This window comes from Tachypleus tridentatus, chromosome 9 (assembly GCF_004210375.1).
Source record: "Tachypleus tridentatus isolate NWPU-2018 chromosome 9, ASM421037v1, whole genome shotgun sequence".
Classification (NCBI taxonomy): domain Eukaryota; kingdom Metazoa; phylum Arthropoda; class Merostomata; order Xiphosura; family Limulidae; genus Tachypleus; species Tachypleus tridentatus.
Window position 1 is genome coordinate 93,541,870 of NC_134833.1, and position 144,179 is coordinate 93,686,048.

The window sequence follows — 144,179 nt, forward strand, 5'->3', positions numbered from 1 at the left end:
CGATATGTTAAAACAAAATTAAGGTTTGTATTTTTTTATCACAAAACGATTCTGTCAGTCAATACTAATATATTACATTTTAGTTAATAGGTGTAAAAGTTAGTGTTTTTGGAAATTCGCGCAAAGCTACACGAGGGCTATCTGCGCTAGCCGTCCCTAATTTAGCAGGGAAGGCAGCTAGTCATTACCACCCACCGCCAACTTTTGGGCTACTCTTTTACCAAAGAATAGTGGGATTAACCGACACATTATAACGCTCTCACAGCTGAAAGGATTAGCATGTTTGGTGCGACGGAAATTCGAACCCGCGCCCATCAGATTACGGCTCGAACGCCTTAACCCACCTGGCCATGCCGAGCCAAGTGTAATAGTAAGTGAGTAACTAAAAACTAAGTAGTCTTTACCCTAGAAAGCTGATATTTTAATAATCAAAATAATTAGTCCGTCTTTCTCAGCTGCTTTAGGAGAATTAAATAGGTCCAATCACAGAGGCTGCGTACAGTTCTCTCTTTACAGAAAATACTGCGCAGTATCATATACACATAGCGTGTGCCTGCAAATTAACATATTGTTTTGTAATTTACAAGCATTATTTTTGTTGAGGAACGCCCGGCATGGCCAGGTGGGTTAAAGCGTTCGACTCATAATATGAGTGTCGTGGGTTCGAATCCCCGTCGCACCAAACATGCTGACCCTTTCAGCCTTAGGAGCGTTATATGTGACGGTCAATCCCACTATTCGTTGGTAAAAGAGTAGTTCAAGAGTTGGCAGTGGGTGGTGATGACTAGCTGCCTTCCCTCTAGTCTTACACTGTAAAATTAGGAACGGCTAGCACAGATAGCCCTCGTGTAGCTTTGCGCAAAATTAAAAAACAAACAAACAAACAAACAAAATAAAAAAGGGCAAAGTTAGACACAGTAACGACACTTTTACTTCTTTGTTTTCTGTATATTACAACCAGAAGAATACCAAAAGTAAAACAAAAACAAGAACTTGAATTAGGAGATTACTCACATAGTTAACTGTGTGTTTGTTTTTCTTATAATAGCAAAGCCATATCGGGCTATCTGCTGAGCCCACCGAGGGGAATGGAACTCCTGATTTTGGCATTGTAAATCCGTAGACTGACCGTTGTACAAGCGGGGGCTTTCACATATTTAAAGCGAATGACACAAATTTGTGCTAGAATCAGAAGAAAGTGAATATGAAAGGATATAATCAGTTTCTCGTTAGATTTTGACATAATTTATTTGCAATTACTGTTAACACCACACAGGCAGAAAAGCTTATTTATATCTATCTTAATTATGGAAAAATAACTTATAAGCCATGGTGAAAACATTAAAGATATTTTGTCATTCTGTTAGAGTTGGTCTTCAAAAGTTCATTTTTACATGAGAAATGATTGAGTGCCAGCCATGAATAACATAAAAGTTGAAAACTTGACATTTTTTTTTTTAAATGAGACTCAATTATACAACATGGGCAATGTGAAGTTATAAATATAAAGATTGTTTAACAACAGAATTATATTACTGCATTTGATTTAAGAAAAAAATCTAAAATAATTTATTCACCAACTTGCTTGTAGATCCCAAACGTTGTTGTTAAAGATTCACTTTCAAAATACGAGACACGCAAATAAAATGTAACCAAAAATACCACCAATGCTGCGGTTAATTCCATTAATTACCACTAAAGTTTTCTGTGTAAGATACATAGGAAACTAATAATTGAACTAAAGATTTTGGCTAGTTCTTCACATTAAGTGTTACAACTGACAAAAACCTATCAACATATTCAATATGATGTAATATGCGAAACCACCTTCTATGTTACCACTAGATTGATAACATTGGAGATTATACATCTTTGGACAGCGTGACATAATAAATATAAATAATTTTTTAAAGGCAAGAAATATCTAATGTTTGAGGAAATGAATTTCGAGGGTTTTCATCGACGTATTATAGGTTCATCTCTACAAACAACGTTATTTCATAGTTCACGCTATGAAATAGACTATATTGTCATGAGTGTAAGCGTGGATATTATCATTATCGGGGATCAAATCACGTGGTTTATCTGACCACAGCCAAATCTAGATACGCTAGATACTAAAAGAATGAGGCTTAAGCCTAACGGGAACAGAGTCTGTACACACTGGTCGTCTGCGGGATTGAATTTGATAACGTTATCTTTGGTACATATCGGAACAGATGCAATAAATCCCTAAGGAGAAAGAATGCGAATTTTGAATTGCTCGTGGGCAACTTTTACTAAATTAAGCTTTACAAAAATATCTTAACTAGTGTACGTTTTCGTTACAAAATTTTTGATTTAATAAAATAGTTTATATAACACATTACAGAGTTTTCAACATTATATTACACGTATTTTTGAAGTTTTCTGGACAATATTCTATACATACTAACAGTAAATTACACATTTCTGAACAATATATCGAACACTTCGTGATAATATCTTGCACGTTTCTTTATGATATTTTTTACGCATGTTGTGATAATATATTGCACATTTCTGTGTGTGTGTGTGTGTGTATATATATGTGTTTCTTATAGCAAAGCCACATAGGGCTATCTGCTCAGCCCACCGAGGGGAATCGAACCCCTGATTTTAGCGTTGTAAATCCGAAGACATACCGCTGTACTAGCGGGGGGCTGCATATTTTTTAGAAAATATTTTACATCTCGTGAGAATGTACTACATATATCAAGACAATTTATTACAATTTCATAGTAGCATATTTCACATTTTATGACTTCATATTATTCTTTTCTCATGATGTATTATGTATATTCTTTACAATATACTTTGAAAAGGTTACTTATGTAAACTTCTGTAAAATCATATCTGAAATAACAAACCCGAACCCTTTCTGTTATACTTGTCAAATTTCAAGAGAATGACTAGGTACAATTCATGGAAGCAGCTCAATAGTTTGTTTTGAGTTTGGCTTGTTTTGGATTTTTCTCAAAGCTGCTCGAGGACTATATGCACTAGCGTACTCTACTTTAGCAGTGAAAGACTGGAGGGAAGGCAACTAGTCAACACCACCAGCCACCAAGTCTTGGGCTACTCTTCCACCTGCAAATTGTTGAATGAACCATAACTTCATAACGTCCACAAGGATGAAAGGGTGAGCATGTTTGATGAATGGTATTTAGTTGCATAGTTAAATTTTGAATGTGATAATGTGTATATTACATTAACATGATCTGGCACTGGTGGTGATATTGAACTGTACTACAGAGACAAGAATGAAGTTAGACAGTGTAACTGGATTAAGATTTCATTGTCCAGTCAGACAGGTCTAGTATTAACTTTTCTAAGTGTTCTGTGTAGGTTTAACGAAGCTAATTACATGGTTAAAAGAAGGAATGGTTAGTACCCTCCAAGAAACTGCATAATAAAAAGATGACCTAACCATCTGGCCAAGCCGGACGTCCTACAAAAGGAAGTAACATCAATAAAAAGATGACCTAACCATCTGGCCAAGCCGGATGTCCTACAAAAGGAAGTAACATCAATAAAAAGATGACCTAACCATCTGGCCAAGCCGGACGTCCTACAAAAGGAAGTAACATCAATAAAATGATGACCTAACCATCTGGCCAAGCCGGACGTACTACATCATACCCTCCCACTTCTTCCCGAGTTTCGTTTCTGTTAAGTACTATGATCATGAGGTGTTGGCAAACTAAAATCTGACATTGCCCACACAACAGCTTAAACTTCCAATCTTCAACCCCCCATACGCAAAGGTAGGTGATTTGTTAAGTTTTGCAGTAAAAATTGTGATCTTACAATTATCTAAGATACTGGACATTCACAAGATATTTTAGTGTATTAGTTTGTCAGATTTAGCGACGTGTGTTAATTTATTGAAGGAGAGACGCTAATAGCTAATAGACCGATGGGTTGAAAACTCATATCCGTTTTTGGTGAATAAGTTGAAACCTAAAAGCAGTTGGTACAAAATAAGTGAACAAAAAAAAAAAGAGAAAGGGAAACAGAAATAATATTTATGTTAGTAAAATGAAGAATAATCATAGTTCAAAACTGTCTTTAACTTCATACTGCGGTTCAGTCAAATCACACAAGTATCTTAACCTTACACGTCATGGGTTTCAGCGCCTTCTATATTTGTCTTTTAGAATTTGAACTTCAAAATTAAATTGGCTTAAGTGTAAATTTATCAAGATGATTTAAAATCCTAGAAATACTTTTAAACATTAAAAAAGTCTTAATTTTCTTTTGTTCTTATTGACTCTGTCCGACTGGCATTATAAGTGTTATAGTTAGTGCCTGTAGACTGTTAAGAATAGCCATTTCAGATGGTGGGCACTACTAACTGGTAGCCAATCCTCTGGAGTGTAGTTCAAAATTAGGGTTAGCTATTACTAAATCACATAGGCCTCAGATTTGGAATCTTTCTTTATTATGTGCGAAAGTGTCGTTCAGGTGAGGAAACAATTTGTCTCTGTTATCTTTTCAAAACCGAAGCTTAGTTTAACCTAAAAGTATAGCTAATATTTATAATTAAGTCATTGGGTGTGTATTTGCTGAAAAAGTATTCGCTTCTTATGATAAATAAGGAATTTTCAAGTAAAGATATTGTGTTCCGAAGGTTCGTAAAAGTCATTGAAACGTTTCTTAATTATTATTATTTAATAGTACTGCCTACATAATTAATATGGAGAAAATACACTAAGCATTACTCTTGTAAAACCATACTTCAGTTTCAGCGTGTTTATAGATAGGTCGAAATTATATATTCCTGTTAAGAATATAATATCATAGTAAGTTATAACAGAAGCAGCAGTGTAAAAGCTGGACTAAATTACTTCATTTGTGGCCTCAGGTTATGAAGATTTTTTTTACGAATTGGCTCTTGTTAAAATAAACTGAATGGATGACTACGTCACACTCGCTTTGGTCGAACTTCAATACACTTGATTTATTCGGCGTTCTCAACTTCATAATGTTTCACTCATGTCAGCAGCCTTCTTGCAGTAAAACCGGTGTAACTTTGCTTACAACAAGAATAGATAAATTAATAAGATACATCCGATGTTTTCCATGAAGAAGTAATACGTCTGCATCTGAAAACAACTTACAGACAACATCATTATTTTCGTATTTGTGCTTTTAAAAACAGAGCTGTCAGTAAACTGTATATGTATGTATAGTTTACAAATATATGACCTTTTGTAGCCAAGGTTAATAAACTTCTGTTATCATTCTGACTTTTAGGTATGACCTTTTGTAGTCGAGACTAATAAACTTCTATCTGTTATCGTTCTGACCTTGAGGTATGACCTTTCGCAGCCGAGGTTAATAAACATTTATCTGTTATAATGACCTATTGTAGGCTTGGTCAACAACTTAATATCTATTATCATCCTGACTTTATAACAGTCTACAATAGTATTCGGAAAATACTCACCTTTCACAATTTGTTTAACATCCTTTAAGGAAAAGGACTGACTTGACTTTCTGTTGCGAAATATCTTCCTTAACACTTCCATATATGTTTTGAAGTCAAAATGTGATGTCAGTTTTTGTGTGACAGCCAAGATGTAAATATACCGTACCAGTTGTGTCTGTGACACTTTGTTTTAGAGAACTGTATACTCTCAACCAAGATGTTAGTATACGGTACCAGTTGTTTCTGTGACACTTTGTTTTAGAGAACTGTATACTCTCAACCAAGATGTTAGTATACGGTACCAGTTGTTTCTGTGACACTTTGTTTCAGGGGATCTATATTCTCAATTATAGCTTGTTGTCACGAAGTCAGAATTACATGTTATTTTTCTACTAATCGTAACTATATGTCTTGTAGAGTTCAAAGTTCCAGCACTAAATGTACAAATAACATTTTTCCTCTACGAAGAGTTGGTAATCTGTATATTATCAACCAGTTACAAGCTCTAAAAGAAAACATCGAATGCAAGATATATTTTCACATTGTACATTCAAGAACATAAAAGACTGTTCTGTTCTCAATATAGGTAAATTGTGGTTTATAATAATCTTAATAAAAACTTGTGAAGCAAGAATCAAAAACAAATTTTTAAATATAAAATAGATAAAACATATTTCACTTTTTACCACAGTTTATGCTGTTCATGTACAGGGTCAACAAATGTGCTACATTGTTAATTTCTACCAATATGTCACATTCTCAGTAAAAAAAGAATTAGGTATAGATGGTTATTTTCAATTAACATAACCATCTATACCTAATTACCTAATATAATTTATTTGATGAATGAACCGTAATTACCGCGTTTAAATTAAACGCTATTCAAATTAGCAACAAACAAAATGTGGTTGTGACTCGTTTATATATAAATACATAACTATTGACTAAATTAGGTAAATATATATTTATTTTTATATAATATACAAAGGCATAGTCTTCACAGTATTAATTTTCTTAAAAGTGTGCACTGAATGATTGAACGTGTTTGTGACAGATGGCAGCACATTATGTACAAAACTACTAAAACTAATACTGTATGTCATTTATTCAATTGCTATTGACAGTGAAATTTAGACAAACGATAACGTTGGTTTAATTGGAATCCAAACTAGAACTTGCACTGAACGTATACAAACTAAATGAACTGTTGGGAAATGATTGTAACTGTCTACTAACGAGTCAATTCAATCTAATTGTTATAAGTCTTACTTTAGTGATATAGTGATTTGTGGTATTACGTATTTCTAGTTTAATATATAAGATTGTTTTCATAGATATTAATGATATTACTAAGTTATTTTATCATTTTAGCGCTGAACTATATGGTTAACTTACTTGTTCTTACTAATTACCAGCGATTTCTAATCATGTATAAATTTAGGTTTTCTTGGAGTCAGAATTTTTTTTTCTTAAATCTGTAGTTTATTACGATTCATTCTTTTTGATGCGGGCGTTTCTTTTTCGTTAACAATAAACAGGTTTTTTAAGGTTTGTTTTGAATTAAGCACATAGCTACACAATAGGTTATCTGTGCTCTGCCCACCACGGGTATCAAAACCAGAATTTTAGCGTTGTAAGTCCGCAGACATACCGCTCAGCCACTGGGGGGCTAACAATAACCAGAAGAATCGAAAAAAAGGACTCACTAATGAGCGACAGGGAAAGTCGAAGAAAATGAGAAATTCGAAATAGTTTGACAGTATAGTACATTAAAACTAAATCAATAAGCAGTTTTGTATATATGAAAATGTCATTCATAAGAATCCATTCATACATACATTCATATATAATTACATTTACAACAGCTTATTTTATTATCTGGAAATTAAATTAAAAGATATTGGCTGCGCTGTACAGTACAAAAAGGTGTTTTGTTAACTTTAAGACGGTGATACAGAAAACAAACAAGGAATCACATCTTATATTTGGTTCACCATTTGTCACTGAATTATGCTATTTCTTTGTGCCTTTATAAATATAATTGTTTGTACACACTGTACATAAATATTGTTCCAGGAGGCATGACCATTCCAAGCTATAACTTATAAACTTCTATGTTCTCACGAGTTCTCTGTTTATTTGTTCCAGCCATTATTATGACATATTTTTCAGGTCAAGTGCGGACACTATCAAATCCATGAAGTTGACTGGACCAACGAAAGGAACTTTCAAGCTGCTCCGCCCGCCTAATGTTCTTGTCAATCCCACGCTATGTCAAGCACAGTCGAATGCTTCATTGGTTAACAAAATTGAAGTGTGGAGGCAATCGATTCATGGTTACTATAGCAACGGCTGCAACTTCCTCTCCCTGTCTTTAGGGGGCGGATTCATTGTCTCGATTTTTTGGTAGTGTGGCTTGATAGTGGTTTTCTATTTAAACGGAGAGAGGGCAGAGAGTGAGTGGCACACGTGACTTGAGGCTTGCACCTGTAAGATAGACATACCCTTACTGGAGTATCTCATCCTCTGACAGCATCAGTAGAAGATACAAGAATTCAAGGTGTGTAAAAGTTTAGTTTCTCTTACTTTTGTACAAGAATGACACCCTTAGAGTAGGTACAGGATTAAAGCTTAGAAACTAGTGGGCCATTCCACCATTTTGGTTGGTTTAAGTGTTGATGAAGTGTAAATAGAGACACGCATCATACGTCACCTAAGGTTTAAAGGATCCGCATGCCAAGACATTGCACGCTAGTGCACGAGCAATTTGGCGCCCATTTCACTTCGTAGGCATTAATGTGAGTAAAGAAGCTCACAGAAGTGAATAGCGTGTAAGCACGTTGGTTTGGTGAGGCGTATCACTACGGCCGAGAAGGCTGATTTAACTTCGTGCGCTTCAGTTCACCCGGATGTTTAGAATGATAAGCATAAGTTCTATATTAACCTCAGCAATTTTTTTCAATACATAAGGACTCTTCTACATGGGTTGTCTCCCGTTGTTAGTCCAGGTTTACCAGAGATCGCTCCTGAAGCCGTTACCGCGTTCAATAACTAACGTTATAAACGCAATTACTGGGAATAAGAGAAGTCGTAACTTATACATGGCTCAGTTTATCATAACAAACACCTTAGATACGGAAAAATAACAGAAAAAAGCAACAAAAAAGCTCGTATAACTACTGAAATCTGATTCCGTTGACGGGAATTTGTTTCATCAAGAAATACGATACTTTAGAGGACAGATCTCATATGACACCGGAAACATTAAAAATACCGGTTAAACAGGAACAGAACTGAAGAGGAACTTCTGTTTAAGTCATTCATCTGAAATTCTTTGAAATAACAAATAAACAGAAGCTATGAAAAGATGTTTTGTATTTACTTTGCTTGTACCTTGTGTAAATTCTATATCATGAGAATATCTATCATCTATCTCCTGGTGTAAATTCCATATAATAAATAAATTCCCCAACTTATAAGAGAAACGTTAATTCAGCACAAGACAGCTTTCATCTAATGTCTACAGACACCAAGTTTTTCAGCCAAACGCTCGAATACTGTACGAATGGAAACAGCTGTTATAAACCTACACAAATCTTGGTAGAGCTTGTTACAAAATCATTGTGCGTACTTGCTCCTTACAGTTGTTTCCGAAATTGGTTGTTACAACGTGGCGTGACAAAATATTGTTTTAGCAAATCGCTGTTGTTGAAAAGGGAGAAAGTGTCAATGTTTAATAAACAGATTTAAACCTGCACCAACTTTATCTAGAGTGCTATTGATTCTAATTCATTAACTTTAATAACCTATAAAGATACTACATCTTTATGGGATTCCAATTGATACAGAATTCTAAACAATCGGGAAGTGTTATTCTTATTTTATATTTCTATAATTGTGTGATCCAAGGGATACATTCTGGTGAAAAATAATATCATATTAAGTTCGCTTTCTATAAGATGTGAAAACTTTAACTTTAATACATCTGCGTAAAAACGTAATTACTAAATGAGGCTTTTATTTTCGTCATCGATCGAAACATGACGATTATCAGCCTACAGTTAAGGACATGCTGTATTGGTTTAGATAGAGAATAATAAACGAACATTTTAGGAAGTTAGGGCATCCAAAATATAAAATATTCCAGAACATTTGTCAATTGTATTTATTATAATTGTACTTCCTTTCTGAAAATCGTGTTTATACCTTTATAACAACATTTTGGGACAACATGGAATATATTGATCCATCTTTGCTGTTTCATCCTCCAAACTAAACTTATTAAAAATGAATTTTAAACGAGTCTTAAAGTCAGCTGTTATCACATATACACATATCAAACTTTCTTTTAAACTCATTTAAAATTACTACCTCCACAACATCCAAAGGCAACCCATTCCAAAGGTAAAGTATACTATTAAAAAAAAACTATTCCAAAATTTATATTTGTGTCCAATATTCCTACTATTCTCACTGTTAAGTATAAAGGAAAGATGTATCAACACTATTAATTCCCTTTATAACACCTCAATGAGATTTCCTCACGCTTTTCATTTTTTCAAGAAAAACAGTTTGAGAAATTTCAACGTCTCCTTGTACAGCAACTTCTACATACCAAGCACCATTCTGTTAAGCCTCAATCGAACTCTTTCCAACAATTCAATGACCTTTCTAAGTTAAGAATCCCAAGACTGTACGTGACACTCCAAAGCTGCCCTAACCAACAACGTATACAATGAAATTATAACCTGTTTAAGTTTGTATTCAATGTTTTTGTAGATACAACCTAAAATCCAATTTGTTCTACCACTAGCAGCAGCACACTGCTTTGACGACTTAAGACACTAATAAACTATTACACCAAGCCCCCTTTTTTTTATGACACTTTTAAGGTTATTTCTATCCAAATTATACTTAAAATTCAAATTATGACAATCCACATACATTATCTTGCAGTTATTATAATTAAAACCCATCTGCCACTTATTTGCCCAATTAAATGGTCTAAATCCTTTTGTAAGATCCTCATTACAGCTAGCAACACTTAAGACCTAAATATTATATATGCAAAATCAAGTAATGTGTTGACCATTTCTTCAATTATGTCATTAATTCAAATCAATAGAGTAAAGATTCCAAAGCTAAGCCCTGAGGTACCCCACTTGTAACATTAATGCAGTTTGACTGAATTTCATTTGTAATAACCTTCTCTGCTTTCTTACATCCATCTACTCTTCTACACAAATTGCTGCTTTGTCTCCCATACCTGAAGAGATAATTTCTTAGAAATGTTTTATATGGCATATTGCCAACTGCTTTCTGAAAATCCAGATTTACTGAATCTATATCTTTACTCTCATCTATATAAGTAATAACTTTCATTTAAGACAAGATTTTCCCTTAGTGAAGTCATGTTGACTATTTAGTAAAACTCCAAACGTTGCAATGAAATTTAAAAAGCATCCTTTACCAGACTTTTTAAAGCTTTTTCCACAATTGATGTAAGACTAACAGGCCCATAATTACTAAGACAATTTTTTGTCATTTCCCTAGAAAAGAGTAGTTACATTAGCTAACTACCAACTTTTTGCTAAAGGACTTACAAAAAAATAGTAGCGAGTGGCTCGCATATCCAATCATCAACTTCCTTCAAAACCCCAGTAGAAATATCTAGCTTGGAAGACTTATCGTCCTTAAAGCTTCACAATTTGTTTAACAAGCTCAGAATTAATGCAGTCATCTTGTTCTATCTTATTTTCACCTATATACTCTTCAAGATAAAAAACTTTAAGTCTTCGTTAGTAAAAACTAAAGAAAATGCAAAATTTAATAACCTAGTCATCTCATAATCATCAGATATGAGACTTTTTTAATGTCCCTCAAGGATCCTGCTCCTACCATAACATTTTGTTTGCCCTTAATGTATTTAAAGAAATCCTTACTGTTAATTTTCACATTCTTAACCGATTTTGTCTCATACATCCTTTTTGATTTCTTAATTTCCTGTTTTGCCAATTTTTTTATTTTCTATATAAATCTGCCGCCAGTCAATTTAAACTTCTTAACTTTGTGATTATTTTCTTTTTTAATTTTATCTCTCATACTCTTTGTTAGCCAAATTATTTCGTCATTTAGCCACTCCTTTCTTTACATAAGGAGTATGTTTACCTTGAATATCTAAATTTTTATATTTTTTCCACACCTAATCAGTGTCTTTACATAACTCAACGGCCCAATTCTCAATAGGTAATTCTTGTCACATTTCTTCAAAATTTGTGTTTTTTTTATCTGTGACCAAAATGTCATTCTTCCTTATTTCCAAATGCAACAAAACGTTGAACTTAATAGAGCAACGACCACTTGTACCCGGATGTTCTCCAGTTTTCACCTTCTAGGTCACTTGTATTTGAATATAACAATAAATCTAAAATACCATTGTTTCTAGTAGATTCCTTGACTAATTAGTGAAGAAAGCCACCCTGAACAGTTTACAAAACAATTCTCTCTCTCATTGTTTGACTCTAGCATTTCCCAGTCTATATGCTTAAAGTTAAAATCACCCATAGTTATGATTTTATTAACAGTTAAATTATTTTAAAGTTTCTCACTACTTTCATCATTTGGTGGTTTGTAACAAATTTCCACTGAAAGCCCTTTGATATTTGATATCCTCATCTTCAATGGGATATAACTCACAATTTACATATAGAGCCAATTTTCCCCTCCCTTTGATACTCTACCCTGTTAAATTGTATATAACTCTGTACTTCAAAGAAATTTCTGTCATCAGAATCAACATTTAACCATTATAATAGCATTACTATAATAACAATTAAGCTTTCCCTTATAGTTACTTCTATACTTATTTCCTATGCTGAACCTTTCTCTGCATGTTATTCTTTTGCTTGTAGTTTTCCTGTTCCTCACCACTATCTAGTCCTAGTTTGAAACGTCCCTTACAGATGAGTTAATAACCTCAACAAATAAGCCAGTCCCTATCCTATTTAAATATAAGCCATCCATTTCAAAATGTTCCCTTCTTTTACTCAACTGTTCCCAAAAGTCCAACCCGCCTATCTTTTTATCCTTACGTATTAACCTAAACCTAGCATTTAACCTTAGTGTCCTACTTATAACTTCGTCTCAACAGTTAATTCTAGGCTGTATCCTAAACCAAATTAAGGTAGCATGGTCTTTTTCTTTAAATGCCTTTAACAACCCCTTGTACTTATTCATTAGCTCCTCTGACCTGCCTTCCTCCACATCATTAGCTCCTACGTGCACAACAAAAACTGCATCTCTGCGAGCTCTTTTTATTATATATTCTGCTCTGTTCAGCTATATCCTCCAACTGTATCCATAAGTAGCATAGTCCAAGTCCTTTCTTCCTATTTATCCCACAGACTACACTAACCTATCCACATACCCTATCAACGAATCACCTACAGCTATAGCCTCCTTAGGTTTATCATCTATATATTTCTTTGTTCCTTTTGTTTTCCTTACCTCCAATGGTTCCTTCAAAGAGAAACAGAACATATATTAAAGAGTTTTCTTCAGCATATTGACAGTCTGGGTGGACGGTCTAATGACGGATGAAGCTGAAAGCCAGTACCTAAACATCGGTAAATCTCCCTAATAAACATGTAATTAAAGAAACAGAAAACAACAATAATTTTCTATCCCGTTCTACTTATTTACTCTAATAAATTTTTGATTTCAGGTTAGTGGTTGAAACGTGATAGAGATTATCATTATGCCTTTTGTTTATCTTATTTTTCAAAATAACTTCTACTGAACGAATGTCGAGAGCTATTATTGACTTTTCGCTTAGTAATGATTAGAATTGCAGGTGCCAATGTTCTGAATAATTCCATTGAAAAACTGTGCAAATTTTAGGTTAGAATGATGATCATTTCTATTTGAAATCATCACAATATTAGACAAAAATTGTGTGAAATGTAGGTTAGAATAATGATTTGAAATCATCACAATATTAGACAAAAATTGTGTGAATTGTACGTCAGAGTAAAGATCATTTCTATTTGAAATCATTACAACATTAGACAAAAAATATGTGAAATTTAGGTTAGAATGAAGATCATTTCTATTTGAAATCATCACAATATTAAACAAAAATTGTGTGAAATTTAGGTTAGAATAAAGATCATTTCTATTTGAAATCATTACAACATTAGACAAAAAATGTGTGAAATTTAGGTTAGAATAAAGATCATTTCTATTTGAAATCATCATATTAGACAATTTACAGACAATTTTGACTTGAATGCAATTAATAGTAGTAATGATCGTTTGTAAAGCTTGAACTTAATATTTGCGCGTTTGAGCTTTCACCGGATGTGGTTGAATGTTTTTTTAATACATCTCCAAGATTTTGAGGGAAAAACTATACATCTCTCGATGTTTGTCGTTTGTCAAACCATGATTTACATCTTTGAGATTCACTGCACACGCATTAATCGTTCTATAGGTATATCATCGTGCCTCCCATTCAAAATTGACTGCCTGTTAAAAAAATTTAAGTTTTAATTCCAGAATGGAACATTTTCCATGCATTTGAATTTTACTATCCAGGTTTTCTTAGGAAAGTACGTACCATCTCGTAACCAGGAACTATCTATATAGAGATTAATCAGGAGACTATTTATATAGAGATTAACCAGGAGACTATTTATATAGAGATTAATCAGGAGACTATTTATATAGAGATTAACCAGGAGACTATTTATATAAAGATACGTATTTTGTTTAAAAGAAAAACAATAAATTTAGTGAAACCGTATTCAACATATCTGACAATCGGAAACATGATTTGACCTGAATCTTCTACTTTAGTTCCATGGAGATCAGAAATAACCAATAAATATACCATTAAAGTTTTTAGAAGTATTGGTATATTTAACGTTGCGAGAAATTTTAAACAATTTCCATCGGATAATTATTATCACTTATTGCTGTTATAATTTATGCTTTCTACTTGAACTTAACCTTAAGTTTTTTAAACTTAAGGTTGTTTTAAGGTCTCGTTTATAGCGCACAACAGCTGATCTCTAAACAAACTGAGAATTCCGCTTCATATACTTTGATAATGATAATAAATTTTTGGGTTTAATTTTATAAGTGGGGTGAGGTGAAATGCATGATAAAAAACGTTTAAAGTAACACATCCACTCTACAATTTAGTCAACGGTTTGGTTTGTTTTGAATTTCGCGCAAAGCTACAGAAGGGCTATCTGCGCTAGCTGTCCCTAATTTAGCAGTGTAAGACTAGAGGGAAGGCAGATAGTCATCACCACCCACCGCCACCTCTTGGGTTACTGTTTTACCAACGAATAGTAGGATTAACCGTCACGTTATAACGCCCCCAAGGCTAAAAGGGGCGAACATGTTTGGTGTGACGGAGATTCGAACCCGCGACCTTCGGATTACGGTTAAGTGCCTTAACCACCTGGTCATGCCAGGTCTTAGTCAATGGAAAAAGTTTTTTAAGATGTTTGTTTGATTATTTTTTCCAGTCGAAGGAGATTCTCTTAAACTTACTGTTATTTTTAAGAGAAAAGTAATGTTTACAAAAATATTTTTTTTCGCGCCTCCTACAAACGTAGTTCTATGTGGTAAGAAGTGTTGTGAGATGTCTAATCTCCTTAAGATCGTCTTGTAATAGAATGTACAATACATAAGCTAAGGTATGACAGATATGGAATCCTTCCGTGAATAACATTTTGTACCTGGAATACCTGATTGAGCTGTACGTTCTTTGATGATTGAGAAAAGGGCAAGGTATTTATAATCATTTGTATAAATATTTCCCGAACTGGTTTAGACCTTTTAACACTTTGCGCCTTCCATGGGTCCTGTCTATACATTTTTTAACTGGATCACTCATGCGTCCTGTAAACTCATTCTTCTCATGCACCCTCTATGGATTCTGTGTAATCCTATCATGCAAATGTATTTCTTTATTAACAGCATCACTGAAGCTCTTAACAATTTTATACATATTTCTGTGTGTAGAGTTGAGTAATAATTACAATCATCCCTGTTACGTGATATTTGCGGTAACCTTTGTTTGTTAGATACCTTTATCAAACGTAATTTACGTAATAATAACCAGAAACCTGATACCTAAAGGGTTTTTCTGATGCTAAGTTCTGTAAATGTTAGAGTATTACAGAAGAGAAATATGACAATGAAAGTAGTACTACTATGCAAACCAGAGTTATCGAAGGTATCACGACAACAAGGTTGACGGCAGATATCAGTTGAAACAGAGTTGATGAATAAAACAAGAGTTTTCGGAGTTATCATGCAATCAGGGTTGATAATAGATGTTATTTAAGAGAAAGCCATCGTACAAATATTGGATTTAAAATCAAATAAATAAATAAAATGCAATGTTTAACGGTAAACAAACAAAACTGAAGAAAATAGTGGCTTAGGTTGCCTAGATGTGTTGGTTGAAACAATAGGGACCGGCATGGCCAAGCGTGTTAAGGCGTGCGACTCCTAATCTGAGCGTCGCGGATTCGCATCCCCGTCGCGCCAAACATGCTCGCCTTTTCAGCCGTGGGGGCGTTATAATGTTACGGTCAATCCCACTATTTGTTGGTAAAAGAGTAGTCCAAGAGTTGGCGGTGGGTGGTGATGACTAGCTGCCTTCCCTCTAGTCTTACACTGCTAAATTAGGGATGGCTAGCAGAGATAGCCCTCGAGTAGCTTTGTGCGAAATTCAAAAACAAACAAACAATTGAAACAATATCTATTGTAATTTAGTGAAATATCAGTTGTCATGTAAACTAGTGTTCTATACTTGTATTTAAAGAACAAAAAATAAAATTTAGAGAGTGAATTGCTATTAATCAAAATTTTAGAAGGAAACTTTGTTTGTTTTAAGTTTCGCTCAAAGCTACACGAGGGATTTCCATGCTAGCCGTTCCTAATTTAGCAGTCAAAGACTAGAGGGAAGGCAGCTTGTCATCATCATTCACCGCCATCTTATGGACTATTCTTTTTATCAACGAACAGTGAGATTGACAGAACATTATAATGACCCCCCGGTTGAAAGGACTAGCGTGTTTTAGACGACGAGAATTCGAACTTACAATCCTCAAATTACATGTCGAGCACCCTTATCATCTGGTAATGCCGAGTCTGATTGTGTTAAATTAAACAAACTTGTATTGTCACTAAAAATGCAAACTAAAAATGGCTAAAAGAGCGAGAAAGTTCGGGGAAATGAGCCGCGCCCCTCAAAATTGTGAGTCGAGTGCCCTAACCACTCGGCCATGCTACATCTAGCTTGAAAATAAATTCACTCGAATTATTAAAAATCAGCTAAAAGCCGATGTGATACAAAAAAAAAATTGAAAAATCATACCGCGAAAAATGACTAATGCGAAACAGGTATTTTAATGCTCATAACGTTTCACCCCGAAACATTAAGAATTTTAAAATATCTATTTTCACATTAGTCATTTTTTGGGGCATACGTTTTTTTTCACTTTTCGTTTTCAATCCAAGTGTTGTTGATTGCAAATTTAGTGACTATTCAACGTATATTCAGAATTTTTTTGAAATTTTCTCAGGTTGTCGTACCTGACTGTGAATCTGGGATTATTGATTAGAGTCTTGTTACAGCCAAAAACTGAGACATTGTGTTCCGTACTTTATGGTAGTGTTCAGATATCACTGTTCAATAAGAATATCCCAAGAGCTGTTGATAGGTTGGATTGACTAATGTCTTCCCTCTACTCTAGTCCCTCGCTAGTACAGTGGTAAGTCTACGGATTTACAAAGCTAAAATCAGGGGTTCAGTTTTCTTTGGTGGACTCAGTAGATAGTCTGATGTGGCTTTGCTATAAGGAAACACACACACACCTCTACTCTATCACTTCAAAATTAGAGATGGCTGGTTTAGTTCTCGTGCAGCTTTGCTCGAAGTGCAACAAAGAGACGATTGCGTTAATCAAACGTTAGGTAATACCAAAGTTAAAATAAATTTAAGTAACAAAAATTGGAATTACAAATTATAATGTGGTATTATGTTTGCTAGTCAAATAATGCAAGAATGTTAAACAAATAATATAATTGAAAATTCATTCACAGCAGAACATGTACAACACACGATAATTATATCTCAGACCAATAGCTTTATTGCCAAAAAAACAACTGTGAATCTTTATCAATAATATAAACTTAATATAGTGCGTAGTATTTAAATAAACATAGAAGAAGATCCAGGTAATCTTGGTACTGATATATAGTTTGAGATTCTGTCAATGGCGGGTCAACAAGTTATATAAACATTGGAGAACGTAATGTCACGTGACTTATTATAAATTCATAAATGTTATCCTTTTCTTTTTTTCAATTATGTCATCAAAACATGTAGAATGGTTTTCAACTGAAGCTCCATTGGCTTGTTTGTTTACTTAGAATTAAGCACAAAGGTACATAATGAGCTATCTGTGCTTTGCCCACAATGGATATCGAAACCCGGCTTTTAGCGGAGTAAGTCCGCAGACATACCGCTGTGCCACTTGGGAGGGGGGCAAAGCCCGTTGCCGTTCTCAATAAAATGTTTTAGTTATTTACCGAAAAAGGATTTCAGTTTATTTACTTTGCTTTTTACTCAAACACTGGAGTTATAATGTAAACGGGACGAATAACAATTGTCACTTAAAGTAAAAGGTATTGGAGTTATAATGTAAACAGGATGAGTAGCAATTGTCACTTAAAGTAAAAGTTACTGGAGTTATAATGTAAACAGGATGAATAACAATTGTCACTTGAAGTAAAAGGTATTGGAGTTATAATGTAAACAGGATGAGTAGCAATTGTCACTTAAGTAAAAGTTACTGGAGTTATAATGTAAACAGGACGAATAACAATTGTCATTTAAAGTAAAAGTTACTGGAGTTATAATGTAAACAGGACGAATAGCAATTGCCACTAAAAGTGAAAGTTATTGGAGTTATAATGTAAATAGGACTAATAACAATTGTAACTTAAAGTAAAAGTTATTGGGGTTATAATGTAAACAGGACTTACAGCAATTGTAACTTAAACTAAAAGTTATTGGAGTTATAATGTAAACAGGACGAATAACAATTATCACTTAAGATAGAGCTATCGCGTAAAACAAAGTTATTTTGAAGTTATCACGTAGATAGGACTGATATAAGTTATCATATATCACTAAGATGCTCCAATGAATCGGGAAAAAATGTTTCTGTATTGACAGTGAATTATACTGAAATTCTACAAACGTATATATAATAAATGATTTATTATAATTTCATTTTCTTAAGTTTGTAAAATATTTTAATGACGTGAGAGAAACAAGCCTTCCAATTAGATGTCATATACCTACACTGAAGTAATAACACGTAAACCAGCATTTTCCCTGCTTTAATTTTGTCACAGTAATAGCAATACACTAAAATAGTGCAGCTACAGCTATTGATACTATCATCGTGACTATGTGTAATATGGCCGAAAGGATGTAGTATTACAGTGCTGCTAAATATCGATACTATAATCATGTTATGTGTGTGTGTGTGTCTTATAGCAAAGCCACATTGCTGAGCCCACCGAGGGGAATCGAACCCCTGATTTTAGCGTTGTAAATCCGTAGACATACCGCTGTACTAGCGGGGGGCATAACCATGTTATGTGTAGTGTGGCTGAAACAATGTAGTATTACAGTGTTGCTAAATAACGATATTGTCACTATTACCAGGCGTAACATGGTTAAGGCAATTCAATATTACAACGTTCTACAACTATCAACATTACAATTGCTAAGGCTCAAACTCGCCTTTGTTAAAACGCAAAAAGCTTTCCTTATTGTCGATGCTACACTTTCTACAGTTCAAGCCCAGGTGGGTTTTATAAAAACGTAAAAGGCTTTCCTTGTTAACGCCTCATTAAGTGCAAAGACAGGAATCTGTACCGGTTCAGATCTTTTGCCGTCAATAGGTTTTCAATAAGCGTATAGGAAACAGCCACCAACCATCATGTGGTTTTGATTGAATATAACATATCTTTGTTCTGGTTTTACACTAGTTTATGGCGGTTTCCAGCAAGCTTTACCACAAACATATGCTTGTTTTCAGGCGATTTTGGGAACTTTTCCCCTCTCTTCCTCTGGGTGATTTTTTTAAATACCTACTCTTTGGTTTAACTGTGGGTAAACCAACTATTAATATACAGTCTACTGCACGAGATATCGAACACTTATTGATTAAATGAAACACACACACACATATATATATATACATTTCCCTAAGAGGCACAACCTCATTATTTGTCATTTTCTGAGAATGTTCTCTGAGAATTATCGGGAATGTTGTGATCATTTCTTTTCGTAAGTTCTTCAGTGAAACCTCTGAAACCCTACTACATTGATGGGCAACTGCACGTCTATTCTTCAATGATATTTTTTATAAACCCACTTGAAATAAAAAATGTATTCTCAAGACGGCTGGTACGGGTATTAAAACTTTAATTAAAATAAAGTACAGAACAACGATTCAACCTTCTTAGGTCATCTTGTTCTGTACTTTATTTTAATTAAAGTTTTAATACCCATACCAGCCGTCTTGAGAATACAAAATGACGTTTATGATTCAGAAAACCGGAAAGTAACTTCACTGTAATCTCTTATATCATGAACTCCTTCAAAACGATTTTCTATAAACAAAAAAGTGAATACAAATGCGTTGAAATAGAAATCTGGCATTTTATAATGAGTTAAGGTTATTAACGATAACTGTTGGGAAGTTTTATCTGTTTACGTTTGTTAAAGGTTTGTTTGGAAACTAACATTTCCAAATTTACGTGTAAGTTATACTGTTGTCACACACCTTATTGTAAGGAACAAAACTTACTCACATTTATTGACACGAATCTTTTATTATATTTGATAACGTGAGATTAGGTTGTTTAGTTCTCTCATTCAGAAGAATAGTTTCTCGGATCTGTAGACAACCCCATGTGTGAAAAATTAGGTTATTATAATCATTGGTATAAATATAAAGTACGTCCGAAATACGCTCAAGTAAACTCTTTAATGACTTTTATCGTCTACAAACTAAATAGTTCTTTTTAATTTTGAACGAATAAGTATGTACCAATGGTCAACACGCGTGAAAAGTTTCTGTTTATACATTTGTTTATTTATCTTATACAAACTAGATGAGTTTCTACCGATACTTTTGAATGAGCCAAGTGCTAAAATTGTAGTTCGTTACGTCAGGATCTGACGGTTCATATTATTTATTTATTTTAAATTTATTATTATTTATGTTTTACTCATTCAGCAAAGCCTGTTTGTTTTTTCTATTGTGAATTAGAATATAATCCAGTGATTTACATTATTTATCATTCACTCTAATAAAATTTGATGGTTTCTAATAATGTTCACTGACGTACAGTCTGGTGGGTTTTAACTGTTGTTCATAACAATGGATTCTGATAATTTACAATATTGTTTAATGCAAAAAATATATGGTGTTCACCATTATATTAAACACATTCGTTATTTTTCATTATAAAACAAATTGGCCATTTACACTCTTCTTTAATGTAAAATAATTTTATTAACACACACAGTACTATTTTCTAGTAAACCTGTATGTTCACAATTGTGTTTACACATAGATTAATTTATTATATTATTTTTGTTTTTCAGTGAGTAGGAATGAAAAGTATTCTGTGAAATTACGCGCTAACACAGATTTAAAAGGAAAAAAGAGTAATTTATTTAAAATATAATAAAACACATTAATATATTTATTAATATGTTTTGCTCTAGCATTCACATGAATTGTTCAATACAGTTCACGTTCCTGGCTTTTTTTAAATACACTTTTCTTTCTTTTTTTTCTCTCCGTAGACAAATGACCTGAAGAAAATAAAATGTAAATTTCTGAGGCTAGTTGATAGTTTTATTTGTGCATTATTTGATAAAATATTCTAGTTGAATTTTTCTAGTTCTTAGCTTAGTGTTTTGAAACGATTGCTCTGTTTGGAATCCAAGTAGTGCCATTTACATCTTGTAACGTTCAAGTGATTTATTCAGTATGCAGTTGAAATAAATGCTTCCAAAAAGTGGTTTTAAACTTTTTTCCAGAACATAAAGGATATCGATAGTTTGGTACTTGAAGAAAAATAATGACAGAAGGGAACGTTTAAAATCCCATCATCTCTAACATGATGAATCTGCCTTAGAACAAACTGATCTTTCAATTTAAAAACAAGTAAAGATCAATGAAGTCTCTCTTTTTAAGCGTGATAGAAAAAACAACTTTTCCGATAATTTTAGCTCTTAGGAGTCAGGTTTTTTTTTCCTTTTGTTATAAAACTGTCAATATAAAAAGGATCAATAACAGAATTGTGACTACAACGGAGAAATTTAAGAAATGATGTAAAAACAAATTAAAAGTATTAGATATGGAAATCCAGTCCAAATAGTCGGTGGCTGTTTAAATATATTTTTTGGTCTCTGTGAAATAATAACTCATATTAAGGTTTTAGAACATAACTAATGACATACATTAATTTAAAGTTTCTTAGGAAATAGAGCAAATTGTTTATTTAAAATTACATTGTTTTGTAATAGCTGCAAAATCTAACTATAGATATTGTCTTTGTTTAAAAGTACACTCTTTCATAAATTCTGTGAAATTGTAGTTAAATAATAGTCTAAATGATATTACTTTATAAAGCCATTGTTACAGCATAATTATTTTGTTTCAAAGTACATGTTTTATACTCCCTCCAGAATCTTAGTTGTACAATAACTCACTTGTTTGAAAATACTCTGTGCACCCAACGAAACTGTGGTTATGGAATAACCCGTTTGTTTGAAATTACATTATTATATAATCCTTACGAACAAGTAGCTCCAGATATCTTCATTGTTTAAATGTCATTCATTTTAAAAAATAATATCATAGTCATAGAATAGTTGAAGTCATATCATTTTATAAACTATGAAAAAAAGCTATAGAACAGTTTATTTATTTGAAAGGAAATATTTTACAAGACATCCAAAACTATAGTATAGGATAATTTATTTATTTATTTCAAGTAATTTTTCTGTGTTTGAATTACGATTTGTTCCTGTAATATTATGGATTAAAATATTTACATTTTATTTGTTAGTTTTGTTTAATGTCACTGACCGCCATTTTGCTCCTCGATATAAGGCATTTCTGTATAAAGAACGTAAAATCATGTTTATAATATCATGTTGATTATTGCCCACAATGTTTCGTTAAGACTTGTCAGTGAAGAATGTTTAGGGCACTGAAAATAAAGACTGCTTTGAGAATACTTTCGTATGCATTCCCGAAAACAGTTTTCAATCTCAAAACTAAACTAACCTCGTAATACTTGCAGTGTTTTATGATATCCTAGTTGTTTTATATCAAGTCAGCAGAGTTTACGAACTGGAAAATTTCAATTGCAAATTTCAAGTCGTTAAAAATACATGGTACAAATAAGGATGGGCTGGTTAAGTGATTAGCGTGTCCTAAATGTGAATATCAACTCTTGGAAGCGTTTTAAGACTGGCAAATCGTATTGTTTGATTATAAGAGAGTAAATCAAGAGTTGGTAGTGGGTGCTATTAACTAGTTACTTTCTCTATAGCCATTGGTCCAGAATTAGGGACGATTATGTGATGACAGCCCTTGTGCATTTTGGAGTGTAAATTTTAAAATACGCAAACATATACAATCATGGCATCCCGTACTCGAGTAATTTCGAACAAGGCACAACCAAACGGGCAATTTGTCAGTCTGTCCTTGAGTAATTCCGTACAGTTGAACAAAGAAAGGGAAGAAGCAAGTGTGTACTTGTACGATTGGATATTTATGTCTCTATTTACCACTATTAATACATGCTAGCATAGTCTTTAAACTGAAAGTTTTCATTGCACGGTATATTTACGTTTCCACAAATATACTGGACATTTTGGATCTGTAATAAAAACTATATTTCTTAATATGAAATTTTTATTTCTCATTGTGAATGTGATGTTTATCAACTTTTGTGTGTCAAGACGTGAAAATACATACATATATATATACTTAATAATTGAATTTACTGGATCCAAATAGATACGTGATTCAGTAAAACCGGTTCTTAAACATAAACGAATTTTTACGTCCTGATACATAATTAAACAAAATACTCTCTCAACAAATTCTGAACACCACAGAACAATCGAAAGAAAAATATCATACATCTTTAATAAGCCGTTAACACTACGGAATTATGGGAACAAAAACATTATACATCTTTAATAAGTCTTTAGCACTATGGAACTAAGGGAACACAAAAAATCATACATTTTTAATAAGCCTTTAGCACTATGGAACTTTGGGAATAGAAAACATCATGCATCTTTACTAAATTCTAAAAACCACTAAACTACGGGGACAAAGAACATCATATATTTTTAATAAATCCTAAACATCATAGAACTGTGGGGACAAAAACACATCATAATAGCTTTAATAAACCCTGAGCACCATAGAAGCTTGGGGACAAAAACACATAATAATATCTTTAATAAACCTTGGACACCACCGAACTATGGGAACAAATACATCCCGTGGTTTAATCTTCAGAGTTTCAAGTTCCGAGTTTCACACGAGGCAGGATCCTGACCAGAACATGTAACACGAGATCCACGAGGTAAACTGCCTCCGTTGTGTGATCGAGTTTCGTCTAGGCTGTCTACACCGTGTTATTCAACACTCCCGAGACATTTTAATGTTTTTGAAGATAGGTCTGAGAATAAGTTCGGTGACACTAAAACTAGTACACCAAATAAATTCTTTAATTTTGTTTTATTGTTCCAACATTAGGCAGTAGCGTTTACTTAGCTGATAATATCCAAATTGAAACAGGAAGGGTAAAGTTTCGCAGGTTTCATATTGATTTCATTAAACATTCCCATGGACTACTTTTAATATTTTGTAGAATCAATACTCTGTTTCGTAATGTATGTAATATTCCGTCTTTAGAGGAAACAAAACATACCTTTGAAAATGCAAGACAACCAAAACCCGAAACACGTTTTGCTTTCCTCGCTTATGATATTGAAGTAATAACACAGCAAAGTCAAATGGTTCGTGAATTGTTGTAATACTGAGTTATAACACAGTAATGTCATATAGTTCGTAAGGGGATGTAAATGTGATTCTGAAGTAATATCTCTGGGACTTGTATAAATAAAGTGTTACAATATGAGCAGTAACTTAGCAATATCATATGGTTCGTAAAGTGTGATAATACTGAATAATAATAAAACGATGTCAAATGGTTCATTAAGTGTTATGAAACTGAAGTAATATCTCAGCAAACTGAAAAATAGTGTTATGATACTGACTAATAACATGAAACGTCATACAGTTCGTAAAGTGTTATCATACTTAAGCAATAATACATCGATGTGAAAGAGTAAAGTGTTATAATACTGAAGGAATCAGTATATTAGCTACTGATAAAAGTAAGTTACGGACGTAGATAAGGAATATTTACTGGATATATGCAAACTTTACATGTTGCTTGTTTTTACTTTTCCTCAAAAGATGGCGCCTCATTTATAAACAGTTTCGCAGATATAAGTTCAGAGTTAAGAAATCAGCCCTCCCAAACTCACACTGAATCAGAAGGAAACTTCAAGGCTTGTCATGTTAAACCTTTGGTTTGATTCGTGCATTAATGATAGCTGACTGTGCAGTTTTTTACTTAAAAGAAATACAAGAAGCCTAGACTCACTATAAAAGTCTAAAGTAGAAATATCTAGCTCGATACGTTAAGTGGGAATATAAATAAAAGAATTTGCGTCTTTCTACTTCAATTACCAGAACACATCACCAGAGAAGGTGGAAAATTAAAAAGACAAACAATAGACGTACACTTATTTTTATCTTGTTTGAAGCTATGCGAGGGTTAACTGTACTAATCTTCCCAAACTTAACGGTGTAAGACGAGAGTGAAAACAGCTAGTCAACACCACTTACTGTTAATTCTTGGTATACTTTTAGACCAACGAAGAGTGGGATTGACAGTCACGTCATAATGATCCCACAGTTAAAAAGGTGAGCGTGTTTAAGAGAACGAGGATTGGAAACCGCGACCCACAAACTGTGAGTCAAGCACTCTAACCACCATATAAATTTTTCTATTAGAGGATGTTCCTTATTAATTTATTCACCCTTTGGAGTAGTTATCCATATTTTAACTGATTATGGGTGTTTTAAAATAAATTTTCTTTGGGGAAGGGGGCAAAAGAGAAACAAATTTGTAAAAAGACTATTTATATTAAGACATCTGGCCTGTTATAAAGAAACTATTCCTTTTCACTACAGAGTCTTGAAAAAAATATAATAACCATATATTTCTAACATAATTAAATAATTCAAATATTATATATTAACGTAAGAGGTTAGAATTTATCATATCTTAAAAAGGTGTTTCACTCCGAGTCGATACATTACAATGTGTACACTGTGGTTAAGTGCTACCAACATATGAATACATTTTCACTTCAAGTGGGTTTCATGAATATGAAAACCAATAAATATGACGTAGTATAAAAAGTGCTATCAGCACAAAGGCCAAGTCTAGAAAGATAGATTTTGGGGGCAGTTACAAGAATTATAAAGTAAGTCAACGTGTTCCTGACTTCACCAAGCTGCTCTTTTGTCGTCTTCGTCAAGCTCAAGCTGTAGTCAATATCAGCTCTCCTTCCTTTCTCTTACTTCTTTCCAACCTCACGGCCTTTCCTGGGTAACGCAAAGAATTAGACAGTTATATAGTATTCTACCCGTTTAAGCTAGAAATAATTAATAAATACTTGCTTTAAAATAATATTAAGGCTAATCGGTATGCAACATACCAGCCGCGCAGTTTTCAATGTCATTCATTCCCCATTAGGACTTAAACCTTAATTTATAGTGTGGTGCCGAAAAGGAACAATTGTTTCTGAGGGTCCCTTAATTACTGTCAAATCGAGATAAATGAGTCATCGCATTATATACAACGTAACGTAAGAACAATGACACATAAAAACCAAACTATTTCTTGTATCACAAAGTGTATTAACGTATTTCACCAAACCTACTGTTGTTTAAGGTCTTATTTTCTTATTTAATCACACTCAGTACTTTAAAATGTAATATTACATTAACACTAAGGCAGGCAGCGTAGGGTAAGAACTAATAACGTATGAAGAACCAGTTATTACTGGTTTCTTTATATACCTCCTGCACTATTTTAATATTCTTCTCTTTTATCATGATTTATTTCCTTATATACCTTTTGTACTGTTTTAATATTTCATCTTCTCTTTTATCCTGAATTATTTCTTTATATACCTCTTATAACGATTTAATTTTTCATCTTAACTTTTATCCTGATTTAGTTCATGCTATACCTTGTGTACTGTTTAAATTTTCATCTTCTCTTTCATACTGATTCATTTCCTTGTATACTTCTTGTACTGTTTCAATTTTTCATCATAACTATTATCCTTATTTATTTCCTTATATATATATACACACAACGTGGGCAAAAGTATGTGGACACCCAACCATCACACCCGTATATATTTGTTGAACATCTCATTCCGAAACCATGGGCATTAATATAGAGTTGGTCTCCCCTTTGCTGCTATAACAGCTTCCACTCGTCTGGGAAGGCTTTTAACTAGATTTTGGAACATGGTTGCGGGGATTCAGCCACAAGAGCATTAGTGTGGTCGGGCACTGATGTTGGGCGAGAAGACCTGGCTCGTAGTCGGTGTTCCCATTCATCTCACAGGTGTTCGATGGGATTGAGGTCAGGGCTCTGTGCAGGTCAGTCAAGTTCTTCCACACCAACCTCAGCAAACCATGTCTTTATGGACCTCGCTTTGTGCACGGGGTCATGCTGAAACGAAAAAAGGGCCTTCCCCAAACTGTTGCCACAAAGTTGGAAGTGCACAATTCTCTAGAATGTCATTGTATGCTGTAACATTAAGATTTCCCTTCATTGTAACTAAAGAGCCTAGCCCAAACCATGAAAAACAGCCCCAGACCATTATTCTTCCTCCCCAAAACTTTACAGTTGTCACTATGCATTTAGGCAGGTGGCGTTCTCCTGGCATCCGCCAAACCCACATTAGTCCATCAGACTGCCAGATAGTCAACCGTGATTCATCACTCCAGAGAACGCGCTTCCACTGTTCCAGAGTCCAATGGCTGTGTGCTTTACACCACTCCAGCCGACGCTTGGCATTACACGTGGTGATCTAAGGCTTGTGTGTGGCTGCTTGACCATGGAAATCCATTTCATGAATCTTCCGACGAACAGTTCTTGTGCTGATACTGCTTCCAGAGACAGATAGGAAATCGGTAGTGAGTGCTATAACTGTAGACACACGATTTTTTACGCTACGCGCTTCAGCACTCGGCTGTCCCGTTTTGTGAGCTTATGTAGCCTACCGTTTCGTGGCTAAGCTGTTGTTGCTCCTAGACGTTTCCACTTTACAATAACAGCACTTACAGTTGGCCGGGGCAGCTCTAGCAGGACAGAACTTTGACGAACTGATCTGTTGATGGCATCCTATGACTGTGCCACGTTGAAAATCACTGAGCTCTTCAATACGATCCATTCTACTGTCAGTGTTTGTCTGTGGAGATTGCATCGCTGTATGCTTGATTTTATACACTTGTTAGCAATGGGTGTGGCTGACATACCCAAACTAATTAATTATAAGGGGTTTCCACGTACTTTTGTCCATGTAGTGTGTATCTGGTATCACTATATATTTTTTCGGTTTTATTTTCGGCGCTTCTTTCTTTTTATGCCTGTTTTATATCACTTCTCTGACTTTCCTTCTCTTTTTATACTCTTTGGTTATTAGCCCGGCATGGCCAAGCATGTTAAGGTGTTCGAGTCGTATTTCGAGGGTCGCGGTTTCGAATCCCCGTCGCACCAAACATGCTCGCCCTTTCATCCGTGGAGGCGTTATAATGTTACGGTCAATCCCACTATTCGTTGGTAAAAGAGAAGAAGAACTGATGAACCAGCATATTGTTCTTATTGTGCTCGGAAAGAGTGAAAAAACTATAACGTGGGGAGAAAAAATAGTAAGAACGTATGAGTAAAAGCAAAGAGCAATGTTTGTTTGTTTTTCTGCCCATCATGAGTATCAAAATGAAGTTTTTTAGCGATGTAAGTTCGCAGACGTACCACTGTGACGTTGTGGGACGAAAAGAGTGCCTTACTTGAAAAGTGACAAATATTATGATTAACTCAGATTGTGTACTTTAAGAAGCAATAACCCATTAATACCAATAAAGGCAGTACAGTGTTAGAAATGATAACGTATTAAGTCTAACAAGTAACGATGTATTAAAGTAAACACAAATAGTGTCGTTCAAGAACTAATAATGAATTTAAGATCAATATCGAGAACGTAGTTTGAGAAGTTGCTGTTGATGGTACTTGTAATTAAGCACACAGCTACACAATGCGCTGATGAAACTTTGTAGGATGGACGGCAGCTGCCTGTTGTGGATACATAAGTGTAGAGGACGACGCTTCGAAAGTCTTTCGCTTTTCGTCTTGAACGTCTACAAAGTTTCATCATGAATACTCTATCTAAACAATCTATCAAAGAATACATAATGCGCTATTTGTGCTTTGACCATCACGAGTATCAAAACCTTGTCTCTTGTTTAATAAGGCCGCAGATATGCCGCTGTGCCACTGTGGGGCAGTTTAAGTAATAACATACTGAGGTCAACGCAGAGAGTACAGTTTAAGAAGTAATAACGTTCTGGTACCAAAACAGATAGCGTTGTTTGAAACGTTATGACTTATTAAGACTAACATCGATAACACAATTTTAGGATTTAATGACGTATTATGATTGACACCTGAGAGCGTAGTTTAAAAGTAATAATATGTTAAGACCGACACAGATATTGTAGTTTAAGAAGTAATAATGATGTGAAAATTAATCCGTTCAAGTTTTGTGAAATGTATTATGCAAGAATTATGCCTTCAACTTTAAAACAATAATATACTACAGAATATTGTGTTTTAAGTTTTTATCAAATCACGTAAGTTCAGAACTTGCTGTCATTTCTTTGTAATAAAAGAGAGCAAAATTGAAATCTTGAAGAGAACAGGATATTTAAAATTACTCTTACACTTGACCACACTTTGAGAAATGTCATATTTGTACACATCAGACATTACACGGACAAAATTTCGCATTAATTACTAAAGCAAGAGGCTCTACTAACGAGATATACATAGAGCCACGTGGTTACAAAGATAAATATTTCTGTTAAAGCACATTCTCAAAACTCTCAAGTATTAAAATAACCTTGTTATTTTGAATAATAGATGTTATGAGTATCAGGCTGTGAAGAAACTAAAACAATTACGAAGTAAATAGCACCAAGGTTACAACGTGGGAGCTTAAAAATGTATATTTTGATTTCTGAGTTATTAGAGGAGGCTTGACCCATGTCACCCCAGCAGTATGGATAGCCATTTTTAACATTTAATGTTTATTCGCTACCCTCACAACCAGCATTTCATATTTTTACTTACTTTCACTATCTTAAGTTAGTCATGTAAAACTGGGTTCCCTCCGGCAAAGCGGTAAGTCTTCGGAGTTACAACGGTAAAATCAGGGGTTCGATTCCCCTCGGTATACACAGCAGATAGACCAATGTGGCTTTGCTATAAGAAAAACACAAACACATGTAAAAACTAGAGTTTAATGTAAATAAAACCAGTTATTGTGGTAGAAAACTACAGCAGCGGTACGTAATATTGAAAACAAATCAATTTAAATATACTGAAACTGAAATGAAAGCTCTAATCTTTTTAAGGGACTGACTCTTCTTCAGGTAAGAAAAGGGTGCGTTCTTCCTACTCCTGAAGAAAATACTCTACAAAAGTATTCGAGCTTTTAGGTCGACTTCATTACCTTAAGAAAAACAGAACAACGTGTTCGTGTAAGGGTAGGAATTATTGTAAACTGTGTTTCATTTCTCTTGATGTAAAAATTTACTTAACCCTATGCAAATTTGGTCATATTATAAATATGTGTGTTCAGTTATTTATTACTGCGTAAATTGTGGGATAGGAAATATTTCCCAAACAAATCGTATGAATAGACTGGTAGGTCAGTTCTCATTATCCCAGTACTTCTTTTCGTTTTGTGTCAGCTCTCATTCTACGTCTTGTAACTGAGTAACTACAGTTTCTAGCTTAGTAAAGTCTTTGTTTCCTAACGTATATAGCTATACTCAAGGTTAAACTAGGTTAACCCTCGATGCTCATAGTGTTTAACTGAATACTTCACCTTTTAGCTAGGTCAGTCTTCGTTTCAAATTATGTTTAGCTGAGTTATAACGTTTCCAGGTACTTCAGCCATCATTCAGCTTCGTGTTTAGCTACACTTTAGGTCCACCTAAGTCACCTTTCGTTCAACATCAAATGTGGCAGAGTGTTGCAGTTTCCATTTAAACCAGGTCCTCATTCTGTAACATGTTTAAGCGAGTACTATAGTTTAAAGTTAGGCCAGTTCTTATCCTGCTTCCTGTTTATCTATACTTCAGATACGCTTAGGTCAGCCTTCATTTCACTGAATACTGCTATTGTTTCAGCTATGCAAGTCCTCGCACTGTCACATGTTGAGAAAAGTAACGCAGGTTAATGCTAGGTCATTCCTTATTCTGCATTTTATGTAACAGATGACCGCTTTTTTTTTCTAAGCATTCATATCACGTTATTACTGGTTGGTGATCTATTTTTCCAGCTATTGTACCCTGTCATAATCAGCAAAATATTCAACTTTGTTGCTCAGATCAGCTCATCGTTTAAGCATATTTATAATTGCTGGATTAATTTTATTTAAAGAGAAAAATAAGAACAACTAGCTACTCTTAGCACCTTTCAGTCGGATGGCCCGGTATGGCCAGGTGGTTAAGGCGCTCGACTTGTAACCTGACGGTCGCGAGTTCGAATCCCTGTCACACAAAACATGCTTGCTCTTTCAGGCGTGGGGGCGTTACAATGTTACGATCAATCCCACTATTCGTTGGTAAAAGAATAGCCCAAGAGTTGGTGGTGGGTGGTGATGGCCGGCTGCCTTTTCTCTAGTCTTACATTGCTAAATTAGGGACGGCTAGCGCAGATAGCCCTAGAGTAGCTTTGCGCAAAATTTAAAACAAACCAAACCTTCCAGTCGAAACTTTCCACCACGCATGAGCAAGGTCTAGGAAAGAACAATAACAAATCTTGATCACGCAGTTATATTACTTTAAAAACCGTTGTAAAAAAAAAACAAACGAAGAGGAATAATACCCTCTATCCTAATGGTCAGTTATCTTTCTGACCACAACGAAGGGGAAGCCTGGTTAGTAGTGAGAAAGGAGAGAAGTTCTTTGTAATACACACCCCTGTATTCTATACCCAGACATTCCCTCGCTAACCCTGTTCGTTGAAGAGAAAACCACCCAGCCGTTGCCAGTGGAGCGAACAAAATTCATTGCTGAAACCATGGCTATGTGAACCAATTTATAGCTGCTCGGCTGAGCGAAATAATTACTTCGTTAGAAGGCACAGCGAAACTCCTCTTTCCCGATAAATGTTGCCATGTTTCTGAGCTCAGCATATTATTGTTTCCAACCCTGGAAATCCATCATGGACCTTCCCTAGTTTCAGCTAGCACTTTCGTAGTGGGAGTAATATTTTGATTTCGTATTTTAAGCAACAAACTTACCACTTACATTGATCGATGTTAATTTCTTGTAGCTTAGCAAGTACATATAAATTTTGAGATATTTATTATAAATAGCAAACATTCGTATGTAATAAAAGCTGTACAGTGTAAGAGTTTTAACGAGATATTTTTCTTCGTGACGGTAAACGTTGTTTTTGAATTTCGCGCAAAGTTACTCGAGGGCTATCTGCGCACAGTGACGGTAAACATAATATAAATTCAGATAAATTTGCCTTCTGTAAACTACAACCTAAAAACTATATAAGATTTTGTAGCCGTTATAAGCTATAAAGATGAATTCCTATAATCTGAAACAACAAGATAAATTACACTAAAATTTGCTTCTTGAAACTAAATTATTAAAATGATTTCTATATATCAACTGCATATTCATTACTCAAAAACTCTAATTGCATGTGCTGTCATCTCTTAGGAAGTGGCATCACTATTCAATATTTATATACGATGTTTCAATTAATTATTTTGTCAGTATATATATTTGCGGATATACGTAAAATCAATAAAATATGTGATGCACTAAAAGTAACAGCAGAAAAGTTTCAGGTGCCATCATGAAATAATACGTTGTTGAAGTTTGCAATCATGCCATACCTTTTAATTTAAAAATAGCCCGAACAAATTTTAATTTCAATTAAAAATCAGCACTTCCAGTGGCAAATAGGTACGTTTTGAGGCTTATAACGTTAAAACCGAGTTTCTATACCCGTAGTGGATGCAACAAAGATAACCCATTATATAGCTTTGTACTTAACTACAAACAAACAGGCAGTTACACATAAGAGATGGTTATATTCTTAGTGTAACTTGGTCCAAACGTTCATCAACCATATAAAAGCAAAGTTATCTTATCTAAAACATATTAATAAAATAAGCTTCACTATTTATTACAAATGGGACTAAACTTCTCATTAATGGTGCAAATTTACAGAATAAATCTAGATTAAACTACTTATTGAGATTGCTCACTAATATTAAATCTTTGATTGAAGCCATTGCTAGCTGGATTCATTGTTATTATTTCAAGATGTACAATTAATAAAGAAAAAATACATAGATCTAGACAGCAGATATATGTAACGTTTCTCCTTAACATTTTGATAATTTTCTGTTCACTTGTAATGATATCAATTAAAATAATTTGTTCTCACGATATCATTAAGTTATATTACAACTGCAAGTCTGGTTGTTTTACAACGTATCTACTAACTAACACATGGATAAGTCTAATATTTTTTAGTTTCCATGACGTTCATTGGTGTGCTGATGTTTCATGTAGCTATGAATGTGTGATCTAGAATTTGGAGATAGAGATAAAGATTTTGGTTTTTCGGAAAAAATAGAAGGGATTAATAACGCTTCATAAGTACATATTAAAATACACGTTTCTGTGAAATGGAATACAAATGGTTACGACGCTCCACGTGTGTGTAAGTAGGTGGTGATGAAAAGCCCGCCCCTCGCTTATAACTGACTAATTTACATCTTAATCAACAATAATTTAATTGTTCCTGATACTGTTAACAACACCACTAGTGTGCCGTCATCAATTCAGTAGACCACGAACCTCAAGGGAGGTCTAACTCTCATATCGATTTCGTTTCTAAAGCTTTAGCTCTGACATGACGTCATCGTTTCATGGGCAGGTCTCTGAGGACGAAGACAGGTCAATCAGCCAATGAGTCTTAGTCTTTCACCAATTCACCTTTGAAGAATGAAAAAGAGCTCTGTTTCCATTGGACGGACGGAACTCAACACGGTTGTGTTTCGGAATGTACAATTTCATTTATAATTAAAGTTTACAAAAGAAAGAAAGTTACTTATTGTGTGTTTTAAAGTCGTTTTAGTAGTGAGTTAAACCTTAGCCTCTTAACAGTCTATCTCTTGGTTTAAGAAGTGTATTATTCGTAGGAGACAATGACTCACGCTCTTAATGTTTTCTTTCTCTTTTTTTGGGGGAGAGAAATAGAAGGGGAAGGAAACAAACAAAATTCGTATTTTGTTGAAAGAAGAGAACTTAAAAACTTTTCTTTATTGTGTTTTACTGTGTAAAAAAAACAAGTATAAGTTACTACGTCATCTGATTCAAATTCACAGTTTCATCCACTCACCACCCCATCTCTGTTTTTGAGGTCTCGATTTCAACTAATGCACGACCAAAATTGTAACATCCTGTAAAACCTAACATCAAATATGTACTTTCAGAACATGAGAAAAACTAAAAGTCGTATTAACTTTTCATCTTTGATATGACAGTTTTAGAAGCTAAATGCAGCTGTACTGTCAACTAGTTTTCAGTGCTAAAAGCAATTTTACTATTTAGTTTCTATGGCAACAGTTACATTTATAAATGTTTATATTACAAAGAATCAAAGTAATTTCAATTCTATGTGTTGCATTCTGATGGAATGAGTGATATATATATATATATTTACTTGTTTGCCACGAGTTTACTAGGAATGTATGTCAAACGTTTGACGTCACTAAATGCTTTGTTTAAACTTCACTAACTATGGGAAATTGCAAAAGAAACAGTTTTTCCTTTAGTCACAGTCTAGAAACGGACGTCGCATTTCTCGAAAAGGTATTAATGTAAGAAAGTTCTTTCTTGATATACGGGAGAGCTACTTTACATGAGAAATATTTATAGGCCTTACTCTATACTACGCCTGAAGTGTGAATACTAGAATACTAGGTTTCAGATTCACATTTCATAACCATAAAATGATCAAATTATGCTCCGCAGTCAGGGTCCGTGAGAGTGCTATACGAGTGACTGTCAAATCCCAAATTTGATTACGTAGGTAAAAGTAACCTAAAAACGTAAAAGTTGCCAGCGGTTGTTGTTGACTAGGTGCCTTTCCTTTAGTTTATGAGCTAAAAATTAGGGATGGCTAAATGAACACTCATAGACCTTAATGTAGTTTCTCGTGAAATTGAGGAATAGAAATAAAAGTTTTTCAATAAATTTACAAACGTAAGGCGAAATTTTGCTCATAAATTGTTTTAAAGGCTCATTATTCAGTAAGATATTCTTATCTAGAATCGAAATAGTTGAAAAGTTGATAGAAATGTTAAGAAGAGCATTAATTGAAATTAATAATGGTTTGGGAGAAAATCAAAAATCTAAATAATAATTTACAGTATTGTTAAAATATTCTTTATTTTTTCATGGTTTTCCCCCAGTGGCTCAGTGGTGGGCAGAGCACAGATAGCCCATTGTGCAGCTTTGTGCTTAATTCAAAACAACAAGAAATGGAAATTTTTTTTTTCATGGTTACTTGACAGTTTTGACAGAAACGTTCAATTTTATGTGGGCTTGAAATTCAAAGCGGCTTGATCAAAATACGACCCACTAACTGTAACCTTGTAATTTATTATCAGTACAACCTGTGTAACTGAAACCTAGTAACGTATTATTAGTAGAAACTGTGTAACTGAAACCTAGTAACGTTTTATTAGTACAAACCCGTGTAACTGAATCTTAGTAACGTATTATTATCAAAATCTTTGTAACTGAAACCTCGTAATGTATCGTTAGTAAAATTTGTAAAACTGAAACCTAGTAACGTATTATTAGCAGAATCTGTGTAACTGAAACCTAGCAACGTATTATTAGCAGAATCTGTGTAACTGAAACCTAGCAACGTATTATTAGTACAACCAATATAACTCAAACTCAGTAACGTATCATTAGTACAACCTATATGACTGAAACAAATATTGTAAAGAATATGTGTTTAACAGAAACTAGCATATTGTCACTCAAACGTTTTCAGCTGAAACTAGCGCATTATCAATCAAACCTGTATAACCGAAACTAACTTCCTGTCAATCAACTCAATACACCTGAAACTATCCTGTCAACCAAATCAAAGTAACAGAAAATAACATGTCAGTTCAATCTGTAAAACGGAAACTCACGTGTTTTCTGTGTTGTTTTGGTGTTTAGATTCAGACTACAAACAAAGAGTCACATTTTTCATACTTCCTATGATTACTGTGTAAAAACCTGTACTACTCAAAGGTCAAGAACATTTCTTAGACAGTCACCGGTCCATCTGTGTCAGAAAGTAAATGTGTGAATAACTGTCTGTATTTAATTCACTATAACAAGACACAAAATTTTTATAGCAGGTGACCAGTAAAACATGACAGGAGGAGAAAAGAGGTCAACCAAAAATATTCACCTCATAATCTGTTTTAAAAACTTCTAGAATTCTCGTAACTTGAAGTGATCTCCATCCTCACATCTTTAGAACAGTAATGGACAAAGTGAATAACATCACTTTTCAAATTTCCTCGTCGTTTCATTAGTTTAAGAAAATATCTTACCACGCAAGAATAAGGAGCACAACGTTTTGAAACCTTACGAAACATGGGACTTTACGACAATTATGCTACAGCGATAAACAAACATAGAATTGGAAGCCATACTTTTTGGCAAACATGTGAACAAAAATATAAGACAGTTGAACTCTTCCATTCAATAGTAAAATGGGTGGTACAGAGGGCATGGTATAATAGAGAAGAGAAATTGCAGGTCATTCAAAGTTGTGTCTCAGGATAGCTGAGACTAGTGTCTGATGATCATTCAAAGTTGTGTCTCAGGATAGCTGAGACTAGTGTCTGATGATCATTCAAAGTTGTGTCTCAGGATAGCTGAGACTAGTGTCTGATGATCATTCAAAGTTGTGTCTCAGGATAGCTGAGACTAGTGTCTGATGATCATTCAAAGTTGTGTCTCAGGATAGCTGAGACTAGTGTCTGATGATCATTCAAAGTTGTGTCTCAGGATAGCTGAGACTAGTGTCTGATGATCATTCAAAGTTGTGTCTCAGGATAGCTGAGACTAGTGTCTGATGATCATTCAAAGTTGTGTCTCAGGATAGCTGAGACTAGTGTCTGATGATCATTCAAAGTTGTGTCTCAGGATAGCTGAGACTAGTGTCTGATGATCATTCAAAGTTGTGTCTCAGGATAGCTGAGACTAGTGTCTGACGAGAAGCCCAACTCATCATTATTAAACTATTACAGAAAAAGCACTGAAACAATAAGAACAACAAGCAGTCAGCACAAAACAACTACCAAAGGCTGACACTTGCAACCACGAGGTCAACAAAGTGATAGAAGGGTCAGAAGTCTACAAGGAAGCAAACATCAAGTAGGTTTGTGAGACAATTCAATCTATGCAACAACAAAGAATATGCATTTTCAGAAAAACGGATATATATATCATTCAATATCATATTATATTTCTCACATCACAAAATAGGCTTTGTTCAGTGAGAGGAAAGCTTTTCCACAGCTGTGAAAAGGAAACCATTGCGCATGATTTCTGCCTTTCAAAACCTCAGTACAGGTTAACTTTCTAAAAGGGGGGGATAAAATGGGTCTGTCTGAATATTAGCATTGAGTTCATCAGGCACAGCATGAGGCACCCCCATACAGTACACTTAAAGTGCGATGTCTTTCAAGTCTTGTAAACTATTGTGGAAGTTTCATGCCAGATTTTTCTGCCATCACTCCTTGTGTGACCTGCCACAAATAAATCATCAATTGATATAGATCAGAGAACACGAAGATGCACTCACTATGCTAGAACACACCAACCTGAAGACGAAAAACTTTCGAAACGTCGTCCTTTACACTTGTGTTTGTTTTTCTACAACCAGTCGCCACCAATTACAGGTATGTTGATTTAAGACACTAAAAACTGGGGTTTAACACCTGTGGAGAACATAACACAAATAATCCATTGTGTATCTTTGTGCTTGACTACAAACAAACAAACAACAACAAACTCCTTGGGAATTGTACAAAGCACAGATATTCATTTCTTATAAAAGAGGTAATAATGACGCTAGTAATGCACTTCCCAGTTATTGCCTTCTGTTATTTAATACTGGTGAACAGTCCTGTTACAGTCGAATGTTTAACTCTGATGAAGGAGGTATTCACGGAGCTTGTAATGTGTTGTTCAGTAACCACCCTGAACTATGAATTATTCATGACGCTTGTAACTTATATATGTTAGGATATAACTGGCTATATTTATAAACATCTGTAGGATCAGTTCTTGCTAAAAGAATCACAGACACTTTGTTTAAACAAAAAGCGTTGTGTAAAAGACTGCAGTATGAACGAGTCTGGGGAGTATTGTTCTCACAAAGAACCACTTTACTCTTTCATGGACCATCCCATCTCGTTGTGACGTCAACGATGATGACTGAAAAGCGACGAGTGGTCTACAAGACACGGCTACCCTACAGAGTGCGGACACGGGTTAACCACAGGGGCTGTTTCGGTTGGTGTAGACTGGCGCGTGGATATCAAAGATTGCGCTATGATGTGCAGCTTTGCATTAGTAAAAAAAAAAGAAATAATAGTTCTTAGAAGATAATTTCTACTTATTGTTAAGTAGTGAGTTTTTCTAATTTAGAATTAAGGCTGTTTAAGTTTCATTAACTCCTCCCATTGCTTTAGAAACGCTGAGTTGTGAGGAAGTTATTGTTGGAAGTACTACAACCCTTTGAACGAATGTGGGTTGACGCATACTCACCGTTATTAGTGTTATATCTGTATGGATTTTCCTATCTGTATATGATGTGGAGTGAGCTAATGTTTTTAACATTGTCAGAGTAAGTTGAATCTAGATATTTAGTTTGTTTCGTTGCTACGTATGTATGTATATGCATGTACGTGTATATATATATACCATCGATATGTCGTTCTTGCAGACTCTGCTACTGTGAACAGTAGGTTTTATTAAATAGCTTTCAAGGTACATTCAAGTGAAGAAAGACAGACTTGCAGGTATAATGCATTGAAGTAACAAGGTGTTTTCTCAACGTATCAGATCGGTAATTGACTATCAATTATACCTAGGCATCCTTTAATTGGCTTATTGATGTTTTGTTTCCAATATTTGAAAGGTTGTTTTACATTTGTATTTATTTTTTAATAAATTTGATGCTGCGTGTCTAATAAGTCAGGAAAACAATGTTAATAAAGATGACGAAAAAATGTTTAACTCAATATTTTCAACGTGAAAATGAAACAACAGTATTTTCATATTTCAATGGTGGATATTAGTGTAACATCTACAGGCAAATATCTATATTGTTTCATCTATAATGGAGTTGTGTCTCTAATATTCAAGAGGTTGAGTATGTTATGTTAGATTAATTTTGGAGCCCTATGTCATCGTTAAAGTTTATACAGTCGCGCCTGGTCATGTCCTGTGTGACGATCGTGCATTTTTACAGTAGACCTTCATTGTAGTTTCTATTGAAAATGCTCTGGTACAACGGTGTCATGCTGAAGCATGAATTTCTCCCTATTGACTTGATCTATCTAATATACAAGGATGACAGGTTTGTTTGTTTTTCAGCTCTCGTCTGGCATGTCTTTGTATAGATATCATGAATACCAGTTTAATTTTTCATGTGCTTGAGATATACAAAATTTTATCATGCTGTATTACTGGAAGCCTTATTTTGGTGAAATCATACCATTTTGGCCTAATTTCGACATTTCTTTATTATGTTGTTTACCCCAGGAGGATCCACATTCCTTTGTTTTCTAATGCCATTAACTAAAAGTAATAACTCCACTTTGAAAATTTTAAATTTTCGATCCGAAGACATTTGTTTGTGATCTGACTGCATTAATTGGGAAGGGATGTTATACATCTTTTCCAAAAGCAACCAATGTTTCGTGTCATCAGACTACCTACACAAAACAATGTAAAAATGTAGTCCTAAAACATACAGTTTCACTGCGACTCTATATTTGCCGTATCTTACTGATTTGAAAATTCAAAGTCGTTTTAATATAACGTATTCAGCTTTCTGTATATAACTATACTTAAACCCTTATTATTAAATACTGCAGAACCAATTTAAACGAGTATCCCATGCATGATTATAATTAATTATACATTTCAACATATATGTTAGTATTAGGCCTGATATGTTTTTAACTCTGCACTATTCTTCTAGTTCCACGGGGATTTTCAAGAATGATAAGAGTGTGTAACAACAGTATTTCAATCACTCTATATTCCTTATATCCATTGACAACTACACGTTTCGCTCAAATCACAGCTCGTCAGGCTGACTGGAACAAAACACAGTTGTAGTCGGAACACTATTTATATAAATCAGTAGTTACAACAATAATTGTTGTTGAGGGGAACGACACTTCCAAGCTGGCGAAGCATGATAATAGTTAATTACACCTACCACCAGGCACTAGTGTTAGGCCTATTATAGTTTCTAATATTGAACTTCCACCCAGTGTTAGTTCAACCTATAGGGGTAAGGCATTATAGTATTAAAATCGTTTGGAAGAAAAATATCCAAATAGGAACTTGATACGACATGTTGTTCCAAAAAACAAAACATTCTCGAGAATGTTTTCCATGGAAGCAGACAAATTCACATGACGGACAAAATATTTATTTAAGACAGCAAAGAGTTCCGAATTTGAGTAACTCGCTTCTCTTAAACTGAAGGATAGTTTTACGAAGGAGAACTGTCGAATTAAAAAATATGTGATTGCTATAAAGCAGGATATACCTTTTAGAATAACAAGAAAGATAACAAAGAAGGATTTGAAACTGCCTATGGTTCAACTGTTCCAGCCACAATTCGAATCAGGAAGATAATGTAAGAAACTAAAAACACAAGAATCCTGATTACTTACTATCAAGTATCCCAGTACAACTCCAATGGACTTTTGTACTCTTCGTCTTGGAAGCCAAATCAGTGGAGTGAGTGTGTATGAGAAGTTGAGGTCTAAAATTGACATCACCATACTATATAGAGACTTGTCATAATAAGGGAGGTGAATGGTCTAAAATTGACATCACCATACTATATAGAGACTTGTCATAATAAGGATAACGATGTAGATCAGTACAACGCTATCGGGATGTGACTGAACACGAACCATCAATGGACCAGAAGGAGGGCTATTAACCTCAGTCATCCATGAGAACAAACAAACAGGAACAGTTTGTTTTAATTTCTTTCACTTAGCCAAACTTAAGTGTAATAGGTTCAAATATAATTTCTTTTTGAGAATATGACGAGTACTGTCTCTCCCTTAAATGTCTGAAGTGTGAGACATTTTATAATTTTAAATATCAAGTGTTAAACCACTTATAATTTTAAATACTAAAATCTAAATATCTTTTCATTTTAAACATTAAGAGTTAAATATTAACAATGTATTTAATAATTTACAGTTTTATCAATTGAGTTATTATGGAAAACAGTATGTTATGTTTTGATTCATCTGTAACATCAACTGATAGTTATGGTGAGATTATCATTATTAAACATGTATGAGTAATCCATAAAACATCTGCAACTGATATGACTGTGAAAGTTAGACTGTCAGTATTTTAAGAGAGTGCCCTTATGACCACTGAAAATAAATATTTATTTTTAACCAACGATCGAAATTTTAGATACATTCAAAAATTTTTGTTTGTTTCGTTTTCAATAATTTTTTTCCAGTGAATTAAATGAGCTCTTTAATTGTTTGTGGTTGTTGTTGTTTTCCTCTTTCAATCTTCTAGATAAAACTAGAGAGTTGTCATAGTGGGAGAAGATATACTGTGATCTCTCAAGTAGACCGACAAAGTGGAAAACATTCTAACTGACGCTGCACGTGGGGACTAGCTAGGCCTAATTTTCGGTCGCTGTGGCTTTTTTCGAGTTTAGAATTTTTGAAAGAGATGCCACACAAAGGTAAAAGAACAACAGTTTCATGGATATGTTTTCTTTATAGAGTTAAGCTTAATGTGAATTGAATTTCGTAGACCATGCTTCAAAATGACAATCGTTTAATGGAAGACAGAATTTACCGATATTGACTGGAACGTCTTTTTCACCTATAACCTAAAAAATCAGTTGTTTGACAAATTATTGCTGTGCGTACAGAGATTTATTTCCTAAATTTTGATAAAAACAAACTGAAAACGTATTTTCGCCTTAAAGGTATTTGTATTATTCAGAGTAATTTCACGTGTTTCCATGCTTAACAGAAAAATTTAAAAGAAATAAACAGATACATAGAAAATAAGATTTATTTGTTTGTTTTAAGTTTCGCGCAGAGCCACACGAGGGCTATCTGCGCTAGCCGTCCCTAATTTAGTAGTGTAAGACTAGAGGAAAGGCAGTTAGTTATCACCACTCACTGCAAATTCTTGGGCTACTCTTTTACCAACGAATAGTGGAATTGACAGTCACATTATAATCACCCCACAACTGAAAAAGTGAACATGTTTGGTGCGACGAGTATTCGAACCCCCGACCCTCAAATTAAAAGTCGAGTGCTTTAACCATCGGCCATGCCGGGCTGAAAGGAGATTTACGCTGAGGATTATAATGCAAGGATTTCCATTCATTTCTGAATTTATCTAATTAATTATGTGAATCTGGAAACCCACTGCTTTGGTCTCCTCAACATGATTTTCTTGAAAAGCTAGTTTTAAGTTTGTTGTTTCCTTTGTTGTTGCTGCTCTTCATCCATATTGGTCACAAAAAAAACAACAACAACACGAAAAACGTAATCTTTCTTTCGCGAACTTCAATTACATCGGTTTTGTAACCAATTATTTGTCCTTTATTGAAAATGTTTTACAAAAGTGGAAATGCAAAAACCTCAGAGTTCCTTCTACTTTATAAGCTATGAAGCAGGTACTTGTCGAAAGGAAATTCCTGTAAGTTTACATGGTTAGAAGAACTAAATTTAAGACCATCAGTTTCACTTTAAACCTTGTTTAAGTTTGCTTTTCTTCTAACGACTAGTTTCAAACACCTGCGTCATCTACAGTTATACAGATATAGATTTAAAGCTTATATACATATATAAAAGGTTCAGAGAGACCTCGATATTTAGGGACAAGTAACTAATTCGTGCTATAAAGTAAACGTATATGTGTGTGTGTGTCAATGTTATATGTGGATGTGGTCTTTCTCAACATTGTCATTATTAGATTAGTATGGATGGTGTTTAGAACGCTATATCAACTGTACTTCTATACGTTAATTCATCTGAATCTTTTCAGAATATTTTAATCCACTTGGGTTTAAACCCTGTAGAAAAAGAAGTGAAATACTGTCCATATTTTACCAGGTGAACTCTGAAGGTGTATTAGTCTATTGAACTGATCTATGTCCGCAGGAAACAGTTATAACGTTAAAAGATCGTTTTCTTCCATCCACTCAACAGCAACTAAGAGAGTTCATTCTCAATTGGATTTAAGGAAATATTAAGCTCTGGAAAATAGTTAGCGGTGTTTTGTCTGAAACATCTCTCCTCTATACATCTTCCTCTAATAGGGTATGTAATTCGGTTCTAGAGAACTTAGCGATAAAGCATATTGCAACCTATCATTACAGTGTTGTTTAGTGGAAACGTTTACCACACCCTTCTTACTGCGCGTGCTTCTGGGAGAGCTATGATCACCCATATGTGCCCAAATCAGTTTTCTGCAAGTACGATCTCAGTGCGCGGTTCTTCTCGAGGCATATGTCTCGTGCATCTCGTGAAGGACTATCGTTAAATGGGTATTCACGCCACTGAAGGTAAGAATTAAACAAATCAGAAGGAAAGATCAAGCTTTCCAGTCAATTTCATTTAATGGACAGAAGGATAAGATTTTTTTTTCAGCCAAGATTGTTTAATAGACAGAAGAATAGAACTACCTTTACAGCCAAGTCTGTTTAATGGACAGAATGATAGGATAAACTTTTTAACCAAATTCATTCAATAAACAGAAGGATAAGACTGAGTTTTCAGTCGTGTCTGTTTAACGAACAGAAGATAGAACTAAGTTTCCAGTCATGTCTATTGAATGAACAAAATATTTGGACTAGTCTCTAGCTATGTTCGTTTATTTATAAAACGGGATAGAATTACCTTTCCAATTACGTCGGTTTAATGTGACAGGACTAGTTTTCCTAGGCGTTAAGTCCATTTAATAAGAGAGTAGAAAAAGACTAGCTTTCCAGTCAGGTGTGTTTAATCAAATGTATTCTAAATTAAAAGAATATATAAAGATTCTGCTTGTATATAACAATACATTTGAATGAACAGTTTAAATCGCTTGTTTTACTTACGGTTATTTTTGCTTATTGGTAAAACGTAGTTGTTGACTTTTGAAGTCTGCATGAAAAACTTTAATCACTAGGAGCCGAAAACGAACTCAAGAATCACACAAAAATTTGAAATTGATTAATGTCTCATTTTAATTCAAGTATAAAATAATCTAGTTTCCCCAAACAACCAAAATCCATTAATATTTGTTCTATTAATTTAGTCTATCTATTCAAAACAAATTATTTTCTTAAACATGTCCAAACACTTTAACTAAAGTAATAGTTTTTGCCTTCCTTGTAGAGAGTTCATACTCTTCTAGAAAAACATAGATCAAACTTTTGTGTTTGAACATATCAAGTTCACTGAAGTAAGTACAATTATGCTGTGATTAGGTAGATAGACACATATAATTCTATTATTTTTGCTTACGTACTAAACACATGCACTTAAATCTATGCATTTATGTATCTTATTTTATATAGCGAGAAATACGTGCAAATCATATTTCGTTTATTTGAATTACAAGACAGCAACATTTTATAACCATTTATATTTTATTTTTACTATGGTTTGTAGGCTACGATTTAAATTAACTACATTAATGTATATTGCACAATTACAATGTAGCAGTTTTCCCCAAGCATGATTGTATATATATATATTTAGAAAATCAACATTGAAAATGGCATTTATTTAATAATTTTAAAAGTGCTGCAGGTTATATGCTATTGCTCGTAAACAGTCAATATTATTACGTGAGTTATATCTAGCTAGAAGAACTTTCAGCCGTTTGTTCATATCTTTTTACTTCTTATTGTCGTTCATGTCACCCCGATCAAACTGAACTTTCTTTCTTTAAAGTTGAATAGATTCCAAAGATTGGAACGGGATAGGTATCAACACGGGATAGGTGACAACACTTCATGTTACTAATGGTGCCATCTTCCAGAAACTTAAAAAAATAAATTAAAATGCTTTTTTAAACCAGATTTTAAAACTAGTTTAGTTAAATTTTCAATTTTAAACTACTTAAATCATATCTCACTATATATTAAATTCATCACTGTTATTGCAAAAAGAAGTACAGATACGTGAACGAACGGCTGAAAGTTCTTTTTGTATGTATTTCCCAAATAACGATATTGACTTTTTATGTGCAATAACTCATAACCCGTGTCATTTATAATAACCTTTAACAAATGATTGTTTAAAATAAATGTCACTTTATTAATGTTCAAAATTTGATTTTGAGGAATGATTTTGCCCCTCACCTTCGTAGACGTACGTTCAAAGTTAACCAAATCAGTCTTAAGTTTGGATCATCTTAGAAAGTTTGTTGTTGAATTTCACACAAAGCTACGCAAGGGCTATCTGTGCTAGCTGTCCATTATTTACTAATGTAAGACTAGAGAGAAGGCAGCTAGTTATCACCACCCACCGCCAACTCTTGGGCTACTCTTTACCAACGAATAGTGAGATTGATCGATACATTATAACGCCCCCACGGCTGAAAGGGCGAACACGTTTGGTGCGACGGGGATTCTGTCCCGCGACTCTTAGATTACGAGTCGAATACTTTAACCACCGCGCCTATCTTAGAAAGACGCAATGAATAATAATTATCTCCAAGCTGACACTTCGTTTCATGAATGAATATCTCTAACAAACAATGTGTTGCAATAAGGAGGCTCTGTAATCTAACACCTAGTTTCATCAGAAAAGATCTTTAAACTCACAATATTTTTCAAGAACAAAGCTTTGTAACTTAATTCGGTATCTAAAGCGAAGTTCGTTTTGTGTGAACACTCAGTTTTAAATAAGATAGCTCTCTAAACTAACCTTCGATTTCAAAATGAAGCTCTCTAACTTAACATGTTACAGGATACTTAAGAACAATGTTCTACTACATATCTAAATAACTTTTTCTTTTTTTGGAGAGTAGTATGTGCTTGTACCACATTTGTATCCAGCAATGATAATGAGTGTAAATTACATATCAGTGTATAAGATATTGTAAGGAATAGTGAATACTTTCCGGAACTAATAACGCTTGCAGTAACTGTATTTAAAAATATCTTGATAAACTGATTGACAATGACAGCAACTATATCGAACATTTTCTGTGACAGTTTGTGAAACATCCTGACTCAATATTATCTTTACAGTCTCTCCTAACCCCGTAACAATGTAAATATCAGTTTAATATCCGTTACTAATTCATTCACTGCCAGAGGTATACATATATATATATGTGTTTCCCCTCTGGATTACTCCAATAAATTTTGTGCTACTATTACGAAATGGTGTTTCATTTCAAAACTTTTTCAGTTTTATCATTCATATAACTGAAATATTGAAACACATGGAATTTTGTTTTTTATTTTGTATATAAAAATGAACCTGGGACTGGAAGAATTCTTTATTTCTAAAAGTGTCAGTAAAAAAACTTAAAAATGTTACTGATTCACTTAAGTGACACACATATTTTCTTATGGGGTTTTGTCAGTGTTTTGATTCACTTTCCATTTTCTTCAAGATAAGTATTTTCTTTGCTTATTTATAATTTGCACAACTTCAGTATTTTGTATATTTATGTCTTAATATGTATATCTAGCTCTTGTGGACCCTTTGTTGACGTTAGATTAATGTAATAATATCTTCATGAATATTTTGTTAGATAATTAAACAGTATTAACTTCTATACTTTAACTTATTTTTATTAATCATTAGTTTAGTTATTAATAGTTGAATGACTGAATAAATAGTTTGTTTTCACCACATTCGTAATTTAACACATAATAGGTTTTTTACCTACGTCAGAACTAGGTATGTATTATGAATAATTAAATAATTAGGAAAGAATCAAAAACGAAATAAAGGAAAGACTTATTCAAGTATTTTTAGCATAATGTAATGGCAAGAGGGTCCCTAGATATTATTGAACGTGATTAATATTAGATTATCATAATGATAACTTTTCACGGAAATTAATGAGACGGGTTGTGTTTGAGGGCTTAACCTGTGTAATGTAAATGATTACTGGCAGAAGGCTAAGCGTACAGTGTAGATGACCAAGATCGAGCGAAGAGGCAAAACAGATATATATTTTAATTTACTGGCTGTTTGTTAAGTAAAAAGAAAAAAACATAACTGAGACATTTTGTCGTCTCTATACCTTATAGATTTTGACCCTTGTCGTCCTGGTCCACTTCGCCAGTCGTCTATCGCTGATCCAGGTTAGTTGGATGATGACATCTGTCTTTCTTAAGATTGTATGAAATATGCAGTTGAAATAATGTGATTGACAATCCCTCACTTAACAAACGTTGGATCCGTCTTATAAAGTTTGTTTACTCTTGTATTTAACTATTTAAAATTGCAACACGTGAGGTTAAGGTTATGAAAATAGCAGTGGCTGTCTGAAAGTTTAATAAACAGGTCTGCCACTTTCGTAGAACACCAATATGGTGTTGAAATGTATGTTTAGCTATAACTTTGTCTTCAAATATTTTTACAACGTAAATTATCCTCTAAAGTCATTAGAACTTGACGATATGTTCTAGTAATCATACGATATATTCTGCCTGTAGATTACAGAATTGCAGATGAGCTGCTTAAGCCTTCTGTTATATTTGAAACTGAAATAGAATAAGGCTTGACAATCACTTTAGAAACATTCTGTTATTCTTGTATTTTGATTGAAAAGATATACATACTAACATAAGGAACTTTTAATGTTTTGTAACATCGTTTATGAAGATGTCTAAAAAGAATTAAATAGTGTGACAGAAAAATGGCTCAGTTTTTTTCTGTTGTATCTAGTTTTGGAGTAGAGTGATAAATAAATAATAAAATATTTCAATTGAAATCATTTTTTGTGTACAGTTTGTTTGTTTGTTTTGGAATTTCGCACAAAGCTACTCGAGGGCTATCTGTGCTAGTCGTCCCTAATTTAGCAGTGTAAGACTAGATGGAAGGCAGCTGGTCATCACCACCCACCGCCAACTCTTGGGCTACTCTTTTACCAACGAATAGTGGGATTGACCGTCACATTATAACGCCCCCACAGCTGGGAGAGCGAGCATGTTTGGCGCGACCGGCATGCGAACCCGCGACCCTCGGATTACGAGTCGCACGCCTTAACACGCATGGCCATGCCGGGCCTTTTGTGTAAAGGTATTCACTCTAAGCAAGATCAGGTTAACTAGTTTATGGCTTTATACGTTATTATAGCATAACGAAAAATCCAGTTTTGAACTCTAAAGAGTTTTGATGAAGGTTTCGATAACATTGAACAAAACCCAGCATGACCTGGTAGTTGATGCACTCAACTCGTAATCTGAGGGTCGTGGGTTCGAATCTTCGTTACACAAACATGATCGCCCTTTCAGCCGTGGGGCGTTATAGCATGACGGTCAATCCAACTATTCGTTGGTAAAAGAATAGCCCAAGATCTGAGGGTGAGTGTTGACTAGTTGCCTTTCCTCTAGTCTTATACTACTAAATTAGTGACGTCTAACGCAGATATCTCTCGTATAGCTTTGCGCGAAATTCAAACCAAACCAAACCAATTTTTAACCACTGATTTATATTAGAAAAAAAACAAAAACAGTCCCATGTTAATTGTTATACGGTGTTGAGTTACAATTGTACTTGTTTTGATAAATGTCTTTGAGCATAATAGGTCGTACTGGGACCAGTATATATATATATATTCTTCAAAAAAAGAAACGCAAAAGGGATATTTTTGTTATTTTAAATAGAAATATATGTAATAACGTTACAAGCTCAGAGTATGTGATGTTACACGTGTTAAGGCACTGATTGTCAGACCAAAATGACAATAAAAGTTGTGCACTTTGAAAACGGAGGAATACATCGGATTTTTCGCCAAAACGCATTCGTGTCCAATAAATTTGTTTGAGAGATCTGCATGTTCTGCAGGTGCAACATGTGCAAAATCCCTATAAAAGTGACGGGTTCTTGGTTTCCATAGCTCAGTGTTAAGCCACCGACACGCAATACAGTTACGCCAAGACTGACTGAAGCACAACGCAACAACGCCAATGGTCGCTTGGAAGCAGGCGAATCTCGATCAGATGTTGCCAGAACTGTGAATGTCCACCCAAGCACCATCACAAGGCTATGGAATCGTCACCAACAACATGGATCAACTCGTGACCATCCACGATCTGGCAGATCTCGTGTGACCACGCCCGCACAAGATCGCTACATCCGGTTACGTCATCTTCGGGATAGGACCATCACTGCGACGTCTTCTGCCTCAACCATACCAGGGTTGCGTAGGATTTCCGATCAGACCGGACGCAACCGTCTACGAGATGCAGGAATCCGACCTCGACGTCCAGTCAGAGGCGTCATCCTCACCCAGCAACATCGTCAAGCACGGCTGCAGTGGACTCGGGCACATCGGGTATGGTTTCATCGACGATGGAGGCATGTTTGGTTCAGCGATGAATCACGTTTTATGCTTCGTAGGCAGGATGGAAGGACCCGTGTTTACCGTCGCCGAGGTGAACGTTTTGCAGCAAACTGTGTGCAGGAAGTTAACAGATTTGGTGGTGGCAGCGTCATGATGTGGGCTGCCATCGCCTACAATGCCAGAACAGATCTTTTACACATTCGAGGGAATCTTACGGCTCAACGATACGTCGACGAGATTCTTAGGCCCCATGTGCAACCCATCATGGTGAATGTCAACGACGTTTTTCAACATGACAACGCCCGTCCTCACACAGCCCGACTCACCACTGTCTTCTTGAGACACCACAACATCAACGTTCTTCTCTGGCCTTTCAGATCACCAGATTTAAACCCCATCGAACATCTTTGGGACGAGTTGGACCGACGTCCAGATTTAAACCCCAAAGCTGAGTGGACAGCCATTCCACAGGATGTGATTCGTCATCTCATCGCTTCCATGGGCAGGAGATGCCAAGCAGTTATTGATGCTCACGAGGGGCATACTCGTTATTGATGTTGAGTGACGTTAAACTTCACCTAGTGAGCGTGGACTTCGCCTTTGCAGACTTTGGATGTTCAGCAGTGAATGTGCAAAGTTTCACACATGTCATACAGAACTACCCGGAATAAACTTGTTAACAATATGTCTCAAATTTTCCCTTTTGCGTTTTTTTTTTTGAAGAGTATATATATCAAACCATTTACAATCTATATAAATTTTATCATTAATCAGGGCACACATTTAAAGTTCAGTTTAAGGTTTGATGAGCATACCGTGGATGATGAATATAATACAGTTTACTTCGGACTCGACTATATTTTTCCCGAAAGCTTTGTTTTATTTTTTGGAGAAAAAAAAAAAGCATGACATAATTGTGTGTTTTGAATTTCGCACAAAGGTACTCGAGGGCTATCTGTGCTAGCCGCCCCTAATTTAGCAGTGTAAGACTAGAGGGAAGGCAGCTAGTCATCACCACCCACCGCCAACTGTTGGGCTACTCTGTTACCAACGAATAGTGGGATTGACCGTCACATTATAACGCCCCCACGGCTGAAAGGGCGAGCTTGTTTGGTGCGACCGGGAGTTGAACCCGCGCCCCTCGCAATACGAGTCGAATGCCTTAACACATTTGGCTATGCCGAGCCTTCGCATGATATAATATGAAAAAAAGAATCTCTTGAACGATTTGAAATCAGCATGTTTTCTTTGCACGAAAGTAATTGACTTCTGAAAACCAGTCTTCTAAAATAGTTGTCAAGAGGTTTCCAGTTTAAAATGCTCATCAATCGAACTTTAAGAAAGTGTGGTTTTGGTCATGATGACGTAATAGTTTTTTGCCCTGTCGCTTTAGCCTAAAATGACTACAGTTGATAACTTACCAAACAATAAACTAATATGTTCTTGTACCAGCTTCGTACCAAAAGTCACTGAAAGGCTAGATTGATTACGCTGGAAAACTAAACCTTGTGATGACTTTAAAACTTTTCTTCATCAGTACTTTTGTTTCATTTAACGATGTTTAGAAATGAAAAATATATTATACTTAAATATGAAATGTGTTTGGTTTACCGCAAAACCAAACATTTCTTATTCGGATTATAACGTCGCAACTCCATAAACTTTCCGCTTACCTTCTGAGGAACAGAGAGTGTGCTATAAGATTAGATATAACTGGATAAAACCGTCAAACTAATGCCAATTTGTTTTATTTTTTTAATACTAACTCTGGATCATCTGGATTAGGCTAGCGTGTTCAAGTGGCTATCGTGCTGGACCACAGACTCGTGAATTCGTGATTCACGTCTCTTCCCGCTAAAAGTATAACTATACATATATAAAACGACGATTACCGCAGTTATTCCTTAATGAGCTTTTCGCGAATATCCGAAAATAAAACAAATCACCTGATTTATAGATTTAACGAGACAGAATATATAATCTCTTTTAAAAAGCCTCATAAGCTATAAAAATTCCGATAAAGTAGGTGCGACAGGTAAATCCTGTAGGTAAAACAAGATACTTTTCCCTCTATGAAGGTATTTCTCCTGTACCCATTGCCAACATTCTATGTTACAAATCGAATAGGAGAAGCAACCTTCTCGCATGAAACAAGTAATTTCGCTGAGTCTCGCCTCCTAGATTTCAGGACAAATATGTAAATAAAGAAGCCTGGTTGATTATTTACATTTAAATTAAATATGACAAGTGAAGCGCGAAGAAACCATGGAAAAGTGTATCGTATAGTAGGTAAAAGTAGGGTATCCACTACATGTTTCGTGCTAAAAGCTTTTTTTTTTAATACATTATAAGGTTTCGGAGATTTTCAAAGATCAGGAAGCCAAGGATTTTCACTTAGTTGTGTGCTGCAGTTGTAGAGTTTATAGCATTTATAAAACATTCTTCAATATCCGAAAGTTTTAAACTTGCATATTCGTAATGGTTCATTGGATTTGTTTCTGGCGTGTAAACATGCTTACGATCCTTTAAATAGAATCAACAGATAAGCCTACTTGAACAGTTACAAACATGATCACATACACGAGTAATTAGCTCGTGAGTGTGGCTTTATCCTGCAACAAGGAAACAGCCCAATTTACTCTATAACTTTGTAAGTACACACTGGCGGTGCTTCTGATGGTAATAATGAGTTTGTTTGTTTGTTTGTTTTTTAAATTTCGCACAAAGCTAGTCGAGGGCTATCTGTGCTAGCCGTCCCTAATTTAGCAGTGCAAGACTAGAGGGAAAGCAGCTAGTCATCACCACCCACCGCCAACTCTTGGGCTACTCTTTTATCAACGAATAGTGGGATTGACCGTAATATTATAACGCCTACACGGCTGAAAGGGCGAACATGTTTGACATGCCGGGGATGCGAACCCGCGACCCTCAGATTACGAGTCACACGCCTTAACACGCTTGGCCATGCCTGGCCAGGTAATAATGAGAGACTATAGCATTAGAAATCCCAATTCGTATCTCAGAATGGCTGGTATGGGTATTAACACTTTTACTAACAAAGCAGAGAACAATGTAAAAGTGTTAATACCCATATCAGCCGTTCTGAGATATATTTGTATTTCAAGTGGGTTTCTCGTCATCAAGAAATTACAGTTCGATTCCTGCAGTGGGCCCATCGCAGATAGTTCATCTTTGGGTTTTTGTTTTTATTTTCAAAAAAATATAGAATTTGCATCATAAATTTAACTTAATAGGTTTGCAGGTAATTAAACAATATGTAGGTGCGCTGTATTTTAACCCTAAAACTACTGATAGCGATCCTTTTCATCTTAATAAAATGGCGCTTAAAACTATTTATGCACCAAATTTCTTGTGGTACATGTCTTTGTTTTTTACCTGGTCCCTAGTAATAAGTATATATCACCAAAAGTTTTAATAAATACCATAAATATTACAATTAATCTTACTGAATACTGCTGGGTTCCTCTATTATAAAGGATGAGTGATTTCATCCAATGCTTATGTTCAGCTCGTGACACTAAGCGCCCGAACAGGTAAAAACATAAAATTACTCAACATGATGTATTATGCAGTGATCAACTGTATTATTAGAATTATTTTCCACACATACAATAGGTTGGAATGTCTAATGTGGAATTATTTTAAGTTTAAGCCTCTTGAATTTATTTTCTAATATTTTGCAGAGTAAAATGAGTCATGTGCTAAATGTGTTTTGGCAAAAATTGTTATTAAGAGTTCCATATATAAGATGATTATGAGTTAAATATTGATGATAACAAGACATATAAAATGAGGAATATAATTTTTCTGTTCCTCAGTATTGTAATCATGTATATATCAGACTACGGGACAATGATAACCAACTGGAAGTGAATATGTCTAAAAATAACAAACTGGAATGTTTTACAACATCCAACTGGGAAATTGCCATCTGTAATTATTTTCAAAGAAACTCCATCTTTAACCAGACATACATGAGGAAACCGTTACACGTTTCCTATATTCCCTCTATTCATAAAGAAGACCATTATGGGAGAAATACTGAAACTGACAGTAAGAAAGGTAAAGCTGTATGAAAAGAGAAATATAACCATTTAATATCTGATGAACTGTGGTGGCACTTCGGTTGGTCATAAACCGAAGAGCGAAACAATCGAAGATCTTTGGAATCGAAATAACTGTAGCAATTTTTCCACAACCAATAGCACGTGACAAATTTAATCAGATTTCAGATGCCGTCTATTTTATTATGCTGAAAAGGAACAAAAAGATGAAACAAAGAACAAATTTTGTACTAAAAAATATCGTTTCCAGTAGATGGGTTCAGACACTCCAGTGTTGTTATTTCGTATTAAAAACTGATAACGGTTTTCAAACGAGACCTAAAACTCGAGCACTTCTGAATAATTCACTATTCAGGAGAATAAAGAAGAAAAATAGTGAATTATTTGAAAGTACTCCAGTTTTGGGTTTGAAAGCTATTGTAACTTTTGTGTGACTCCGTGTGTTAACTTCTCAATTAGAACCAAAAAACGTGCTCATTAGAAGAAACTATTAACATTCCGTGACAAATGTTTGTTTAAATAATAAATGTATTCCAAAAAAACATGGTGATGAATATAACATCAAACTTGGGCTTACTGGGTTAGTGACACATCCAAGTTTATAATATGTATACAGAAAGAATAACTTCCAAGAAAACAAAACTTAGGATAAAGAAGTGGTGCATTTTCAACTGAACAATTTTGTATACATATGTGCGTGAGGATTTATGCCAAAATGAGCAAGACTCTATACAGACAACAAGTGCTTATTTTTAAACGAGTTAACTTATACACTAAAAACGGTGTTATATTTTAAGAATAGCTAATCTGCATAGCACGCATACATACAAGTACGTTTGTTTTTATCTGAGGAAGCCTTTCCACACGTGCACGCACGCCATATTTTTAACCGAGCAAGCTTGTTTATATACACACAAATATGCTGTATTTTAAATTGAGAAAACCTGTATGTATGTATATGAATATATATTTATATATATATATATGTAGTTGTGGTGTAGTTTTTAATTGATCGAGTCTGTACACAAAATACGTCCTGCATTTGTTAACAGAATAATCTTGTAGACGCATACGTGCTTCATGACTCTGTTTAGGAAAAGTCTTTATACTAAAGAGAGAGAGACCGATTTCAGACATAAGTACGTCTGATAAAAGTAATATAGAAATGACCACGTGGTTCATATGTTATTGTAAAATTATGTAAAGAAGTGGACAATCATTAAATACGGAAATGTCAAGAAGAGTGGATATTCGAGAAATCCAGCTACTAAATCCATCCTATGTATCCGTTCGTGGGAACTCTTATAGCTGTTGGTATAGGAAAAGGACAGCCAGCGACCTCACTAGGTTTGATGGCACAGCCACGTCCACAATAGACCTAAGTGCGTTGTCGTATTAGAAAGCAATGCCAGCTTTGATAAAATAATAGCCTGCTTGAGCATAGAAAATAATTAGACACACACTTGCATACATGCATGTTACAGAGGTAAAAAGCACGTGGTTTAGAGTAGCTATGGGAATATTTAAGTTGAGAGTCGATTAATCATCCTTTAATTTCATGCAGTAAGTATACATACAAATATATATATATATACTCGGAGTGGGATGAAATATTGCCAGAAGACTAATTAAATATTGACATGAGTTTTTGTTGCGTATAAAGACTTGAAGACTGGTGTATATTTGTATATACATATATTAACATGTGTACTTATCTGTCTAAATATACATACACATATGCATATTGATATCTCTATGTAATATAGTACTTTTGTGTCAAAGAAAAACCAAACACAAGTACACACTCTTCAGAGAAATTACACACCATCTTTTAATAAGTGCTTTTATCTCGGTATCCCGAAAGACTTCTACCAGGTTGATGTCTGTGCACCGATCATTGATTGTTACTAAGTATATATACTTAATATAGGGAACATAGTGCCCTAAGCTAAAGTGTATTTGAATCAAGTGAAGAGAAGCTTTGCGTATGTGTTTTATGTTTCTTGTTAGAAACACAAGTAGCAACTTGTCCTCCAGCTCGATTGATTTATTTCTTTACATTAAGCCAACGTCTAAGGTAGACGTTCAGATGTTCAAGTACAAGCATCAACACTTATAGAAACACTTAGACACTTAGCTATATGTAGCTTCAATATACTATTTATTTCAAAATATTAAAAAAATGCATATAAGATTAGATACACAGTTGTTTGTCGAATGAGGTTATTGCGACTTTTACGAATATATGTGTTATTTATAACTAGATTCTAATAGCAAAAATAAGACGAAGAAATCTCCTCACATAAAAATTGCTTAATTCTTGGTCAACTTCGACTGTCCGTCACTCAGTTTACAAAAGACACGCCCATTTAATTAATTTCATCCAAGAAACCTTTCTCTCGCGAGGCCAATGAGAGCGTGGTTTGTGGAACAAGTGCTGTCGTTGTGAAAAAGACTATACAAGCACAGTGCACCTGATTCAGAACGAGCAACTAAACTACAACTAACAGCTGTTACTTTACATAAAATTTCTCTTTTCAAGACGTTCAAAACTATGTAGACATAATCTTACTAGCTTAGGAAGGGGTATTTATGATCAGTGTTCCATGCAGGTCACATTCTTTCAAATAACACTGTGTAACATAATTTTTACTTTTTTTGTTCCTGGGCAGAAAGTGTTATTTCCCAATTACTTAGGTGAAAAGTAAATAGAAAAGACCCATTTTTCTCTTCAAACTTTGCATTTGTGACCTGGGTAATGAAATTTTCAAATTCACCCTTTTTTCCAGAATATTCCAGGTAGATTCAGTGCTGAGTAGCTGATACAGAATTTTCTCGAACTTACAAGAATTTTCAAGAATGTTGTAGAACTTACGAGAATTTTCAAGAACCTTTTAGAACTTTCTAGAACTTTCCATAGTAATATATATATACAGGGGCTCACCACTCACCACTTCAGGTTAGTTCTAGCTGCCTAAGTGAAGACATAGACCTATCTGATTTTATCAGAGATGGCATCAAGAAGCTGCAAGCATTCTACAGACGCATTCTGCTATGTATGTCACCAATTTATCAAGACAAGAGCGAAAAAATATTTTGTGACAGCATCTGCTAAAATATGTGAAGCGTACAAGGTATATTTCGGCATGCCTGTCGGGGATCAAGACAAACCCTGGGCACCTCATTTTACCTGCGAACACCGCAAAAAACTCTAGAAGGTAAGACGGACAAATTTTGCTTGTTTGAATAGCAAGATTTTATATTATACAAATTTTAGACTTTTTAAAATTTAAATATTTTTTAATTTATTTATTTTTAATTTCCAATAGTATAGAAAAAATATCACATGTAAAATATTTTGCATGAACGTCTAACACATAAGTTGTAGATGAAATAAATTTATTCTTCACAATAATTTTATTTTGCTTTTTTGCAGGATGGTACAGAGGGGGAAAAGAGAGCCATGAAGTTTGCTATTCCAAGAATTTAGCGTGAACCCACTAACCACTCAAGCAGTTGCTACTTCTGCATAGAGGACCCTTCCAAACGTCGGGTTGGCAAGAATGCTTTTGCTATCATGTATCCGGACCTTCCATCATCCATCGCTTCAGTGCTAAACTTCCCTGTGATCCCTGCATTCACTCCGCCAGAGAGAAAGTAGCCATCCTCAGAAGAGAGCAGCATATCAGAAGAGGAGGTAGACGTTAAAGATCCAGATTATAATTACAGTGGTGCAGCTGGTGAGATAAACCCATACTACCCCAATCAAAGAGATCTCAAACTTGATCAGAGATCTTGGTCTAACAATGTCTAATGCCGAGCTTTTGACTTCTAGGGTCAAAGAGCGGGATTTGCTAGATTAAAGCGTGCAAGTCGCAAGTCAGAGGAAGCGTAACCGACATTTTTCAAGCTTCTTCACTCGTCAAGATGGGCTCTGCTTCTGCCACAATGTATCCGGTCTGTAGATGGCGACTGAAATTGTCTGTAACCCGAACGAGTGGCGCCTCTTCATTGATAGTTTATCCAGAAGCCTCAAAGCTGTGCTGCTCCATAACGGGAATAAGTATCCGTCTCTTTCCCCGGCTTATTTCGGTGCACCTCAAAGAGGAATACAACAGCGTCAAGACCTTGATAGAAGCCTTGAAGTATGATGAGTATGGCTGGGAGGTAATCGGAGATTTCAAAATGGTGGCGTTCCTGATGGGTCTTCAAGGAGGCTTTACTACGTTTCCCTGTTATCTTTGCCTATGGGACAGCAGGGACACCGCAGCACACTACAACAGGAGGCACTGGCCACAACGAACCGCGTTCTCTGTGGGGATGCACAATGTCAAGTATGAACCACTAGTGGACCTCCTAAAGGTGTTGTTCCCACTATTACACATAAAAGTTGGTCTTATGAAACAATTTGTTACAGCTCTTGATAAGGAGTCTCAAGCCTTCGAGACTTATTCCCTACGCTGTCTTGGGCAAAAGTCAAAGCTAGCGTCTTCGTTGGAACACAAATAAAGAAGATCCTGGAGTGCAAAGAATTCTCCAAGAGGCTCAGTAGGAAGGAAAAAAAATCCTGGGGCAGCTTTGTTGCAGTGGTTCTGGGCTTCTTGGGCAATCACAAGGCCGAAAATTATGTGGAACTTGTTGAGGTTCTGGTAAAGAACTACGGCAAAATGGGCTGCAGGATGTCTCAGAGGAGCAAGGCAAGCGCTTTCACCAATATATACTAGACTTTAAACGCCGCTACCAAGAAGCGTATAACAAAAATATGATGGGAGACTATATTTGGGGCTGATACGTGAAAGTGATTTACATTACAGTCGCAAATCTCGAAAAACTACTCACTTCTAAACATTTTTGTATAATTTTAGTATAAATATATGTAAATCTTGATTCATATGTTGTTTTATTCGGACCGCATGTAAATGAAAATATGCAAATTTGCCCGTTTTTACAAAGAAAATATGTTAATTTTTAAATTTCATTATCCAGGTTACAAAAGCAAAGTTTGAAGGGAATAATGGCCATTTTCTGTACTTTTACAACATAAGCAATTAAGAAGTAACACATACTATGCAGGAACAAAATCTGTATTACATAGTGTACGTACTGCACATAGTCACTTCAATTGTAAAACTGTAATCGCGAAGCATTTCACTAGAAAGATGTCCTCACTGAAAGAAAAAAGTTCAGTTTTAGGGTAGTGGACTGATTTTGAAATACATTATTTAATAGACTGATGCCACTGATGCTTCTTCTATTTCAAGGTATCATAGTCTACAAGGTCAGTCACTTTACTGACGTTACTAAGTATTCATTGGGACAGATAATAAAGTTTATTTAAATGCTCAACAGAAAGTGTTTAATAACTATGTCTAAAGGGCATGACACTTTTCCACTCACTGAAATCATTGAGTAATAAAATATTAAAATCCTTTTATCCATAACTGATAATTGAGCAAAGCACTCAGAAATTAGTGACATAAGTCAGTTGAAACTAAGTTATGGCAATCTTTTCAAACAGAGAAAACACGTAGATAGATAGATACATATAGACAGAGCTAGATACATGCATGATGCTGTGAATTTATTACTTGTAATAATCTGTTAATTTAAATCCACAAGTTTCTCAGGACATAAATCGTGTTTACCTAGTTATTTTTACGCAATGGTATCTCATTCATGATGCTCCCTAGGTAGTACAGCGGTAATGTCTACGGATTTACAACGCTAAAATTAGGGGTTCGATTCCCCTCCGTAAGCTCAGCATATAGCCCCATGTATCTTTGCTATATGAAAAACACCCACATTCATGGTAGGATCTGCATTAAAAAAATGAAAATGAGTCTTGTAATCTTGTGTTACACTTTAAAAAGAAAGCATGTTAGGTTATAGATACGAATAGTCTGTAATAATCTATAGTCACAAACCTATCATTTAAACAGTTTTAAAATAGATTCTATAATTCCCAAAGAGAACAAATGCCTTTAATGTTAAAGTTAAAATAGGAAAGGACTCAGATATTCTAATAATAAAAAATGATTGTTTGGCTTATCTTCTTCACAGCGGAAAAGTCCTAGCTTAGTATGCGAAAGGGTTTGTTCTTTAGAAGTATTTGAGCTAACATTAACAATGTGTAAAAGAGACGTATGCGGTTTATTCTTTAAAAGTATTTGAGCTAATATTCACAATATGTGAAAGAGGCGTGTTTTTTGTTTTTTTTTAGAATTGTTTGAGGTAACATTCATGCAGTAAATGAATGACCGATGTAGTTGAAAAGGGAAATATGTTGTCAATTTAGAAGAGATAACCCGTTGTTCTTAACAGAGATAAGCTGTTTGTTTTGCAATAATAACCTGTTTGCTTTAACAGAAATAGCCTTCTCCTTGTTTTTATGACGATAACCCTTTTGCTTTAATAGATAATCTAAGAGAGTGGCGAACAAATACCACCAGACACCATTGTACACGAGTTTTAAATGGATGGCGTTTACTAGCCATCTTCAATTTAACCAACCAGTTCAAAAATAGAAACAGTTTTTTTTAAAGCCTTGTGTGAACTTTTGCGGTAAATAAAGAAGAGTTAAACTGATGGTTTTAATTGAGATAGTCCATTAATTTTGATAATTATAGTCTGACTGTTTGTAGTAAAGATTTTGTTTGGTAATCGTCTGCCTAGGTAGTCGGACCCGGCATGGCCAAGCGTGTTAAGGAGTTCGACTCGTAATCCGAAGGTTGCGGGTTCGAATCCCGGTCGCACCAAACATCCTCGTCCTTTCAGCCGTGGGGGCGTTATAATGTGACGGTCAATCCCACTATTCGATGGTAAAAGAGTAGCCCAAGAGTTGGCGGTGGGTGGTGATGACTAGCTGCCTTTCCTTTAGTCTTACACTGCTAAATTAGGGATGGCTAGCACAGATAGCCCTCGAATTGCTTTGCGCTAAATTAAAAAACAAAACAAAAAACAAGCAGCCTAGGTAATTATAAGCCTTTAGATATGATATAGATAAAAAAAATCTATTTATGAATCCAATACATAAAACAGTGGAAAAGTTACACAGACAGGTGGTAGAGATGGAAATCAAATATTTTTTGTTTATAGTGTCTTTGGTTTTTATCGTGTTTTCTATTTTTGAGCAATTCGTGTAAATATTAGAGCACAAAACAATTTTATGTTGCCCTGTATATTTGCCGTCTTACAAATGAACTAAAACAAGAAAATGTCCTTATTTAAAAATTGACCACAACCTTTGGATGTAATACCACACCCTTTTTATTTAACACCACAACTTTTGGATGTAATACCACACCGTTTTATTTTCAACACCACGATCTTTGCGTGTAAGAGATGAATTCCGGAAAACACTTGATTTCTCGTAATATATAAAACAAATTAATATTTTTAACAGAATGATCTTTCTTGTTTAGTGAATTTTATTTGTTTCAAAAGATATAAGAAAGAGAAAACATATATGTTGCTCAATATATTGGTGAGTTTAGTTCTGATAGTTGTTTATTATCTTTTGATGCTTGGCTTTCGTGTAGTAATGACATAATGTTCTTACTTACTTTTCTGTTTCTATTGTAAAAATTGAGGTTCATGTATGTTTTCTCTGCAGGACACAGTGGTATAAACCAACTGGGAGGTATTTACGTCAACGGTCGACCACTGCCGGACTCCACCAGACAGAAGATCGTAGAACTTGCTCACAGCGGCGCGAGGCCCTGCGACATCTCCCGTATTCTTCAGGTTTCTAATGGTTGTGTTTCCAAGATTCTAGGCCGATATTACGAAACCGGATCCATCCGGCCCCGAGCAATCGGGGGAAGCAAACCCCGTGTGGCCACACCGCCCGTGGTGGCCAAAATTGCTCATTACAAACGGGAATGTCCCTCCATCTTTGCCTGGGAGATTCGAGATAGACTGTTGTCTGATGGAGTGTGCAGTAACGATAATGTTCCTAGTGTAAGTAATGTTAATCACCACTCATAACGTCTATTTCTATACAAACTTCCTCTCGACACGTCGTCGCTCACACTGAATCCCTTTCTGACAAACTTACGACAGTCTACTGCAGCAATTCGGCAAATGTGCACTGATAATCTGGTTTTAATAAACAGACGCAAATGTAACCAACATATGATGTTATTGTACACAAAAAGATAGAAGAATAAATAAACACGCATAAAAATACACTGGCAGACAGATATAAACAGACGGTAAAGATGGTTGATAAATTATTTTCTTTTCACACTCTTCAGACATTTTAAAATCATCAGAAAGTCACACAATCAAGGTAGGAATCTGATAATAACTTTTATTTTGATCTATATATTATTTTGTACGCTTATTAATATCAGAACATTCTATTCTCCTCCATGTTTTCTAATTAGGTAAGACCTATTATATTATTCACCTTTCTTCTTATGTACATATGTATTAACCTATCTTTGACCTTTAATATATTTTGTAGTATTATCAACCCTTATGGTGAAGTTCTGTTGTTTTGTGTGAGAGTTTGAAATTGGTATAATATCGTCTACGTTTTCATTAACCTCTTTATCGTGTTGTTAGTTCAAAAGTTTGATATTTTTATCTATTATTTTTAAATCATTTAAAATATTTGCTTTTTGCTTTGAAGATATATTTTATAACCCTAGTAGTTTTCCACATAAAATGTTAGATATCAGGTAAAAGTTTAATCTGCTTTATTCAATCAATTGAACATGCCATTAAGCAACAGCGAAACACCAACCGTTTTATTATTATCACAATATCTGTTACCTTGGACATGGCAAAATGATATGTTATCACAATATTTGTTCTTTTGAACACAATACAGAACTATGATAATATCACAATATTCGCTTTCTTGAAAACGGCAATATTTTCCCCTGGAAAACAACACAATATATATAAATATATAAACAACACAATATAATACTGTTTTCACAATATCTCTTTCCTTGAACACAAAATATCTTTCAACTATTACAGGAATAATTTTTCTTTCTAAAACCTTCGCTTTTCTTCTTTGATCATGCATTATTTAGAATTTAGTTTTAACCTATGTTCTTGAAGTACAAGTATAGGTAAAATCTAAAGGTAAATATATATATATATATATATATATTGTTTTTGAACATATTGTTATTGTTTGTCAGCTTCGTTAATATGATTTTTTTCTCAGTTGAGTGATGGTGGCGGTTTGTTTCTAGCAAAAAGCTACGTAATGGGCTATCCACGCTCTGCCCACCACAAGAAATCGAATCAGGATTTTAACGTTATAAACCAGTAAAGTTGGTGCTTATCCATTGAGAAGCATTTACTGATGTTTATTGTCTGTATCATTCCATTATTTTGTCACATTACCTTTTACTAGTATTTGGTATTTTCAATTTGTTCAGCACATTATACAATACTTGGGCCGTGCAGAAGTTCAGGAATAGCCGTCCCTAATTTTGAAACTGTTGATTAGAGGAAGATCAGATAGTGAACAGAACCCATCGCTTATACAGCTACTCTCAATTTGAACCAAACAGTGGAATGAAAGTTTACTTTCAAACGAGATCACATATCTTGGGCGTTCCGATCTGCATCACGGCCCTAAGTTTTACTACACAACAAAAGACATTGTAAAAAGTAATCAGTTTAATTCACGTGAAGGTTAAACAAAAGTAACACTTTAGAAGTAAGTACACATTATTTACTAATGCATAATGTATTGAAATCCAAATTTATTCCCTCGTACGCCATCTATGAAACGCTGACGATTGTAATAAATAATACCATGTAGTTCGTTATCTGTTACCATTATTTTAAACATTCAGATATGTAAACCAGCCGCTTTAGATTGCTGAGAGAACATGAATTTCTGTGGCTTACAATTGCCGTTAACTGTTGTGGGATCGATGTATTGATGAAAGGATGCACTTCCACCATCTTCACACACTGAAGTGAGGATGTATATACAGATCATGCTGGCTTCCTATTTACGATCTTATTAGTATCACGTGATTTTCATCACACAATAAGCTAGTTTGTGGCGGTAAATGAAGAGGACACTCAGATTCTAGAGGCAAAGTAGCAATAAGGTAATTTTAACCACCACTTAACATTGTCTATTGTTATTGTTATCGTAAAACGGAAAGGTAGCGAACTATAGAAACACCGCCTTATAGGCTGAAAATGTGAATTGTTACTTTTATACGATATTATACGCATACGAGTAAATCGCAATACCTATTAACATACTATTTGGATTGTTTTGTTTTCCCAATATTTTATAATTAATATTAAATGTTATTACATTCAGTAATCGTTAAGAAGATACATAGAGAAGTTATGTACTTAATTCACGAAAATTAGTTTATAGTTGATAGTTAGTTTTAATGTTGTAGGAAAACTTATTGTTTGCTGTTAAGCACAAAGCTACACGATGGGCTATCTGTAGTATTCCTACCGTTATTTCAAAACCCAATTTTCTGAGTTATAAGATCTGAGAATTACGCCTAAGCCATTGGTCGGCTATAAGAAAAATCTAGTGTATATATTTAATTGGTTAGTTAGAATATTTTTTTAAAATATTATTTATCATTTTTACCAAACCACAATTAATTCAACAAAAGAAACTAACAGAATTATTTCTCAGAAAAACTGGTGTTCCTGCATCGTCACAATAGTTTGTGAGAGGCTCAAATCTAGGAATTCTCTAATGTAACCTTTTATTGCTGAAACACAATGTCAGTAAAGCCTTTCTTAATTTCACTATAATTTTTTTATATACGTGTTTTCTTCAGAATTTGTTTTACCAATAGGTGCATAAAACGTTTATATTTTGTATGACATCAAAGCTTTCGTAATAAAAATGATATTTTTAAGTTTGTCTAAGCTTGTAGCGAAGTTATTACAGCAAGAAGTACTGTTAGAAAAGTTAGAAAACAGACTGACAAGCATAGAGAACGTATAACTTAAAAAATAACCATAAACATACAACTTTGATAACTTATAAGATATTTACTAATATACGCAATGATAACTAATTAGATAACTATAAACATTCAACATTGATAATCTATTAGATTGCCATAAACACAGGGCATTGATAACCTATTAGATAACTGTAAACATAGGGCACTGGCATCTTCTTTCTTTCATGGCCAGGTGGTTAAGGCACTTGACTCATAATATGAGAGTCGCGGGTTTGAATTCACGTCACACCAAATATGCTCGCCCTTTCAGCCGTTGGGACGTTATAATGGGAAGGTCAATCCCACTATTCGTTGGCGGTGGATGGTGATGACTAGTTGTCTTCCCTCTAATCTTATACTGTAAAATTAAGGACGGCTAGCGCAGATAGCCCTCGTGCAGCTTTGCATGAAATTCAAAAACAAACAAGTAGCTTTAAACATACGGTACTAGTAACCCATTACATCACTATAAGCATATGATATTGAAATATATTTCATAACTATAAACAAACGGTATTGATAACTTATTGCACAGTTACAAAATAGAGCATTTGTAACTTAATGCATCACTCATACGGCATGATAACCTGTCTCATAACTATAAACAAACAATAATGATAATCTGTGATATAGCTATAAACATACAGCATTGATAGCTATTATACAGTTACAAGATGTATGTCCACGAGGTCTCTAAGTGTTATGGTTAAAGAATAAATAAAACCAAAATTAAGAGTAACAAACATTTATGTTTCTTGCATTTGAAGTTCGTATGTTATGCTCTGTCATAACCTATAGAGTTTATGATTCTTCTCGTGATTCATGGCATACGCACATTTTATTAACGTCACGACAGTACAAAATGTAAGATTAAGCATCCCTTATGTGACGTACTTTTGTACTTATGTGACTGATAGATAGCACACTACTGTATTCTGGTGCGAGTGATTAAAACAGGTAATCCCTCTCAGCAACCTTTGACCTCCTTTCGTAAAAATAAAAATTGAATTAATTTATAACAACAATGCTGAAACAATAAGTGATTTTGTTAACGATTCATTAAATTAAAATTTTATAAATTACTGAATAGTGTGCTTGATACGTCATAAGTTGAATAACTAAAATTATATATGGATTTATAACTGTAGGAATAATGATCAGAGAAAAAGACGAGCAAAACAAAGAAAAAAGCAACTGTAAGAAGCAACATGTAATTTAATCATTGTAAACTATTTTAACTCAGATCTTTCCTTTCTTGGGTTTCCTCATCAGCAAACTTTACTGAACTTCAGAAACAATCAAACTATGAAAACGAGGACATTGTGAAGAACTTAATTCAGAGATCACATGATTTACACAATTAACAGAAATGCGTTTCTGCACATATTGATATCGTTTTTAGATTTTCGGAAGAGTTAACTCTGTATGGCTTGTTCTGTATTGAGCATCTATTCAGCAGTGACGTAACCATTTGTATTTTTAGGTATAATCAATGCAACATTTAATCATGTTCTGAATGCCATCAGCTGGTTGGTGGTAAGTCAGTAACAGACAATCATACTTTCCTTTGTTCTACATACGTGAAAAAGCTACCCCGTTGTTGTTGGGTCTTGCTTTCCTGTTGTTGTTGAGTCTTGCTTCAATTAGGTAATGTATTTAAAGTATAATTTAAAAAAAAAACTGACTATTCAGACCACATCTTTCCTCATACTGTTTTATCTGTGATCAGTTTAGAAAACAGGAATATTAGAGTATATTTTACCTTGTTCTCTTGACATGCTTCTAGTTAAATAAACGCTATTTATTAGGTTGACTTTAGGATCTGGTTTATGTGATAATTTGCTTTGATCAGGACTTATTTTTTACTCCTTTCAGTGTCCACGTTCTAATCTATAATAAGAAAATTAAAAGTACTACATTAGCTCCACAACTCTTTTAAGGTAGACAAGACCAGCTCTGAAAATCGTTCTTCATGTTATTTACTATGTAACTAAAACTGTGATACTACAGCATCAATCAAAAAAGACGTTTTTCTTAATAGAAACCGAGTTAGTAACTAATAGTTAATACTAACTATTAACTGTTTAACTTATAATTACTAACGTAATAAACAACGAACTGTCAGATTTAATTTGAATAAAAGCTCTTGGGACTCAGTAATATTTTTACTGCATACAATTTATTTAATAATTTTCTGCAAATTAATAATTTAATTCTTAAATATAGTTTATAATGTTTTCATTGGTTGAAACCTTAATTTGAATTAATTATTTTGCACAAACTTCCATCCAGTTAGTAAAAATGATCATTTGTATTCCGAGCAGTTAGTTACTAGTGAAACTAAATTACAGCCTCGCAGAAAGATTCAACATTGCTAGTTTGTCCTCAAGCCTAGGGATGAACGATTGACATCAATTTCTCACGGTGCATGAACACGTGAGACTCTCTATAATGCTCATGTGGACGGAAGAAGGCTCTGGTCTGTCTCACGTCATTGGTGTTCCTAACTTATACTTGAAAATGATACAAATGGCCTAATAAATCCTACCAATTCCATATGTTTGGGCAATGTGCTGAAGATAGCATGTAATGATTATTGGTACATTCGCAATGAATAATTCAAGACATATATATAGACAAAGATATACATGAATAGAAGAGACAATGGAACTTAGGATTATTCGTTATCGTCATTTAGAATAAGTGAGAGGAGATTATATAATAGTTTGTTCTTTAACAGAATGTTAACGTTAGAAAGAAGTTTACCTCTTTAAAATGTTTTATTTTAAACTTGTAAGTTTGTTTCAATAGCGAATATCTGTGTTTGAGTAATTTTACTTCTTTGACAAAATGATGGAACTATGTTTCTAAACTAAAAATGGATTTTTCGCGCTAACAGAGACTGAAAAGACCAGACATCTCTCTGGTTGAGTATAAAACTACAAATCAATAACTATTAGCGGCATCTTATAAAGTCCTTTATTGTTCCATAAAAGAAACTGTCTCGTTTCTTCGTGGTTAAATAATCGGCATTCTGTATTTTATTCATTGGAAACCGTTCACCCTCTGCCCTTACCTTCCTTTGATCATACATTATTTTCCTATATAAAGGAAGTGAACGCCACTTATCAAACAATAACATAACTTTAACAATCACGTTAGACTTAATCCTTTTTGAATAACCTTTTTATATGACACACAGTGAAACCTTTAGAGTACAGAAAGTGTCGGCTAGCTTCAAACATGGCCTCCCGTAGCGCTGAGAGGCATGGATTTGCTCAATCAAGGACTTCTGATTCTCCAACCTAAATTCCAGAATGAGCATGAAGAAAAATGTGAGAAGTGGTAAATGTTTGTGGTTAGTTCTTCTTCGTATATTTACTGCATGTTGTATGTGTGTTTGATATGGCTTCTTCAGTTTAGGAAACACAACAAATACGAATACCCATTCAGCAAAGAAATTCCTCCACAGTTGTTTTGTCAATGTTACTGAAGCGGATATGTTTACTTCAAAATATAGAGATTTATATGCGCCATTCAATGATACGGAAGACTGGTTTAAAACGGTATGTGTAGATATAGGTTCTAAAATAATTTAATCATTTTATAAAAACTTAAAATCAACCTGTAGTGAAAACAGGCGAAATAGGCAATTGAAAGCAACGGTCAACTGAAAGGTAGGAGGTTAAAAAGGAAGCTTGGTAGCTCCACCAAAGGGGAGATGAACAATAAACTTTAGAAATATCACCAGCTGTCTGACGACACCGACGTTACTTTGTAGCAAGGTGTTCAAACTGAAAGCTCTGCCGCTACAGGTCTGTGGTTTGTTTCGTTTTGAATTTGATGCGAAGCTGCTCAAGGGCTATCTGCGCTAACCATTCCTAATTTAGCAATGTAGAACTAGAAGAAAGGCAGCTAGACATCATCACTCACCGCTAACTCTTGGGCTACTCTTTTACCAACGAATAGTGGGATTGATCGTCACATTATAACGCCCCTACGGCTGAAAGACATGTTTGGTGCGACGAAAATTCGAACCCGCGACTCCCAGATTACGAGTTGAACGCCTTAACCCATCTGGCCATTCCGGGTAGAGGTCTGTGTTCGGCCGCTTCGCCAAGTTATTTCTCTTGAACGCAACATCAGTAAATATCTTGACGTCTTTTTCACGTCCTTTTGAAAGAAGACAGAAACAAAAATGTAACCTCGTATACTAGAGAGGCAGTTTGTCATAATGAACACAACTGTTCTGAAATTTATCTGATCCACTATACACTGGCGCAGAATAAACTAATCGTTTTTAATGCAGCCGTGTTCTATATTGTATAGATCAATCTAACTCTCTCTGTGTTTAAGTTGGTACTATTACATTTATCCCAAGAGTATCTTATCCACTTGTAGGTATTAGAACTTGATACATCTATCCGATACTTTCTTATGTATTTGTAAGTGTTGGAACTATTACATACATACACGAGGATGCCTTATACACCTCCATATGTTTGAAGTATTACTTCTATCCTTTAAAGTATCTTACTCAACTGTAGGTATTAAAACTCCCCGACAAATTGTTTTCTGCACTTATATATATATTGGAACTATAACATCTATTCAATAAATTGTCTTACCTACCTGTAGGTGTTAGATATATTACATCAATTCAAAAAAGTGTTTTAATCACTTGTAGGTGTTGGAACTGATAAATAGCCTTACTCAAATATAGATGTTCGAACTGTTACGTCTATTTTATAGTGTTTTAACTTACTATAAAACAAAAAATCAAAACAATTTAACTTACTTATAGGTGTTGGAAATATTTTTTCTATCCAATAAGGTGTCATACTAGAATTTTGGAACTATTATATCTATATCATAAAGTGTTTTATTCATATGTAGTTATTGAAATTACTACGTTTATCTGATAACATATTATAATAAAATATAGTTGTTTGAAGTATGATATCTATATGATTGTGTCTTACAACTTTTAGCTGTTAGATGTATTACATCTGTCTGATAAAATTTCTGATCTAACAGTATATCTTGGAACATTTTAATCTATTTGATAAAGCTTCTTACAACTTGTAGATGTTGGAAGTATCATGTCTATATTAAAAGGTACCTTCTTATAGATGTTAGAAATATTACATTAATTCTATGGAATCTTTTATCAGATATATTTATTGAAGTAATTACATCCAGTTGATGGTGTCTTATCCATTTATAGGTTTTGAACCGCAACAATTGTCAGGTAATATTTTGGTCGCTTGTAGATTATCACATTCAACCAATGGAGTCTTACTTGTATAAATTTGTTGAAATTATCGCATCCAAAGGAGATAGTGAATTACTTACTAGTAGATGTTGGAACAATTGCATTTATCATGTAATATGTCTCACTTGAGTGTAGGTTTTGTAGCTATTACGTCTACCCAATAAAGTGTTTTACTTAATGTAGGTATTCGAACTATAACAGCTATCTGATAGTGTCTCACTCGTTTGCAAGTGTTGTAACTATTAAATTGGTCCAGTGAAGCATTTTATATATTAGTGCGGGTTGGAAGAATTATATCTAATCATGAAAGTTCCCACTTTTAGGTGCTGGAAAAATTAAATTTATGTGATAAATGTCTTAACCACTTGTAGATATTAGAATTATTACATTTATTTGACAAAGTGTCTTTCTAGAAATTGATATTGGAACTCGTGCATATATCCAATAAAATGCCTTACCCACTTGTACGTGTTGTAACAATCACATCTACCTGATAGTGCCTTTAACTCTTATACGTGTTCAAACTAAATAGTCTTTCTGAAACGTACGTGTTTGAACTATTAGAATATATCCCATAATGTCTTACGTACATACATGTTAGAAGTATTACACGCATCCGATAGTTTCACACGATATTGTAGGTACTGGAAGTATTACATCGTTTTCTGATAAAGTGTCGAATAAAATATGTGTTTAAACTCTTATATCTATGTCATGATGTCTTACTTACGTGTAAGTGCTAAAAATATTACATTTATCTGATAAAGTGCCACATACAAATGAAACCGTTTGAAATATATGGATGTCTTACACATTTTTAGGTGTTGAAACTATTACATATTTCTGATAATGTGACATATTGAAATGTAAATGTGGGAACTACTACATCTTTCCAACAAAAGTACCCCCAGTTGGTATTGGGACCATTCAAGTTATTCAATAAAGAACTACACTGAAACGCAAGGGTTGTATTCATTATCTGTATTGAATAACGTCTTACCCACCTACATATGTCAGAACTGTTACATCTATCCAATAAGAATTTCATGCTCAACGTAAGCGTTAGGACTATCATATCAATCTAAAAATGTGTTTTAGCCACTTGAAGGAACCGAGTTTGTTAAATTTATTCGATAAATTGCTTTACACACTTGAAGGAGTTGAAAGTACTCGATTTATTCAATATAATGTTTTACTTACTTGTAGGTGTTGGAACTATTACGTCTATCAGATAGTGCCTTATCACTTGTATGTATTGGAACTATTACATCTACCCGATAAAGTGCTTTAATCAATCGTAGGTATTGTATTATTGTTATTATATCTATCCGATCGCTCGTAAGTTTTTGAACTATTACTTATTCGATTAAGCTTTTTACTTTTTATTAAAATGTAGCTGTTGCAACTATCCTATAAAATATCTTACTTTTAGGTGTTGGAACTATTGTATTTATGATATAGTGTTTTACACCTTTGAAGGTGTTTGAACCTATCTAATAAAGTGCTATACTAAAATGTAAGAGCTGGAACTATTATGTATATCTGATAGTGTCTTACAGATGTGTAGGTTTTAAAACTGTTCTATCCATTTATTAAAGTGTGTAACTCACGTATAGGTGGTAGAACGATTACATCGATACAATAAAGTATTTTACATAAATGGACCTATTGGAACTATTACATTATAAATATATTTCGTATACTCTCATGTACACATTATTGTAAAATTTAAAATCTGTTTTGAAAATAATTTTATTTGAAAATAACAACATCAACTTTTACAAAAGATAAGGTTCTTCTGTCTAATACTCTTGAGAGCTAAAGTACGGTGTATAATTGTACTTTTTGTTCATGGTGCATAATACCATTGTTACGATTTACAGTGACAAACACAATTAGATATGCAATTATTTTTACACCAAGTTACTTAATTCGTATGCTGATAATTTGAGGGCACTTGCTTATATAAAAATCGTGAAAACATATTATTTTGACAGATTGTTCACTGAGTAGAAATAAAACCATGAGAGCTAACGTGACTTAAACAGAGTATTTTATTTAGAAATAATAGCTTTACCGAAGTGTGTATCAATTACTTTCACGTGATGAAGTATTTTGTGTTACATTATAGCTAATAATTAAACGAACCTTAGCTTGAAAAACATTTATTTCTACTTAACTATATCCTCTCTGTTTATTTAGTCGTCGATTCGGATTTGTTTTCTATTTAATGTCTTTTTTTATTTGTTTTCTTTTAAGAAGTTTACTACATTATGGTTTTTGTTTTAGTTGGCGTGTGATGGCCCGGCTTGGCCAAGCATGTTAAGGCGTGCTACTCGTAATCTGAGGGTCGCGGGTTCGCATCCCTGTCGCGCCAAACATGCTCGCCCTTTCAGCCGTGAGGGCGTTATAATGTTACGGTCAATTCCACTATTCGTTGGTAAAAGAGTAGCTCAAGAATTGGCTGTTGGTGGTGATGACTAGCTGCCTTCCCTCTAGTTTTACACTGCTAAAATAGGGACGGCTAGTCCTCGAGTAGTTTTGTGCGAAATTAAAAAACAAACAAACAAATATTTGGCGTGAAATAATGTGTCGATCATTAAGTACTTTAGGGAGCCATCTAGCGACGATTCACAACGTAGCAACTCAAATATTCTGTGCTTCTATTAAAGAAATAAAACTTTTATCCGTGTTATCATCCGTTCCTTTCAGAAATATTCCGAGTGGAACCAGCTTCTGGCAGCGCCAAGACTGCTGGATAAAGCGTTTTAGACAAATTCAGTAAATAATTTCATCTAAATCTATAGAACTTAGTAAAATAATCTTACCGTTTTACAGGTGGTTATTTGATCGTGTAAATCTGTTATATCATTAAGTGCCAATTTTATACTGTTGAACTGAAAACATCAACTTATACAGAGTAATAATTTTACATTGTATTTACCGGGAAACTGACACAGCTGTGAATGGTTTATAACGTGAATTTATCTGCCATATACTTATATTTCGTTTGTCAGGCTGTCTTTCAATTTCTACTTTATGTTGTAGAGATTATGGTTAAGTTTAATTTCGTTTTTATTATATAACATAATATGTATAATATTGTAAATGATAGATATAACATGAAAATAATACAAAGTAGGATAAGTCTAACATGAAATGAGTACAGTGATGGATATGAGTAAGAAGACACAATACAGTTGAAGGTATATATACACATAATGTGAAACTAATAACATGAAAGGTATGCCTAACACTTAAATAAAACAAAAAAGAATTTCTTTGGCATGAAACAGTACAATAAAGAATATGTTTAATGTAAAATGAATATAGTCAAAAATATATATTGTGTTAAAGGAATACATTAAAATAAGTATATATGAAACGAATGAAGTGGAGACACGTTTAACATGAAATTAACACAACGTAAACATAAAATTGTACGGTGAAAGATATATAATATTAAAATATGGCAGTTAATCGTATGTATAATATATAAAAGAAAATGAAGCATAGTAAAATATATGTATACTATAAACGCTATGAGAAAGAATATCACAGTGTGAAACTACTATGGTCAAGAATATGTTTAATATTTAATATTTTTATCATAAAAGGTACGTTTATGTGTTTGTTTCAGCATAAAGCTGTAGAATAGGCTACCTTTGCTCTGTCAACAAGGGAGCGTCGAACCACAGATTTTAGTGTTGTAAGTTCTTACCTGAGAACTAAAAGACATATATAATGTTAGTACGACAAAAATGCGTGTAAAATATGATATTGTTATCTTATTATCTTATAAACGAAACTAATATACTCGTAACTGTGTTTATTTTTAGTTATTTTTTGATATATGTAGGAAAATTACTTTGATCAGCATTTAATGTTAGTTAATTAATAAAATACGTTTTGAAATTCTTCTTTTTCTACTACAGGTTTCGTCAATTAATCGAGTTTTACGAAATCTTGCGGCTAAAAAGGAACAACAAGCACAAGATACTGTTTACGATAAATTGCGCCTACTTAATGGACAAGGCTGGCCTCGTCCAAACCCATGGTACCCTGGTAGTGCTACGTTTGGTGGGATAACACCCACTTGTATTCCTCCTCCAATCACAGTATCAGGACTCCCCAGTGATAGCGGCCAAGTCCAGAAAAAAGGTAAAAGTTTTATAATTTTCTTATATAATTATAATTTTTTATGTTTATCTTAAAAGAAACACAACAGCAACAAAAACTCTAATATATTATTCACACACGAATAAGTTCGAAGCAAATTACATATCGGTGGTTTTGTTTCACATGTTATGCACGTTATTTGAAATACGATGAAACGTACTGCAAAGCTAATATAATAAATGTTTAGCCCTACTTGGAAAACCACAGGCTCAACTGTACGTGACGTATTTAGTAAGTTTCTTTATCTGCGTTCCTAAAGCTTCGTTCATCTTTCTTTGTGAAGATAGCATACGAAATTATGTTCGAGAAATCTAATGTTTGTTCTTTTCAAATTTCAAAAATATCTTTGAAAATTCTAATGCCTGATCAGGAGCAGTTATTTTAATTGTTTATTCTCGCTCATATTGTGACCTCTATTAAAAACCTTATCTTTCACAGTATGTGTTAGAGTTAGAAAGAATAATCGAGTAAGATACAGGAGACCTTGATTTACGAATTACTAGTTGAATGTGTTTCTCAAAGCTAGGTTATCAGAGGTGTTGAAAATGAGAGCTTCTATGAGAAAAGGAACATGAATTTCAATGTACTGCGTGACTGAGCAAATTCGGATGAGCTAACCCGTTATATTTATATACAGAATAATTAGTAGTAGTATCTCAAGAAATGTATGTATACTTTGTCTTTGCAACTGTACCTTTACCTCACTCCGTCACTTACAAAATCTACCAGTAGACAAAGCTGAGTTCCTTTGTAACACTTGCTGTATGTAGTATCTTGTACAGTGTCCGCTCCTGAACTATAACGTGCAACCCATTTAGAAAAGGTCACGTGTAATTTATCCTGTTTAGAAATTCCTGCTGTCTACTGTGTTTCTCTGTGTTCACGTGTCTTTCATCTTATTCATACGCATTTAATGTGTTGTCTAGGAATACAATGAACGTGCGTGTCTTGACTTAATACTATTGTTTACATAGTTTCAAAATTAGATCATGTCATTACTAGTTCATTGTTATTTTTTATTCCACTTGAAGAGTCTTTGCTGATTATACACCACGATAACAAAAGCTTTGAAAAGTGCGCATGGATGAAAACAGTATCAGACGCTATGTAATAAAGCTAAAGGATAAAATGAGGAATAAAGTGGAATAAACTCACTGAATTTTACGAAATTATAAGGTGGTTTAATTGGATTAATCCTAATAAACAAACTGATTTCTTAATCTCTTTTGCATACTGAAAATACCTCTATGTTGCAGTTTGTGTACGGGTGTCTATGGCTAAGATAATTGTTTTGAAATTAAGCACAAAGCGACCTAATGGACTATCTATGCTCTGTTCACCATGGGTATTGAAACCCGGTTTCTAGCTTTGTAAGTCCAATATGCCGCTGTGCCACTGATGGGCAGGCTAAGATAATACAGAAAATTTTGGGTACGGTTGTCGATGGCTAAGATAATCTAGAAAATCACTTGGCCAACGCAATTATGCTTAATCAAGAAAAGAAGACATTATATCAAATTTATAAAGAAATAAAAGTGTGAAAAATGTTTAAAAAACTATAAATTATCAATGAGCTAAATGTGACATCTTCAGAGAAACATCTTCTTCGCAATTATACAAATCTACAATAAAAAATTTTAAAACTCCAACAATACGTTACTCAGACAAATGCGCAGTAATAGTTAAAAACAAAAGACTAAAACTACTAGGAGACTAAAGTCGTTACAACCAGAAAAAAATCTTCACTAATACCTTAAAACAGAAACACTGGTAGATTAATTTTCTCTGTACATCCGCCAAATATCTGTGAATTACTAAAACGCTAAACTAACAGATTAACTGGACAAATTCTGAAAAATAAGTAATAAGAGATAAAGATAAAAAATAAATACTGGTGTACAAAGCTCCAAAAATATGTAAGAACATTTTTAACTTGAAATACATTATTGGAAGATTAAGCTAAACTATTCATAGACAACGGTTGTAAGACCATTTTAAAAATATATGACACAAAAACTAAAGTATTGATGAAGCTTGTCTTCCAGTTTAGCGACGGTTTTTTTGGTAAATAAATGCCAGATGGGTCTTTTCTTGACGTCTCTCACTGGGACAGCGGAAAGTCTTCAGATTTACAATGCTAAAATAAGGACTTCGATTCCCCTCACTGTACGCAGCAGATATCCTGATGTGGCTTTGCTATAAGAAAAACACACACTTTGCTTGACTAAGTCTTCCAGCTGGCGTGGCTTTTTCTCACACCACTTGAGGTGCATGTCTTGAGTGTCTTTATTGCATATTTGGGCTTCTTTGGTTTCGTTTGCCCTTCTTCAACTGTCTGTTGAAGATCTGCCTCGGGATTCTGGTCTTCTTCACCCGGATGGCATGACTAGTCCACTGTAACTGGGCTATCAGCAGCAATGATTCAATACTAGTTGTATTGTACTTGACTTATCAAGGACTTATTGATTGGTGATTCTATATTACCAATGAACGTCCATGATCGATTGTAGCTTTATCACGTGCCTATCGTTGATAATTATGTTTCACAACCATAGAGCAGTGAAGTGTGGACTACTGCTTTGTATTATTTTAGTTTCGTAAACAGTTTGGTGTTTTTTTCTCTAAGGCTGTGATGCACAGTCTTCTTAAGGCTTGGTTGGCTTTCTGAATTCTTGACACGATCTATTTATCCAATGTTACATCTGCGAAAATAATATTCCTTAGGTGTATGATGTTCTCCAGGTTTTACAGCTGAGTTTCTTTAATTATGATGGCAAACTATGGCGGAATCGCGTTTGTGGCTGGTTAAGGAAGAGATTCTGTCTTTTCCAGGCTGGTAGTCGTGTCAAATAAATTATAAGCCCATGATAACTTGTCAACCATTGGCTGCAGACGATTTACCTTGTGTATCATAAGGGAACGATCATCCACAAATAGTGTTTCAAGGATGAGTCTTTCCAGAGTTTTAGTCCGTCCAGAGAAGCGTCAAAGACAAAAAAGACTCGTTAAAACAATATTTTATGTAGACATCAAGGTCCAAGTTCTTAACAGTATGAAGTAGAACTTAAGCGAATAAGAGATTGAACAGAGTAGTTACAATCACACATCTCTTCTTCACTCCAATTCAGATGATAAACACTTCTTAATATTCTCCATTGAAAAGGACTTCTCTAGTTATGTTATCATGGACAATTGGTTGAGGATGGTGACCTTTCTGTGGTACCTGATTTTTCTGAGGCCATAGGATTTCTCTGTTAACTGTGTTAAAAGCCTTTCAAGAGTCGATAAAGACGGCGTAGAGATCCATATTCCTTTCTAACCACTTCTCTTGCACCTATCTTACTCTGAAGATCATATCTACAGTGCTACGACCTAAAAGAAATCCACATTGAGCTTCTGGTAGATTTTCCTCTGAGATACTTGAGACTTGAACTGAGCCTGTTCAAGATGATGCAAGAGAAGATTTTTCCTGTAATGGAGGGTGGCGAGATTTCTCTGCAATTGTTGCAGTTGACCTTTGAATTTTTATTTTTAAACGGTGCAATAATGGTGGCATGTTGTGAGTCAGCTACCGATTTTTCTTATTCCCAGATACTAGTGAAAACATTGTGGACAATCTCAAATGACACCGTAGCAGGTGACCTCTACAACTTTGCAGAAATTCCATCCTTACTCTACCACAGTTTGACTACTTAACAACTTTTCTAACTTCTTCCTCACTTGGAGCTAAGTCGAGATCTTCACAGACTTATATCTGGGATATATTAAGTTGTCTAGAAATAAATATCGTTTTTGAACTGCGAAGTCTGGGCAAATGTAAACCAGTGTTGTAAAACGTGCTTTAATCTAAGTAAGCACCATTTGTTTTAATACACTTTTGCCAACATTAAAGAATGTTGTTTATGCTCCTGCTTTAGAAATTAGAGTTTCTATGGTCAATGAACTCCATGAAAGCTTCTTTTGCAGCTGCCTAGTTTTGACAGTGTTTATTGTTCAAAAAGTTGTCAAAATGCTTGAAAAAATAAAAATCTGTAGGGGAAGGTCTGGAAAATAACGTGGATGAAGCAGAACCTCGATTTTTAATTCGTTCAATTTTTGGCGCGTCATCCTTAACAGGCCTCATAACGCTGGTCTTGTTGATCTTCAGTCAGCTCAACGGAACCCATTTATCAACTTTTTCGTCTTTTTAATGGTACTCAGGTGGTTGACAATACTTGATTTGCTTGTGCTTAGCTTTTCTGCAAGCTCACGTAGTGTTGTGCGAGAGTCTGTATCAACTGCTTCCCTTAACGTGTTTTCATTAAAGGATGGCTTCCTTCTATGACCTTCGTGGTCTTTAAGACTTTCATCTCCATGTCGAAACTTTTGCAATCAACGCTCGCTGAACTTTATGTTCAGTAACAGATCCATGGCCGAATGCCTGGTTGATGTTCCGTGTAGTTTCGGTAGCTTTCTATCCAAGTTTGAAGTCGTAGAGGAAAATCAGACGAAAGTTCTTCTTGTCCATGCTGCCTTAGAGGTTGCGCAACTTGATCTGAGTAGAGTTGAAATAGCAGACAATTAAGACACCTTGTAAGTGACAAACGTTGGATTAAACCAATCAACGTAAGTTACTCAATATTCAGCTTCTAAATTTCATCGTGATAACTCCACTTATCTATGGATAACTTATTATAATACAGTGAAGTTTGATAAACAGTGAATGGTCAGTTGAGGGGTTGGCTGGAGTGCTCTTTCCATCCTACATTTATGCCATCTTTGTCCTTGGTGATTCTAATGTTTAACAGTCTTTATAGGACAAACAAACGTATTGGAATTGTTTGTATCTGCATAAACTTAACTCAATCTGTTTTCTTCTCTCACCACCAATCCTACATCGTGCGAAAGTTTCGTTGGCTATGGCATAACCGTGCTTAAACATATCCCTCTTAGAAGTAGAGTTTGCATTCTTCTACCATTCAGTAAAATTTTTTTTTCTCTTACTCAGAAGTTTACTATTATCTTCAACATTCTCACAGAAGCCTTTTTGAACCAAGGAATGACTCGGCCATCTTCATCATAATTTCTTTTAAGTTGGTTCAACTTCTGAGTTGGACCTCCTGTTAATGGACCATATGAAAATAGTCATCGAGGTTTATTTGAAACTCGTGCTTCCACTCTGATTGTTGAAGTTTGGCGATGTTGAAAGCTCGTCTGATCTGTTTAGTGTGCTTTTGATAGTGATGAACGATACGAAGATTGAGTATGGTTTGATAAATTTGTGATTCATCAGACACTCTGTACAACGTATTGCTTTGGTGATGAAAACATCTCTAATGGCCTGTTGACGAGTAAATGACATAATCTGTGATATTCCATTGTTTTGATCTTGGATGCATTTACATTGTCTTATATTTATTAGCTTGTCTGAATATGGTGTTGGTTATAATAAAGAGACAGTGCTAGACACATTTGCTCACGAAAATCAAGTCGTTGCTGTTCATTTGCCACACTCGTGTTTCTCTATCACTCCTTTCCACTAGGTACAATCCTTGCCGACTCGAGCATTAAAGTTACCAATTAAGATGAACTTGTCGTTAATTTCAAGGGTTCTGGGAACAGTGGGTAAGTTTGCTTAGCCTTGTTATCCGATCTTTTCTGTATTATTGGTAGCTAGATCATAAGTGCTGACAATTGTTCCTTGGCGCTTATGGTTTAGGGCAAGAAGAAGTTTAATGTGTTTTTCAGTAGGTTTGATTTGATGGCCAATCTCACTCTATAAACTCTACCCTCGTTCTCCGCCTCCTTTCTACAGAAGAAGGTATACGCCATCTCTAGTTCAGTCAATGACCCGGCGAGCCTGATTTCACAAAGCGCTTCTAGGTCAACTTTGTAGTGTGCTAGCTCTCATCAAGTAAGGACAGTTACTCTGTGGAGTTTCGTTGCATTGTTTCTGTTCATGGAAGTGCGAGCGTTCCATGCTCTTTAAAAAGATTTCGTTTTTTCCCCACTTTCAATGTTTTCATTCGACTGCATGAGGAATAATTTTTCAGCCACAGTGAACTGGGCAAGCAATGTTTGGTGCACTTTTTCTAACATCTTCCTTACGACGGTGAGTAGTGCTGTTCTGAATAAGGCTGATTCAGTTGCCACGAATGATGCTGAACTCTCCTATTGCCCTAAGTACAGAGAAGAATGAGCATTTGTCCCAGGACTGTTTGCGTGTAGATTCCTTGAAATGACTGTCAGTGGTCAACACCACCTGTCGCCTTGTCACTCACCCAATGCCGCAAGCCTTATAAAGAAACTAAGAAATGCAGGTGGATTGAACAATTAACATATGCCTGAGAGATTTTACAATGGGAAAATCGTTGCATTGGGACAGTCCCACTCTTTCGGCCAAGGAGTCAAATTCCAGCAACATAGAGAATCGTTACGACTGGGGGCTTTGCAGGCTGTAGTGGATGGCCATGACTTGTATCGTGCTTTGTAAAAACCCTAGGCACTCGACAACACCTTGCTGGTACACCTTCATGTTCGTTAGATCCACTGTTGAGCTCATCAGTCCAATCATTTAAATCAGTCTTCACAAGCCATGGATATACACATCCCTATCTCACGGAGAGTTTGAGCCCTGACGGTGAATAAACGTTTTACGGCTTAATAGATTATTTTACAATCTTTAGAGATTAAATAAAATGGGATACTTAGCCACAAAAGATGTAACTTATTTGAAAAAATAAGTTTATTTCTGGTATCACTTCTATCTAGGAATATTTTAATTTATTATATATATGTTGTATCATGAAATTGTATTGACGGATGTATTGATTCAAAAAATACTTAATGACCAGCGTCGTGTTTATGAAACAACAACGTACTTTAATAATACGTTTTATCTCCATAACTAAAACTAATGCTTACTTCTCAACTTCTAAGATCAACTTCAAGTTGCTGAAAATTTTTCACATAAATTATTAAAACATTTTTCTAAGAGGGGACGTTTTATTATATATATGTATAAAATTAGCTTGATATGTAATTATTCAGCCAGTAATGCACGAACGTCTAACCAAAAAGTATACAAGCAAAATTCTTATGAAATAATGTCATTACTTAAGTTGGGTGGACCAAACAAGAAAAAGTTGGGATCTCCAGTAAATTTTCGTAGTGGAAGCATAGGATAATACAGGAAACGGAGCTGAAACAGTGATAAGAAATGATTATGGTTCAGGTAGCAGATAAAAAGTTATTTGTTGTTTTTGGATTGATTCAAGTGAAAAGCAGATAACTTGGAGACCGATTGTCATTAATAGAATGTTGAATTGTATGGTATGCTATATTGTTAAAGTACAATTTTTGGTGAAGCTCCCACTAGTATCTTTGTATATTGTACGATATCGTAACCTTTGTGTGAAATGATCACGTGATTTTTAGAAAGAAATGTTCCTTATCATTTGTTATTTCCTCTTCGGAAGACGTGTGTCAATTTTAGTTAGCTACCTGATTTTTATTGTGAAGTTTTCCATAATGTTTTCATTTGATCATGTTATTTATAAATTTCTATTGATTTAACAATAACAACTTTCTTCTGAAAAGGAAATTTTTGTAATTTGACTTTCTAATGCAATTTAGCTATAATATTTATAATTACACTTATCCTTTCCTTTCGTGATAAGTGTAGGCCACACATTTTATAGAAAAGCTAGAACTTACAAAAAAAATCAATGTTCCTTAAAACCAACAAAACCACAACAAGCTCTCATGTTCTAAACTTTAACACCGGAATTGCTTAATCTGTTTAAGATATAGTAAAGAGCAGTTATTTATCTAGATTTTGTTGAGAGATCCTCTGTGGGGAATTCGACAAACTTTCGGACGTATTGAATAAATAAATACAAACTATTGCTATATGTTACGTTTTGTAATTTAAAATAACCCGAAATTGAAATTTGAATTTAGAAGTAAATTGAATGTCAATATGTATTAAATTTACGATATTTTTCAACAAGATTGAGACACAAAATTGTCTTTCTTGAGGTAAATATATTTTAATATACAGAGAACCATACAATTCATAATAACTGTTAATACAAATAATAACTTATATACAAATATTTTACGAACTCACAGACAATACTCAGTTTTCTATCTGATCTGAGGCCCGCCATGGCCAAGCGTGTTAAGGCGTGAGACTCGTAATCTGAGGGTCGCGGGTTCGCATCCCGGTCGCGCCAAACATGCTCGCCCTTTCAGCCGTGGTGGCGTTATAATGTGACGGTCAATCCCACTATTCATTGGTAAAAGAGTAGCCCAAGAGTTGGCGGAGGGTGGTGATGACTAGCTGCCTTCCCTCTAGTCTTACACTACTAAATTAGGGACGGCTAGCACAGATAGCCCTCGAGTAGCTTTGTGCGAAATTCAAAAGCAAACAAACTATCTGGTCTGAAAATAAATATCTTACTGATGGTCCAGGTCCACGATGAGCGAATTAATTCTAAGTTGACATTGTTATACTTTTCTTGACGGGAAAGCTAGCTAGCTAAACTCTTGGCTGGTCTCTCGCAGTTTATAAGTTCACTTTTACCGAGGAAGATGTGTAATGTCCTCGTAGGAGCAGCATTAAAGTCTGAAGTTGAATGGTTTGTAATGTTCGAAATCTATAAAGTGCCTGGTCGTATATCTGTAATTTTTTGATTAATAAGCGTTTGTCACAATTAAAGCTTTCGAGGCTTATAATATACTGAATACAGTTGACCAACAATATTCTAAAACGGTCTCTTAGTGTTTTGATTTATAGACTTTATGGCGAGGTTCCAGAAAATTGGCAGCAATACTGGCACCCACTATTATTTTATATACACACGTTGTACATAGTTGATTCTTACACTCGAGAATCTTCTACAAATGTAGAAAACAGGTGGGACTCGCGAAATACATTTTTAACAATATAAGTTATGTACATTTCTAAATATATATTAAAGTGAAACAAATACAGATATTAAAATAATATTAAATCTGTTACATATACCATTTTAATTTGTGATTTTAATAGTAATAAAATGTTGACCACTTAATTAAAAACTGAAACTTTTAAAGTTATTTTGTTTCAACAATATTATTTGCCCGTGTATTTATGCTACAGTGTGGTTTACGCGTGTGCTGAGGCCACAGTTTTGTTTAAATGTGTACTCATGTTACAGTGTGATTTGCATCCAATGATGCTTCAAGGTGGTTTACAAGTGCACACCTCGTGATGCGACATTGTTGTCAACAAGTGTATGCGTCTTAAAATGTGTTTTACTCATGCAGTAAATCTACAATGTATTTTACTCGTGGACTGCTGTTACACTATAAATTTGGTTGAAATAATAAATGTTATGCTAAAACATGCAAATACCAATTTTAACAGAAAAGGCGAGTGTTTGTGGAAAAAAACTAACATAAGAAACCGAAATCAGTTGAAATTATTTAAATGAATAAAACTTAACGTCAGTATCTTCGGAACTTACGCAGACTCAACGACAAATCTGATATGTATTGCGAACCGTAATTTAAAGAACGAAAATATAAATTTTCCGTAAGTTACTGTTCAGCAATTCTTAGCATGACTGAAATAACCAAAAAATACTTTTCACGGTGGGTGATACAAGTAGCTTAGAGCTTTGGCTCTGAATGAAACCAAAGGTGCAACAGAATCAACCTTTTTAAAGTCCATGAAATAAGTAACTTAAACTTTTCCTGTCACTGGAAACGGGTACTTTTTCTTGCTGAAAATAAAACAGTAAAAAAAAGACACATAGAGAACCTATTACTAGTTTCTGAAGTCTTGAAATGAGGATGATTTGATACGAAAAACAAAACCTGAAAATAAAACTGAACTCGTAGTGCATATCAGAGATATTGAACTTATATTGGAGATGGACTGAAATAAATCATCACTGGAGTATACCCACTCCAAACTATGTTGTAGTTCGTAATCCCAATGACATATACAATTAGAATAGAAGATTTATGCTAGTCTTAACTCTTTGTACTGCCCACCCATGCAAAATACGTAGTCTGTAGTGCTATATAAGTATCTGGTGAAGAGACACTTAGAAGTCTTATAAATCAATATTATTTATTTCATTATATTCTCTATTTTATTGTATGTTAAAACCATTCAAAATAATCAAACTTCTCTTCTCTCACAAACAGAAGATAAAAAATCTGATTCTGGTTATTCTACATATTTCTGTTTTAAACATTTTTTTACTTTCGATTCAAATCATCATATTTTAATTTAATCACTGGTGGTGACCTAAAAAAAAACGCTAAACAGAAAATCAAAGTGTTTAAAGTAGTATTGCGATAAATTTACTGTAAAACAAAATATAATCGTTCCTCAGAATATCGATAATTTGTCATAAGGGAATATCTCATAATATCTCAGGCTCTGTTCAACTACTATTTCTATTGAAATTTTGTAAAAACTTACGAAACTTTTCATTTTTACGTAGTTTTCTTAATACAGCTGGCTTTTATGAGTGGTTCTAAACATGGTTAAAAAAAATATAATGGCATGTGGACAACTATTCCAAAGCTGACGTTTTATAGAATATTTTATTAAAAACGACAAGCACGCTCACATAGAACAACGAGGTTTAATTTAAGTCTATATGGCTGTTGTAATACTTGTGTTAAGTTTGTGTGGCTCCTGAGATACTTAATTTGAAGTACTGTTAAAATACGTAATTTAAAGTTTTTGTGACTGCTGAAGTACTTAATTTGAAACCTGTATGGCTACTGAAACACTTAACTTTAAATCTGCCTGGCTTCTGTACTGTTTATCTGAAAGTCAGATGGTGACTAAAAAGCATAAATTAAGGTTTGTTTATGTGTGTGAGCACTGTAATGTGATGATAGGTCTACTTTATATTTCTCACAATGTTCTATAACTGCATGTTTTCCAAACTGTCACTGAGTTGTTGGTAATTCACTTTTAATTTGTTCTTGCCCTCAGCTAATTTAATTGCATTTAATCTGATTTCCGTAATCGATATATAATTGACAAAGCGTAACGTAGGATTTCCTTAGGTCTAGCTTCTTTCCTTTGCTATAATGATGGTGCTTGCTTGCTCTATCCTACTCCTTAGTTATTTTTGTCAAATCAACACTTCCTTTAAAGAATGTATTCCGATCCATACCACTTTACAACGTTGTTATTTTGTGTGTGGTAACTAGAATCAGTTAAAAACCATTTCAAAAGTATTCAGACAACCCGGCAGTAGGAAGCTTTGAAAAGTAAAATAACCAGTTTTTGAATATATATGTATATTTAATCTATCAAAAATAATCAATAAAGCAAAGTCGATCTTAATATGATTATCTACTTTATACAGTGTTCAAGTGTGATGAGCCCACTCACTACCCTATCCCATGTGTAAGTTGATTTTTCTCCACCAACAGAATGTAAGAGGCGGAGCACAAGATGACGTAATAGCCACTCCCTCTACTGTGAAAAATAACAGCAGACTTGCGAAAATGCATGGACGTGGCGTTAGACGTTCTCACGCACCTGATAAAAAAATCACGAATTATGAGCCATTCTTATATTCACATACTCAAAGCATACTAACTGGTCAATTTGATTAGTAATGATTGGGCTTATCTGTAACAACTGGCTCGAGTTTAAGATCTTATGGTAGCAGTTATGGTAAGGTTGGTTGTGAAGATTGGTTATCCATTGTTGTCATAGTTAATACTCTATACAATATCTTCAATCTAATTACCAACTACTCACCTTTTTTTTAGTACTGCTATTATTACGTACCAATTACCAGTTTTCAAATATCCTGCATTTCGGCTACTAATCTGATGTGTCTTTAAGGAAGTCATGGGAAGAACCGTCTTCGTTATGACTCCCTTGAATACAGCAGTGGATTATCAACCAAAACGTTAGTTGTAAGCTAACTGGTACTTGGCATTTGAAAACAGTCAAGATAAGATATAAAGATAACATAAAAAGTAAATAAGTGATTAGGCGTACGCGATCATATTGGCAATGACAATTACTCTTTAATAGTGCCATCTAGTAGTTGTGTTTTAAATTTCTTAAAATTAATATAATTTTTTAGGCGTTTTATAACTTTCTCCAAGATGTAAAATACACAATATAAGATCTAAAATTCATATTATAATTTAATATACTCTATCAATATTTTATTTTCATACATTTTTAAAATATAAAAATTATTCAGTCTTATTTGATTTGAAACATGGATTCAACTTATTATCTAGATGTGTTTGTATATTTTTGTTATAGAACACTTTGATACACATTGAACTGATATCTCTGATAATAATGTTGTTGTTTGTTGTTTTGAATTAAGAACAAAGCTACACAATGGGCTACCTGTGCTCTGCCCCCCACGGGTATCGAAACCCGGTTTTTAGCATTGTACGTCCGCAGACATAACGCTGAGCCGCTGAAGGGTCCTCTGATAACGAAAAACCGTTATGATGAAACACGTGTTAATAAGTTTTAATGATTCAAGCAGTATAACACCAGCTTCCTTTTTATGTTTTTTGTTAGGTGTGTTTTAACTATTTTTGTTTAGAACACCTTGTTTTTACAAACGGATCGTGTAACTGATCTAATACAAATAAGAATCATTAATAGTGGCGCCGAAGACTTCTGTTATTCTAACACCATGCTAGAATGTGTTGGCCATTTCTCAGTCATTTCAAGAAGTTTAAGATTTGAAGATATGATGTGTTAACATTTGAGATCAAATTCATGTATGCGTGACTACGGCATGTGAATGCGTGAGCTTCCCTTAGAAACTGTTGTTGGTTGTGGAATTTCGCTTAAAGTTATATGCGTTAGCCGTTTCTAATCAGTAATTTTGAAATGATAAACTAGAGAGAAAGCAGTAATCAACATCACCTACCACCTAATTGTAGGCTATTCTAATCGAATAATTGGATTTAACCGTCACTCTTATAACGCACCCACTGCTCCATAATACGGAGTGGCAACAGGACGCGAACTAGGGAGCCTCTGATTCACAATTTGGCACGGTAATCAATGAATGCAATAGGTCCTTCAATATAAATACATGAAATATATGAACTTCATAGAGACTTTTACTACGTACATAAAATATACGGATTTCACGGAGAATTGGTTTTAAGTTCATGATAATATTGACTTTTCCAGTTCTGCTTAATTTTACTGACTCAGTATACTGCGAGAACATACAGAAATGGATAATTTAGAAAGAAGAGTGTGATTGTTTTGAATTTCGCGCAAAACTACACGAGGGTTATCTGTACTAGCTGTTCCTAATTTAACAGTGAAAGACCAGAGATAAGGCAGCTAGTTATCAACACCCACCATCAACTCTTGAACTACTCGTGTAAAAACGAATAGTGGGGTTGATTATTACTTTATAATGCCTCCATGGCTAAAAGGGAAAGCGTGTTTTGTGGGCCGGGGATTCGATCCCACGACCCTCAAGTTGCTAGTCGAGCTTCCTAACTACTTGGTCATGTCTAAAAAAAGCTCTTTACATTGTGATGAATAATTCTGCCAACTCGAGACCAGTTTCACGAGACAATATGTGTTGAATTCCCTCCCCCCAATGGCTTTAGCTTTATTCATTGCTGAACGAAAGAAAATTAACAATATAGGGATTGAGTGTTTCTAGTTGCTTTAAATAGAAGTCCAAAATCACAGTCAAGATCAAATCAAAATTAAAGGCACTGAAAAAAAGTCAGAGATATGACTTGGGCTATATACATTTTTGTTATGAAGAAAAGTTTTCGGATGGTCCAAAGTCACCAGTATGTCTAAAAACTAAAAACAAACAAGCAAAAGGTTTCACTGTGAACATCGAGAAAATTGTAATCCTTGGTAACCAAAACAAAGGGAAAGAATTAAAATTTGAACTTATTTTCAGATAGCTTGTCTTAAAAGGACATTTTAAAATGTTTCTATTTTGTTACGCAGTTTAACCAATGTGCCAGTTCTTGTTTTACTTTGCATTTCTTAACGTGCAGCTATGGATTATAATTCCTTTGTGTTAGGTATATTGATCTTTAGGTTTGGAAATGTTATATATTGCTGAGTCGGAAATAAAATAACTAACATTTTATTAAAATATAATACTTTTTCTGAAGCTCGAAACGTTAAAACTGTAAACCAACTGATTTCAGTGTATTTTATTTTGGTTTATGTTTTGAAAGTACATTTTGACAGTTTTTAGAATATTTCTAGTTGGTGTGACCATTTGTATTTGCTGTTCAAGACTTCGAAAGAATCTTTAAACAGCTAAAATGGTACAAACACTATTTTGGTGTTGTACATCTACGTAATGGTGTAAAAGCGACGAAATATTAAATAGTTTTGATGTATACAAGTTTGAATTATGACACAAAATTGTAAAACAATGTGAGTTTGGTGTACCTGGAAAGTTTTGTATCTAAGGGGCCCATCATGGCTAGGTGGTTAAAGCGCTCCACTCGTAAGTTGAAGGTCGCAGGTTCGAATCTCCGTCGCACCATACATGCTCGTTCGGTCAATTCCACTATTCGCAGGTAAAAGAGTAGCCCAAGAATTGGTGGTGGTGGGTGGTGATGACTAACTGTCTTTCCACTAGTCTTACACTGCTAAATTAGGGAAGGCTAGCGTAGATAGCCCTCGTGTAGCTTTGCCCGAAATTCAAAAATAAACAAACAAACAATATCTAAGACAACGTAAGTAATAAAACAAACTCATGTGTTTGTTTATATTACAAACGAGTCTTTTCTAAAATATGTATGTGTGTGTTTTTATATTTATGTTTATAAATGTGTTTATGCTAATCTATTAATTTGTATTTATATTACGTTCTTTTCCAGCATCGTATTGAAAATGTTTAAAATTTTGTTATGGGAAACGCTTTTATAAGAATAATATTATTTCTCTCTAAAAAATAAACAAGCATGCTTTTTAGCATTTTGACGACAAATTATTTCTTCTTCTTTTCATACTGGACAAACTTAAAATAAAAAGCTAGAATTTATCCGAATCGAGTGCCTATATGATCACAGGCACTAAATCTGGGGAAGCCAGTAAAAGCATCAGATACAAATCGTTAGGGTTAATACACTACTTCTTGACCTTTATAGTCAGTGGCTCTTTTTTCAACGTCTAAGAACGTTAGTCTAAAGAGAAACAGACTTTGAATGGACGATAGTGACACTGATCCTTAAGAAGCTGTTTGTTGGCACCTTGCCTTGCTTTTGTTCGATTCTTCATCTGACAAGAGAGACAACAGGGAGAAAAATCTATAGATAAAAGCTTTTTCCGTGAAAATCACTGGAACAAAGTGGTTCCCATGTTTTCTCAGCTTTCTTTGACTGTTATAAAGACATGAAGTAGAAAACAAGAGAATGCGAGTGGAAAAAGACGCATGAGTTACAAACACCAAAAGTTATACTGACTTTTGATAAGATCTCTGAACATAATGAAAAAGAGGTTACAGATTTCATTGGAGATTTTCTGTTAGTACGCACAATAAGCGAACCACAGAGTGAAAAGTTAAAGTGGACATTAAGAAATTGGAGCTAAAGTTACATCAACTTAATCGGATTCATATTTTGACTGTGCACAATTTTTAGCTTTGGAAAAATGTCAAATCATAGCGATTTCTTTACAGCCAATCTCATAAGCATGGAAATATTACGTACCTTAGAAATTAAGAATGCATTAATCATAAAGCAAGTTGTACTGCATAGTTTTAGCTACCCTGTCATCTTTTGCAGTTTCTGTTAAATTTACATGGTTACGTTATACACTTTGTTTTTGGTTAGTGTTTTCTTTTTTTATTTTGCGCAAAGCTAATCAAAGGCTATCTCCAATAGCCATCCCAAATTTAGTAGTGAAGGACTATAGGGAAGGCAGCTAGTCATCACAGCCACGACCAACTCATCGGCTACTGACGAATTGTGGGATTAATAATCAGGTGAGAACGTAACCACGGCTCATAGGACGAGTATGTTTGGTGAGACAGGGATTCGAACCCATGATCTGCAAGTTGCGAGTCGAGCACCTTAACCACCTGGCCATGTTTAGTGTATTATATAATACTGATTTATTTGTTATCTTTAAATGATCAAGCCTTAGGAACAAATGTTTGAAAGTGTTATTCTTTTGTGTCCTTTTTTGTATTGTATAAATTGCGTTATTTGATTCACACGTATCCTTCTAAAAACGTTTATTTATTGAACTCATTGATAAAATTTAGAAGCGAGAAACGTAATTTCTATATATTCTTAATATTTACATCCACGCCCCCCCCCCACGCGAGCAGCAGTAAGTCTAAAAGCTTATAACTCTAAAAATCTGGTAGCGATAACTGTGATAAGAAAATCACAGATAGCACAATGTTCAGTTTTGTGCTTAACTGCAAACAAATGAAACTCCTTTCATAGTAACGTAATACAGAGTAATAGTTATCTAAATGTGTTTTTTTATAGCAAAGCCACATCGGGCTATCTGCTGTGTCTACATAGGGGAATCGAACTCATAATCTTAGCGTTGTATATCCATAGACTTGCCGCTGTTCCAACTGGGGATATTTATCTAAAGTTGGTAGTGTTATTTCAATTAAGATGGGTGTAAGTTTTTGGTAGATGGCTGAAATTTTGTCTTGACTTAAGTACATAGAACGGTTGATTTCAGAATTATAATAAAATTATTAATTTAATAGGGAAAAATAGAGACCATCAAAACCATGTAGGGGCAAAGTACAACAATGAACTCGAGAAATGATGAGTTTCCAACGTGGCAGTTTCCAATTAAGCCGCTATAAGTTGTACAAATTATTTTCCAATTAATATTCATTAGTAAAACTCCGTATTTTTTCAGTGATGGATAGTGAAGGACTTAGAGAAATTTTTCAATTAGAAAAAACGAAGGTGTTTAAATTAATTTTAAAACTACTCTTTGACATACTCAATACGACATTCACTGCTATTGTTCTGGTTTCAGTAAAATATTTGTAGTCGTTTTTTCTGTAGCGGCTTATAAAACTATGATCAACAACAATAATGTTGGAGACATTATAATAAATACACGCATTTACTCTAATAAAACTAAACATTTAAAACCAGTATAAGGGGTCTTAAATGGTTTCGAAGAGCTTATATTAGTAAAGAAGAAGAACTTGGAAAATTTTAAAAGGTGGAAATCTCGACTTTCAAGAATCACCACGACTTTCGCAGGAATTTGTTTAGTAGCAATGCATAGATTTTGGTGCAGTATATCTAGCCGTTTTTGCAGTAGAATTCAATGCTTTAAACACTTTGGAAAAGAACTTGGTCGTCAGCGATAAAAAAAAACTAATAAAATCTCTCTTTCTCCTTCAAGAACCAACATAAGAGTAGTTCTACGACCTACACAGGCTTTTTTTATAGTAGCTTTGTCGAGATTTGAATACACATTCATAGCAGTTTTTTTTTCGGTAGGCTTGTGAAACAATAATAAAATTAATAATAATGATAATAATATTAAAATCGAACGAATGAATTTTGTCTAAAAATCGAAAAACTGACTTTTCTTTTTTGCAATTATCAATATTTTTGTAGCCTTAGCTATTTGAGATAGAAATTTTTGAGTGTTGTTTAAAGAAGAAGCCTATTTTGAAGATATTTTTGCTTTTATGTTCTATTAGAATTTTTGTGAAATCCATTTTCATGGTTAATGACTAATATATCATAATTAACGTTTCACCTTACGCCTTCATCAGGTCTTATAGATTATATTAAATACACAATTCGAACGCCACTGAAAACATCAGTTTTAATATGTTCACGATATTGTATATATATTTTTTAACATGAGAAATGGGATAATTAATTTTTGGAGTAATTTTCTTTATTGTCAAAAGTAATGTGCAATTTAGTAATAAAGAATGCATTAAATACAATTTCTAGAAGGCGGCAGTGTACATGATAGTTCTAGTCGGAGTGACCCTGGCGGAAGTGGTGACGAAGAAAACGAGGCGAGACTGCGGTTAAAAAGAAAGTTACAGAGAAATCGAACTTCATTCACTCCAGAGCAGATTGAAGCTTTAGAAAAAGGTAAACAATTAAAACGAATGGATTTCATGAATTCAGATATTTCTGCTTAGGTTATTAGATGTTAGGTCTATTACAGATGTTTGACGCATCTCTTCCAAGAGTCTTAGGCCTATGTAAGTTATAAATAACGAGAACACATCTACTTGGGATACCTGATACTTCAATATTTAAGACATTTGCCAATGTCACAGAATATAAGGTAGAATATTTACAATAATTGTTAACTTTTATTAGTTAAATATGAAGTAAACAGCTTTAAATGAGTAAATTAATTTTATTAAAAACTACATCGTTTCAACCACACATGTAATTATCCTCAAGTTGGACTGGTTCTTTCTCATTATTCGGTTAAAATAATAGCATAAACTCTAATACACTGAATGGTAGCAAATAAGTTTCATTATTTTTACCACAATGTTTTCGATTAACTTAACTAACGCTTATTGATAGGTTTAGATTCACTGTAGATGCTTACACAACAATATCACTTACTAATTTTTCTTGTATCTCTAACACTTCGTAAGAGCAAACTCAATTTTCATGAAACAGACCTAACAGAAATACCTGTCAAAAATTATTCAGAATAGTGATTGTACTAGAGGCTAGGATACAGGTAATAAATTATTTAATATTTATATAATCAGAGATGGCATAAGAGTTTTTCTTCAAGAGTAATTATGTATAGTTATATGTAATATAAAGTATTTTTAACACTACATTCCTTACTCAGAATGTTTGTTATTGTAAAGGTGTACTTATAACTGGTATCAAATTGTACGTTAAAAATTACATTTCAAAACACAATAATCGGTTATATGGTAGTCACAAATATATTTATGAATATTTTGCCAACAGAGTTTGAAAGAACTCATTATCCAGACGTATTTGCCCGCGAACGGTTGGCAGCCAAAATAGACTTACCAGAGGCTAGAATACAGGTAATAAATTAAATATTTATATAATTAGAGAGATATAAGATGTTTTCCTTTTCACAAATAGCTATAAGTAATTAAATACTATATAAGGTGTCTCTCTAAAAATAAATATTGTTACATAATCCGTAATTTTCTCAAACGATCATATGCAAACACAACAAACAAGAATAAATAATAGAAGAGTTTACTATGATAACTCCTAGAAGTTTATCTAACTAAAAGCCTCTGAGGTTTACACAATACCTTAAAAGAGCTCTCTGCTAATACACTTACTTTTAATCATTCAATATGAATATTGTGTCATTAAGTTCAATTTAAACTAAGCTGTTAAACCTGGAATAACAACATTTAATAACGTAAAGGTAAGATTTACCTTATAATTCCATGTATTAATAGAGGCATAGAATTAATTAAATTAAAATCTATGGTCGTTATTTGTATTTTTGAATTTATGGTAATGCTAGTAAAACTATTTGCTGCCCTCCTTAATTTGATACTGGATAGAGGGATGGTTAGCAGTTAGTATCAATCATCGTCCATGCTAAGTAATTGACTGTCAGTCCTATAACGCATCGTCAGCTGAATATGCGAAGATATTTTGTGATATCACAAGGATTTGAAACCTTTAGGCCAGCTTCGAAATCCAGAGCTCTACCACAAGGCCAACTCGTGCCCATTTGTAATCACAGACACTATTACATGACAGTTATTACCTAACAATTGGAAATTTAAATACACATCCGCTAGCTATTACTGCAGAATCACCATAAGTAGTAGGATATTTATAAATAATAAAGTGTTAGATAATATAACTATTGAGGATATTTCCGACATTTTATCTTTTGAATGGGACTATAATTTATCTCCTTACATTATTCTCCTATTGACCACGTGCTCACCAGTAACCGTGACATTGTAACTAACGAAACTTTGCGATTATTAATGAGCGGAAGTGCTACATTCTGTGAGTACCTTAGAATTATTTAGTAAAGCATTAAGTGATTATAAAATTGCTCAGTTAAGTGTTAACTAAATGTAATAAGAAAAGTTTAAAGTACCCCTATTTAGAAAATGGGTAAATTAGGCCTAATTTGTAGACATAAATTCTCTTTGAACAACAATGAACGTATTAAGAATCAAAAAGAAGTTACTGAGTTTTTAGATTATTTAAAAATTCATGTGTCATCAATCCCACCGATAAAGCAGAAAAAATATATTTACATTTTCAAAAAAGTATTACGACTCTATGTAAAGAATTAGACTAAAGTACAAACATTAAAGCTTTTTTGTTGTCGTTAAGCGCAAAGCTGAACAATGGACAATATGTGTTCTGCCATTTTCGGGTATCAAAAACTAATTTTTAGAGTTATAAGCTCTATGACTTATGGCTGAGCAACCAAAGACCAAACGTAAAATTTTTGGGCAACGAGTTGTAAAAACATATTACAGTCTGAACAAACTTTTGTATCGTACAATATGAAACGTAGATTATAATGGATTTCAAAGATATAGAACCTTGAGATTTATCACTCTAATATTTATAGAAAAGTAAAAATAAGAATCTAAAAAGGTAACTTTCAAAGAAATTGCAACCAAGCATAACAGAAATGGCTAAAAATTGCAAAAAAAAAAAAATAATACAAAGATGGCCCAAGAAATGCAACCAAAATATACAAGAAGCCCTTGAGGTCTCGAAATTAACGACTGCCTGACGTCCCGAGGTATGTTAATGTTACCTGCGGACAACAATCCTTACTATGTCTATTTTCCGAGCGCGCAAGTGATATTTTACGTATAAATAATTGTTTTATTGGTTATTTTTAACGGATTTTTGCTGATAATGAGCGATAATAGCATGTAATGAAATTAAAAGTCGGGCAAACAAGTTGCGATTTCTTTCACTGATGTCGAAAAAACCCACCTGTAGTGAAATAAATATGCAAAAACGAGTCGTTTTTGCATATTTATTGCGATTTCTTTCATTAGACACTCTCCCCCTGCCGCACCGACGACACATGTTGTAGCATGTAGATTACAAGGTCCGTGTGTAATCTAAATTGAAGAGCCTTCAGTAGTTTACGTGTGCCGATGACATCACCTTCGGGTCATGGGGTTTCAGGGCCAGAGATTTTTGTGAATAGACATCCTCCCTCCGATATCTGGCTGTCTCCATGTAATTTACTTAGCCCAATAAGTCCGTGCGTCCAATAAACGGAACAGCCGTTGTTGTCTGTAGTTAATGTGTAGTTTTAGCAAAGAATATGGCTTTGTTAAAATATTTCAAAAAGCGAAGGAAATCTGATGATGAGAGATTAGAATTGAATACAGAAAGTGATATTTAAAGACAACAGTTGTACAAAGTGAAAGGAACTCTGTAGTGAAGCTGTCAGGAATGAGAATGATAAAATAGTCGAGTTAAAAGCAGGCACCACCGTGAGTGTCAGTGGTCAGTGTGGGGCCATTTCTGCCGTCAAGGCAGCAAGACCAAGCAGTCAGCGGGGACATCCATTGTCTTCGGAGGAACGCAATGAAAAGTATGGCTTGGAGAAGCGATCTCAGAGTTACCTGCCGAAATGGGAAAAATAATTCCCTTGGTTAGAGTTTGATCAAGAAACTAATGAAATGTTTTGGAAGGTACGCAAAAGCCACAAAAACGTGTGCCAGGGAGATAGTGTCTTTGTAAAAAGTACCAGTAATTTTCATCTACAATTGATCTAAGCCCACGATATAAGTGGCAGGTATACTACGTGTGTTCAAGCTGCCAATGCTAAAGCTAACTCACAGGTTCAGCCGATGGAACTATGCATGAGAAATTTACATGCTTATCAGCTTGAGAAACTGGAAAAACTTTTCACTACCGCCTATTACTTAGTAGTAACTGAACAGCCGTTTTTTCGTTTTGGGTTTTTTATGTGAGTTACAGAAAATAAATGGAGTGCAGCTGGGAGACACGTACATAAATGACAAATCAGCGAAGAACTTTATTACATGTATTTATGACATCATGATGCAAGATCTGTGTGCAGACCTTAACAATGCTGCAGTGTTTTCCTTCATGTCACATAGATCTGCAGACACTGAAGTAATTGAAGAAGAAATTGTATTTGTTAAATTTATTAAGGCAGGAAATGTTACAAAATTTTTTGACTTGCAGGCCCCACCCAGTGGTACCGCCACAGGATTAAAAACAGCAATTGAAAAAAACATTTGAGACAGTTGGTGTGGAGAACTGGAAAAGAAAGACAACCAGTACAGGGACTGATGGTGCTTTCATCAATACTGGAGCAGAAAATGGACTAATCGCACTTCTTACTAGAGATGGAATACCATGGTTAGTTGGTGTGTAGTGTGTGGCCCACTTGTTTGAAAGGGGACTGTTGGATGCTGTGAAGGAAGAAAAGTTTTTATTGGACATAAAAGACCTTTACAAACTGTATCGTTTGAGTGCCAAAGCAAGCAGGGAATTAAAAAGTGTCAGTGATACTCTAGAAGAAAAAAACATTAAAATCTGTGAACATCCTAGGGACAAGATGGACTCCTCATCTTTATAGAGCACTTGAAGTTTTGCTGAACAAAAAATTCAAATCCATATATATGCATTTAGACCATATAGCTGAGTCAAAAGATGCTAGTGCTATAGTGGTTGGGAGAGCTAGAAAAAACCAACAGGACATGAAAAAATACAAGACTTTGTTGTATATGCATTTCATACTTGATATCTTGTATGGATCGTCACTATTGAGCTTAAGCTTCCAACACGATCAGGCTATTCTAACTAGCTCACTTGATGCACTAAATACCTTTGTTCTTGCTATAGAGGGCTTCAAGCATATGAATGGAGAAAATATAAAACACTTGATCCAAGATATTGGTGAAGGCAATCAGTGGCAAGAGATTGAGCTCACTAAACATGAGTAGGATCTTCAACAGTTTGAAATTGCGAAAGAACGCATATTGCAGAGAGTCAAAGATCATACTCAGAAGAGATTTAGACCCTCTGTGGAGAAGGAGCCAGTGTAGGCGGCCATGGTGCTCGATCCAAGAGACTAGCCTTCCAATGAACCTCAAGTAGCTCTTGTTGTGTTTGGGGTAGATCAAATTAACACTGTGGCAGCTCATTCTGAACAACCTCTTCGGGTTGTAGGCTATGATAATGCTGCAGCATTACGTGAGTGGCTTAACCTAAAGACGTTCTCTCAGAGGCGAAACAGTGTTCGAGGCATGGACCTTTACCACTTCTGGAATTGGATTTTTCTCCAATTTTCCGACAGATTCCCAAATTTGTGCCTTTTGGTACAAATCATTCTCACACTGCTAATGAACACAGCATGTTGTAAAAGGGGATTTTACATTGTGAAGAAAATCAGTCATGACTGGAGAGCCAGTCTAGATCCAGTCACGCTATCCATGCTTATGAGGATAGCAATGGATGGTCCAACATTAACTGAGTTTGACTCCAGGAGAGTAGTGGAGTACTGGTGGACTCAATCTCGTCGTACCAGGAGGCCTGAATACCTTGATGGCTAAGTCTAGTCTACCTAGTACTTACCAGAGTAACTGTTTACAGGTGTTACTCAGTACTAGTCCACTTTTAGACTACTTCTAGTCTGTCTAGTCTGGTCTACCAGGATAATTAACATGCTTAAGTGACACTTACCTGATGATGAAGATGCTTATAATCATTGTATGTAGAGTAACTACAAACAACTGAAAGTTTCAGTGCTTTTATTGAGTATTATATTTTGAAGTGTTTAGTTTTACAGATATTAAAATGCTTATTATGTTATACTTGTGTTTTATTATTGAAATCAGTTAATGAAATGGTATCTCTGTCTGTTGTCAGTCTATTGCAGTTTTTATTTGGGATAGTGACCCCTAAGTGCGGACAAGCAAATGTTTTACAAAGGTTACCCTCAGGTCAAGTGGTCAAAATGTTAGTGTCAAGCCTTGAAGGAGAGATTGTAAATTGTAACCAAGTATTATAGAGTCACCCTAAGAATTACAAAAAGTAAAACAAAAACAAATCAGTCATAACCTAAAAATTATAATACAAAGATAACCTAAGGTTAAACAGTTCCCCAGAGAAACTTTGCCTTATCAAAATTTCAGTGATTAAGGTTGAATAGACTGGAAATATTACATAAACATAAATTTTCTATAAATTCAGTTAGAGAGAGATAATAAAGATTATTACACCATCAGGAAATATTAGACTGAGATTTTGACTGTTTTTATTATTAGGACATTTTCATGAGTTATTAAAACATCAATGATTCCTTTGGAACTGATTTATTAATAATTTGTAAAACCTCCATATTTACCATGTGTGAAAAGTTGAAGTAAATAAGCTTATAAGACATTGAGATGATATCATTGGATGTTTACAAATATTCGTGATAATGAGAACTGGTGAGAGATGCCGCAGGGATTATTCAACATTTGAATTTAACGTTAGTTTAACCAGTTAAAATGTTCTACCCGGTTCTAGCAGTGAGATGCTAAATAACATCCACAGGCTCTTTCTGTTCAGGTCTGGTTTTCCAACCGCAGAGCCAAGTGGCGACGCGAAGAAAAATTACGAAACCAGCGGAGGGTTGCCGAGCAAGCTGCTGTGGCGGCAGCAGCTGCCAATTCTGCTCCTACTCGACTCTCTCTGAATTCAGGTTTTCCAAATTCTCTCTATCCGGGTATAGGACAACCAATGGCTAGTATGACCGATTCTTACAAGTAAGGGAACAAATTTATTATTTTCACGAAATTACAGTACTTATTAGCACCTGAGAGAAATATAATGGTCAATTATTTCAATTTAGTTATATGAAGCAAACCACTAATGTTTATATGTTTTCAATACTCTTTCTTTAATGCTGTATTTATTAACAGTATAGGTTAGAATGTCTAATAGATTTTTTATTAGCTTTCATATTTTATTATATTTTCATTTTAAAGACTATCTCACATTGTTAGCTTAGTATATGGATTTAAGACTAACCTAAATTTCCGAAGCTGGCTGGATTTGATGAGAGATTATTGAGTTTACGACCGACAATGTAGTTGAGAGCGAGGATACTTACGCAACGAACAGTGCCATTTTTATAGCTAAGAACATAACAATAACTTGTTTACTGAGTTAATGTTTAGTTTTGATTATTGTAGGTAAATTACTTTGATCAAAAATTACTGTCAAGTATTATGTATGAGATTTGATATATATATAATTTATTAACGCAGTAAGAAGCTAAAATATTGGTGAATATCAGAATCTCAGAACTTGAAGATACACTAAAATGAAAGGAACCTTAACATAATGACATTTTTAGTATAAAACGTTCAATTTCTATTCTTAAAAAGAATCAATTTGCAGTTCGTTAGGATTCGACTTGGAATTTAAACTTATCGGGTTTTTTTTAACACGGGGAATGCTATACAGTTTCTTTTCATATATTACTAATACTTTTCGTAATAGATATTGTAACATATGGATGAGTATTCAAACAATAATAGGTTTTCTTTCTCTGAAGAATAATAAAAGAACTTCGTTTTGTTTACATTTTCCCTTTCTTTATCTTAAATATAGCAGTAATGCATCTATAGAAGGGCTTTTCCCTTTGTTTTTGTTTAGCTCCATTCCACCGATGTCCACTTACTCTATGTCCAACAATATGGCACCTAGCTCTTGTCTTCAGCAACAAACACCATCTTATTCCTGCATGCTGCCATCAGGGAGTGCTAGAAACTATGACGCTCTCTCCCTTGGCACCTATAGCAGGCCTTCTTGTCCTACAGCACAGCCATATGTCATGCAGCCTGTAAATAGTCAATTTGCAACGGTCAACAATGGTAGCGCTGGGTCAACAGGTGATGATAATTATGGTCATTCTTGTGTAATAATATATTACAGCAAGGTCTCTATTTTTTTTTGAAATTACGATTAAGCAAAACTGTCCTTCAAGAGATATAATAAATACTATCAATAGAAGCACTGCCATTTTTCCATTAATTCTTTTTTTTCCAAGAGAACAAAGATATCAAATTAGGGTTAGCTCCTTTTTCGGGTGAGGTTAGACAGCTTTAAACCCTTTTCCTCAGATTTTCAGATCTACGTAAGTAAGCTTTTCGTCTCTACGGGAGTAAGAACTAAATCTTATAACCTTCCTATTTATAAAGTATTCTGCAATTTCAGACTTAAGTTGTTCTTGAATGATGTGAATTAGTCACGCAGAATTATATAGGTTTCTAAATAATCGTACTCTAATCTTAGTAGTAAGATATGAATATAGATTTGTTTATATGCATGCCAGTCTTCATGTCTTCTCTAGTTAGTGCAAATACGTATATTAGTACTTCTTTAATGCTATTAAATCTGTATACAACTATGTGTTTAAAAGGTATAAGTATTTTTGTTTTAAATATGTTTTCAGAACGTGTGTTAAGTTGGATTATTAGAAGGTTAGATTGAATGTGAGACTTTCCCTTTATTTTTTCTAATTTAGGCCTAATATCACCAGGGTTATCTGTCCCATTGCAAGTTCCCTCCCAGCCTGGTGAACTGAATATGTCCACAGCTTATTGGCCAAGGATCCAGTGACCCTGGGAGCGTCAGAAGCACATATATACAGGAAAGAGACTAGCTTTTGACGCTGTTAATTAGCATCTGTAACTACTACTCGTGTGGTTGAACCATGTGAAACTGAGGAACTTACGATTGGTTGATCTGACGAAACTGAATTTTTACAGGACTGTGGTTAACGTAAGAGAGCAAGCATTCTGTTATCGAAGAGATCCCAAACACTGTGCTTGAAGTACCAAAAAATATCAACACAAGTTAATACCGTACCTGGGAAATTTACCATGTATTGTAATATTATTAAATAACTTTTATCCGTTGACGTCATCATTACTGACACTCCCTTTACCTTCCGGTTTATCAGTGGTCAGTACTTTGTTCGTAATACACTTTTTTGGTTGTTCTCAAAAGCTGTGAACTCGAGATGTAAAGTTTTCTTATCAAATGCAAGAGTTCAGACATTGGAACCAGAAATAAATATATCTTGCTTGCTACACAACTCTGTATGTATAATTTTACAAGTGGTGTAAAATATTGTACAGTTAATGTTGAAACGACCGTGAATACCCCTAAACAAATCTCTGAATATATATATATCTTTTTTATATTAAAATAAAGAACATTTAGTATAGTGCGGATTTGTTGTTGCAACATGATTTTTAACAACTTCTTTGTAGCATATTATAAAAGTTTGTAAGTTAGTGTAAAATTAATTCCACGTTTTTACAAAGATATTGGATAATTTCCACATTATACATCCGTCAGCAGGTCTGCACTTTTAGGGTTAAGTTGAAACAAAATCAATCATTAAGGAACAGTGCGTGAAAACGACCGCTTCACAGCATTGTTAGATTTTGACCTACGCTTTTCCTGTAATTCAGGTACCATAAGAATACGTTTATTACATCGAGTGGTTGTTGCTGGAAAATGTCCAATGTTTTATTTATTTATTTTTTCATTATTTGACTCTTACCAAAAATTTGCCATTCTACTGCACCAGTAAATATAAAAGATCGAAAACAAACAATAAATTAATGCATTTGATTATCCTACAGTGTTTACTAGCAATAAAGATGCTACGTTCAGAACTCATATGCTACATTAAGTCTCACAGTAAAGGACTATTAAGAAGATTTACTCACAACTTTATTTGCTATCAGTGCAATAAGGACTTGTGTTAATGCCGGCAGCCCCTGTGTGAAGGCCCATTTTACGACGAACAATGTTCAGATAGTTTACACTCATAGTAACTGGATGTTCTGAAACAGTTTTGTAAGTATATAAATTTCTTTGATATTACCGATAGATAAATTATACCTGTTACGGTGGGTTATTTTTTCCTTAATAATCTGTATATATCTATATCTAAAACCACTTGACACAACTAAATTAAATTTTTTCTACTTTATTTCTGTCCGAGTTTAAGAAATGAAAACAACTCATTAAAATGAGTTGTTTTTTTTCGTTTCTATATTTGTGGGTAAAGGTTTGGTTTTGTTAGTGAAATTGTCTGTTTTACAGACAGCTGTTGTTATCCTTTAACATGTACGTTTAGTTTCTTAGCATCTTTCATTCTTCAATCATTATGATTTTTGTTGCTATTACTAATAAACGTTTAAATATATATACATATATCTGTTGAACAATTGCCATTTTTCTTATGTTGAAGTAAATTTCGACGTATTTTGATACTATTTTACTGAATACTTTGACAGAGAGAGAATCAGATACTTAAAAATGAGAATATTAAAAATAATATAAAGTTTGGGAAGGAAAAGATAATTACTGAAAAGTTTCAAAGGAGCTACAAATATTAAGAATAGTTATCGAGCTTCACTTGACATGGTAAATTTATATTAAAAACATATTGTACATATGAAATGTTTCGTTCTTAGTAAAGCTAATTCTAAACACATAACGTTAGAATTTGAACATTACAGTAGCCCTGACCTCGTCGTAAAAAAACAAACCAACCTATTTTGGTATTTCACTGACATTTGATTTTAAACAAGAAACAGGGTTCAGTCATGTATAAATAAACTGTTATATTACACAACCGATAAATTATATTACCTCTTTATAACGATTAAACAAGATGGTAACTACATAGTGACAACTGATACATTATGTCTTACAAAAATGGGAAAATAATACATCTATATGACGTGGTTAGCTTCGTAAGTAATAAGTTGGGTTATGGTAGGGTACTACTGTGATTCGTCAGACATAAGTATTTCATACAAAATATTCTAAAACTTATAAAAAAAAAACACAGTGAGAAGGACTTTTAAGGCATTTACTTGTACAGTAAAGATAATCTAGTTTGACTATTAATCCACATATATAATTCACATCACTTTAAATATGTCGGGAAAAGATCCACTTGTACGGTGAGTTTAGAAAATGGATCGTGTACACGATGCGTGTAGGATAAAGTAATGTCAATGACACTGTGCAACAAATATCAGGTTAAAAAAAAAGTACAAGTTAAGTAAGACTTGTTTCTGGGTCAAAAAATTGTCCTGATTCTAAATCTGACCTTTATTCCTCCAGATTAGGCACCGTTTTCCTGTACCATGAACCATATGTTTTATAATATACTGCAAAATATCGCGTATTGAACACAACATTGCAAATACTGAAAGTTACAAAAACAAAACAAAAATTTAGTTGGTATAACAAAACATTTATTGGTTATGAATTAAAAACACACACCTGTCAGTTTAAACAACTTTTGTTCTTCTAAGCCTCTTGTGTGGAGTGTGATCTTTTTTTTTATACCCCAGCACTAGTCTGCCAACATGCCAGGGTTCCATTTTCCTTTAAATCGTCGCTCCATCACTGAAATATCCTGATGGAATCTCTCGCTATGTTCATCACTCACATCACCAAGATTTTCCACAAAAAAATCCAAATGAGAGTAAAGCACATGAACTTTTAGAGACATGTTACATCCAATATCATGATAATGACTCAGCAGATCATTCACAACTTGCACATAGTCTTCTGAACGATGGTTCCCAGGAAGTTATCACAAACTTTCTTGAATGACTCAAAGGCAAGCTTCTCTTTTCTCTTGAGATGTGTGATGAAGGTTTCATCAAGTACATTTTTTCGAATTTGGGGACCTATGAAGATACCTTCTTTAATTTTAGCTTGACTCAGGGAAGGGAACTTCTCTGCAAGATATGCAAATGTGGAGGATTCCTTGTCCAAGGCTTTCACAAATTGCTTAAACAAACCAAGTTTAATATGCAAAGGTGGTAAAAGAATCCTATCACTTTTCACAAGTGGTTTGTGCATGATGTTGTGTTTTCCTTGCTCAATTTCATCTCGGATCGGCCAATCCTTGCGTACATAATGTTCAGTTCTTGCTCTGGAGTTCCATGAGCACAGGAAGCAGCAAAATTTAGTATAGCCAAGCTGAAGGCCAGTAAGCATGGCCACAACCTTGAAATCTGCACAAATATGCCAGTTATGGTCATCATATTGTATGCTTGTTAGAATTGCTTTCAGATTTTCATATGATTCTTTTATGGTTGTGCTATAAGCTATGGGAACAGAAGACAGAGTGTTACCATTGTTTAGCAGAACAGCTTTGATGCTGTCCTTGGATGCATCTATGCAAAGTCGCCAGTTGGTGTTATCATATGGTATTTCCAGTTGCTCAAAAAGTTCAGTGATGTCATTACAAAAATATGTCATCCTTCATGGTGAATAATGCAAGCAGACCCTCTGTACGTTTCCTGTACAGTGTTATCTTCACTCCTTTCTCAAGAATATTACGTTCTTGATGCCAGAAACTCACTTTTGTCTTTGGTTAAATAGAGATCCCTGCACAAGTCATTTAGAGCCTCTTGAGAAAATGGTATTGGTTTATTCTCGCTCTCTGGATGATTGGGCTCCACATATTCACCACTGGAATGTTCATGCTGGAATGTTCCAACACTGCTGGAACTCTGTATTTCGTGATCTGGAGGTTTGGGCACAGGTAAATTTTCTGAGTGCTCTACTGGGCGCATTGCTGATTGCAAATTTGGGTAAACAATGTGTTTCTTTTTCTTTGCTGTAGTACAGCCTGTAAAGTCTTGCTGACAGAAATAGCAATCATTAGAGTGATCTTTCTGCTCACGCCAAATCATTGGCACACCAAACTTCATGTGAACATTTTTTCCTGCATACCAGGCACTCAATGTCTTCACACATGTAAGGCAACACACAGGAGGAGCCCATGACTTGTCCTGGTCTCCTAAGTCACAAACGAAGTACGCCTTGTACATTTTCTTGATATGGCGTGTAATACTGCGCTTTTCTTTTGCAAAAGTTAATTCCCCACATATGTAACAGAATCTGTTTGGATCATTTTTGCACTGTCTTGCACTCATTGTTGAAAACAAATAAGATCTGAAAGAAAAAAAACAACAACATTAAACACAAGCTTTGACGTATGAAGTATTAAGTGATAAACTCAATTAAATATAAGCACACAATAATAAACCAGAAAATATTATTTTAAACTGTACTGTGCTATTTATCATATCACATTGTAGGTGTTACTAAGATTGGTCTTTAGCCTTGGGTTGAAAACCATTTTACAATGCGGTAGAGAATTTTATTTAATAATAATGACAAAAAGGGTATACAGTGACAATTCTGCAAAAACCATGCCTAATTCAACAAAAGAAGGCCAGAAATGGATTTCTCATGTCATTTTGCATATAAAAATGGCCACAGATTTCTTGTAGTTTTTTGAGTGTTGCACAGTGTAATCTATCATAAGTAGTTTCTACTTTATTCTATTTCTCTACGTTTGTGTTTTAGAGGTTGGTTTCAAATTAAAATAAATACAGCTCGATCAAGCTTACTGTCACAGAATATTGCCAATAAGTGTGTTTATGTCACTGCTTGGAAAATCATTGTAAACATCAACAGTTTATAGAATTTTCCGTAAATATATCTTGTGTTGTGAACTGATAGCTAAGGTTTGAGGAAATGTAAAGTCAGATATCTAATTTTTTATTGAATTTGCCCAAAAGACAGTATTTTGAACGTCGTAACAAATAGAGGGACTGTAAATATAAAAAAAGAATGATATGAAACAAAACCTTCGGAGTTTAAACAAAACAGCTAAAAGTTCACGGTAAACAGATACACGTTCGTAATACAATTTTATTTGTGAATGTTCGTTTCAGAATAATGAAAATTCAGCCTGGTGTTTATTTAGTTCTCAACCATAAATTTGAATAATAAAATATATATTACTACTGATTTAAAATCAATGTTAAAAAAGTTTGAAATAAAGGTCTAACAGAAAATATAATCTAGATGCACTTCTGCAGGGTCCTCTAAATGTCCTGTTTCAAGAGTAAATAAAACTGAAATTAAGAGTAACAAATATTTTTATTTTTTGTTTTGGAAGCTCATATATAATGCTGTGTCGCAGCCTACAGATTTCAGAATTCTTCTCATGATTCATGACATGCACGGGTTTTTACTGACGTCAAGAAAGTACAAATTGCAAGGTTAAGCGTCCATTGTGTGACGTAATTTTAATGTGACTGACTGACAGACAACACACTACTGTATAATGGTGCGAGTGATTGAAAGAGTTGTACTAAGTGGTGAAACAAAGCTCTTATGGCTGGCGTCGTTTCATCAGAGCTAAACGTGGCATTATATAAGGAGTAGGAAGTAGAAATATATAAAACGAGAGATGGGGTGTTACTTTTGGAGTTCAAGTCTTGCGGTGTTTAAAATATTTTTCATAGAAAGTTTTACTTATATGCATTGAAATATGTTTTAGACGTGTATGGGTATATATGAGTGTTGTCAACATTTTAACGAAATGGCCTTATTCTGAACAAGTGATTTGTCTGTGTTTCCTGTAAGAACACGCTAATAGGGTCAACAAAATAAAATCTGTTTCTGATATAGACTTAAAAATAATTATACTTTGATATTCATTATATGTTGTTATAACAGATACTTCATAAACGTTTCATAAATTAAAAATAATTTGTCCTGTCAGAATGTTCAGAAGTGTAAGAAATAGGAAATTCATTGACTCCAGACTCAAGAGTGGTGGCATTTATTAAAATTCTAACATTTATATTTATATTGTAACCTTAAGAACAAACAAAGTGATCAAGTGCTTAATTTTACCAAAAAATGCTCATCCTAAGAAGAATTGGTAATCTGTCAGTTTTTATTATCAGCTGAATTAAGCACTATTAAGAATTGTGAAATAATATATCACACTCGATGAGACAAGACATAATCATAATTTTTACCTGACATAAGCCTGGTAATCTGTAAGTTTTTATTATCAACCGAGACAAGCCATTATCATAATTTTCCCATAAAACTAAATTTTCAACAAGCAAGTCAGCATTATTGTTTGCCACAATAAACCCGACCCAAGCAAGGTGTTCAACAGTGTAACCAATTTTAACATTACCTTACCGTAACACTAATTTCAATCCAAGCAAGATTTTTAATAATCTAGCTGAAATTATTCCAACCCTAAATTAACACATATCTCAAGTAAACTATTCAAGAAGCTAGTTGACATTTTCATAAGATTATAGAAAGATTAAACTAAACCTTATCAATGTGTTTAACAAGCTACTGATAACAAGATGTGATTTCTATTTCCAATACCTTCAAACAAAAGTGGAGTCGAACTTTGAGTCAGTGTTTTGTTCTATCTTTTCCAAGTTTTACTACAGTTCTCTTGTCATTAGTAAAAAAGTAATTGTAATGTTTTTCTGACCAGTCCACTAGTTCGTTTGTGCACAATGAAGTTAATTTGTTTGACATTAAACCATTTCTTTCATTTAAAATAATATTTGTTTAATAACCCAAGAATAGACTAAACACGTATAACTGAAACCACACGACAATATAATAACATGTTTTTAGTTATAAAAGTTTAATTCAAGTAGTTACCAACTTTTATTCTCTGGATTTGCAACAAGGGTTAAGTAAATAAAAACTCTTTATTTATACTTTGATTCTAACAACAAATACCCCATGTTTACTTCTCATTTTACTTGTCAGGCAGTAAAAAAAGCTAAGAACCACATTCTTAACTACTTTACCACTTGACAATTAATAAGTTGCTAAACACAATGCTATTGTTTTGTACGCCACCTCTGTATTCGTAACTTACTGAACACGTACATTTATTTTCTATGCTATTATTCAATCCGTAACTTACTAAACACACCACTGCACACATAAACATTACATTTTTAAAACTTTTTTGCTATATCATGAGGAAGATTTGAGCACATCCACGAATGATTCGATTTTCACAATATATGCTAAGTTCAGATTAATTACACATTAAACTTAAGAAAATAGTTACTAAGAGGTGGGTGTCCTAACGCACAGTACACGTTATTCATTGACTCTGAGATTTTATTTGCCATTGCTAAGTAATGAAACAAGAGAATAATAAAAAAAACTATTGAAAGGTACAAATTATGATTTTAAACCCCAAACTCCTTAAAATTCCACTTAAAGCTCCTTACTTTGGAATAATACAATAGAAACATGAAAAAAAACACTATAAACATAAATATTTATTTAATAAATAAAGAGGAATGAATCTTAACCACGTCACCAAACCTTTAAAAGAAACACATACACTACTCGTTATAAAACTTTCGATTAAACAGATAAGACTTGCTTGATAGATTCGACTGACGGTTTGTTTCCTACAGTACGTAAGCGTTATTTTTTCATTAGCATAAAATAATTTTAAAATACCATTCAAGATGTTTTCAATGCTAATAGTTTTAGGTTTGGTTTTAAAAAAAAAGAGAGTTAAATATATCATAACCATTGAACGTTTTAAAACAACTTGAGCTAGGTATTGTGTGGTATGACCCAGAGTAAACATAACCTTCCTTTGTTGTCATTACAGCTGTAACCATAACTTCGGTTTGAAAGAATATTCCTAAAAATATTTTTAAAAAGGCTTGCAGCGTTCTATTTGATTTATATTTTTGGATATTTTTCCCTCTTGGTTTGTTTGTTTGTTTTTTTGAATTTCGCACAAAGCTACTCGAGGGCTATCTGTGCTAGCCGTCCCTAATTTAGCAGTGTAAGACTACTTACGAGGAAAGGCAGCTAGTCATCACCACCCACCGCCAACTCTTGGGTTACTCCTTTACCAACAAATAGTGGGATTGACCGTCACATTATAACACCTCCACGGCTGAAAGGGCGAGCATGTTTGGCGCGATGGGGAAGCGAACCCGCGACCCTCGGATAACGAGTCGCACGCCTTAACACACTTGGCCATGCTAGACCTCCCCTCTTGGGAAAAAAAATAGTTCTAATTATTTAACAATTCCAGTGAGAAAGTCCCATTACAGAAATACGATATTTTATTTCTATATAAACAGTGTACAAACATGTATATTGCACATAAAAATTGTTTACTCTAAGTTAACATAAAAAGCATGTAAATAGGCTAATAAAAGAACATGCAAGATTCAAAATACTGACAAAAATCAAACCAAGTGACAGAAAAAATATTTTGTCGAGTTGAAAGAAATTCAGAGGGGGGTATTCACACTCCCCTGTTGTACGAACCTAATCTTCATTGTAGTTAGTGTTACTTTGCTCATTATTCAGACCAGAGATTCGTAAACTGGTATAGAATGAATATTTATTTTTGTAAATTCTATGTCTATACTATTGATGTTTCTATGGGCTTATATTTTCTTGGGACATTTACTGTTTTTTACTGTTAGGTTGGATCTTTTGAATCTTTCGGTAAGGAGGTGAAGGTAAATATCATTACACTTAATTATTACAAATTTATTTTATTTCTTGGACCAGACGTTCTGTAAAGCCTAATTTCACTGTTGGTACTACAACGTTTTTGTATTTTTAGTACTTCATCGCTAACATATACTCAACATTTACAGTAATGTTTCAATGTAACTTGATAACTGACTAACTAACATATTCAACGATTAAACTCACCGAATGACTCAGTAACCAACAGCCCATATTCTCTAAACAAACTCGCGTTTTATAGTGCTCAAAAGGCTCTAAAGCTATGGAAAATTTTACAAATTTAATGCCATTTACTATTCACGTGATGTCAAACCCCCATCTGGCTAAACAATAATAAAAAGGTCTAAGATTTAAAACAAAAACACATAATCCAGAAATAAAATATTAATAATTAATTCTAATTTTCTGTTAACACTGGAAGATTTAAAATATATCTTTATTCACTATTTCCATTTTAATGGACGTATATGAGAAAGTTATTTATTTGTAAATTTATATGCTTACTTATAAAGTTTATAATCATTGTAAATTCGATTATTACTGTAATTTCGACTTGCAAATACAGCTTAGTTAATTAAACCTATAAACAGTTTGTTAATTAGGTGCATTACTACTGAAAGAAAAAGGTCAAATGAGGCCCTCTCTCTCACACTGCTTTCACATATTGTCCATTCTTTACAGGTTTAATTTAATTAACTTCTGCCCAACTTACTGAGAAAACGACAACTGCTAGAATTCTCGAGACCTAGTTTGTCAGTTGAATCTTATGGTTATCAACCAATGGTCGCTGAAGCGCGAATACCTGCAATAGATTTTTCATCCAATCCTAGCTCATCTTGTGTTTTCCCACGGTGTTATTATCAAATGTCTTTTCGGATATAACAATCAATTCTTCCTCTCAAGACGGCCCCGGACTTGCGTTTCATTCAAAACCTGATTGGTTAGAATTGTCAAGATGGCCACTAAAGAATGTAAAAAATATACTACCAGTAAATATTTTAAGGAATAAACTTGTTATTACGAATATTTGATATGTCATACGATTTAGATTTTAATATTACTGAAATAACGTATTTTGAAATGAATTATAAAATTATCCATGTGTAATGTAAAACAACAAAAACTACATTACATCTAACGTAGTCTTCTCCTATGTTACAAAAAAATTACAAATATTAAACCTCATATTATTAAAAATTAGCTAAACAAACATCAGAAACTTCGTCAATACTGCTACTTGCAACACACAGGTAAAGTAAACACAATTGTAGTAAAAATTAATCAGTAAATATTTAAAAATAATTGAAATGAAACAGCTTTAACGTGGTTACGAAAGTGTGACGTAAATTATACTGCCAACGTTGATAAGTACGACATTTCTATCTATTAAAACTCAATGTTAATTTTTCAAAACTGCAGCTTCACAGAACATTTTTTTATGGTATCGAAACCATAATGTTGAACTCGTATAGGTTTTGTTTCATGTCAAATTGTGTGAACTGATTTGGTGTACATATTTTGTTACATGATTGAGCATAATATTACAAGTTGCAAAAATCCAGAACATACAAGTTATAAATAGTTTCATAAAAGCACAGTTTTCCTGACAGCATTCTTTTTTAACTTCGATGATTCAAATATTCTTTACACAATAAACCAAAGGGCACGTTAATAAAATATATATATCAACATAAACTTATATCACTGTGTTATTATATTATGTTTTAAAGCTCTGATATTTTATTATAATAAAATATACACGACAGTTAGGGTCACGACTGTGCTAAGGTGAAACCAGCATTTGTTACTGTTAATAATAATATATCTTGTTTGTTTTGTTTTCGAATTTCGCACAAAGCTACTCGAGGGCTATCTGTGATAGCCGTCCTTAATTTAGCAGTGCAAGACTAGAGGGAGGGCAGCTAGTCATCACCACCCACCGCCAACTCTTGGGCTACTCTTTTACCAACGAATAGTGGGATTGACCGTCACTATATAACGCTCCCACGGCTGAAAGGGCGAGCATGTTTGGCACAACGGGGATGCGAACTCGCGACCCTCAAATTACGAGTCGCACGCCTTAACACGTTTGGCCATGCCGGGCCAATAATATATTTATATACTGAATATATATGTTCATATATGTCTGTTCATTCGTCTGCCCGTCCAATTGCTTTTAAGACGACCCTACGTTTGTGTTCTATGACATTCCATACCATTTTGTGCTGAACACATAAATCTTCCTAAAAAAAAACACACAAAAAAACGCTAGAGTGTTTGGAATTTCAAGATTAGCAGTTACATTTTGTTTACGATTAAATTATCTCCTAAGTTTGGATTATTTTGAATTTTCGCAAAACTATTTGAAGGCTACCTGCGCTAGCGGTCTCCATTTTATCAGTGGTAAACTAGAGGGAAGACAGCCACTCAACATCACCTACCACTAGTTTTTCAGTTATTGTTTTACCAACGAAAAGTGGAATTAATAATCAATTAAACTCTCTCATGGCTGAGAGGACGAGTATATTCGGTGCTGGGAAGATGAAAGGGGAAGACATATAATTTATAATCTATAATAATTAGTGTAGTTTCTTTTTAAACAAGTGGTCATGGTTTAAATTGATTTTTATCTCTTCTGGACTGAAGGTAGTCTACGTCTGATAAATATATTCTATTTTCGAGTTTATAGCTGACACACATCTGATTCAATGCGATATGTTGCGCTAGTGAAAGTGATTCGCTTTTTTTCTTAATGAAATGTTCTGAGCGGTTGGAGTGCGGGAAGGAAAAGACTACACTTAATAGATCAGAGTATGTAACAATTAGTTTACTTTAGATGTTCTGAGTGTAAAGAAACGAGACTCTACGCAGCGGATCGTAGTATGCAGCAGTTGGTTTAAAATTAGTACTGAGTTAAATAATACTTCAACTAGAAGTTCAAAATATGTAGATACTAGTTTAATATTAGGCGTTCGTATGGTGTATGAATGAGTTTGGTGAGTAGAATGATAAAAAGAGGTCTCAGTAAGACAAGATTTCCCTTAGCGGATGAAAACTTATAGCGATTGGTATGAAATTAGGTGTGTTGAATAATGTAACACAAAACCTCACTCAGGAGTTCAAAGGTTCAAAGTATATTGCAATTAGGTTAACATTATGTGTTCTGAGTGGTTAAAACAGCAGATCAAATTACACAGTGATTGGTTTAAAATTAGGTGTACTAGGGGGGATTGGACAAATTACTCTAGTTAGTGGATGAAAGTAGCGAATAGTTTAAAATTAGATGTGCTAAATGAAGAAAAGTATTTTCCCTATTTGATCTAAGATTGTAGGGATGAGTTTAGAAAGAAATCATTTCTTTTCTTCCTAGAATGATGTGTTGATTTATAATAGTAAGTTAAACCAGAATACCAACAACATCATAGTACTGATACTGAATTAAACCGGTAATGAGTACATATCATAATGAATTGAATGGGAACGTAATGATTTAACTATTGTGGGTTTTAGGTTATTTGTTATTGTGTTTTTATGATGAATTCTTGTTCTTTTGATAAAGTTGATTCTTCTCGCGGCTTAAGTTTGATGATTCAGAATGTTTGTAATGGACTTACCACATCATAGCTGTAATGAAAGTTAAATCGCAATATGAGCACTGCTATATTGACAATAGTGAATTGACATGGAACATAGTCACAGCCATAGTAGCCATCAACATTTTGTGAGGTAAAGGTCAACCCTAACGAAATTTCCGATCATGCACAATTTCTGGCTGATACAACCTAGTTATACGTACGATGTTATTTATTACAGTAATCGGTCTTGAGTTGCTGAAACTAATACAAGATACTCTGAGTAATTAATACATCTATCTGTAGGGAAGCCAGTAAGGTTGCTTATATTACGGGAAAATAGAAATTTAAACATCTATTTAGTCTAAAGTTTCTGCATGTGATTTAACAATCCTGTTATGTTTTTTTCAAATAAACAAAGCGCTATTCTGAACTTATTAATACGCTAAAAATGTTTTTTAAAACAACTAAGAAGGGTTAAATTGAATGCCCTTTTACTGTGGCCTTTCTAGAATAAACTAACATTTTAAATAGTGATAAGTTCTGTTAGTTTATTTACTTCAGATAATCGCCCAAATCTACATAGTTGCAAAGCCATACTAAATTTCTAAATGATACGACAACACTGCCAGTGAATGGTACCTACCATCAACTCTTGAAATATTCTTATCTCACTGGCTCTCACTCTGTTATGTAAGTACAAACAGTAAAGTGTGGAAGACAATTTTTCTGCAACTTAACAGAGGGCCTGTTCCACCAAACATGCTTGCCATTTCAGCCGTAAGGCGTTATAAAGTGAAAGTCAATCCCACTATTCGTTGGTAAAAAAGTAGCTCAAGAATTGGCGATGGGTAGTGATGACTAACTGCCTTTCCTCTTGTCTTTCACTGCTAAATTGGAAACGACTATCTTGTAGCTTTGCGCAAAATTCATAAAAAAACAAGAAAACAAACAATGTAACACGAACCACGAACCATCATTATCATCGTAAAGTACATTTATCACAGGCCACACCTGTTAGTAAACATCAAAATAAAGTCCTGAAATTTCTTTATGATATATACAACGAATCATACACTATCTACATATATGGTCATTTGTTTGTTTGAGATCAAAGCCATATCGTACTATTTGCTGTGTCCACCACTGATTATCGATCACCGTATTTTAATGCTGTAAGTCCGTCGACTTACTGCCGTCCTAACAGGAGACATATAAGGTCGTATATTGGTATGATTATGCTTACTTTTCAAAGCTACTGATTTATATTCGAAGTTTATTTACATAGTTTGTGTTTAAATGTATCATGCCTTTTGGTTTATACTTTGATGTCCTTAATCACGTATCTAATCTAAGCGGAAAGCAATCCAAAGTAGATTGATATCCCAAATAACGCGAAACGAAATTTATGTAAAAGGAAGGATCTACTTAGAGCAAGGCTGGTTAATCTACGAACTTAAAGCACTCAATGCTCAGTTTAGTCCATCCTGAAGGCTGGAGTCGCGAGCGCTGACTCAAACAAATTGACACGAGCAGAACAGGATAAGAAATTGACAACCGATTCCAAGTGATGGCACGTGATGAGTGAAATATATAAATCATTATAATCAAGTTAAGCCTATGATATGATATTGACTTATTCTTACTAGTCAGTCGGAACTGGACTTTGAATCCAGTGGGTGCGTTATGAAAAAGGCAGAAGTTGTTAAAGTTTTTAGGATTCTGTTGTTTTTTCTTCTACGTGACTCCACCTTAAGAACACAAACATTGATTAGATAGAGAGCACATAACATAACACTCCCGCCTAGTTTTCTGACAGGTTGATTGATCTATGAACTTCAGAACTGAAGACGTTAACGATATCTGGGTTTTCGCTAGATGCATTTTAATGTTCACATTCAAAGGATACCGATAGCTATACGTTTCTCTCGCATCATCCTTAGAAACTTCGTTTTATCATTTAAAAAGGAATAAAAATATACAGATAATTTATTTTTGGAATAAACACGTTACTGCCATAAAGTTTATTTTAGCTGGGCTATAAAAGTTAGTGTATGAATTTAACATTTAAGTGGTTGTGGCGATCGTAATAAGAAAACAAAACAACAACTGATTATTTGTTAGGCTTAGGTGATTGTATAGGCTAGTAATCATGACAATAATCTAACGCTAAGTAATTAAAATAAGGCTGTAGTGATTGCATTAAAAACAGTTACTAATTAATAGTTAGACTCAGATAGGCTAGTAATCATGATAACAATCTAACTGTTAAGAAGACAGCAACCAAAACCGCCGTTTAAAGCATAACATTGGCTCTCTATTAAACACCTATAACCTATAGTTCTAGCACTAGTAATAAACGATCTTACAACTACAAATATTTTATATTTATTTAATTGGACACATAATATTTAGCGTTACTGATTTTTCGGGGCCATCCACTTAAATTGTAATTGACAGTACAAAGCTTCAACAATAACAGTGATGATCATTAAGACAAGAGTTGGCAGTGGGTGCTGTTCATTAGCAGTCTATTAGTTGTGTCAGTTCGAAATTAGGGATGTCTTTGCAGCTGAGTAGCTTTTTAAGGCCAGTTGAAAGTTTGTACTGTCAATTACGGTTTGTGCTGTAGTGGAACCCTTTCTGAGGAAGCTGTGAAGCGAAACGTTGAACGTCCAATTATAGAAAGATAAACTTAGTGTTATAAGGTCGTTTGTTACTAGTGTTAAAATGTCTTTTATACACCAATGTGCACTACAGTAATTAAATAATAAATTATAGTTTATAGTAAAGAATAATATTTCTTCTAAGATATAATTAGCCACAGTGTTTTCACAATAACTTCACAAATTATTTAGAATTACTTATTTTTTATTTCTGCGGGGATTATTTGTATACATAGATTCATGACGGCTGAAGAATAACAAAAGTTCGTCTAACAATGTTTTCTATCCGTGCTTATCTTAATACTTTGTTCCATTAGCCAGGGCTCTGCCTGTATGGAGTGCGAACAGAATCGCTATTGTTTAGTCGATCAACTGTTCGAAAACGACCGTGGCTAATCCCAGAGTGACGGAGCACCTGCAGCTTCCCAGAGAGAGGTTAACGAATGCATAGATGTAAAAGTAATACTCTGCATATTCCGATTCTCAAAACTGTAGCATAATATTGTTAGACGGCTAAAAATATGGAGAAACTGAGAAACAAATAGAGGTAGATAGATTCTTGATTTACAAAAATGAACATTATCCAACTGCATTTATTAATAAATGAGTAAAATGCTATATTAAGTGTCTAGTGAAACCTAAACCTTTTCATTTGTTTGTTTGTTTTAATCCAACACAATGGATTATGGGTGCTGTGCTCGTCGCGGGGATCGAACCTCAGAGTTAGTGTTATAAGTCATCAAACTTACTGCTTGGCCATCAGGAGGGAAAATAAAGGTAAAGGTGCAGCAGTTTTAAAAACTTCCCTACAAAACGTTCTTTAAAACATTTGGATTAATAGACTCGAAAATGTTATTAGATTGATCTAAAAATTTAGTACATGAAACATTACCTTACGTATCTTAGAAAAATGGCTTTTTAAATTATTAATAAATGTATTTACATTTCAAAACCAAAACCATCGCAAAACAAATACTAGCTAAATCAAAATATCGTGGAACAAATGTCCACTGTGCGTATTATGCGTCTTGGCAATAAAACAAAAATCAGTGAACATAAAATTGTCACTAATATTTTGTGGTGAAGGACAGTTAGAAATGAGACAGTGGTCAAGTCTCAAATCTTCTTTATCAAACGTTTCACACTAAGAGTGTTTTGTGTCTTTTTGCCATAATTCATGAGCTACCGTCAACGCCAGGCAAGAAGGGAACGCATTGCAGCTGACTTTCAAAGTTGTTTTGTATTTGTTTGCTTTAGACATGGTGCTACTAAATATGAGCAGTGAAAACATTTTTCATCGTGTCGTCAATCGATTCCCGCTCTTCGATGCAAGATGTATAGTTCCTAGCTCCTGAATACAAGACCCCTTCCTCGTGGTTTGTTAGCGACGATGAAACGGTGACCACAAAAGAATCATTTTCAATAGAACTCCTTCTGTAGCGAACTAAATATAACTTTTAGAAAAAAAACATTACATAAAAAATATAACACAGAGAAAATAATGCATTTCTACTCGATAAGTTTTTATTAGATTTCTAGAAAATTGTGATCATTATAGGACACTGACCATTTAATTTTATGATCATGTTTCACCCATGTTATGTACATTTTGTCAAGTCCAACAAAAGCTCAGTTCTTACTCAAATTTATTTACAATACTGACATTCAGGCTTAATATGTGGTAAATAGACAGATTATATTAGAAGGAAAGGCAGATAGGGGAGAGTGAAAAAGCGTTAAATACATTCCAACTCGTCCTTTCTTAAAAGACACATGGTTGAAGTTTAACATTTTCAGTTAGTGTCCTACACTCTAAAGTCTACAGATGCATTGATTAAAGGTTATATCCCACTCCCCCACTGACGCAGTATTACATATAACTCCAACGATTGACAACATAATACATGATTTGGATGGAAGTCAAGAAATATCTTAGTTGGGTCTGAAAACAAGATGTTAGAAACCAGATCTAGCTCCGGAAAATTGCTACATTAACACGTTTTCCATAGCAGTCTTAAATCATTCGTAATAATAGAAATATCAGTGACAATATTTGAACACGTTGTTTTTGACAAAGAATTAAGACAGTGGTTTTTAACCTGGGTTCAATCGAACCCCAGGGGTTTGGTGAGTCAGTCTCAGGAGTTCAGCGAAGGTGAAGACACACACACTGTGTGTGTGTACGTTCCGTTTACCCCACTTGTATGATTCGTGACGTCATAGTTCACTTGGTCATCATTGGCTGCGGCTGATCACGTCACATCACTTCGCCTTAATATCTGTACTGTAGGGAACTTTGTGCGCTTAGCAGTCGACTTGTGACTGTAGTAATCGTGCGTCATTTGTGATTTTTTTCCTAATCTTTCAATCCCTTCATACTAACTATGTCGAGCAAAAACAGAAATTGGTCGACGAATACGTACAATATGGATTCACATGTATAACGGAACATGATGGGAGTCAGAGTCCTCAATGGATGATTTGCAATGCCAAGTTGAGCAATTCTAGTCTAGTACCGGCAAAACTAAAAAAACACTCCCTAAAGCTCCATGGAGATGGGAAATACAAGAACACAACGCTTGCTGAATTCAAGGTAAAGAGAGCCAGGTTTGATGAAACGGCTACTTTACCTGTTCTCGGCTTTGCACCCATTGACAAACCGATCCTCACAGCATCGTATGAAGTTGCGTACTTGATCACAAAGCAGGGAAAACCACACATCATTGGTGAAGCACTCTTAAAACCAGCTGCGTTGAAGATGGCGAACATCATGCTGGGAAAAGATGCTGAAAATAAGTTATCCCAAATTCCTTTTTTAAAATGACACCATCAGCAGCAGAATAGATGACATGAACGATGACATCTTGGCTCAAGTAGTTGCAGATCTGAATTCAAGCCCAGCAAAATTCAGCCTTAAACTCGACAAGACCACCGACATTTTCAATCTAAACCAGCTTGTTGTATTAGTGCGCTATGTGAAGAACGACGAGATGAAAAACGACGTGAAGAAATTTGTGGATGGCTTCTTCAGAGACAACGATCTTTCGTTGAATATGGTTTCTGCAGTTTGTTCGGACGGAGCTCCAGTCATGCTGGGACGAAACTTTGGTTTTGGTGCGTTGGTGAAAGCCGATGCACCACACATCATTGTAACGCACTGTGTTCTGCACAGGCACGTGTTGGCAACAAAAACCTTGCCTTCAAAACTAGCAGAAGTATTAAAAATTGTAGTGGAATGTGTGAACTTTGTGCGAAATAGTGACCTGAAGCACCGCATCTTCAAAGAGCTGTGTAATGAAATGGGCTCTGAATTCGAGGTACTTCTGTACCATTCTAACGTTTGGTGGTTATCCCGGGGAAAGATGATGAATCGTGTTTTTGCCATGCGTGTGAAATTAGCCCTGTTTTTGCGAGAGCACCAACATTGTCATGCAAATTGCTTCGAAAAATCTGAGTTCATTCTCATTTTGGCGTACATGGCCGATATCTTCAATGCTCTTAATCATCTCAATCAACAGATATAGGATGGTGGAGTCAACATCATCGAAGCGGAAGAAAACCTGAAGGTTTTTTAAAAAAAACTCCCGTCATGGAAACGACGAACAAAGAATGATAACTTCGCAAACTTTTCCCTGCTGGACGACTGTGTAAGTAAGATCGAAGATGTGTCTGAAATCGGAGACATTTCTGTACCCGGAGAACTGAAGCAAGCAATTGCCATGCACTTAGATGAGCTCGCAAAGTCTCTCGACAGATACTTCCCCACCAGAGAGTCATATCCAGCATGGGTGAGACAGCCGTTTACGTTTAGTATTGCGACAGCAGATGTCAATGATGAATACCTCGACGAAATCATTGAACTTCAGCAGAACCAGGTTCAACAGCAACTTTTCAGAACAACAACGCTCTCAACGTTTTGGTGTCACCAAATCGTAGCGTACCCTCTTATTGCTAAGAAAGCCCTTGAGATACTTATACCGTTTGTTTCAACGTATCTTTGCGAGCAATCCTTTTCGAGGATGGTAGACATAAAAACGAAGAAAAAGAACAGACTTTGTTGCGAAAATGATATGAGAGTAGCGTTTGCCAAGGAGAAGCCGCGCATTTCTGAACTTGTCTCTGAAAGGCAACAGCAAAAGTAACTTTGATTTGCAGTAAACATTCATTAAGTTATGTTTTTGTTTTTGTGTGAAATTCATGTTTTGTTGTTTTGTTCTTTGAACACAGTGATATTGTGTGCAACTGATGCATGGTTCATTTTGTGCACTAATAAAATATCTACTTATGTTTTGAATTTGAAAAAATCATATTTTATTTTCCCAATTACGAAGGGTTCAGTGAATGCAAGTACAAAACTTCCGGGGTTCAGTACCTCCAACACGGTTAAGAACCACTGCATTAAGAACTGTGTTTGAAATATTGAAAGCTAATAATTTTTATATCTGGGTGACTGTACCTTAGTAATTCATTTAGAAAAGTAATAAAAAATAATCGCTTGCAGAGCATCTGCTATAATTGAATTTTGGCACCTTCGATTACAATAAGTTTCAAGTTATTCATCAATTCATCAAACACGTATGTGAGAAATTCACCTGACTTCAACTTAACCCAAATTTAGTAGCGGTAATAAAGTAACAAAATAACAGACACATATTTAACAAAAAACATTATCTCTACAAACACGACACTGGAGAAAATTAAACAAAAAATAAAAATCTAATACGAGACATTACAATTACTCATCACAACCATGACATGGTCGGACCACTACAAACATTCTGAGTAATCAAACTGAAACCACATCTAGATGTATCAGAAGAATCAACCTGATCAAAATAATAGAATCGTATCATAAAAAACAGAAAAAACTCAAACTCACGAACTGTTAGACCTAGTGAACTTCTTGAGCTCTCCAAAGTCACTAATTTGTTGACAAAATAACTTATTTGAGCAGAGCCGTAGCTCGGGTAGAGCGGGAAGGGCGGTTGTCTAGAGCACAACCGGAAGACAAACACATTAACAAGCGCTAATCCTGTTATGTAATAATCTATGCAGAAGATTTTAGATCAGGAAACTTGCACACGGCTATGTCTTTACATATAAGTGTGGTGGACTTGGCATGGGCAGGTAGTTAGGGCGTTTGAATCGTAATCTGAAGGTCGCGGGTTCGAGTCCTCGTTCACCAAACATGCTCGTCCTTTTAGCTGTGGGGGCGTTATAAAGTATAGGTCAATCTCACTATTCGTTGGTGAAGAATTATTCTAAAAGTTGGATGTGGATGGTGATGACTAGGCACCTTTCTTCTAGTTTTACTCAGCTAAATTGGGGACGGCTAACGGAGATAGCTCTTGTGTAGTCTTGCGCGAAACTCAAAATAAACCAAATCAAGCTAAGTGTGGTTTCCAAATCCAGAACACTTTCTTAAAGATCAAGACTCCACCATATGTAGACTGCGAAATACGCAGCATCTACCAGAGAAACATTTGTAGAAATATAGTGTTGATTATACAATATATTTATACAGCTCGAATGTGAAAAAAACGTTTCATAAGTGTTTCGTTTTCAGGTCAAGTGTTTCTATAATAGGAAGCTGAAGCTCATTTAGCAGTCTATTTAACATAACTACGCTTCTTAAAGGAAAACTCAAAATTATCTTCTTTTTTTTTTCAAAGCGTTAAACAAACCATCGCACCATCATGAGACTCTAATGCAGAGGCGTAGCTAAAATAAGGGGTGGGGCAATTGCCCAGGGCGCAGTCCGAGCACTAAACCTATTGTTCAATAGTTTATCATCCGAATTAAGCAAAATAACTTGTCCTATTTACTATGGTTTGGTACTTAAGTTTCCGTCTTCAATCCGTATTCTTCAACTACGTCGTTTTGTTCTTCAGTTATAACATATCTTATTTATTTTATAGTTTCTAGTGTTGTGGTATTTATAAGCTCATTTAACCACATGCTTTTTTGATAATATATATATGTTTGTAGGAAAAGGAAAAATAGTTACTCGATTAATAGCATATCTAGTGTTCTGGGATATCCTAAACTTCCACTAGCTACCAAATACCATGTTCGACATTTTTTACTGTATCTGTCATTGTTATAAAGTAGTGTCAAAGCTGAGATTTGTGACAGTCAAATGCAGTGCAGAACGTCGATTTCTTTGGTAATTAATTACGTTCTAATAATTATTTTTGGAACATATTTTAGTTGAAAGTGTACTTAACATTGTAATAAACAAATGTTGCTTGTGACGTTACTATTACGTCATATTTGCTAAAAAAACAAATTGACTGGGACAGCTTTTAGCTTCCTGCAGTAGAATAAAGATGAAATAATGAAATAATCAAGTAAATCTTATTGTGGGGCCGCTAGTGTACACTGTCTCTATGTGTCTTAATGATCTCTATATTCAGTCACTCATGTATCTGTGTGTTTCTGGAACGGTGTGGTGAACCGTGAGGAATTGCTGTTTCAAGAGGAACTCCATGTAGTATCAGTGGGAGCTTCACTGATTGGGACGTTTCCCAGTATGAGACTCGATCAAAAACTTTGTCTTCGCCAAGGGAGGTAGCCGACTGTTGTAGCGAACGTAACGCGATTAGGTGATTCCACGACAATGGAAAGAATGAATGTACACAGACGACGTCGCGTTCTTGGGCGCGTTCGTGCGCGTGGCTATGAAATTGACGATGATTCTTTTGGTGAAGCTTTACCCTACTTTTTTGGGGTGGATAAAACTACGATCCTGGTAATAAAATAAGCAGTCAGTTTAAGACCAATAGGCTATAGAAGGGAGGATCACGCTAGCTTAGCTAGACAATCTATTGTATATCTAAATTGATGTATCCAGTCGTTCTTCAACTATTCGAGTCCTGTTCGTGATGCGATCGTTAGCTGCCTGACTTATTATTTTTTTATGGTGAAAGTAAATCCAAGCAGACTTTTGTTGACGAACTCTTGCTTTGACCAAATCGAATTAGTGTCTGCAGTAAACTAAATAATCGTTAGGGTTGGGTAAGAAGCTTTCTCAGAAGATATTCCTGATATTTGAGTTTTCGTAGACTTTTGTAATATATATATATATATATTTTACTTTACGACTTAATTATCAAAATTTATAGATTTTGAAATAAAGCATGTTGAATACTCAAGATGTGCAAAGTCACTAAGTTGACAGAAGAAATCACAAAAGACGTATTCCAACGCAAGTGAATTACAGTTAACAAAATATATATTTACAAAACTTAAAAATAAAGGAACCTACAAAGAAATTAAAATTGCATTCCATGATTTAACTAGAAAACAGTTAAGAAAAGTTGATTGATATAAATGTTAAAACAAACCTTTGTAAAGACATGAAGCAAGTTGTTGCATGTGTGGTGAGTGTAGTCCACTCTAGCTTTAAAGTTACTTTCATTGTTATTATTGACTATAACGTTTAGTGTACATACATGACATACGTTTATTCACTTTTATTTAATTCTTAGTTATTATTTATACTTTTGAATGTTATTCTGTATTGATATAATTTGGGGCTAAATTGTATCTGCCAATCTTGCAGCACCTTATGAAGCAATAATGAGATTATAGCTATCTATGGGTCAAGTGGTGCTGCAATAGACAGTTGACGCCAGGCTTCTCAATGTGAATATATTGCTTAATGTACTTATTAAAAAAAACTGAAAATATTTTAACACACCTTATGTGGTACTAATGTGATTATGACCGAAAATATTGATAACGACAAAAGTAACCAACTGATGAACATGGAGTTTTAATCTTTATAAAATATGTTATTTTTGTGAATTGTTTTACAATATTACATACTCCTAGTTAATCCATCTACTAAAATTACTGCATAATTTTGTATGTTATTTTTGGCAAACTTTAATCATATGTTAGTTGTAGTTTTTATTTATGTAGTTAGCCTGCTTTGATCAGAAGCTATGTTTAGTTTGGATCTATGTAATTAGTTTAAATTGTTCAGTAATTATATTTAGTTTCATATGAGCAACTAGCCTGTTTTATATGAAGTTTTTTTTTTATTTTCACCTAAGCTCGTTTGGTCTAATATAAACAGGTAAGAAAAACTAATGACTAAAAACTTACAAATTGCAAGAAGCTTACAAAGTGTCAGTAGCTCACCACTTAACATTTACAAAGTGTGAGGAGCTCACCACTGAAGGTTTACATAACGAAAGAACACTTATTATCAGAAGTATGTAATTTTTTAACATTGAAATGTAATAAATAGAAAAGTGTTACAAATATTATCAGGGTCTTGAGAAATACCATTTGTGTTAAGAAAGTGTAGAGAGAGGAATGAGTGGACCCTCTTGCTGAATAAAATTAAAATTGTTACGAAACCTTGTTTTAAAATGCTTTCCTCTTGCTGAGAACGGGGAGTTTAGGTCATCACTCAAGCGATAAAAAAAAAAAGATATTCTTGTCGGAACGAAATCGAGTCACAGCGTCATCCGTTATGACAATTCTTTGGTGCTAGTAACACATTTCTACATATGTCACATGTCCGTACATTTTTCACGACATGCCAACGGAACAAAGAACTCCAAATATCCATCATGTTAGAGTGTTGTTGGAGTTTTTTTATGAATATATGTATTTTCTTGTTCTACATTCCCAGGAGGGAAGGTCATTATGAACGTTCTTAAAGCAGGTCTTTCCATGTACACTTAAAGAGAAGAAATTGATTTTATTTAACGCGAATTGGAGAAGGACTGAACTGTAGACTTGCAGCTTAGCGAGGGTAGAGTACAATACAGATAGAGAAAAGCTAGAGACTGTAGAGTCATAATGTTGTCAGGGTGATAAGAGAGTGGTAATAAACCATATCATTGTGGTTCAAGTTTATCTGAGATATAACCAACGTTAAAGCTACCATTATGGAGGATCGAGAAATATTATTGACGAAATAATTATATGTACAACAGTGAATTACTTCTAAAAATCTTATCACTTTCTTTCATTTTAATGTTAATTTATTGCATACTTTAGAATAGAATATATTATAAGGTTTCACTTTTAAACCCAAAAGTCCAAGAAATCAGAAGGCAAATACGTCAATATATTTAAAACATTTAAGAACTAATGCCTATTTATCTGAAGTAAAAATTCTGGTGTCAGTAAACAAAAAGACAGGAATGATGAAAGTGTTGTTTTATAATGGTTTTGCCCATTGTGTAGAATTATAGTAATAGTTGTTTTTAAAAGATAGAATACCGTTATAAGTTCAAATTCTGTTGATTTTTCAATTTCGCTAAATATGTTTATTTTTAATTCAATTAAACGAATTTTAAACTCACCTATCATTTAAAATTAAATAATTTCTGATTAAGCTTATATTTTATAGAAGGATCAGTAATTACTGCCTATATGATTACATGATACCTCAAACATCTCAAAGTAGATCAAACAATAAATTTATATACAAACACAAACTTATGGTCCTTGGACATGTAATGTATAGGACTCATTTCTGTATTGGGTATTTTCAAAGATGAATAGATGTTACTTAGAAAAACAGTTTATAAAGTATGAGGAGCTCACTATTAAAATTTACATAGCGTGTAGAGCTCATAAAAGTTGACTACGTAAAACATGCAATTATTGTGAAAAACATTTTAAATAAAATTAATTAAACGAGATTGCACACATGGTCACAAAAATGTGCTCATGTTTGTCTTCTCTTTACAGGACTATTAATGTTTCTTCATATGATGAATGTCTGATGTTAGAATTATCGTACTTAAAACAGGTTACAGTTGACAGAGGGCAGCAACCTAAAATCATAAATAGAATTTATAGTAAATGTTTTAACAAATTTCAAATTTCGAGATGTACTAAACTTCAGATAACAAAAAGGGAAGTAGAGATAGAATATGTTTGCCTCAGTGATCAAACAGAGTATGTAATGTAAGGTATTTAGGTAAAATATGAATTACCAAGTAACATTTACTCCTCAATTAATAGTTTGAAAGATAAAACTAAATTGAGGATTAAATGTGGAACATATACAATTTCATGTATTTGTGGTTTAAGGTATATTGGACAAACAAGTAAGAATTTAAAATCTAGAATAAAAGAAGATAAAAATGCTGTGAATAAATTAAAAACTGATGAATTAGCTTTGACTAGAAATGTCGCGAATTCTATATATGTTTTCATTAGGATAATACAAAAATAACTAAATAGGTAATGGAAAAGGATGAACTAAACATAACCGATTCCTTAGAAATTGTTAAAAACAAGGTCAATGCAAATAGAGATTTAATCCTAGGAGTTATGGAAGTAAAGTTTTGGAAATTGTTGTTGTTAAATGGCGCCATTGAAAACATGCTAATTACACACGTGCATTGGTTTAGAAGAAGCTTTATGTGCACTTTAGGATTTATTCTCCTGAAGGCGGTAGAATTATTTCCATCGAAACATGTAGTGATTTTTAACGTATATTTTGTAACTTGAACAAACACGTTATAGTACAAGTGAAGGACTCGGATGTTTGTTTGATCTATTTAATTGAAAATTAAAAGTTCATACGGTGTTAAGATCTCATTACTTTATGTCTACAAACTGTGAGAAGTTCAACACTAAAACTTTACACAGTGAAGGGCCCCTCAGTAGCTCCGCGTTATGTCTGCGGACTTACAACGCTAAAAACCGGGTTTCGATACCTGTGGTGGGCAGAGCACAGATAGCCCATTGAGTAGCTTTGTGCTTATTTCAAAACAACAACAACACAGTGAAGGAAAACTTAATATCAGAAGTACGTTAAGTGTTTCACACATTTGTTAACTATGGTCAGGAATCGGCAACTTCAACTTACATACAAGAAACTTTCACGTCTTCTCAAGCTGAATTTCTGTAATCAAGCACGTGAAAGTAGTTGATAGAAGTGGTTTACAAAATCATTTTTAAGGGTTATACCTGGCAACGATTTTTGTTACTTCATTTGTTTGAGCCGTTGAAAAAGAGATCAATTGTACAACATTCTACAAGACTAGAAATGGGACTTATATAAACAATATCGAAAAAATGGATTGTAATATACTTTAAAACACTTAGAATAAACGTTTGTTAATTCTGTATAGAACACTGCTATTGTAACTGTAAGAAGTTGGTTTTAAGTAAAAACTTCCTCTTTATTAGAGACAAATCATACTATATCTGGTGTTTTTTCTTACTTCAGCCATGTTGTTGAAAGTATAATTGGTCGTGTCGAAAGCTGGCCATATGCTCTACTACGGAAATCAAAGAATGTTCGAAAACGGACATCCGAAGCGGAAACGGAAGTGACACAGCTGTAAGGATGAAGTCAAATAGATGCGGAAGAGGTCCTGTGAACACGTCAGTGATGGAAGATTTTACTTTCAGTGTTACTGCTGGATCAAATTTTAGCCTTACATTTTTAATTTAGGTCAGTTTTATAAGTTCCGACACGTGTTCGGTTCAAACCTGTACATATCACGTGTAAAATTGAGTTGTGACAATACAATGATTTTGTTTTACTAATCTTGATTTAGAATAACGCATGTAACAAAGAGATAGACGACAACATTAATAATATTCAACTTTTATATTTCTATATATATATATGTATAGAATCGATATACTGGCTGACACAAAACTCTTATATACCTTAATGTAAAAAGTTTAAGTAACTGATAAGTACAAAATAGCATTAAAGTAATTTTCAACATTTAGTGAAGTGAAAACTATGTGTGAGACCTAAATATGAATATTGAACAGCTGATGTGATGTAGAACATGTATTAAACAACAGACGCACAATAACCCGCGTATTATACAACAGATGAAGTGCAAGACGTGTATTATGTAACACATGTGCTGTGACAATATTATATAAAATATTTGAAGAAACAAAGTAAACAGTAGATATACAATTAATAAACGTTCTCTAACTGCAGAGATTTACTTTGATATGTAAGTACAGCGAAACGTAAGTGTAATTAATACTTGTGTGTTTGTAAGTATGTATGAAGTGAAACAACTTATTTAAGAACGAAATCAATATATTTATGTGCCGACAATAGGTATTAAAGTTGGGATATATTATCATGTGATTTTTACCCCTTGAAACAAACGTCTACATAATGTATTTCATTCTACAAGTGTGTTATGATTCAAAGAAAATGCGTATACACCTTTCCATTCATGAATTCTCGCTGGTAATTTGGTTGCTTTACAAAATTAGGAAGAAAAAAATGTCACTACTTTTACAGTCATGGTCTCTACCAGATGTAACCAAGCATTTAAGCCTGCCCGACTGTGAAGATGAAGGTACATACTTCATACCGTATTCCCGCAAAAATACGACTCGTGCTTTCTCTCTCTCTCGGTGTTTGGGTATGATATGTTCGTACCCTGAAGGATCAGGTTCTCTTTGACCTCGTGCTTTGGGATTTGGTTTGGTTTGTTATGAATTTCGCGCAAAGCTACTCGAGGGCTATCTGCGCTAGCCGTCCCTCTAGTCATCACCACCCACCCGCCAACTCTTGTGCTACTCTTTCACCAACGAATAGTGGGATTGACCGTCACTTATAACGCCCCTACGGTTGAACGGGCGAGCATGTTTGTTGTGACGGGGATTCGAACCCGCGAGTGCTTTGGGAAAGCAGGTGCTTTTTAATAATGATGACTAAACCCCCAATAATCATAAAGATAAAAGTTTGTTTTTGTTTTGAATTTCGCGCAAAGCTACTTGAGGGCTATCTGCGCTAGCCGTCCCTAATTTAGCAGTGTAAGGCTAGAGGAAAGGCAACTAGTCATCACCATCCACCGCCAACTCTTGGGCTACTCTTTTACCAATGAATAGTGGGATTGGCCGTCACATTATAACGCCCCCACGACTGAAAGGGCAAGCATGTTTGGTGCGACTGGGATTCTAACCCACGACCCTCGGATTACGAGTCAAACGCCTTGACACACTTGGCCATGCCGGGCTTCAGATAAAAGTAACTCAGGAAGGGGAGGTGAAAGCTTTGCGAACTAGCTGTCTTCCCTCTCGCCTATTACTTTACGGCTATTGTAGCTTTGCCTGAAGATTCTATGATAAAGAATCTAAACATCCCTCGCCAATGGTAGTATCGAACTCCAATAGTTACTTATACTTCTGCGCACTATTGAAGCTCAGTTTTTCGACTCCTGCGAACATAGTTTGCATTATCAAGCAGTCGGTCACTTGTGCGTTTCTCACATTGAATTTAGTTTCCCAGAGAAGAACAAGGAAACTGAAACTTGTTAAAGATTATTTTATATTCTTTAGTTATATTCTTTGGTATTACCTTCGGATATTCTTGTTTTATCGAGTATAGATACTTAACTGTCTATTATAGCGCAACCAGCATTCTAAAGCGCAGATATCTTTTTTTGTGACAATGGGAATCGAGCCACGAACCTTAAAATTCACAGTCTTTGTTCGCTATTCAACAGAGCTTGTTCAGCGTTTGGAGACAGAAACAGAGCCACACACAGTCAAATTTACAGCGAAACGTGAGCTACACACAATAAAGAATGTTTATATATTACCTTAAAATTTCTGACAAATCTTAACGAATATTCAACCGTTAGCAAATATAACTTTGTTGTGATTTGCTTAAGGTTGTGGCAAGTTTTATGCATCTATAATAATAATAAAAAAATTTTACTCAAGTATTTTCAGGATTTTTTTCATTTTTTTCTTGCGCATGACTAGCATTTACTTAATATCCTTTATGAGCTGAATGAAGTTATGAGCTACACCAAAGGTGAACAGCTATAAGATTAAGGTTAAATGAAATTTGTATATATATATATTTTTTTTTACACAAATATGTGGGTATTTTCTTTTCATTCGGTGTTTCGTTTATTCTTAAAACACTTGCCTTCGAACGCTCGTTTCTTTACCTAGGAATATTAAGAAATTATCATAAATCACATGTTCTGCTGTAAGTGTATGATGTATGAGAATGTTTATCATTGCGTATTCTATTTTGTGGTATGTTTGAATGATGTTATATTTTTATGTATATAATGAAGCATAAATGTTATATGTTAGATTTAATTACGAAAAAAAAACTAGGCTTTCATGCCTGATGGGAAATCAGTTGGAGTTTGAAACAGGATCTATTGCACTTCATGTTGCTGATTAGTTATGTACATTATTTAGAGTTTCTCTTTAGTTTTGTTAGAAGTAGGAACTTTTGTATTGAAGTCAAGAATGTTGAAAGTCGAGCATTGAGGCTCAAATTGCGTATGCATCAAAGACTGAAATAAATCTATATTAAAATAATTTACTATTAATCAGAAAGTTAGTGGGTGACGGGGTCGTTTGTTTGAATTATTATAAAGTGTATACTAACTGTTTTTGTAAAATTACACGAACAGTAGTTTTTCTCAATATATCTATACACACACACACGTATATAATGTACTTTAACTTGCTACTAAACCTGGACGTATATATTTATGTGCTTTCTAAGCTCTTAGGTCTTGGTTCATATAAATTCATAAAGATACTGCTGTGTTATATAAATTTAATCTCTAATATCAAACCATCCTGTTTATCACGGAAACCTAATGTTACTAATTAGTTTTGGGGCCATTTGACGTACAGTGAGTTAATTATAAGCGTCGCTATGGAAGCGTGTATAGTAACAACTACATTTTTGCTGTACTTGATATAGTATGATAGTAACAGTAGCACTGCATGAATTTGTTGTTAGGAGCAGTTAAACTGGTCATTTTCCTATAGTTTCATCAAATTTAATACACAGTCGCCATCTAGCGAGTGATTTTTATTTTTTTTGCTTATTATCTAGCGAAATTAAGAGATACCAGGAAGAGCATTACATATAACGAGGAAAGGATAAAAGGCTTGAAGCTAATGGCGTATTTAAAGTCAGTCTGCACGTGCAATGTGTAAGTTTTGTGAAGCGAAAGGTTCTTGAGAATGTTTTCTAAACGTTAATTGAATTGGACTTTAATGGCTCTCGTCGTTTCTTTCTCCAGACCCACGAAACTAAGGGCTAGTGAAAAAAGGTTGTGATCTTTCATTTGAAGATTTAAAAAAGATTAAATAGTCACTAATCGTACAGAATATTAAAATGATTTGCCAGAATAAATTAATATTGCGCACAAAATGCTAAAAAACAAAGGTTGGAAAACCTGTTGGGTACTACAGAGCCGTAGATCCTAAAATAAACAGTGTTCTGATTGGATGAAAAGTAGATCGGAAACAGCATTGGCTCGTTGTCTAGGCAACTGTGTAGAGAGCAGCACTAATCAGATATAGAACTGAATTTGATTTATGAACAGGTTTATCTGTGTAAACAGAAACTAAACGTGTACATACAAGGCAACAAAAGAACTTATTGTGTTGTTCTGTCTATAGAAAACAAAAAGAGTAAAGTATAATTTGTACAATATTAGGGAATGCTCTATTGGACGAACATCGTTAATAGATAGGATGTAGCATCCCTACTTTGATATATTTGACTTATATATTATATTAATTTTGTGAAGAAATGCCCTCAGACCTCTATAGATTAAACTGCTGTTGGCAGCACCTGAGTTGCTAAAAGCAATTCCTTGTACTTTCCATCTCCCTTTGTAAAATCTGCATGTCTAACCAAGCTGTTGTTGTTGTTTTTGTTTTGAATTAAGCACAAAACTACACAATGGGCTATCTGTGCTCTGCCCACCACGGGTATCGAAACCCGGTTTTTAGCATTGTAAGTCCGCAGACACACCGCTGAGCCACTGGGGGGCAACTAACCAAGCACCCCGAACTTTACAGTTTCTTCTTACACTACTGTATAGAGTCATAATGTATGAATGTAATAATGTTGAAACCGTTTAAGACATTTAGTTGCACACTTTTTCAATTGCTGCAGAAACCGTTTTCGAATATGACTTAATTAATTGCATACTTAGAGTCTCGCTAAATAATTTTTTCGAACTCAACATTCATCACCCACATGAATGATAAACATTTCGATTCTTTACATTTGCCACAAAAATTCACGTCTCCGTTAACGAGAATATTTTACTTTCAGCATATATTATGGAAATTCGTGATGATAAGTAACCATCATAAGGTTTAGAAATTCACTAATGTGTATATTAACGAATTGATAAAGCGAGCTGATTCAAATCACCGTTGTTTATCATTGTCTAAAATATTAGGTAAAACTACACAAAATGTCTTACTGGAATTAAAATAGATTACAATATATATATATATAAGTCATGTCGAGAAGAAAGAAATGTGAACTTGGATTACTTTTAATTGTTTTGCCAGACCCTGAATTTGTGACTTGTGATACATTAGCTCTACGCTGCAAGTGTTAATGCCCAGACCTGGAACAAAACAACAGGAGTGGACATATATATTTTATTAGATAAGGTAAATAAAGGAACATTTATACTCATTCTGTTAAAAATATTTAAAACTTTATTTCGCTTCAGTCTTACCTCATGCTATAATTTTAAATTTGGAAAATCAATAATAAAAGACTCCAACTCTTCCATATATTTATAAATTTAAAATACGCAGGTTAATTCTAAATCTACGTATTAAATCAATAATAATTATTCAGAAAATAATATTAATTAAAATGATATTAACATATCATTTCAAACATTATACACAATAAAGTTTAATTGAACTAAGTGCAGACATAGGCTAGATTGTTACTTAGAAAACATCGTCTTCCATCACCAGTTTGCCATTAAGATTCACATAGTTTACAGCACACAAAATATAAATACAGTTTTGTTCGTGTAAAGATAGTATACGTCTATAATCCAGTGTTGTTATTTGTTGCATTGCTGAATGTCATTAATGGCACTAGTAATTTATATTTGTATGCTGTTGATCGCTATCAAGGTCACTAGTTGTTTAACCGTGCGTATTTCTGACATTAGACGTTTAGTGTTGTGTATTATTAACCATTAATAGAATTACAATGAACAGTTTATTTTAGCTTGTGAATAATTCTATAATTGTTTGTTGTTGTTTTCAGTGTTTCAGTAGACGTTGGTAGGCTTATTAATAACCAAGTTCTATATACAATAATGTTCCAACTGCAATATTTAATGTTTATTTATTACTGGTTGGTAATTCCTGTTTCACCCTGTGCTTAAAAGGAAAATCAAATTTCCGTAAAATATATTTAAAATGCCTTCAGGGTTGATGATAATATCATTTACAGTAGAATTACGATTTTTTAAAAAAATTACAACAAGTTAATAATACTTAAAAAAAAGCAGATAATCCATTCGAAACTGCATTATTCGTGTGAAACTGTTTGATACAATTGTTTTGGTTTTGAGTTGTCACATAATAGAAAAAAAAAACAACAGAAAGAAGAACAAGAAATTCAAACTTTTTATTATGTGATACTTACAGAAATTGTCATAACTTGTGACTCAGTTGTTATATAGATACTGTTATAAAAGGAAACACTGTGTAGATTGCGCAGTTCTGATGACCTGTTGAGGAGATATTTAAAATAATATTTCAACGAACATTCCAGGCCATCCCTACATAAACACTGCTGCCACCTGCCTGATAAAAGAGAGAACCAGATAAATATCCACTCTATGCTGGTGTTTAAAATATCTTATTAAATGGATTTACCAGGTACCACCCTACATCAGTGCTGTTGGCGATAGTTTGGCATTAAATGTGATAATCACATTAGTAAATGTTTGCACGTCCATTTTAAATGGAAATAACTATGTTAAAAATGGCTTTCTTTTTACGTGCAAAACTCATTTTATATGTGTTATTCTACTACTCAATATGTGGTTTTCTTAGAACTTAGATCCAGCAAAAAATAAAGAAGAAACCATGTTAAAGCACTGGACTACTACCATACTGTTTATGTGCAAAGGGACATAAAACTATCGCTAGAGTTTGAAAGTGGTTATTAGTTGCCGAAAGATGTAAGATTTGCAAACCGCACGATAAAGCTTAATAATTCCTAAATGTCGTGGATTTACTAGACAGTAAATGACGAGAAACAAAGGAAACAGGCTGAAAAACTTTAGTAATTGTTGTAGCTCTTGTACTCGTGTTAGCGAGAAAAATTAATTTTCAGTGATTAAAAAAGTACACAAGGATCAGAATTGTATATTTTTTTCTGCTTATAAATGCGTGGTTTGTAATGCAGAAAGTTTTGCTTGAATTATATTTTAATAGATATCAAATAGCAGATCAAAATCACATTTTTAATTACGAAATACAAAAGGAAAACAAATCGTCTCAAAACTTAAAAACCACAACAGAGTACTTATTTAACTTTAAAATGTCAGTATATATTCGACTTTCATGTTGTTATAGATGTTATAGATTTGTTTTTATATAGGTTTAAATCAACATATGGATATCAGACACATTCTTGTTAAACACACATCACTTATATGAAATTGTGACTATTCCCTTAACCATAACAATATCACATTGACTGTAGACTACAAGTTATTTCAAGTGTTCTGTTCAACACAACTATTATTTACTGTACTTTCACTTTTTAAACTCAGCAACAGTAACATTCTTTACATTTAAGCATCAGTCTATTTGTTGAGAGAACCAAGAGTTTAATACTAAAACCAGTTTATCAAATTGTAACGAAAAATGTGTATTATTATAACACTGGTTTCCTGTTAACGTTACTGGTTTTTAGTGTATAAACAAGATGTTTCGTACTTAAGCAATGGTTATTGTCATATCAACAGAAAATTGTGTTACTATAACACTTGTTTATTTTAAAAGGAAAATGTTTGCTATTTTACACGAATAGGAAAACATTTAATATTTAATAATCTAATTCGTTTACGTGGAAAATGTTGTTTATTATTGAAACAATGCTTTCATTTCTTTAAACAAGACATTGTTTAGCGTTCAAACATGTTTTTCATTTATACGAAGAAGCAAATTAGTAATAGCTATGAGCAGAGAGCCTAAATTGTTTGTGCAGTTTTGCGCTAAGATTATTAAGTAAATAAACAAACTAAAAGAAAAAATCTTCTTACCGTAGTATCGATTTCTTATACAGAAACAGAAAAATGTTTGGTATCTGAACATGTCGTTAGTTGTTTATTGAATGAGTTTATTCACTACAAAAATTTCAATGTACGGATTCACATAAATAGAAAACATTATTTAATAATTTTCTATAATGCAATATAAAATTCGCGAGTGGAAAGCTGCACAAAAATTTACACTTTTATAAAGCTTGTAATCAACCAGAAATATGAAACCCGGGTAGAATATTTTATGAGCTGCAACACGCTTTATAAGATTTCAAACAAGAGAAGAATGATTCACTTAACAGTTGAAACCGTTTAATTTTCACAGTTTTTCGTGAAAACAACTGTTCTGTATCATCACACTACACATTACAAAGCAATTGTTTTGCATCAGTGTATTTGAACACTATAGTAGTATAAAGAAACAAAGAACATTAGAGATTTCGCACGAGGTGTTACATACCCTCAGACCACGAGCACTAGAGAGCTATAGAGACATTCAAAGCACCGCAGATTTTATTGTAGATGTTGGAAAGAGTATCCGGAGCCGGGCGTAACCTAGTGGTTAGCGTACCATCTGTGAATTTAAAGGTTCGTGGTTTTTGTTGGTGTTAAATCGCCTTCCTCTTTGCGTTATAGCAATGACGGTGAAGTCCCACTTTGCGATTAGAGTAAACAAAGTGTTTGCAGCAGACGTTATTGACTAACTGCCTCGGTGTTATTGACTAGTTGACTTGGTGTTATTGACGAGCTGCCTCGATGTTACTGACTAGTTGACTTGGTGTTATTGACGAGCTGCCTCGATGTTATTGACCAGCTGGGTTGGTATTATTGACTATGCGCAGGTTAAATGTTGCGAAGATTTGCGTTAATTCCCAAAACAAACTAGACAAACAAACCAAAGTACCTGCCTTTGAACATTAGAGCAGTATGTGTAATATAATGTTCAAATTCGTAAACTGTTGTAATTATCCTCATTTTGCAATGTTTTAAAATAAACAACTGGTTTCGAGAAACAAACGTATTTCATATTCTGATATTACGTGTAATTAAATCTTAAATGATATCATAATTTGTGCAAATTATATCAAAATTATTTTTGCGTGTGTGTGTATATATATATATATATAAAACTATTTATTGTTTCTTTCTATACGTATAAATATAGATACACATGTGTATTTGCATATAATCCTTTATAAGGATACGTTATACATTAGTATATATTTATATATAAGCATAAAAATACAACATTTGTTAATGTTTATGCTCAAATGATAAACTTTATTTTGTATTTAACTCCGTTTTAAAGTAAAGCGAAGGTGTATTTTAATTTTTTCACCTTGTAGTTTTCATTTTTTGGTGATATTTTCCACCCATCTAGTTTGCTTCGTAAAGATCAAGTAACAACAACCCAAGCTTAGTTCTAGGTGTTAAATCCTAATTTTGAAGAGCAATCAAAGAACCTTTGTTACCTGTGCAAGAAATTTCTAGGCTTAATCGCTTTACTGGAGCTGGATAGAGTCTTCTGTTGATTCAAAGAAGGAATCAGAACATAATGGCTAACGAGAATCGAAGGGACAAAGTTAAGCATAATATGAAAACCTTTATTTGACCTGATAAAAAACGAAAGAAAAATCCACTACAGAAAGGTCATATTTATTATTTTTACCATCTTACAGCGGCAACAAAAAAAATATTTTTTTAACGATTAAGGGAAAGTATTCGATTTCAACAAATGTTTTTTGTTTTAAACAGTAAAGTTATAATTTTGTAGAGAACGGCTCTACTTAACAAGCTATACGTTTCCTAGCTTGTTAAAAAAGCCACTGCTTAAACTTCTAAAATATTATTTCCTTGTCTGCCGTCGTTGCACATAATCATATTTCTTCTACTTTTAGTTCTAACGTTCAAAATTACATCAATTTTTGTTTATTTTCCCTTTAGTGTACATCAGCGACATGATGGATGCGGTTAAAAACGATCTTCAACATCTGGACCGAGTTACTTGAGAGACGACTAAAAGTTAATCAACCGAGAGTAATCATTAAACCGTATGCACACATAAAAAGCACTTACACTCCTTCTTATAACAAAAAAACAACAACAAAAACGGTTGAAACAGCCTATCATCGTCACTAATCCATCTTGATCAGGAACAGAATACTGATGAGATATGGAAATATCTTAATATCAAATTAATGTAAAATCAAAACAGCTGATTATGTTGGCGTCAAAATCAACAACATTTTGAACCTTGTTCTGTAATTCTATCCCATTTTAGCTGTCTGGTTTTAGAATACGATAATAATTAAGTAGAGCATTAAAAGCAATTTCATTAAACAAATATTTAATCAGAAAATGAAACTGACAGTGTGAGTTGCATCGTTAGTGAAACAAAATTCCAGGAACAAACTTTAACGAAATTCATATACTAGATTATATTAACTTCTGTATTTGTTGGCCCCTTATGACCAGGTGGTTAGGGCATTCGACTCATTACCTGAGGGTCACGGGCATGAATCCTTGTCACACCAAACATGTGTGCTTTATTAGCTGTGTGGGCGTTATAAATTTCGGTCAATCCCACTGTTCGTTGGTGAAAGAGTAGCCCAAGAGTTGGCGGTACGAGGTGATGACTAGCTGCCTTCCCTCTAGTTTTACACTGCTAGTGTAGATAGTACTCGTCTAGTTTTGCGCGGAATCCAAAAACAAAGAAACAACCTGTATTTGTTTCAAGATGTTTATAATTGGAGAATTTACAATTGTGAGCGTCCATCGTTTGTGGTAAAATACTACCTTACAACTAATTATAAAACGATATAGTTATTTCAAGAAACCTTTCAAATGGCACTTTTTCTGTAAATACTTCTATAAATAAAACATATCAATAAACTAGATTTTATAATATATATATAAACGGTATTGACGTACTAAAGTTCTACAAATACTAACATAAACGAAACGTTTTAATACACACACTAGTGTTGCATAAAAACGGATATGAGTAAAACGTATTTACATAATAGGGTTATACAAATGCTAATATAAATGAAACATATTAATACATACACACTAGTGTTAAATAAATACTAATATAAATAAAACGTACTGATATACTAGAGCTGTACAAATACTAATGTCCCTCGCTGGGACAGCGGTAAGTCTACCGATTTACAGCGCTAAGGTATTTGGTTCTCTTCGAAAAACATAGCAGACAACCCCATGTGGCTTTGCAATAAGAAAAACACACACAAATGTTAATATAAATGAAACGTATTGATACATACACGAGTGTTGCATAAATACTAACATAAACAATCCGTACTGAGATTACTAGAGTTCTACAGATACGAATATAAATAAAACGTATTAACATACTAATGTTGTATAAATACCTTTCCCCCGCGAATCAGAAACATATGCATATCAAACACTTCGCATGATGCGACGATTAGAGCATCATGCCACTTAATGCCACTAATAAGAGCTAGTAGTAACACTTAGAGTATCAAAAGAAACTATTTTTCTTAACGACACTTTTTAAACCTTTCACTTGTGCCCCTGGTGGAACATCGGGCAAGTCTTTGGATTTAAGGTTAAAATCAGCAGTTCAGTTTTCCTCGGTAGACACAGCAGAGAGTCAGATTTGCTATGAAAAAACAAACAAGGCTCTCACTTATTTATAATAAATTTCACACCGTGGCGAAATAGTCTAAATTAATTCTAAAAACCTCGATTAGCAAAATATAGTTTTAATTTATTTTAAAAAAATTTTAGATATGTTTAGCTAACCTTTATAAGATTTAGCATATCGTCCATGTATGTTGTCTGATAGCACTCTTTTGATTAGTTTCTGCATTTAGAAGATATCACCCTGTCTGGCTATTACATGTAAACATAGAATTATGCTTGTGCATGTGTAACTGCTAAGCAGAACTGTATTGTAAGTATGCACTAATAGTGCAGTAACGCATACGTAAAGCTAGTGAAAATATAGCATGAACATTACCCCACGAATTACACGAAAAGGGTATGTGAATTAAAAACTGCGGACAGTGGACAAAATCTGACATGCTACGAGTAATGCAACAACTTAGCAATGGTTATTATCTAGAATTCTATAACAGTGTGAACAAAATGAGGAAGGAAAGGGTTAACGCTGAACCTAACCCTTCCTAGCCCTAAAGAAGAACCGAATCCTGATGAATAAGAAGAAAGAAGAAAATGGGCTTCGTAGTCTTACTAAATATCACAACCTCTCCAAACTGACTACACACAGATCGGTTACTTCTGTCCTAGTTGACCTTTACCATTATAACTATCAGTATACATGAACATAACTATCGTGGTGTGACTAAGTTCTGTGTTTATGAGCTGACACTCACACCTGTCCATAACAGGTTTGAAACTACTGTTACACGTGCCTTTACGTTACCCTTCAGCTTTAAAAGTGATTAAAGTATCAATTTCACCGCACATGTCATTTGTCTCCGATCACGTGCTGCAAAGTAGCCACTTAAAAAGTCGTGTTTTCTTAAACTCTGTGAAGCACGTGATTTAACATGAAAGACTGAGTTTCAGAACATTCATCCATTCATGAAAAACCTGTCTATGAAACACTGATTTACACGAATTAAAAAATCGAACCACTAAAAGAATGTCTGTAATGAATATCAAACAAGCACAAAAACAAATAACGTTATCCAAATTTTACAAGAACAGTATCAGAAATAGTTTCAATACAACACAAAAAATAATATATATATATACATATAACAAACAATATTCTTGGAGTGACTAATCGTTAAAGAGCGTACCTACCTGCGCTAGTATATGAATAATTTTAAAGTTTAACCAATAAATTATATTTTCGATAATAAAACGTTTTATTTGGTACCAGAATTTCAGACTCACCCTAAATCTAAAAAACAAAACAATTGTTCGCGGGTACTTCAAAGAGACAGGAAATAGAACAAACTATGTTTTTGTTACCGGTAAGTGAAACTAATTTAGTAATTCTAGCGGATTTGTTTGTTTTACTATATATCAAGAGAGGAGTATTTACTCACGAAACAAGGCACAAGAGGAAAAGGGGCACGTGCCGCAAATATTCTGACAGTAAAGGCGTTAAAACACCTTGTGAACAAGCAGATTAGCTGTGATTGAATTTACTACTGAGAACTACGGAAAACAGAACAAACAACCGTGAGTAAACAACGGGGAATTCACCAGGAGCACGTGACTCTGATAACCGCCACTTACAAGTCTAGCATGAGATCTTACGTGACCACACCTTAGCACGCGCTCCAGCACGTGCCAGGCATGAGCTTCTAGTTACGTTAACAATAGTAAAAACTGACACTTCTACAAATGAGTGCAGTGTGAATGAAGTTATTTGTAACATAAATACGTTTACGACCTTTTAGAAGCTAGTAAGGCCTAACAAAGAACTCTGCGTCCTTGTAGTTCAAACTTGATAGTGCTGTAAAAAAGATTTCATAAGTTTATGAACATATTTTTATTGTTTTAAGTCATCTTCCAAACGGTTTTAACCGTTATTTGCTATTAATAAAGTGTTCAAAGCGCGCACGATACTTATAAAATAAAACACAAAACACAAACTGTTAATCGGAAACAATTAACTTAAGCTAAAATAATTAGCACTACAATAAGTTATTTGTTTCAAGGCGAATCCTTTATACAAGGCCCGGTATGGTCCGGTATTTAAGGCGCACGGTTCGTAATCTGACAGTTGCGAGTTCGAATCCCCATCACACCACACATACTCGCCCTTTTAGCCGTGGGGGCGTTATAATGTCACGGTCAATCCAACTATTCGTTGGTAAAAGAATAGCCCAAGAGTTGGTGGTGTGTGGTGATGACTAATTGCCTTCACTCTAGTCTTACACTGCTAGCGCAGATAGCAAATTAACACTTGATACAGGTACTAGGTACAGTATCCATTTCCATAATGAACACTTCCTACAGTTATTACTGAGTAAACTTTCAAGATGAACACATGACATACTTTTTACCGAGCAAATTTAAAAGAGAACTTTTGACACATATATCTCCGAGTAAAGTTGCAAGACGAACACTTTACATGGATATTACCCATCCAATAAATATTTATCTTACTCAAACTAGAAAGATGTGTAATAACATTAATAAAACAATAGAATAATAAAATAAATGGATAGCGTTCTTATTTAAATTATAATGAACTCAGATATATCCTTATCTTTCGTATACTTAGTGAGCTACGTATTGAAGAAAAACTTCACTTTGTTTCAATGAACCACTTATAACTGTTTTTAAATTTCTTACATGCTTCAATGAAGTCATTACATTGTATTAAAATCCCGGTAAGGCAATGTTAGAATTTACGCAATACGTTAAAAATCTTTATTAAAGACAACAGGCCTCACATAACAACTTCTACATGTTTTGATGGGTCATAGTCCTACCACTACTAGGAAGACGAAAGCAACGATAAACTATTTTGTACTATTTATATATTTCTGTTTGTTTTATTTTGCATAATACAAAAACAAAACAATTTTGACTAATCAATAAGTATAAATAGTGCTGCCACCTACATATATATTGTTTTATAAGTATAGACTTCTAAAACTAAATTTCTCTAATCGCTGGACCCGAATCTCCATTCAAAATTGACTCCGAGTTCTTAACATTTATAATGGTTTTATTGTATTTTAGTTTGTATTTATCATTCAAAACATTTAATTAATTTGACATTGGTGCAATGAACACTGTGTGAAAGAGCACTGTTCGTTCAGCTAAAGTTGATTCTTTAATTTCCATTTTTTTCTATAGCCGATTTATGTCGCTTACATCTAATTTTAAAACTTATACGTGATTGACCGACATACATTAGACCGCACTTAACTCTTAATGTAATTTTATCTTCAAGACTAGCAATGAAATAATTAAGTTTAACATTGGTGAAAGCTTTACCTGATAATTAATACATTTCTTCAAGATATTATTCACTTCTGTTGAAATCGTTTCAGCAGATGGTAGAAAAGTATCTTTTCTTTTAACCTTAGTACCTTTAAGCTCGATACACTGCGAAACTTTTGATTGGTTACAAAACGTATTTTACATTCTTTCAATGAAGTTACACGAAAGTCCTCTGTGAATAGTAACTTATTTCTAGAACTTCGATTATGATATGAACTCTTTCTTACATAAACAAATATTTGAAGCTCAATATACATTTGTTTGTTTTAGCTTTTTATATTCACTGTCATTCAGGATTTTGAGGATTCAAATGTTTGAAAAGAAATGAAAATTCCGAGAAAAGGGTTTTATGCAGTAGTAAATTGTACAGTTTAAAAATATACAGACAAAGGGAAAATCGAATTAATGTCTACTAATACACTCCTTTCACACAATGAGAAGTAAATTTGAGCTTTAGAGAGCAAATAAATATTAAAATAAATGAAAAAAATCACAATCAAACTGTATAATGTGGTATTATCGCAAAGAAAAAGACATTTATTTAGAGATATATAGTTACTGGATACAAGTAGGTCCTTGTACAAAGTCAACGGCCAGAGATTGTCACCAGAGTTTGTCGAGAATTCTTTTTATTCTGCTGGAAGAAAGTTCATCAAAGCGTGAGCTATTAGTATACACAGGAGAAGAGAGATGTGCTTCCTAGCCTAGCCCAGTCGTGTGGAAAGAATTTTCTTTCCTATTGACTCAATTCCCGTCTTTAAAATTCTCCGCTTTTCATCTCATGCTCGTTATGAAAGCTCAGTGTCAGAGATAGTCTATTACCAGATCTTTACCGGATTTCTTAAAGAAAATCAATCCCATAAGGATTTAACTTTCTTCTTACAACTAACTTTGTTTGAAAGTGCAGTTCTAAGGGTTAGGAACAAAAGAAAAACTACTACAACTAATATTTCATCGTTTGATTTGTTAATAAAACAGAAAGGTCCATCTATCTATTTGAATCAGTATTATAGAATTCACATAGTGAATCCTTTAGATTGTGTATTTTTTATGCTTGTTTTAAGACATTAGACTGCAGTATAACCATATCTTTGTACGTAATACGTTGAACTTTTAGGTAAGCATAGGTGACTTAGATTTTGGAATGCAGGACAACTAAACCTGTTTCAAGATATTAGCCTGTAGAATAACCACATCTGTCGTAATATATTAAAAAGTTAGAAAAACATACAGGCATCTTAAATTATTGGACTGTAAGATGCTTTATTATAATGTACTCACATCTATATTACGATATTGGACTGCAAAGTAATAACGTAACCACTTCTACATCAAGATACTGAACTATCAGATGACTACAACCGTCTTAAGATATAGGACTGTAAAATGAACATTTATATCTTAAGTAAATGAGACGAAGTTAACTGCATTTGTCTTAACATATTGGGTTGAAAACTAATGACACATGTTTTAAGACGCTACAATGAGAGATAACATCTTTCTTAAGATGTTGAACTGAAAAATAATCTCGGAATTACTCTTGTCTTAAAATACTCAGATATAAAATCACCAGAAATGTCTTAAGAAATATGACTATAAACTATATGACAAGATATGAGACTTTAAAGTCACTGCATATATCTTAAGCTAATAAAATGAAGAAAATTATATATATGTCTTAAGATGTTGGAATAATAGCGAACCACACCCGCCTTAACATATTGAACTGCAAGACAACAGGCATATGTCTTAGAATATTAGAATGTAAGAAAATAATATGATTTTTAAGACACTGGACTATAAAATAATTACACAACCACAGCTGTATTAAGATATTGGACTGTTAGATAATTACATAACAACGTCTGTTTTAAGTTATTAGACTATAGGTAAGCACATCTGTTTTAAGATATTGAGCTATAAGTTGGCAGTATTTATCTTAGAATATTCTACTAAAAGATAAGGATATTTTTCAAAATGTTAGACTACAGAATAACCCTATTTAACCTGAAGTGTTATAGTGTAACATAATTGCACGTGTCTTAAGATGTCGTATTGCAAGAAAATCACACCTTTCTTAAGATATTGTAACGCAAGATAACCACATCTGTCTTAAGGTGTTAGACT

At 34.1% G+C, this 144,179-nt stretch overlaps 1 protein-coding gene and 1 long non-coding RNA gene across 8 annotated transcripts; both read left to right on the top strand.

Moving 5' to 3' along the window:
- Window positions 1-7,888: 7,888 nt before the first annotated feature.
- Window positions 7,889-102,590, top strand: LOC143225781 (paired box protein Pax-6-like). 6 transcript variants are annotated; one of them, XM_076455770.1, is made up of 10 exons: window positions 7,889-8,012; window positions 41,893-42,064; window positions 47,603-47,656; window positions 61,561-61,907; window positions 74,123-74,348; window positions 92,310-92,456; window positions 93,312-93,394; window positions 98,907-99,118; window positions 100,014-100,249; window positions 100,885-102,590. In XM_076455770.1, exons 2-10 carry the CDS (start codon window positions 42,052-42,054, stop codon window positions 100,977-100,979), a joined length of 1,413 nt encoding a protein of 470 aa, XP_076311885.1. In that variant the 5' UTR covers window positions 7,889-8,012; window positions 41,893-42,051; the 3' UTR covers window positions 100,980-102,590. The 6 variants fall into 6 exon arrangements, with proteins under 6 accessions (XP_076311885.1, XP_076311889.1, XP_076311886.1 ...); XM_076455771.1 differs by lacking the exon at window positions 7,889-8,012 and adding an exon at window positions 38,615-38,944; XM_076455774.1 differs by lacking the exon at window positions 47,603-47,656.
- A 19,719-nt stretch (window positions 102,591-122,309) lies between these two features.
- LOC143225783 (uncharacterized) lies at window positions 122,310-137,487 on the top strand. 2 transcript variants are annotated; one of them, XR_013014072.1, is made up of 4 exons: window positions 122,310-123,027; window positions 127,220-127,447; window positions 132,331-132,435; window positions 137,013-137,487. It is a non-coding gene; the product is annotated as an uncharacterized LOC143225783 (long non-coding RNA). The 2 variants fall into 2 exon arrangements; XR_013014071.1 differs by lacking the exon at window positions 137,013-137,487 and having other exon boundaries at window positions 132,331-134,209.
- The last annotated feature ends 6,692 nt before the right edge of the window (window positions 137,488-144,179 follow it).

Excerpts from the sequence above, each read along its gene's own strand:
- LOC143225781 (XM_076455769.1), top strand. The coding sequence starts at position 43,885 with ATGGGTATTCACGCCACTGAAG. Across the intron at positions 47,657-61,560 it reads GTCGTCTATCGCTGATCCAG|GACACAGTGGTATAAACCAA; the intron begins GTTAGTTGGATG and ends TTTTCTCTGCAG. Across the intron at positions 74,349-92,309 it reads CGGCCAAGTCCAGAAAAAAG|AAGGCGGCAGTGTACATGAT; the intron begins GTAAAAGTTTTA and ends TACAATTTCTAG.